Raw genomic sequence first — 144,179 nt, forward strand, 5'->3', positions numbered from 1 at the left:
TGTAGATGTATTTCATTAAAGCATGAATAATGGAACTAAAAGTTGGTGCCAAGTGTTTTGGGATTTTCGGCCAAATCCAAAGGGTGATTTTTTGGGTTCTTGATAGCCTTGTTAAAATGGTTTTAAAGTACTTTTTGGAACCCCTAAGTACCCTAGGATATTAACCCTCTTTTGAGTTGTGAAAATTTGAGTTTTTGGTGAAAGAAAACATCCATGGAGCTATTATGAGTTTTCATGTATGTTCTTCATATTTCTTGAAGTTCTTACCAAGAACAAAAAGTTTTGAAGTTTTGATTCAAAAGTTTTATGTTTTTCATAAAGTTTTGTTTTTCAAATGGTGGGTGATAGTTATTGGTGAGATGTGACTAAAAGAATTTTAAAGTTTTATAAAAAACATTTTCTTACAAACCATCAAAGTCACCTTTGTCTCACCTACCAAAAACCACTTACAAAACTTTAGATTTTTTTAATTTTTCAACACTATGGCCGGCCACCTTTGGTAAAAGGTGTTGGAGGGACTTTTGTGCAATTATATAAAGTTTTGATACTTTTGTGTATTTGCATTTTGACCCCAAAAGTTTTTGTTTTAACAAAGTGACCCAAATTGTTGTGGTCATTGTTTTTGGCCCAAAACAAAATGAGAACAAAAATTGTTTTGTCTCTTTAATGAGAATTTGATTTTCATTATATTTAGTTCCATTTAAATCAATTCTATGGATCCAAAAACCAATTGTTTAAAGTTGCTTTCTTAGTTAATTTAGTTAATTAAGAAAAGGGTGATTATGAACCAAAGGCCTCGATAATTGAGCTATGTGATTGGCCGATTTACATTATGAATGCTTGGGTTTTAAGTAATGTAGATTTGAATGTAATTTGATTAATTCAAGTTGTTGTAAAGGGCATAAGCCCATTATTTGTGTTGTAAAAGGGCATAAGCCCTTCTTATTATTTCATGTATTCCTCTTTGTTTATATGTATGCAAATTGGAATAGTTGGGTCCAACGCCCAATAGGAAATAACGGTTTAATTGGATTAAACGCATAACTAAAATCAACAACTATCTACCTTAAACCCAAGGTCCAACACAAGGCTCGTGTTGGATCAAATCAAACGGTTCATAATCATCCTAAAACCTAATATGATTAAAATGATTTTGATGTAGCCCAAAACTACTCCCTCAACAAACGAATATTAAGTTGATAAACGAGAGAAGTTTTGAACATTTCTTCGTAGGCCTTCCACCGTGGTGGGCTCCAATCGTTTGTGACTTGTACACCGGCTTCACCCTATCATGGGGGAGTACAAAGTGCATGCTTACACTCAGGAGGAGTCCATAAACATATGATGAGGTAAGTGTAGGCAACGAGGATGGCCGATATCATATCATTGTGAGGCTATTCTTGAACCCCTTCATGAACTAAGCATGGTGGGAATAACTTAACTAAGTGCAATGGTGCCGATATCGTATCATCGTGAGGCCACATTCTCTAGAGGCCAAACTAGATGGGTAATTACAAGAGTTGTAAATGAGTAATGTGTTATTCTCTCATCATTATTTTTGCTAACCGATATCGTATCATCGTGAGGTGGGCTTGGTAATGGTGAGTCTCCCATACCCCGCTAAGAGTTCAACATAACTCTCGGATTCTATTGAGGGATATGGAATTTGCCAAAAATAGTGGGTGGTACTATTTGATTCAAGACCCAATCAAGTAGTTAATCAACAATCTAATACGATTTCTGTTATGTTATGTAGTTAACGACATGCCTAAAATACTACCCACCATTATACTTGACAAAATGGCCCAAGACTTTTTCCTTGCATATCTCTCGGATGATTTCACTAAGTTTATTGTAAACTATAAAGTGAATAGATTCGATCATACTTTTAACGAGATGATTGACATGTGCTGTAAATTTGAAAAATGTTTCAAAAAGGACAGTGGGAGTGAGAATGCATAAATAAGGAAAAGGTTACATAAGAAGAAGGCAAAGAAATCCAAACGAACATGCTTTCATTGTGGAAAGGATGAACGTTGGAAGAAGAAATACAGGGTGCGCATTGCGAGCTTTATGACACGAACTTTTGAAGAGACTATTTCGGTCATAGAAAGTGCTTTTACAGTGAGCTCCAATTCCTGGATATTTGATTCAGGCGCTAGTCAACATATCTGTAATACGATGCAGGGACTAGTAGAGAGCAAGACACTGCGCAATGGGGAGATAGTTGTGCGAGTTGGGAACGGCACTAAAATCTCTGCAAAAGCAATAGGCACCTATATGCTTAAACTACCCTCTGGGGAAGTCTTGGAACTTAAAAATTGTTTATATTTTCCTTCATGTATAAAGAATTTGATTTCTATCTCTAAGCTTTTATGAGATGGGCACTCAGTATTGTTTGACAAAATGAGTTGCACTTTATACTTGAACGGTCGTATTATCTCTCATGGTAATATGATAGAGGGACTTTTTCACCAAGAGACGAATAGTGGTTTGCACTGTATTGAAAGCGGGAATACCTCAAAACCCAAAAGGGCTAGAGAAGAAGTTAATCAAGAAAAGATGTGGCATCTTAAACTTGGACATGTGAACCTTGATAAGATTCGCAAGATGTCGAAAGACGGATATTTCCGCCCGTTAGGTAATGACCAGATGGGTACTTGTGAATGTTGCTTGAAAGGGAAGATGACCAAATCTCCATTCACTGGGAAAGGAGAGCGTGCCACTGAAATTCTAGGGTTAATCCACACTGACGTATGTGGACCTATGTCTACTACATCGAGAGGAGGCTTCTCCTACTATATCACATTCACCGACGATCACTCTCGGTTTGGCTATGTGTATCTTATGAAGTACAAGTCAGAATCCTTTGAAAGGTTCAAAGAATTCAAGAATGAAGTTGAGAAGCAAACTGGGAAACAGATAAAGATCCTAAGATCAGATCGAGGGGGTGAATATCTGAGTAATGAGTTCCTAGATTATCTTAAAGAGTGTGGAATAAAATCACAGTGGACTCCACCGGGAACTCCACAACTTAATGGAGTTTCTGAAAGGAGAAATCGAACCTTGATGAACATGGTTCGTTCTATGATGAGTTCCGCTGATCTACCAGTAACATTCTGGGGATACGCTCTATATACAGCAGCTTACTTGCTTAATAGAGTACCTTCCAAATCAGTTTCACAAACGCCCTATGAGATATGGCATGGAAGAAAGCCAAGTCTTAAGCATATTAAGATTTGGGGTTGTGAAGCATATGTCAAGAAGCTTGAAGCTACTAAGCTTGAAGCGAGATCAGTAAGGTGCTATTTTGTGGCATATCCTAGAGAAACTATGGGATATGAGTTCTACCATCCTGACGACCAGAAAGTCTTTGTCGCCAGAACTGCTATGTTTCTTGAGGAACAATTTGTTCTCAAAGGAACTATAAGTAAAACGATGGAGATTAATGAGATTAATGATGAACCACAAACAAGCACACGACATGTTGACAACCCTGTTCCTGAACCCCTAGCTCCACGTAGATCTGAACGGGTTAGTAAGCCACCTAAGAGGTATGGCTTAGACAATGAATTTGCGAAATTGCACCTTCTAGGTGACAATGACACAAAGGAGGACCCTAGGGACTACACTGAAGCAATGTCCGACATTGATTCAAAGAGATGGCATGAGGCCATGAAATCCGAGATGGATTCCATGTATCAAAATCAGGTCTGGACTCTTGTAGACCCTCCAGAAGGTATAGTACCTGTTGGAAATAAATGGGTATTCAAGAGGAAGATAGGCGTTGATGGGAACGTGGAGACTTATAAGGCTAGACTAGTAGCCAAAGGTTACAGGCAACGAGAAGGGATTGACTATGAAGAAACTTTCTCTCCTGTAGCCATGATTAAGTCCATTCGGATTTTGCTTGCTATAGCTGCGTACCATGATTATGAAATCTGGCAAATGGACGTGAAGACAGCCTTTTTGAATGGCTACCTAGAGGAAGAGCTTTATATGGCTCAACCCGAAGGTTTCGTGTCCAAGTCTGAAAAGATTAAGGTATGCAAACTTCAGAGGTCCATTTATGGACTTAAGCAAGCCTCCAGGAGCGGAAACATTCGTTTTGATACTGAAATCAAATCGTTTGGTTTTACTCAAAACGAAGATGACAATTGTGTTTATCAAAAGGTCGTTGGGGAAGCAGTTGCATTCCTAGTGTTATATGTAGATGACATATTACTATTCGGGAATGACACTGCAGTACTTTCTTCTGTAAAAGTGTGGTTGTCCAAAACCTTCCACATGAAAGATTTAGGAGATGCATCTTATGTACTTGGGATAAAGCTCTATCATGATAGATCCAGAAAATTAATTGGATTATCCCAATCTATGTACATTGATAAGGTGCTAAGTAGGTTCCAGATGGAACAATCTAAGACAGGTATTCTTCCTGTAAGACATGGAATTCATCTTTCTAAGTCCATGGGACCTAAGACTCCTGAAGAGATACGGCATATGAATATGATTCCTTATGCTTCCGCCATAGGAAGTCTTATGTATGCCATGATATGCACAAGGCCTGATATCGCATATGCTGTGAGCATTACTAGTCGATATCAATCTAACCCAGGATCAGAACACTGGGCAGCTGTCAAGACGGTCCTTAAGTACTTAAGAAGAACTAAGGACATGTTCCTCGTTTATGGAGGAGGGACAGAGTTGCGAGTGGAAGGCTATACAGACGCAGATTTCCAATCTGACGTCGATGATAGAAGTTCCAACTCCGGATATGTATTTACTCTGAATGGTGGGGCTGTCAGCTGGAAAAGCAAGAAACAAAGTGTAATTGCTAATTCCACGATAGAGGCTGAATATGTCGCTGCAGCTGAAGCCGGCAAAGAAGCGTTCTGGATGAAAAAGTTCATTACTGAACTTGGAGTGGTTCCAACCATTACATCACCAGTAACTTTGTACTGTGATAATAGTGGGGCGATAGCTCAAGCCAAGGAACCCAGGGCACATCAAAAGAACAAGCACTTTGACAGGCGCTTTAATATCATTAGAAGATATGCTGCCGAGGGGAAAATCAACATCCTCAAAGTTGCTTCAGCCGATAACGTAGCAGATCCACTGACAAAGCCAATGTCTCAAATCCAGCTTGACCGTCATATAGAAAAGATGGGTATTAGATACATGGGAAGATGGCTTTGAGTGCAAGTGGGAGATTGTTGGAAGTATGCCCACAAAGCCACTCATTTGATGTAATAGCTTTTTGGAATACTTATTGTGTTAAACTTTTATATGTTTAATAGAGGGCAAAGCTTATTGTTAATCACTATTTATAGTATCTTGTGTTTAAGCAATAAGGGAATCCAAGGAATGTATTTGATCTAAGAGACAAGTGATTTAAGTTAGTTAAATTAACGAGACCTTTCTCTTATGTTCATTCCTAAAACGTTCCTAGCCATAGGATTGCCAATTGGGCATTGACAATCCGCTAAGGTTAGTATGTGTTATGTCGACTCAAGCGTGAGTATGAACTAGTCTCAAGTCATTTGGTGTTGGACACTAAGGCAAACACATAGGTGCTCGAAAGAGTAATCGAGTACACTGAACAACGATCAAACGAGAGTTCGAACATACATGTCATGTGAGAACTCAATAGTTGCAATATGCAAAGTAGTCCTTTGACCTGAGGCATCATTGATGTCTAATGGTTAGGTCCTTGATCTTTGATTATGTCAACGGCATTCCATTGGAGTGTCCATGGCATTGTTGGGGTCAAGCTATCTAGTCATGTAGGCATATGAATGCACAACAAGGGATCTCTAACCTTCCATGGTGGAAGGAGAATACTCTAAGATATGATTCGAGAGTCTTTGGCCAAAGCATATGAATATGACTAAGGAAGCTTGTTCCAAATCTTATTCAATTGAATCATATAGAGAAGTATCACATTGGATAGTAGACATGAAACAAACTATCACTTAAACAATGTGATTAAGAGTATTGTATTAGAGAAGGACCGTATTGCATTGTAGTTGTAACTGGATAGGTTCTCCAACCACTTCTACTTAGCTTGGGTAACCATGACATGCTGCTAGGCGTCACCCATGGTTTGTGGAAGCCCTAAAGATTAGCAAACACTAATTTTAAGGGAGAATTGAAATGTGGTTTCAGTTCACAATCGATCGTTAAGAGTAACATCGCCCACTACCTCGCTAATTGGAACCTAATGGATCGTACACCGAGTAAGGATATAAGTGAAGAAATTATATGAAATGGATAAGCAATTAAATGGTTTAATTGAAGAATGGTCAAGATTAATTAAATAGTTAATTAATTATACGAAACGTTCGTATTGGGCGTTTAAGTTAGTTTTGGGCTTCGGGGCACAAAAAACGTTTTGGTCCACAAGGCCCATTATGTTTAAGTTGTATGACAACTAAAACAAAATGGGCAATTAAGCCCAATAACAAATGGAGGCCGGCCATATCAAGGGTAGTGGGAACTTTTGCTTAATTGCAAGTTTGCCACTAACCCAAGAGATGAAGTATAAAGTCATCTTTATAGCTTTGTTTCTCATTAGGGTTTTCTAATAGAATTTGGGTGAAACATTTTCTCTCATTTTTCTACATAGAGGCCGGCCACTTAGGGGAGGAACATCTAGCAATCTTTTCTTCCCTAAGTCATCCATTTCATCTTCACACTACATCTTTGGTGTGGAGACTTAGAGACACCAAACCTTTGGTGTTTTGGAGAACAAATCCTCAAATCCTCAAAGAAGAAAAGGAGCACTAAAAGGGAGGAAATCACAAGGAAGATCCAAGGAGCAAGGAGGTGACTTGAAGGCCCTCCACTTGGGTGAATCCCTTGTGCAATCAAGGATGAGCTTCAAGGGTAAAGAATCTCTAAATTCTTGTTCTCTTTAATATTGTTAAAGAGTCTTATGGTTCACCATATACTAGGCTTTGAAAGTCATGGGTTTTATGAATTGTTTTTGAATGCATGCCTACTTTAAAGTGTTATTAGTTTGCATATGTATTCAAATGTTCTTACATGTTCTTAGCTAGGACAAAATTTTTCCTTCATCATCAAGGTCCGAACTCAAATGAGAGACTGAACCACATGATTGAGAATCATGTATAATGGTGACGTCGTTATTCTCAAGGTTCCTTCTATGGATAACATATAGATATCCATTGTTTAGGCCTACTACTCAGCCATTTATGAAATGAATTACAGAAGAGGTATCATCACTGATGAACAAGCTGATTGGCTCTAGTGCAAGTGGGAGATTGTTGGAAATGTGCCCTAAAACCAATCATATGATGATACTTTACGGACATTTCAAACTAATGTAGTTTAAATGTAAAGGGCAAAGATTATTGTTTGAGCCGTCTCATATAAATGTTATATGCTTAAACGATAAGTCCAAGGAATATGTGATTAGAAGAATGCGATCTAAAGAAGTTAAATTCATGAGACCATTCTTTCGTTGACACATCCTAAACGTTCCTGATCATAGGATTGTCAATTGGGCATTGACAGTCCGTTAAGATCAGTACGTGCTATGTCTTCTCTCAGGGAAAGTGACTAGTCTCGAGTCATTGGTGTGTGTGACATCAAGACAAGTACGTAGGTGCTCAATAGAGAATGAGTTCACTGAACACGATCAACGAAGAGTTCTCATATTCATGTCACATGAGAACTCATGGTTGGGATAATGCAAATTAGTCTTTTGACCTGAGGCATCACAGTTGTCTTGTGGTTAGGTCCTTAATCTTTGATTATGTCAAAGTCACTCCATCAGGAGGGTGTCCACGGCATCGTTGGGGTTAAGCCACTTAGCCATGGAGGCAAGTGAATGCGCAACAAGGGATCTCTAACCTTCAAACTGTTTGAGGGAGAATACTCTATGATATGATTAAGAATCTTTGGCCAAAGTATGAATGAGATTTAGGAATGTGTTCCAAATCACATTCAAGGTAATCATATAAGCACAAGACTCACATTGGATTGTAGACATGAATAAACTATCAAACCAAACAATGTGGTCAAGAGTATTGTATTAGAGAAAGACCGTATTGCATTTGTAATCCTAAAACTGAATAGGTTCTCCACCTCTTCTGATTAGCTTGGGTAACCATGACATGCTGCTAGGCGTCAACCATGGTTTGTGGAAGCCCTAAAAGTGTATTATCACTAACGGGAGAATTGAAAGTAAGTTTCAATTCACAATCGATTTGAAAGAGTTTGAATCGCCCACTGCCTCGCTAAAAGGAACCTAATGGATCGTACACCGTGTAAGGTAGAGATTGAAGATTCAACGGAGATGAGTAAGAATAATTAAATGGTTTAATTATTTATGGCAAGGATTAATTAATATGATTATTAATCAAACGAATAAGTTCGTTAAAAGACCTCGGGATAGTTTTGGACCTTAAGGCCCAATGGGCTTCGAACGTCAAGTCCATTGACTTAAGTTGTGTGACAACTTAATGAATAATGATTCACAAAGGCCCAAATAGCCCAATGAATACCCTAAGGCCGGCCATTTAGAGAAAGAGTGGGTTTTGGACTTATTTACAAGTTTGCCACTCAAATGAATTAAGGTATAAGTGTGACTTTATAGCCAAAATTCATTTAGGGTTGTTTTTGGGGAGATTGGAGAAACACAAACTCTCCTTTCTCTCTAGAAATGGCCGGCCACCCTTGAGGAAAACATCTAGCAATCTTACTTCCTTAAGGTCACTCATTTCTTCTCCAATCTTACCTTGGTGTGGAGACTTAGAGGTTCTCAATTTTGGGAACTTGGAGAAACCTTTTCATCCATCCAAATCCATGGATCTAAGATGCAAGGAATGAAGGCCCTCTCTTTGGGTGATTAGCCTTTGTTTATGCAAAGAGGAATCTACAAAGGTATTGATTTCTCAACTCACTTTGTTTTGAGTTGAGTCTTGGTTCACCTATCTACTAGGCTTTGAAGTTCATGGGTTAAGTTTTGTTTTTGAGTGCATATAAACATGATTCCGCCTTTTAATTGTTAATTGCATGTTGTTGATGTTGCTCAAATGAACTAGTTTTTCACAAATCTTCCTTCAACAAGGACCAAGTGTATGTGGCGTATGTTCTATCCAAGGACATCCTTCGGACAAGTGCCCTCAATTGATTGAGAATGGGGGATGGGAAAGTGCAAATGCCATTGGATTTCCAAGCCAAAATCAGCCAAGGAATGATCCATATTCCAACACATACAATCCGGGGTGAAGAGACCATCCAAACTTCAAGTGGAGGGAGCCTCAACAACTTCAACAACAAGGAGGCTTTAGACAACAACCCCCGGGGTTCTACACCAAAACCTACGGCAATGATCCAACCCCACCCCAATCTGCCCAAAACAATCAAGGTACGTCTTTAGATAATGCTACACTTCTTAAGTTACTTACCAATTTGTCTCAGGGGCAAGAAAATCAAAACAAAGCACTGCAAAACCAAGAGAAAGCGATGCTGAACCAAGAGAAAAGGGTGGACCACTTAGAGAAACAAACTGGGCAGATTGCGGAGTTTGTAGGACAATTCCGAGACCAAGGCAAGCTCCCTAGCTCAACCATTGTCAATCCAAAAGGAGGGTTCGAATCTGCCAAGGCAATCACGTTGAGAAGTGGTAAGGAAGTTGGAACCACCCCAAAACTGTCCAAAACAAGTCAAGAAGAGGACATGTTGCTGGAAGAAGAGAATCAACAAGGCACAAAGGCCACGGCAAGGGAGGAACCAACCTTGCCGCAGCCATCTACCACCCCAAAACCGTCCAACACCCCTAAGGTAAGTCCAAATTTGACTTTGTCAAGTTCTATTCCACTAAATGTGCCATTCCCTAGCAGATTTAGGCAATCAAAGAAAGAAGAGAATGAGAAGGACATTTTGGAAACCTTTAGGAAAGTTCAAGTCAATATTCCGCTCCTTGATGCAATTAAGCAAGTTCCTAAGTAAGAGGATTTCAAACAAAGAGGTGGTCCAGGTAAGTGAGAATGTTTCGGCAGTGTTACAAAGAAAACTACCACCTAAATGCAAAGATCCGGGTAGTTTTACAATTCCTTGTGTTATTGGAAATACTAAATTTGAACATGCTATGCTAGATTTAGGAGCTTCAATTAATGTCATGCCTTACTCAATTTATGCATCTATGAACTTGGGAGAACTTAAAAAAGATGGTGTGATTATTCAATTGGCCGATCGTTCTAATGCCTATCCAAAAGGAGTTTTGGAAGATGTGTTGGTGCAGGTTAACAATTTGATCTTTCCGACAGATTTTTACGTGCTTGACATGGAGGATTCACCCCATTCTACACCATTGCCGATCCTACTTGGGAGACCTTTCATGAAAACAGCCCGCACCAAGATCGACGTGTTCAAAGGAACTTTAACGATGGAATTTGATGGGGAAGTTATTGATTTCAATCTTTCTGAAACTATTAAATATCCTAATGACGATCATTCTTGTTTCTCTATTGATATACTTGAGTCATTGGCGCAGGATTTTCTTGATTCATTGGACAAAGACCCACTTGAAACCACAATTGCCGAAGGAATGGGTAGAGAACCAAATATGGCCTTGCATGATGATGGCATTGCCGAAATGGTGGCTTCACTTGACTCATCGCCACAATATCAAGGTAAGCCCCCAAACCCAATTTCAATTCCCGTTTCTACTAACAAGTTATTACCTTCAGTGATTCAGGCACCCGTTCTTGAACTTAAACCATTGCCAAGTCACTTGAAGTATGTCTATTTGGGAGACAAAGAAACATTGCCCGTCATTGTTTCTTCATCACTCACGGCAATGGAGGAGGAGAAATTGGTTCGCGTGTTGAAAGAGCACAAAACAGCCATAGGATGGACCTTGGCCGATATTAAGGGAATTAGTGTTGGAGTTTGAGACCCTCTTGTCCCACATTGGTCAATAGTATTTTTTCACAAGCCTTTATATAGGCTTATTCCCTTTTCTTAGTAATTAGAACTTGGACTATTTGGAAATGGATTGAAGGCTTGGGCCTTATGGTTGTGTGGATTAGGCTTGAATATAATATAGCCTAAATACAATTAATATTAATTAATCAAGACAAGGGCCTTGGGCCTTGGGGCACTTGGGGCCTTGGAATTTAAAATTAATCAGATTCATTAGTTTTAATTTTCGGATTAAGTTTTTTAATTAATTTATTAATTAAAAAATGTTTTGATTAAAGGACACAACTATTAGAAAGAGTTGTACTTTTTGATTAAAAGATACAGCTATTAGAAAGAGTTGTGTGCTTTCAAATACACTGAACAGGTATTTGAAAGGGTGTTAAACAGCCTATATATTTGCAATCACAGTATCCAAGTGAGAATCATCTTTTCTTCCTCCTTATCTTCTGTACAAAATCTCCAGAGAGTAAACACACAAAGCAATTCGCTAGAGTTCTATAATCCAGTGCGGGTTGTAGAATTTGGTAGTTGTATCCTGGTCGAGCAGACGTTGTAGAACCACAAGCACAAGAGTGGGACGAAAATACTGTTCGAAGGACATAGCTTTTACGCTAGCCTCTACCTTCTGTGATCAAGTTAGTATCATTGATATTCTATATTAGTTTATGTATTTATTGTATAATTTCATTTTGCATATCAAGTATATTTGGCAAATAAAATATTAGAATTTCAAGTTCTGTTTATTTCTGTTATTTTTGTTTATTTCTGAATTGTTTTCCAACAATCTTCGAACAGTATGGAACAATCGGGAACTAAACCTCATTCTGAGAAGCCTGAGAAATTTAAGGGCGGAGACTTCAAAAGATGGCAGCAGAAGATGCTGTTCTATTTGACAACCTTGAATTTGGCTAATGTTCTGCGCGAGACTGTACCTACTGCAGATGGAGAAAATATTTTCGTTGCAAAAACTTTAACGGCTATAGATGCCTGGAATCATAATGATTTCCTCTGCAGAAACTATATTCTCAATGCATTAGATGATTCATTGTATGATGTCTATGTAGTATGCAAAACAGCCAAGGAACTTTGGGAATCACTTGAGAAAAAATATAAAACCGAGGATGCTGGTTCGAAGAAATTTGTCGTGGGCAAATTTTTGGACTACAAAATGGTGGATTCCAAGTCCGTTGTTTCTCAAACTGAAGATCTCCAGAAAATCATCCATGACATTCATGTTGAAGGGATGCTAATCAATGAGTCTTTCCAAGTGACGTCCTTTCTAGAAAAACTGCCACCTTCTTGGAAAGAGTTCAAGAATTATCTCAAGCACAAACGTAAGGAGATGACGCTTGAGGATCTCATTGTCAGGCTGAGAATAGAGGAAGATAACAGAAAGAATGAGAAGGGCCTGGTTTCGAGTATGGAAGCAAAGGCGAATGTTGTTGAAGGAAGTTCATCAAAGCAAAGGCCGAAGTTCCAGAAAACTATGAAGAAGGAAAAACACTTTGTCCCTAGTGCAAAAGGCAAAGACTTCAAGAAAATCAAGGGAAGTTGCTGGGTTTGTGGAAAGCAAGGCCATAAGGCTCAAGAATGTCGCCATCGAAGGGATCAAGGTCCTGGAAATCAAGGCAACAACAACCGCGCGAACCTGATTGAAAACAATGTGGATGCCTTGGCTGCAATGATTTCTGAAATCAACCTTGTACCTGATCACGCTGATTGGTGGATAGATACCGGTGCAACTCGCCATGTGTGTGGTGACAGAAATATGTTCTCTTCGTACCAGAAAATCGAAGGAAACGAGCAGCTGTTTATGGGAAATGCATCTGCATCTGTTGTGGCTGGAATAGGGAAATGTGTTCTGAAATTCACTTCTGGAAAGGAATTAACCCTCCTTGACGTGCTGCATGTCCCCGATATAAGGAAGAATCTTGTTTCTGGTCCTATCCTTAGTAATAAAGGATTCAAACTAGTTTTTTAGTCTAATAAGTTTGTACTAACTAAAGGGGGAATGTTTGTAGGGAAGGGTTACCTTGCTGATGGATTATTCAAACTAAATGTACTTGCTAATGCTATGAATGAAATAAATAATGCTTCTGCTTATATTGTTGATTCTTCTAATTTATGGCACTCTAGGTTAGGACATGTAAATTTTCGTTCACTTTTTAGAATGCATAACTTAGGTTTGCTGGCCAAAATTGATTATCTAGATAATGTTAAATGTGAGACTTGTACAAAATTGAAATTTGCAAGTCAAAGCTTTAAATCCGTTCATGAAAAGTCCAATGATTTATTAGATTTAATTCATAGTGACTTGTGTGATTTTAGATCATATCCAACTCGTGGTGGAAAGAACTATTATGTAACATTTATAGATGATTTCAGTAAGTATTGTTATGTATATTTACTTCATAGTAAAGATGAGACCTTGGATATGTTTAAGACATACAAGGCAAAAGTTGAGAATCAACTTAACAAGAAGATTAAAATCTTAAGGTCCGATAGGGGAGGAGAATATGAGTCTCATGCCTTTGCTGAATTTTGTGCCACACATGGCATAATTCATCAAACAACAGCCCCTTATACACCACAACAAAACGGTGTTGCCGAACGGAAAAATAGGACCTTTAAAGACATGATCAATTCTATGTTGAATAGCTCTGGGCTTCCACACAATTTGTGGGGTGAAGCTTTACTTACTGCAAATAAAATTTTGAATCGAATTCCACCTAAAACGAGAAAGGAGTCACCATACGAATTATGGAAAGGAAGAACCCCAACGTTTAAATTGCTTAAAGTGTGGGGTTGCCTGGCAAAAGTACAAGTCCCATTGCCAAAGAGAACAAAATTAGGGCCTAAAACTATAGATTGTGTTTTTATTGGTTTTGCATCTAATAGTTCAGCTTATAGATTCTTAGTTTTTCATTCCGAAGTCAGTGATATACATGTCAATACTATTATAGAATCTATAAATGCAATATTTTTTGAGGATATATTTCCATACAAAATAGGCAAGTCTAATTTATTGAAAAAAAGATTACATGATGATGTATCTGAGGTTAATGACGAACATAGAGAACATGATGATAGTTCATCCTTGTCTAGAGTTCAAGAAGAAGAAGAACTTGAACCTAGAAGGAGTAAAAGGACAAAAATTCGAAAGGACTTTGGGCCTGATTTTGTGACCTTATTAACCGAGACAGAACCTCAATCATTCAAGGAGGCCATGTCCACTCCTGAAGCTCCATTTTGGAAGGATGCAGTTAACAGTGAGATAGATTCCATTATGCAAAATCATACATGGGAATTAGTCGATTTGCCCCCTGGCAATAAGCCAATTGGGTACAAATGGATATTTAAGAAGAAATTAAAACCTGATGGTACAATTGACAAATAAAAGGCTCGTTTGGTAGCTAAAGGATACCGTCAAAAACATGGTTTGGATTTCTTTGATACATACTCACCTGTAACGAGAATTACGTCAATAAGACTGTTGATTGCTATAGCTGCACTCCATAACATGGAAATACATCAAATGGATGTAAAGACTGCATTCTTAAATGGAGACTTAGATGAGGAAATATATATGGAACAACCTGAGGGGTTTGTGGTTAAAGGTCAAGAACACAAAGTTTGTAAACTTGTGAAATCACTATATGGGCTTAAACAAGCTCCAAAGCAATGGCATGAAAAATTTGACCATATTATGATAACACATGGTTTTAAGATAAACGAGTGTGATAAGTGTGTCTACACAAAAACTCAAAATAATGCTTGCGTTATGTTGTGTTTATATGTAGATGATATGCTTATAATGGGAACTAACAAAGAGATAATAAATTGGACCAAGAAGATATTGAAATCAAGTTTCGATATGAAAGATCTTGGATTAGCTGATGTGATTCTTGGTGTAAAAATAAAAAGAAACCAAGAAGGATATATTCTTACACAGTCCCATTATATAGAAGCTACACTTAGAAAATATGGTCATTTGGAAAGTAAAGATGCAATTACTCCTTTTGATGCCAATAGCAAACTTACGAAAACTAGAGGTGATGCTATATCTCAACATGAATACTCACAAGTTATTGGAAGTCTTATGTACATTATGAACTGTACAAGGCCTGATATAGCATACTCAGTGAGTAAACTGAGTAGATATACATGTAATCCTGGGCATGATCATTGGGAAGCTTTAATTCGAGTATTGAGATACTTAAAGCATACAATGAATTATGGATTGCATTATACAAGATATCCTCCTGTGCTTGAAGGATTTACTGATGCGAATTGGATATCGGATATTAATGATACAAAATCCACAAGTGGATATGTATTTACTTTGGGAGGTGTAGCAATATCTTGGAAATCTTCTAAACAAACATGCATAGCCCGATCAACTATGGAATCGGAATTTATAGCTCTCGATATGGCTGGAGGAGAAGCTGAGTGGCTAAGAGATTTTTTGGAGGATGTTCCCATATGGCCTAAACCTGTAACGGCAATATGTATACACTGTGATAGTTTAGCTGCACAATATCGAGCTAAAAATAGTGTATACAATGGGAAGTCTAGACAAATTAGACGACGGCATAATACGATAAAGCAATGGCTCTCTAGTGGTGTAATTTCTATTGACTATGTTAAGTCAAAAGATAATATTGCGGATCCGCTTACTAAAGGTTTGTCTAGAGAGCAAGTTAAGCATACATCGAGGGGAATGGGTTTAAAGCCAATAGAGTAAAATGAAACTGCTAAACGGAAACCTAACCTAGTTGATTGGAGATCCCATGGTCTAGGTTCAATAGGCAAACTGGTTTGGTTAGATTCAAGAAGAAACACACTTACATACCCATTCCTATGATGGAAGAAGTGTGCTGACTGCTGATGATGTAGGATACATTAGTTTAATGATATTGATACTTGTAAATCAAGTGGAATAGTAGCAGCCTATTCTTAATCAATATCACCTATATGAGAGTAAATGTGGGGTCGCATTTATGAGAATTACATGGCTACAGTCTCTAAAGCTCTCATGAATCCAGGATTTGTTCAGGACCAAAAAGAACACAAACGTATGAATTTGTAATGTGTAAATGTGGCATATGTTTTGCTTATTGTCTTGGTTTACTGCGGAGATGAACAGTTCAAGATTTTATATTCACTGCGTCATCTAGTAAATCCGATAAGTATATACTAAGGTAGGTTCAAGTCCAAAGGACACCTCTCCTGATGTATGTCACATCTATTGTTTACTCTCGTATCTTAGTGTGTCTAGGACCAAAGAGTCGTCTCAAATGTGGGGTATTGTTGGAGTTTGAGACCCTCTTGTCCCACATTGGTCAATAGTATTTTTTCACAAGCCTTTATATAGGCTTATTCCCTTTTCTTAGTAATTAGAACTTGGACCATTTGGAAATGGATTGAAGGCTTGGGCCTTATGGTTGTGTGGATTAGGCTTGAATATAATATAGCCTAAATACAATTAATATTAATTAATTTATTAATTAAAAAATGTTTTGATTAAAGGACACAACTATTAGAAAGAGTTGTACTTTTTGATTAAAAGATACAGCTATTAGAAAGAGTTGTGTGCTTTCAAATACACTGAACAGGTATTTGAAAGGGTTTTAAACAGCCTATATATTTGCAATCACAGTATCCAAGTGAGAATCATCTTTTCTTCCTCCTTATCTTCTGTACAAAATCTCCAGAGAGTAAACACACAAAGCAATTCGCTAGAGTTCTATAATCCAGTGCGGGTTGTAGAATTTGGTAGTTGTATCCTGGTCGAGCAGACGTTGTAGAACCACAAGCACAAGAGTGGGACGAAAATACTGTTCGAAGGACATAGCTTTTACGCTAGCCTCTACCTTCTGTGATCAAGTTAGTATCATTGATATTCTATATTAGTTTATGTATTTATTGTATAATTTCATTCTGCATATCAAGTATATTTGGCAAATAAAATATTAGAATTTCAAGTTCTGTTTATTTCTGTTATTTTTGTTTATTTCTGAATTGTTCTCCAACAATTAGCCCTACAACGTGCATGCATCGCATACTTCTAGAGGAGGGGGCTAAACCAACTCGAGAGGCTCAACGTCGGCTCAACCCTCCAATGATGGAAGTTGTGAAGAAGGAGGTTATCAAATTACTTGATTGCGGAGTGATTTATCCTATCTCGGATAGCCGTTGGGTCTCACCAATTCAAGTAGTGCCAAAGAAATCCGGAGTGACGGTGGTGAAGAATGCTGAGAATGAGCTTGTGCCGACACGCATCCAAACGGGTTGGAGAGTTTGCATCGATTATAGGAAGCTCAACGCCACCACAAGGAAGGACCACTTCCCTTTGCCGTTCATTGATCAAATGCTTGAAAGGTTAGCCGGTCATTCTTTTTATTGTTTTCTTGATGGATATTCGGGATATAATCAAATTGTCATAGCTCCGGACGACCAAGAAAAGACAACTTTCACGTGCCCTTTTGGTACTTTTGCTTATCGTCGCATGCCATTCGGTTTATGCAATGCACCGGCCACCTTTCAAAGATGCATGGTAAGTATATTTTCAGATTTTGTGGAGAAAATAATTGAAGTCTTTATGGATGATTTTAGTGTATTTGGAGATTCGTTTGATGATTGCTTACATAATCTGAACGATGCATTGAAACTAACCTTGTTTTAAATTGGGAAAAATGTCATTTCATGGTAAAACAAGGCATAGTCTTAGGGCATATAATTTCGGCCAAAGGGATTGAAGTTGACAAATCAAAAATAGATCTTGTACGCTACTTACCCTCTCCTACTTCGGTTAGAGAGGTTTGTTCTTTTCTGGGACATGCAGGATTCTATAGGCGATTCATCAAGGACTTTTCAAAAATCTTCAACCCCCCTTGCCGACTTCTCCAAAAGGATGTGCCATTCAAGTTCGATGAGGAATGTGAGAAGGCCTTCAAACACCTCAAGGAAATGCTCACTTCGGCCCCCATCATTATTCCACCAGATTGGAGCCTTCCTTTTGAGCTTATGTGCGATGCCTCGGATTATGCTTTAGGAGCCGTTTTAGGCCAAAGGAAGAACAAGCAGCCACATGTCATCTATTATGCATCCCGGACCTTGAATGATGCCGAATTGAACTACTCCACAACGGAAAAAGAACTTCTTGCTGTTGTTTTTGCTTTAGATAAATTTCGTTCTTATTTACTTGGTACTAAAGTTATCATTTACACTGATCATGCAGCGTTGAAGTACTTACTCACCAAAAAGGAGGCTAAACCAAGGCTTATTCGTTGGATGCTTCTACTTCAAGAGTTCAATATCGAAATTCGGGACAAGAAAGGAAGTGAAAATGTGGTGGCTGACCACTTGAGCCGCATGGTACATGAAGAAGAAGCCGTACCTATCCCAGAGACATTCCCAGATGAGCAATTGATGTCCGTCGAGGTAAGTGAGCCATGGTATGCCGATTTAGTGAATTATTTGGTGTCTAAACAAATTCCAAGCAACCTAAATAAACACCAACGTGATAAACTTAAAAGGGAGGCTCGGTTTTATGTGTGGGATGATCCTTATTTGTGGAAATATTGTGCGGATCAAATCATTTGTAGGTGTGCGCATGAATCGGAGTTTAATTCAATTTTAACGTTTTGTCACACTTATGCATGTGGAGGTCACTTTGGCACTCAAAGGACGGCACGTAAAGTACTTGAATGTGGTTTTTATTGGCCTACGATATTTAAAGATGCAAGAACTTTTTGCATCACATGTGATAGATGCCAAAGAACCGGAAATATAGGTCCAAAGGACCAAATGCCGCAGACACCTATCCATGGTGTCGAAATTTTTGATGTTTGGGGTATTGATTTTATGGGTCCTTTTCCTTCATCTCATGGTTTCCTTTATATTTTACTTGAGGTTGATTATGTGTCGAAATGGGTGGAAGCAAAAGCCACCCGTACTAATGATTCCAAAGTGGTTGCAGATTTTGTCAAAACTAACATATTTGCTAGATTTGGAATGCCAAGAGTTCTTATAAGTGATGGAGGATCACATTTTTGCAATCGAACCATTGAAGCTTTGCTCAAGAGATATAACGTCACACATATGGTGGCAACACCTTACCATCCTCAAACAAGTGGGCAAGCCGAGGTTTCTAATCAGGAGATCAAGCAAATTTTGGAGAAGACCGTTGGGCCAAACCGGAAGGATTGGAGCTTGCGTTTGAATGATGCATTGTGGGCATATCGTACGGCCTACAAAACACCAATTGGAATGTCCCCATTTCGGCTCATCTATGGGAAATCATGTCATCTTCCCGTTGAGTTGGAGCACAAAGCACATTGGGCCGTCAGAACATTCAACATGGACATTGATGCCGCTGGAATCCATAGGAAGCTTCAACTAAACGAGCTTGAGGAGATAAGGCATGAAGCATACGAGAACGCATTGATTTACAAGGAGAAGTCAAAGGCATTCCATGACAAGATGATTCGTAGCAAGACATTTGTTCTAGGGTAGAAAGTGCTACTCTTCAATTCCCGCCTTCGCTTGTTTCCACGTAAGTTACGTTCTAAGTGGATTGGCCCGTTTGTTGTTATTAATGTATTTCCTTATGGTGCAGTCCAAATTCAAAGCTTAAAGACCGGCCAAGAGTTCAAAGTCAACGGACATCGTTTGAAGCCATACTATGAGACCTTTGAAGAGCATGTCGTGGATGGAGAAAGCTTCCATGCCGTGGGCCCAATTGAAGTTTAAGAGGAAGGATCGTCCGGCTGGAAGACGTTAAAGCAAGCGCTTCTTGGGAGGCAACCCATGCAAATAAGGAAGAACTAGGAAGCTCCAGCACTCCATAACCAGATTTGCGTTCCTAAACCCTACTCTTTATTGCTTTTATTTTGCCATGTTTGTCATGTTTGTTAGTTGTGTTATGTGTTTGTTTGTTTGTGAGTCTATACTTAAAACATTGAGGACAATGTTTGGTTTAAGTGTGGGGGGGTAAACAAAGTGTTTTTCATGCAAATTCGTGGGATTTTATCACCTATCATTTCTAAAGTTGTTTTTCACTGTTTTTAAGTGTTTTTAGTGTGTTTTGAAGTGTTTTTATGTGTCTTAAACAGAAAATCCGAAAATTTGAGAAAAAATCGAAAAAGAGTGTTTTAAAAGCCCAAAAAGAGTTTTTTTCGAGTCGTTTTGTTTTTGTGTTTGTGTCTTAGGGTACCTTCCAACACAATGATGAGGATTTGGTTTTTAATTGCATGACTATTAAAGAAAGTTACAAACATAGATGGAAGTTTGATATGCTCTTTGGTTATATGCTTGGTTATAGTTGACATGTACGAATTCACATGTAATCACAAAATAAAAAAATCAGTTTTTGTAACATGCTTGAAGGAAGAAACTCAAACTAACGCTACAACCCTGAGAGATTTGAGCCTAAACATTCTTTGGAGAGTTATTAATCTTGATTCCTTGTTTTCTAAAGTCGTTGCATGATCTCATCATTCTTTGCTTGGTTGCTACTTAGAATGCGTTTCATCACAATAGTTCCAAATACTAGAACTCACGCCCATTTCATTCAAAGCATAAAATTGATTAACATAACAAATAATAAGATGAAGATCGTTAGTTTAAACCCAGAGCCAAAAAAGCCTTACCCCTTTACATATGTATTGTAGGTTTAAACCCCTTTGAGCCTTATTTAGCCTATTTTCTTTGTTAACCACAAAATCCTTACCTAGCCTAGATTAGGATTATCCAAACCCTTATTCTTAAAGGATAGTAAAGCATGACTTAGAGAGAATTCCTTTCGATCTAAAAGTTGCAGAAAAACAAGTGTGGGGGAAGGGATTTTCGTAGGAATTCATGAAGTAGTATGTTTGTGTGCCAAAGAAAAAATAGGGCACGAAAGAAAGGAAAAAAAAAAAAAAAAAAAAAGAAAAAAAAATCGTGAAAAAGAAGAAAAAGAAGAAAAGGAGTTGAAAATAAGTGAGAAAATGAACTCACAAGTGTTGATTGTTGAAGAAAGGGTCCAAAAGTTTGAATTTGACCCTAAGTTTTGTGTGATTCTTCCCTTGGTGTTCAAAGTTGGTTTTTGCATTCAAAAGTGAATTCTAAAGTGTTTATTTCATTACTTTGCTTACTATTGCTTTAAGAACTTTTGTTTATCCTTACCTTTCTTTGTTAGCCAAACACCTTAGCCCCATTTCAACCCTTTGACTTCAATCTTGGTTGTTATGTGTTTCAATATGTGGAGTTTAAAATTGGTTTGAGCATATGGTATCCCTGGTTCTCGCGTCTAAGTAGTGGCATTCCATTCATGAGATCATATACATGTTAATAATTCCGGAAATTGCCTTCTTTGTTATGACATATGTGAGTATTAGTTTACATGTTTACATCAATCTTCTCACATATACCTAGTGTAGGGAGTGTAGTCAGAAAATCTGTGTGAAAATAGAGAGTATATCCAGTGAGGAATTGAGGGAATTCTCTAAGGCATGTTACTACATTCAAAATCATGTTTTAATTGATTAAATGCGAGCAAGTGTGTGGTAACTATGGTTAAGTATATGCTCGAGGGTAAGGATAACTAAAATCTATGAATGTGGTATTCTTTTAATGTGTCATGGTCATTGGAAATCCCTGAGGTACATGTTGGAAGGTCTAGAATGTGTTTTGTTTGTTTTGTTTATTTCGTTTTGCTCGAGGACTAGCAAAAGCTAAGTGTGGGGGAATTTGATAGGAGCATATTTATGCTACTTAGTTATGTTGTTTCCTTGCATTTAATGAGTTAATTACTATTTATTTCAGTCTTTTAAGTTATTTTCGTATGTTTTTAGGTCCTAATGGCAAAAGGAGCAAGAAAGTGCATTTTGAGGCTATTTGGAGCATTTTTGGACATGGATTGGATAGCTTAACCATGGAGTAAAGAGGATGGACGAAATTGAAGTCAAGAAGAGCTAGGAAAGGCTACAAATCTGGTGGAAGAAGTCCTAATGCAATGAAGATAAGGAAGAAGCAAGAAACAAGGAACCTTATCCAACCTTATCCAACCTTATCTTATCCTATCCTAGAAACCTTATCCTATCCTAACTCTAACATTATCCTATTCTATCCTATCCAAATCAGGTTACGACTTAAACCTAGCTAATTAGAGGGAATTAATTACACATTTAAACACCTATTTCAATTCTAGAAGCCTTATCCACTCAAATGCCGCAAGAACACCATTCCTTGTAGGTTTAGGAATTGCAATCCTTCTCCTACACAAATATCATGTATCCTTGGCCCTTTAGGTTTAGGAATCTGCCCTAAACCATCCCTTCTAGAAACCTTATCTCATCCCTATAAACATGCCGCACCAAAACCTTCTAGAATCCCTAAATCCTAGCCGCACTACCTATTCCAATTCCCATTTGATTTCTGCCTTGAATTAACCCTTTTTCAATTGGATTGTGCAATCCTTTTCCTTCACTAAGTGTGCCTAAATTAGCCTATATAAACAGCCCTATGCCACACCATTCATTCATCCACTCACACATTCATTCATTCATACTTTCATCCATCAAACACCACAATCCATTCTACAACCCTAGTGCCGCAAGCAAGGAAGCAAGGAGAGGAGGACTTGTGCAATCTGCCATCCAAGGGAGTGTCGTGCATGCCATTGGAGTGTGGAGCGTTTTTCTTGGTTCTTTCTATCCTTAGTCTTAGTTCAATGTTTAAATTTAATTATCTTTGTTTTGCGAACATGAGGAACTAACTTCTCTTTAGTTAGAGGAGAATTTGAAGCCATGATTATATGTTTTATATGAATTGATTACGTCCGGTTATTATTTCTTAAGACATGAATGTGATTTGCTTATCTAAGTTATTAAAACTGGTTAATGTATGTGGGTTGGGGGTTAACACTTAAGTTGCATGCATAAACTTGATGCTAGAATATAGGAGGGTTTCACGTAATTGTTATTCACTTATATTCACAAGTAGTGGAGGTTGCTAGTCACAATCGCGTTAAGTAAATCCTTGGTACGAATCTCATGCGTTTCATAGTGATGAGTGCCTTGTCAACGCTTATAGTTTTCACAAAGCTTAATGACTTTTGATATGTATCTTTGTTATGCATCTCATATAAAGAACTTGAAAAAGATAATTTGGTTGTAATGCGTTTTCATTCAATTCAATGAAATAAGGAAAACTTGAGGGTTAGTTGTGTGATGCAACTAATTTGGGGCGTTGTCATTCATAGTCTAAAGGAGTAATAACTGGATATTGGTTCGTATGCATATATCATGTGTGGAGAAGGACCCTCTAACTAGCCTTTTACCCATTTATTTTACCTAAATTTGTTTTTCAAAAGTGTTTTCTACTAAGTTTTTGTTTTGAGTCTAAAATTCGTCAAAAACAATCCCCATGTTATCTAGTCTTCATATTTGAGTCAAAACTTGTTTTCCTTGAGTCTTTTGAGTCAAGTCAAGTCCTATTTTCGTCCAAAACCTTTATTAAGTCTAAAAGTGAGTCTTTTTCAGTATTGGTTGCTGTTTTAAGTGTCTAAAGTTAGTTTTGAGTCCATAGAGTCTAGTTTAGTGTTTTTGAGTCTTACTTGCATAGATTAGCATCCCTAGTTAATCCCCGGTCTAGAACGATCCCTACTTAGATCTCTACTACAATTGTCACAAATAGGGTTTAATTTGTGTGTCAAGTTAATTTTCACATCAATCGTTGCATAAGTCGTGAATACAATTTGCTTAACCGTTTGATTTAGAACTTATTCTTGTATGTTGATTGAGAGTGCACACTTAATTTGCATGCTTGAATCTGGTGCTAGGGTATAAGTTTGTTTCACCTAATCGTTATGAATTTATATTCGCAAGTAGTGAAGGTCGCTAGTCACGATCGTGTTAAGTAGATTCCTGGCAGGAGTATCATGCTTTTCGTAGTTACAAATGCCTTTTCGATGCTTATGATTCCCAAAGAACGTAATGATTCTAACTTGTGTCTTTATCATGCTGTTCATATAGAGAACTTGTTAGGAATAATTTGGTTGCGATGCATATTCATCCAATTCAATGATTCTAGGGAAATCTGAAGGTTAATTTAAGCGGACCTAATTAACTTGGAGTGTCGAGGTTCATAACTGATTGAATTGATAACTGGAAATTGATTTACGTTGCATATATTTCATGTGTGGAGAAGAACCCCTTAGCTATTCCATCATCCATTGGTTCATCACAAATTGTCTTACAATCTGTTTTTCTTTACAATCTGTCCATTGATAGGAGCATATTCATGCGACTTAATTAGCTTGTTCTCGTGCATTTATGTTGTGTTTCCTTAGTTATTTTAGTGTTTAAAGTCACTTTTGTGTGTTTTCAGGTTATGAAGCCAAAGTGTGCAAGAAGATGCAAATTGGAGTCTTTTGGAGCAAAAGAGGAATGAATGAGATGAAGACTTGAAGAAACGAGAAGTCCTACTCCAACGAGAATTCCTACTCCAACAAGCATTCCTACTTGAAGTAAGAAAGTTAACCCTAGGTTTCCCATTTTGGTAACCTTTCCTAATCTTAAACGTCCGTATTTTCTAGCCACTTTGAAGGCCTCGTAGGCACTTTAGGACACAAAACAAAGGCCCTAGCCCCCTTAAACCCTTTTGCCGTGGCCTTTCCCCTTCTCCCCTTCCCTTGCCGTGCAAGGGGGGGCATTTTTGTCCCATTTTATGCACTTAGAACACATGCTCCTGCCTAAACTAAACCCTAGCCGCACCTTGCAGCCACTTCCCTTTTAATTTCCGATTTAATTTCCTAATTCTAGAAGCCTTTGACTTAATTTTAGTTAATAAAAATAAGCTAGGGTTTTATTTTCTAAAACCCTATATAATCTAAAGCCTAGCCGCACCCTAGGATCTTCCTTTAATCATTCTATTTCATCATTCAGCCACAAAACCTTTCCAGCCGCAGCCACCATCCCTTTTCTCCCTTCAATCTGAAGGAAGATTTGTGAAAAACAAGTTCATTTGAGCAACATCAACAACATGCAATTAACAATTAAAAGGCGGAATCATGTTTATATGCACTCAAAAACAAAACTTAACCCATGAACTTCAAAGCCTAGTAGATAGGTGAACCAAGACTCAACTCAAAACAAAGTGAGTTGAGAAATCAATACCTTTGTAGATTCCTCTTTGCATAAGCAAAGGCTAATCACCCAAAGAGAGGGCCTTCATTCCTTGCATCTTAGATCCATGGATTTGGATGGATGAAAAGGTTTCTCCAAGTTCCCAAAATTGAGAACCTCTAAGTCTCCACACCAAGGCATATTGTAGAAGAAATGAGTGACCTAGAGGAAGTAAGATTGCTAGATGTTTTCCTCTAGGGTGGCCGGCCTCTTTGAGAGCAAAGGGAGGTTTGTGTTCTCATCTTTACTCCTAAGAAAACCCTAAGGATGAAATGGCTATAAAGATGTCTTTATACCACCTCACAATGGAGTGGCAAACTTGCAATTAAGCCAAGTTCACTACCCTCCTCTAAATGGCCGGCCATATGGGATTTATTGGGCTATTTGGGCCCTTGTGAATCATTATTCATTAAGTTGTCATACAACTTAAGTCAATGGACTTGACGTTCGAAGCCCATTGGGCCTTAAGGTCCAAAACTATCCCGAGGTCTTTTAACGAACTTATTCGTTTGATTAATAATCATATTAATTAATCCTTGCCATAAACAATTAAACCATTTAATTATTCTTACTCATCTCCGTTGAATCTTCAATCTCTACCTTACACGGTGTACGATCCATTAGGTTCCTTTTAGCGAGGCAGTGGGCGATTCATACTCTTTCAAATCGATTGTGAATTGAAACTTACTTTCAATTCTCCCGTTAGTGATAATACACTTTTAGGGCTTCCACAAACCATGGTTGACGCCTAGCAGCATGTCATGGTTACCCAAGCTAATCAGAAAAGGTGGAGAACCTATTCAGTTTTAGGATTACAAATGCAATACGGTCTTTCTCTAATACAATACTCTTGACCACATTGTTTGGGTTGATAGTTTATTCATGTCTACTATCCAATGTGAGTCTTGTGCTTATATGATTACCTTGAATGTGATTTGGAACACATTCCTAAATCTCATTCATACTTTGGCCAAAGATTCTTAATCATATCATAGAGTATTCTCCCTCAAACAGTTTGAAGGTTAGAGATCCCTTGTTGCGCATTCACTTGCCTCCATGGCTAAGTGGCTTAACCCCAACGATGTCGTGGACACCCTCCTGATGGTGTGACTTTGACATAATCAAAGATTAAGGACCTAACCACAAGACAACTGTGATGCCTCAGGTCAAAAGACTAATTTGCATTATCCCAACCATGAGTTCTCATGTGACATGAATATGAGAACTCTTCGTTGATCGTGTTCAGTGAACTCATTCTCTATTGAGCACCTACGTACTTGTCTTGATGTCACACACACCAATGACTCGAGACTAGTCACTCTCCCTGAGAGAAGACATAGCACGTACTGATCTTAACGGACTGTCAATGCCCAATTGACAATCTTATGATCAGGAACGTTTAGGATGTGTCAACGAAAGAATGGTCTCATGAATCTAACTTCTTTAGATCGCATTCTTCCAATCACATATTCCTTGGACTTATCGTTTAAGCATATAACATTTATATGAGACGGCTCAAACAATAATCTTTGCCCTTTACATTTAAACTACATTAGTTTGAAATGTCCGTAAAGTATCATCATATGATTGGTTTTAGGGCACATTTCCAACAATCTCCCACTTGCACTAGAGCCAATCAGCTTAGTCATCATTGATGATACCTCTTCTGTAATTCATTTCATAAATGGCTGAGTAGTAGGCCTAAACAATGGATATCTATATGTTATCCATAGAAGCAACCTTGAGAATAACGACTTCACCATTATACATGATTCTCAATCATGTGGTTCAGTCTCTCATTTAAGTTCGGACCTTGATGAGACCTTGATTCCCTGGCTTGAGCTATCGCCCCATTAGTGTCATACACTTTCTGGTTGGAACCGAATGGAGAATTCATGAATGAACTTTCCCATCCAAACAACAATGTTGTAAGCTTCTATATGGCAATATATTTTGCATACATGATGGAACACATTAAAGTCATTTACTTTTAACGTTTCCACCCAAATATCTCTTTAGTCATAATAAAGAGATATCTCATTATCACTTCATTCATAATGAAGAGATATTCTATGATGGATTAGATTCATAATATAATACATTTACGCTTCCATTAGGTTACTCTAATTCTTCCTCATTCTTGAGGAATCCATCCTTAGTATTTCTTAAATACCTAAGGATTCACTTGACAGTTGCCATGGTTCTGATCCTGGGCTTGCACTGATATCATCTTGTACCGTTCTAGGTACAACTTATATCAATGTTTTCATACAATATGAAATACATAAATCACCTTTCTGCGTATGCATAAAGGATTCTATTTACGCATTATTTCTTTGGGAGTCAAAGGGTACATTCCCTTTGAGAAGAACAACTTCCTAGTCTCACTAGAATTGTCATTCTAATTGAAGTTTATCATCATATGAGAAACTTCCTAGCATCTCTTGTCTATTTTAGGGATTGATATAATCCAATTATATCTTGAAATCTATCATTATAGATTTCCATCCCATGTATATAGACTATGTCTCCCATATACATTCTATCATTATAGAATGTTTAAAGTCATAACTTTAACGATGAAGAATTCCTTTCATTTTCAAAATTAATATATATCATGTATATATATTCAAATTTAGGAATATGATCAACTCCCACTAATCTTTTGTAAACCTAGTAAACAAAAGATTCATTTACATCTTTATGAGAAATCAAACAATTGATCTTTTCTCATAAGACGCTTATAGCTCCCACTAGCTTGCTAAGATCCATGATGGATGGATCTCTACAACTAACATGTCTTAGAAGTATATATCATATATATATGGGTAATTGATAATGTCCAACGAACTAAATCTTATTTATGTTCATTCTTCTCCTAATGGAGAAATTCATTATCTTACGATGCTACTTTCCTTGATATTTTTCAAGGAAATTAATCTAAAGTGTTACTTTTTCCTTGGATCAAATCTAAGGAGGTAAATACTTTAGACGTCTTACCCATCTACTTACATTTCTTGAATTCTTTGAAACCTTTTGCAAAGTATTCGGACTTTGTGTTTATTCAAAATAAACTGTAGTCCAACCGAGAGTGATCTTCGGTGAATGTCATACAACATGAGTAGTATTATGTTGTGGACAAGTGCCACTAACATCTAAGTGAATTAACCTCAACAACTTTGTGATTCTTTCTTCTTTCCAAAAGAATAAAGATTCGAACATTTCGCCTCTATACAATTTTAACAAGAAGGTATTGGATCCGGATCTAACGATCCAAAGCATCCATCTATGACCAACTCGTAACTTATGTTTTAGAGGTATCACAACTCAGTTGGATTAGTCACTACCTTGCAACCTTTTGGGTTTTAAGCATCATCGTATTTTAAACAGTAAAACTACCACATCATCTCTACTATAGAGACAACCAATTAAATTACAATAATCTAATTATTGGTTAATAAAGAACAATGTTTTGTCAAACAAAACATTCATCCATCTCTACTATAGTGACGGATTTAAGTTCCTTAAAATTGGAATGTAAAGACAATCTTTAGTATTTTCCAATTTCTTTGGTAGTTCATATGAGGAAGTAAGTACAATCCGCTTTTGCAGAGATCTATATTCGATTCACGTTTGGAATGTGAAGTACTTTCTCTTCTCTCATTAATCTTCTACTTCTTATTAGCACACTTTTACAACAATTGTAAAACATAGTTACTAATACAGAATCATGCATTCAAGTAGAAGAACCAACTGTTATGAACTTTTCAAGAACATTTTACAACACCTTCAAAAGGTGTGTTCTTGACACTTGCAAGACATTTCTTGCAAATACCCCTTCCAATGTTCATCCTTTCATAAAGAAAGTTTGTTCCCTTGGAGTTATTTTGCCTTCTTCATTTGACTTCCCTTTTGACTACAATAGTCATGGTCCCTAAACTCCCACTATCTCTCTTGAAACTTATTTCAAATGTGTTATACACATCAAACGATTTGGAGAGCGTGCGGTTATTGTTCACTATATAGTTTACAATAAACTTAGTGAACCATTAGGATAGGGACACAAAGGTGAAGTCCTTGCCTAGTTTCTGTCTCGTTAAGTGGTTTAACACTTCAACACTCAATGATTCAAAATCATCATAAGTCCATATAAATGGACTATTTTTGTCAACCAACCATTATGTTCTAAACATAATAACAAACTTTCAAGAGTTGTTCAAGGCAACTCTCATTTCTTCATACAACATTTTGTAAGTGAAGAATCATGGCACATAAAGTGTCCATGCCCTTGTGCTTACTTCTCAAGTTCCTTGTTCGTGTAACAAAGAGACAAGCACTAGAGTTTGCATTGTCCTCTTCATGGTAGACTTATCTAACATGTTCTTCCATTGATACATTATCAATAGGAAGATTGTGAGGATGAGACTACTTAGGTACTTTTACAATCCATTCAAGACAATCTATGGGATTGTGGTACCAAGTTCGAAAACTAAAGCGTTCGGTTTTTCTTTGTCAAGTTTTGGATAGCGTTTGCAAATATATTGGTAAACAAATACATAACGAATATAAATTGATTGATTTTAAGCCATTAGATTCGGGTCTTTAAATCAAATAGCACCACCCACTATTTTTGGCAAATTCCATATCCCTCATCGGAATTCGAGAGTTTTGTTGAACTCTTAGCAGGGTATGGGAGACTCACCATTACCAAGCCCACCTCATAATTATATCATTTTGGTTAGCAAAATTAATGATGAGAGAATAACACTTTAGTCATTTACAACTCTTGTAATTACCCATCTTGTTTGGCCTCTAGAGAATGAATGCTTCAGAATTATATCATGTTGGCACCATTGCACTTAGTTAAGTTATTCCCACCATGCTTAGTTTATGTAGAGGTTCAAGCACAACCTCAAAATTATATCATGTTGGTCATACTCGTTGTCTACACTCACCTCATCATATGTTTATGGACTCCTCCTGGATGTAAGCACATACTTTGTACTTCCCCATTATAGGGTGAAGCCGGTGCATGAGTCACAAACGATTGGAGCCCACCACGGTGGAAGGCCTACGAAGAGATATTCAAAGCATCTCTCGCTTATCAACTTAATAATGGTTTGTTGAGGGTTTTAGGTCTCATCACATATAAACATACATTTTAATCCAATTAAAACATTTTGGTCCTATTACAACTATTGGTCCATATGATTGATTTAGTAGTATATAATACTCCCACTATACTTTTAAAACGGTTTTTAAAGCAAGACTATATGGTACTACTAACATAAGATTTGCATTCATTGATGGACTATATAGTTGCCTTAGGGCCTTAGGATGACTATGAACCTTTGATTCGATTGAACACGAGCCTAGTGTTGAATCTCGATCTAGGGATGGTGATTGATTTTAGTTACGCGTTTAATCACATTAAGGCGTGTTGTCTTATTGGGCGTTGGACCCAACTACTCCAATTTCATGCATATCGAATAAAACAAGAAAGGAGTACTTCAAAGTAAATAAGAGCTTATGCTCTTTACAACAATTGAATATAACTAATTACTTTAAAGTAAAGAAGAGCTTATGCCCTTTTACAACATTTGATCAAATCAAATTACAACCAAAATCTAATCTACTCATTCCCATGGTTCAAACAAATTTGAAACGGCCATTCACATAGCTCAATTATCGTAGGCTAAGGTTCATAATCACCCTTTCTTTAATTAATTAACGCTTTAACTAATTAAACTTGAATGCAACATTTTCATTTGGTTTTTGTATCCATAGAATTGATTTAAATGGAGCTAAATGAAATGAAAATCCAATTCTCATTTAAAGAGACAAAACAATTTTGTTCTCTACCTAATTTGGGCCAAAATGCTATGACCTCAACTTTTGGGCCATTTTGCAAAACTTAAACTTTTGGGGTCACTTTGTAAAAACACAAAAGTCCACTACTTCATGTAATTACAACTAGAACCCAAAAATTTCCACAAAAGCTAAAACTTCATTAAAGGAGCAAAACAATTTGTCCTTTTAGTGATTTTGGACCTTTACGTAAAAACGTAAACTTTTGGGTCAAAGTACAAATACACAAAAGTATCAAAACTTTATGTAATTGCATAAAAGCCCCACAAGGACCCTAATTGAGTAGGGTGGCCGGTTTTGAAGCAAAGTAATAAAAAAAAATTTCAAAGTTTTTGTAAGTGGGGTGTGTGTAATGGAATAAATCATTACACACCTACCCACTAAAATTTCTTTAATTTTTCAAAACAAATATCTAAGATATTTAAACATAAGAAATATTTCAAAACAAAAACTTTATGAAATAAATCAAAACTTTGAATCAAAACACCAAACCTTTTGTTCTTGGCAAGAACATATCAAGAACAATGAAGAACATCCATGAAAACCCATAAGAGCTCCATGAACATTCTTCACCCAAAAACATACCAAAACCACTCAAACTTAAGGGAAATAACATACAACCATACTAGGGTACATAGGGGTTCCAAAAGTCACTTTAAAACACTTTTAACAAGTCAAACAAGAACCCAAAAATCCACCCTTTGGATTTGGCCGAATTTCCCCAAAAACATGGCACCAAATTTTAGCTCCAAAATTCATGCTCATATGAACTACATCTACAACATTTGAGATGGCAAATTTTCTAACAAAATTTACATTCAAAGAAGCAAGAATAAAGCTTGTAACAATTACAACATTCAAATCACAAACTATGAACTACAAAACCCAAAAGGATTCACCAACTACTAGACTTAGGCTCTGATACCACTTGAAGGAAGATTTGTGAAAAACAAGTTCATTTGAGCAACATCAACAACATGCAATTAACAATTAAAAGGCGGAATCATGTTTATATGCACTCAAAAACAAAACTTAACCCATGAACTTCAAAGCCTAGTAGATAGGTGAACCAAGACTCAACTCAAAACAAAGTGAGTTGAGAAATCAATACCTTTGTAGATTCCTCTTTGCATAAGCAAAGGCTAATCACCCAAAGAGAGGGCCTTCATTCCTTGCATCTTAGATCCATGGATTTGGATGGATGAAAAGGTTTCTCCAAGTTCCCAAAATTGAGAACCTCTAAGTCTCCACACCAAGGCATATTGTAGAAGAAATGAGTGACCTAGAGGAAGTAAGATTGCTAGATGTTTTCCTCTAGGGTGGCCGGCCTCTTTGAGAGCAAAGGGAGGTTTGTGTTCTCATCTTTACTCCTAAGAAAACCCTAAGGATGAAATGGCTATAAAGATGTCTTTATACCTCCTCACAATGGAGTGGCAAACTTGCAATTAAGCCAAGTTCACTACCCTCCTCTAAATGGCCGGCCATATGGGATTTATTGGGCTATTTGGGCCTTTGTGAATCATTATTCATTAAGTTGTCATACAACTTAAGTCAATGGACTTGACGTTCGAAGCCCATTGGGCCTTAAGGTCCAAAACTATCCCGAGGTCTTTTAACGAACTTATTCGTTTGATTAATAATCATATTAATTAATCCTTGCCATAAACAATTAAACCATTTAATTATTCTTACTCATCTCCGTTGAATCTTCAATCTCTACCTTACACGGTGTACGATCCATTAGGTTCCTTTTAGCGAGGCAGTGGGCGATTCATACTCTTTCAAATCGATTGTGAATTGAAACTTACTTTCAATTCTCCCGTTAGTGATAATACACTTTTAGGGCTTCCACAAACCATGGTTGACGCCTAGCAGCATGTCATGGTTACCCAAGCTAATCAGAAGAGGTGGAGAACCTATTCAGTTTTAGGATTACAAATGCAATACGGTCTTTCTCTAATACAATACTCTTGACCACATTGTTTGGTTTGATAGTTTATTCATGTCTACTATCCAATGTGAGTCTTGTGCTTATATGATTACCTTGAATGTGATTTGGAACACATTCCTAAATCTCATTCATACTTTGGCCAAAGATTCTTAATCATATCATAGAGTATTCTCCCTCAAACAGTTTGAAGGTTAGAGATCCCTTGTTGCGCATTCACTTGCCTCCATGGCTAAGTGGCTTAACCCCAACGATGTCGTGGACACCCTCCTGATGGAGTGACTTTGACATAATCAAAGATTAAGGACCTAACCACAAGACAACTGTGATGCCTCAGGTCAAAAGACTAATTTGCATTATCCCAACCATGAGTTCTCATGTGACATGAATATGAGAACTCTTCGTTGATCGTGTTCAGTGAACTCATTCTCTATTGAGCACCTACGTACTTGTCTTGATGTCACACACACCAATGACTCGAGACTAGTCACTCTCCCTGAGAGAAGACATAGCACGTACTGATCTTAACGGACTGTCAATGCCCAATTGACAATCCTATGATCAGGAACGTTTAGGATGTGTCAACGAAAGAATGGTCTCATGAATCTAACTTCTTTAGATCGCATTCTTCCAATCACATATTCCTTGGACTTATCGTTTAAGCATATAACATTTATATGAGACGGCTCAAACAATAATCTTTGCCCTTTACATTTAAACTACATTAGTTTGAAATGTCCGTAAAGTATCATCATATGATTGGTTTTAGGGCACATTTCCAACACAATCCGTAGCTTCCCATCCATTCCAGCCACTTCCCATCTCTGCCGCAACCATTCCCACCATTCCAGCCACCATTCAAACCTCCATACACCTTCCACAACCCTTGCCGCAACCTTTCACCTCCCTAAAACCATTCCTAAACCAAAATAACATCCCAAATCATCCAAAAACATCTCTGCCGCAGCAAGGAGAAGAAGAAAGAGGAGCTTAAACGTGCAGAAATTCAAGTGGAATCATTGGGCGTTTTAGGTGTAATCAATCTTTTGTTCTCTATGTTTAATTTCAATTTCGTTTCTCTTTCTGTGAACATGAGAGGCTAAATCCCTAGTTAGCTAGGGGGTGATTCGAAACCATGTTTATGCTTGCAATATAAATTGATTACCTTCGGTTGGAATTTCATGAGTTGTGGATTCAATTTGTTTAACTGCTTGATTGATAACTTATTTGTGTATGTTTATTGAGAGTGCACGCTTAGTTTTCATGCATGAATATGATGCTAGAGTATAAGTGAGTTTCACCTAATAGTTACAATCTTATATTCACAAGTAGTGGAGGTCGCTTATAAACGATCGCGTTAAATGAATTCTTGGCACTAGTTTCATGCTCATCATAGTAACGAATGCCTCGTCAACACTTATAGTTTTCATGTTGCTTAATGATCTTTGATTGTATCTTTATTGTGCTTTTCATGTAAAGGACTTTTGGAGAATGTTTTGAATTGTGTATGCGCTGTCCCATCCAATTCATTAACTTAAGGAGAACTTGAAGGTTAATTTAAGCGAACCTAATTAACCTGGGGTGTTGAGTTTCATGATTCATCGAAAGACCAACTGAAAATCATCTTGTATGCAAGTTTAACATGTGTGGAGAAGAACCTTCTAGCTAGCATTCCATCCATATTTTCATCAAATTCGTATTTACAATCTGTTTTTATTACAATCTGTGCACTTTGTTTAATTTCGTCAAAAACTAAATCCCCCTTTACTTTAGTGTTCAATTTAGTTAGAAAGTGTCTTAGTTTGTGTTTCTAAGTGTTTTGATTCAATTTATCACCCAAATTCGTCCAAATTAGTGTAAGTGCTCAAAACTGCCCAGATTGTGTTTTTAAGGCAGTTTTGAGTCTTTTGGTGCTGTTTTGAGTCTTTTGGTTTTGTTTTAGTGTTTTAAGTGTTTAGTTTTGCATTCTTTGAGTCTAGTTTAGTGTTTTAACCTTTGTTTTACGTTTTTGAGTCAGTTTCCAAGTGATTTAGCAATCCCTCCTAATCCCCGGTTTAGAACGATCCCTACTTATACATATACTACAATTGTCAAAAGAGGGTTTTAATTTGTGTGCTTATATATTTCGTATCAAATTTTTGGCGCCGTTGCCGGGGATTAGCAACTTTGCTAATCCCTTGGATTGTTTACTTTCTGTTTAGTTTAGTTGTTAAAGTTTCTGACCTTGTTTTGTTTTTCTTGTTTTAGGTACTAGTGTATGACTCGGAGTTCTCAACCGATTCGTGAGCATATCTTAGACTTTGACAGCGATTTTGAGAGGACTTTGAGACGGAAGAGGAAGCAACACGAATCAAATCCACCAAGCCCGGAACCTGACCTTGAAGAACAAGTCCTAGAAGAGGAAGAAGGGGCCACGACAAGGAATTTTGAAGAACCACAAGGCATGGCCATGGACAACCGGACACTCAAGGAGCTTTCTGCTTCGGGATTGGATAATGCCGCACCTTTGTGTATCCAATATCCCCCACCTGCCCAAGGTAAGACCGAAGAGTTCGAGTTGAAGTCAAGTTTGCTCCACCACATTCCAAAATACCATGGGTTGTCCATGGAAGATCCGAACAAGCATCTGAAGGAATTCGAGGTGGTGTGTTCAAGCATGACTCCCCTCAACGTCGATGGAAGTATTTTGAAGATGAAGGCTTTTCCATTCTCTTTAATGGACAAAGCCAAAGATTGGTTGTATGAATTAGCTCCCGGAACCGTCACATCATGGGAGAGTATGAAGAGGGCATTTCTGGAGAAGATTTTCCCAACTTCTCGAATCATCCTTTTACGTAAAAGGATAAGTGGAATTCAGCAAGAAGAAGGTGAGTCTTTTCCTACGTATTATGAACGTTTTAAATCCCTTGTTGCTTCTTGTCCACAGCATCAGATGAAGGAGGAGTTACTTCTACAATACTTCTACGAGGGGCTCCTACCAATTGAACGTCAAATGCTCGATGCCTCGGCAGGTGGAGCATTGGTGGACAAGACACCCATGGTTGCCAAGGTCTTGATTGCTAACCGAGCGTTGAACGCTCAACAATACGAAGGAGTAGGCCAAAGAGGACCCCCACAACAGCAAGTAAATGAGGTAAGTTCCACACCCGACATTCATTCACAATTAGCTAATCTTATTTCCATTGTGTCTCAGATGGCCGAAGGAATGAGGATGCAAGGACCAATTGTATGCGGAGTGTGTTCTATCCAAGGACATGCTTCTGAGAAGTGCCCACAACTAATTGAAAATGGTGGATGGGAAAGCGCAAATGCAATTGGATATCAAGGCCAAAACCAACCAAGGAACGATCCATATTCTAACACATATAATCCAGGTTGGAGAAACCACCCAAACTTCAAGTGGAGGGAGCCCCAACAACCACCACAACAAGGAGGCTTTAGACAACAACCCCTGGGGTTCTTCACTAAGCCATACGCACCCACACATGCTCCACAACAATCTGCCCCAAATGCTTCAGGTACGTCCCTAGACAGTGATACACTTCTTAAGTTACTAACTAATTTGTCTCAGGGGCAAGAGAATCAAGCCAAAGCCATGCAAAACCAAGACAAGAGGGTGGATCAATTGGAGAAGCAAATTGGGCAGATTGCGGAGTTTGTAGGGCAATTCCGAGACCAAGGCAAGCTCCCAAGCTCAACCATTCCAAACCCAAAGGGAGGATTCGAAACGGCCAATGCAATCACCTTGAGAAGTGGAAAAGAAGTTGGCATTACATCCAAACCATCCAAAACAGGTCCTGATGAAGATGAAAAACTGAGAATTGAAGAGGAGGAATCAAGCCAACCCACGGCAAAGGTGTTTCCACCTTTGCCGCAAGCTTCTAGTGATCCAAAAATGTCCAATTTGTCCAAAAAGGGTAAGAATGTGTTAAATTCGGTTCCTACTAATGTTTTTCCTTCGAATGTGCCTTTTCCTAGTAGGTTCATGCAAACAAAGAAAGAAGAAGCCGAGAAGGACATTCTTGAGACGTTTAGGAAAGTTCAAGTCAATATCCCGCTCCTAGATGCCATAAAGCAAGTGCCCAAATACGCCAAGTTCTTGAAGGAATTATGCACTACAAGGAAGAGGGCTTCACATAAAGAGGTAGTGAGGGTAAGTGAAAACGTTTCCGTTATTTTACAAAGAAAGTTACCACCAAAGTGCAAAGATCCAGGTAGCTTTACAATTCCTTGTATTATTGGCCAAACTAAGTTTGAACATGCTATGTTAGACTTAGGAGCTTCAATTAATGTCATGCCATACTCTATTTATGCATCCATGAACCTTGGTGAATTGAAAAATGATGGTGTGATTATTCAATTGGCTGATCGATCTAACGCCTATCCAAAGGGCGTTTTGGAAGATGTTTTAGTGCAGGTGAATAACTTGATATTCCCGGCGGATTTTTATGTGCTTGAAATGGACGACTCGGTTCATTCTCCACCCTTGCCACTCCTACTTGGAAGACCGTTCATGAAAATAGCCCAAACAAAGATTGATGTGGCCAAAGGAGCCCTAACAATGGAGTTTGGTGGTGATATCATTAAATTCAATGTTTACGACTCTATTAAGAATCCTAACGATGGTCATTCTTGTTTTGCCATAGATGTGCATAAGGATATAGGGCCGAAAGGATCCACACCTATCAAGAAGAATGTATCAAGAACCACCATTGGAGATGAACTTGGAGTGATTGCCCTACAACCACCGAATATGGCCGAAAGTAGCCATAGTAACATTGTTGATAGGGCTGCCACTTTTGAGCCTTCACCACACTATGTTTGTAAGTCTTCAATCCCAATTTCAATTCCCATTTCAACTAATAGGTTGTTACCTTCTTTGGTGCAGGTGCCTAACCGATTTCAAGGTGGTGGGAGCATTTACATGGACTTTCGGAACCAAAATACCACCATCATGGAGGATCACTATCCATTCCCATTCATTGAGCCATATTATGCAAATGTTGAAGGGCAGATTGTGGAGGACAATACACTCCATGCCGTGGGCTCTAAGTGAGGCTAAGAAGCATGTTCGTCCGGCTGCACGACGTTAAAGCAAGCGCTTCGTGGGAGGCAACCCATGCAATCACCAAGGAGAGGATGGCATTTACACTCCATAACCAGATTTGCGTCCCTAACCTCTTCTCTTTGTTATTTACATTCTGCCATGCTTAGTGTGTTTAGTTGTTGTTTGTGTGTTTACTTTTCTTTGGTGTGATTTTAGGCTTGAAACATTGAGGACAATGTTTGATTTAAGTGTGGGGGGGGGGGGGGTAACTAAGTGTTGTTGATGCAAATTCGTGGGATTTTATCACCCATAACTTCCAATATTGTTCCTTGCTGTTTTTAAGTGTTTTTAAGCTATTTTAGAGTGTTTTAGTGTGTGTTGACTTAAAAATCTGAAAAACCCATAAAAATTTGAAAAATTGTTTTGAAAAACCCAAAAAGAGTTGTTTTTGTGTGTCTGTTTGTGTCATAGGTCACCTTCCAACACAATGATGAGGATTTGGTTTTTAATTGCATGATGGTTAAAGAAAGTTACAAACATGGATGGACGTTTGATATACTCTTTGGTTTATGCTTGGTTGTAGTTATAGTTTACAAATTCACATGTAATCACAAAGGAAAATTAGTTTTTGTAACATGCTTGAAGGAATGAACTCAAACTAACGCTACATCCCTGTGAGACTTGAGCCTAAACGTTTATTTGGAGAGTAATAATCTGTGCATCATTGTTTTCTAAAGTCGTTGCATGATCTCATTATTCTTTGCTTGGTTACTACTTAGAAGGCGTTTCATCACTTAGTTCCAAATGCTAGAACTCATGCCCATTTCATTCAAAGCATGTTATTGATTTGCATATTCAAGACGAAGTTGTGTAGTGACCACCATCAAAGCCAAATAGCCGTGTGCCCTTCACTCATTTTGTGTTTAAGTTTAACCCCATTGAGCCGTGTTAGCCCATGTTCTTTGTTAACCCATATCATCCTCACCTAGCCTAGATTAGGACCACCCATACCCTTGTTCTTGAAGCATAGTAAGCATGACTAAAAAAAAAAGGAATTCCTTTTGATTAAGGTGTTGCAGAAACTAAGTGTGGGGGAAGGATCATTGATGTGAGTTGAAACTAAGTGTTGCAGAAACTAAGTGTGGGGCTAGAAAAAAGTTGTGAAGAAAAATAAAAAAAAAATGTGAAAAAGAAGAAAGAAAGAAAAGGAGTTGAAAATAAGTGAGAATGAACTCACAAGTGTTGGTTGTTGAAGAAAGGGTCCAAAAAGTTGAATATGGCCCTAAGTTTTGTGTGACTTCCCCTTGGGTGTTCAAAGTTGATTTTTGCGTTCTAAAAGGAATTCTAAGTGCCTAATTCATTACTTTGCTTGCTATTGCTTAAAGAACTTTTGTTTATCCCTATCTTTCCTTGTTAGCCAATACCCCAAGCCCCGTTACAACCCTTGGCTTCTATCTTGAGTGTTGTGCATTTCAATTGTGGAGTTTGAATTTGGTATGAGCATATGGTGTCACTGGTTCTCGCATCTAAGTAGTAGCATTCCATTCATGAGATCATATCTAAAACATGTTTAATTACTCCAGAAATTGCTTTCTTTGTTATAACGTATGTGAGTACTAGTCTTTCATGTTTACATCAATCTTCTCACATATAACTATTGTAGGGTGTGTAGTCAGAAAATCTGAGTGAAAATTGAGTGCATAACTAGTGAGGAATTGAGGGAATTCTCTAAGGCATGTTACTACATTCAAAATGTGCTTTAATTGATTAAATGCGAACTAGTGAATGGTGACTATGATTAAGTATGTGCTCGAGGGGAAGGAAGACTAAAAGCTATGTGAGTAATGATCTTTGACATGTCATGTTTCATTGGAAATCCCTGAGGCAAACGTTGGAAGGTTTAGGTTATGTTTTGTTGGTTTTGTTTCGTCTTGTTTTCTTTAGTTGTTTTGTTTTGCTCGAGGACTAGCAAAAGCTAAGTGTGGGGGAATTTGATAGGAGCATATTCATGCGACTTAATTAGCTTGTTCTCGTGCATTTATGTTGTGTTTCCTTAGTTATTTTAGTGTTTAAAGTCACTTTTGTGTGTTTTCAGGTTATAAAGCCAAAGTGTGCAAGAAGATGCAAATTGGAGTCTTTTGGAGCAAAAGAGGAATGAATGAGATGAAGACTTGAAGAAACGAGAATTCCTACTCCAACGAGAATTCCTACTCCAACAAGGATTCCTACTTGAAGTAGGAAAGTTAACCCTAGGTTTCCCATTTTGGTAACCTTTCCTAATCTTAAACGTCCGTATTTTCTAGCCACTTTGAAGGCCTCGTAGGCACTTTAGGACACAAAACAAAGGCCCTAGCCCCCTTAAACCCCTTTGTCGTGGCCTTTCCCCTTCTCCCCTTCCCTTGCCGTGCAAGGGGGGGCATTTTTGTCCCATTTTATGCACTTAAAACACATGCTCCTGCCTAAACTAAACCCTAGCCGCACCTTGCAGCCACTTCCCTTTTAATTTCTGATTTAATTTCCTAATTCTAGAAGCCTTTGACTTAATTTTAGTTAATAAAAATAAGCTAGGGTTTTATTTTCTGAAACCCTATATAATCTAAAGCCTAGCCGCACCCTAGGATCTTCCTTTAATCATTCTATTTCATCATTCAGCCACAAAACCTTTCCAGCCGCAGCCACCATCCCTCTTCTCCCTTCAATCCGTAGCTTCCCATCCATTCCAGCCACTTCCCATCTCTGCCACAACCATTCCCACCATTCCAGCCACCATTCAAACCTCCATACACCTTCCACAACCCTTGCCGCAACCCTTCACCTCCCTAAAACCATTCCTTAACCAAAATAACATCCCAAATCATCCCAAAACATCTCTGCCGCAGCAAGGAGAAGAAGAAAGAGGAGCTTAAACGTGCAGAAATTCAAGTGGAATCATTGGGCGTTTTAGGTGTAATCAATCTTTTGTTCTCTATGTTTAATTTCAATTTCATTTCTCTTTCTGTGAACATGAGAGGCTAAATCCCTAGTTAGCTAGGGGGTGATTCGAAACCATGTTTATGCTTGCAATATAAATTGATTACCTTCGGTTGGAATTTCATGAGTTGTGGATTCAATTTGTTTAACTGCTTGATTGATAACTTATTTGTGTATGTTTATTGAGAGTGCACGCTTAGTTTTCATGCATGAATATGATGCTAGAGTATAAGTGAGTTTCACCTAATAGTTACAATCTTATATTCACAAGTAGTGGAGGTCGCTTATAAACGATCGCGTTAAATGAATTCTTGGCACTAGTTTCATGCTCATCATAGTAACGAATGCCTCGTCAACACTTATAGTTTTCATGTTGCTTAATGATCTTTGATTGTATCTTTATTGTGCTTTTCACGTAAAGGACTTTTGGAGAATGTTTTGAATTGTGTATGCGCTGTCCCATCCAATTCATTAACTTAAGGAGAACTTGAAGGTTAATTTAAGCGAACCTAATTAACCTGGGGTGTTGAGTTTCATGATTCGTCGAAAGACCAACTGAAAATCATCTTGTATGCAAGTGTGACATAAAGGAAAATTTATGTCCTAGCTAAGAACATGTAAGAACATTTGAATACATATGCAAACTAATAACACTTTAAAGTAGGCATGCATTCAAAAGCAATTCATAAAACCCATGACTTTCAAGGCCTAGTATATGGTGAACCATAAGACTCTTTAACAATATTAAAGAGAATAAGAATTTAGAGATTCTTTACCCTTGAAGCTCATCCTTGATTGCACAAGGGATTCACCCAAGTGGAGGGCCTTCAAGTCACCTCCTTGCTCGTTGGATCTTCCTTGTGATTTCTTCCCTTTTAGTGCTCCTTTTCTTCTTTGAGGATTTGAGGATTTGTTCTCCAAAACACCAAAGGTTTGGTGTCTCTAAGTCTCCACACCAAAGATGTAGTGTGAAGATGAAATGGATGACTTAGGGAAGAAAAGATTGCTAGATGTTCCTCCCCTAAGTGGCCGGCCTCTATGTAGAAAATGAGAGAATATGTTTCACCCAAATTCAATTAGAAAACCCTAATTTGAAACAAAGCTATAATGTTGATTTTATACTTCATTTCATGTGAGTGGCAAACTTGTAATTAATACAAGTTTGCTACCCTTCACCCTTATGGCCGGCCTCTATGTAGTTATTGGGCTTAATTGCCCATTTTGTTTTAGTTGTCATACAACTTAAACATAATGGGCCTTGTGGACCAAAACGTTTTTGCGCCCCGAAGCCCAAAACTAACTTAAATGCCCAATACGAACGTTTCGTATAATTAATTAACTATTTAATTAATCTTGACCATTCTTCAATTAAACCATTTAATTGCTTATCCATTTCATATAATTTCTTCACTTATATCCTTACTCGGTGTACGATCCATTAGGTTCCAATTAGTGAGGCAGTGGGCGATGTTACTCTTAACGATCGATTGTGAATTGAAACCACATTTCAATTCTCCCTTAAAATTAGTGTTTGCTAATCTTTAGGGCTTCCACAAACCATGGGTGACGCCTAGCAGCATGTCATGGTTACCCAAGCTAAGTAGAAGTGGTTGGAGAACCTATCCAGTTACAACTACAATGCAATACGGTCCTTCTCTAATACAATACTCTTAATCACATTGTTTAAGTGATAGTTTGTTTCATGTCTACTATCCAATGTGATACTTCTCTATATGATTCAATTGAATAAGATTTGGAACAAGCTTCCTTAGTCATATTCATATGCTTTGGCCAAAGACTCTCGAATCATATCTTAGAGTATTCTCCTTCCACCATGGAAGGTTAGAGATCCCTTGTTGTGCATTCATATGCCTACATGACTAGATAGCTTGACCCCAACAATGCCGTGGACACTCCAATGGAATGCCGTTGACATAATCAAAGATCAAGGACCTAACCATTAGATATCAATGATGCCTCAGGTCAAAGGACTACTTTGCATATTGCAACTATTGAGTTCTCACATGACATGTATGTTCGAACTCTCGTTTGATCGTTGTTCAGTGTACTCGATTACTCTTTCGAGCACCTATGTGTTTGCCTTAGTGTCCAACACCAAATGACTTGAGACTAGTTCATACTCACGCTTGAGTCGACATAACACATACTAACCTTAGCGGATTGTCAATGCCCAATTGGCAATCCTATGGCTAGGAACGTTTTAGGAATGAACATAAGAGAAAGGTCTCGTTAATTTAACTAACTTAAATCACTTGTCTCTTAGATCAAATACATTCCTTGGATTCCCTTATTGCTTAAACACAAGATACTATAAATAGTGATTAACAATAAGCTTTGCCCTCTATTAAACATATAAAAGTTTAACACAATAAGTATTCCAAAAAGCTATTACATCAAATGAGTGGCTTTATGGGCATACTTCCAACATGACATGTGTGGAGAAGAACCTTCTAGCTAGCATTCCATCCATATTTTCATCAAATTCGTATTTACAATCTGTTTTTATTACAATCTGTGCACTTTGTTTAATTTCGTCAAAAACTAAATCCCCCTTTACTTTAGTGTTCAATTTAGTTAGAAAGTGTCTTAGTTTGTGTTTCTAAGTGTTTTGATTCAATTTATCACCCAAATTCGTCCAAATTAGTATAAGTGCTCAAAACTGCCCAGATTGTGTTTTTAAGGCAGTTTTGAGTGTTTTGTTGCTGTTTTGAGTCTTTTGGTTTGTTTTAGTGTTTTAAGTGTTTAGTTTTGCATTCTTTGAGTCTAGTTTAGTGTTTTAACCTTTGTTTTACGTTTTTGAGTCAGTTTTCAAGTGATTTAGCAATCCCTCCTAATCCCCGGTTTAGAACGATCCCTACTTATACATATACTACAATTGTCAAAAGGGGATTTTAATTTGTGTTCTTATATATTTCGTATCATCCATTAAATTTAATTTCGCTCAAACACAATCCCCCCATATTTTGTTAAGTCTTAGTCATTATAATCTGTCTTATTTTGTGTTTTTAAGTATTTTGAGTCACAAGCACTTTCAAATTCGTCCAAATCAAGTTTTAGTTTCTGTTTCAGTCAATTTGATTGTTTTAGGCAGTTTTGAGTGTTTCAAATCTGTTTTGAGTCATAGTAGTCTAGTTAGAGTCTTTAAGTTTAGTTTTTGTGTTTTTAAGTCAATTTATATTAGATTAGCACCCCTAGTTAATCCCCGGTTTGAACGATCCCTACTTACATCATTACTACAATTGTCACAAATAGGGTTTAATTTGTGTGTCACATTCGTAACGCATCAAATTTTTGGTCACACTCCAGGTGGCTCCTCCTTCCTTCCTTGCTGCCAACAATGGGGATTTGTGTGAATTTAGGCTCTTGAGGTGCGGTGGATGGTGTGGTGTGAAATTGTGGTAGAGGGTGGTGGTTTTTGAGTGTTGTGGCATCATGTATTTATAGGGTGAAGGGAAGGCACGAATTTGCGCTGAAAACGAGAGGAATTAGGACTCCAAATCACCAAAGAACAAGGATACTTTCAATCAGATTCCAAGGAGGACAAGGAATGGTCCTTGTGGCAGATTCTAGAACTTCTAGAAGGGTTACATGTGGCATAAACTAAATGCACGAAAATAGGGCTTCTAGAACTTGATATTTAGGTGATTTACTGTGAAAAGGAGTCCTCTTTGAAGTTGGAATTAAGGTAGGAAACGATTAGGATAGGATAAGATAAGATAAGGTTGGATAAGGTTTGGATAAGATAAGGAAATTTTGATAAGGTTCCTTATTTCTTGCTATTTCCTTATCTTGTTTGCATTTGGACTTCTTTCTCCAGATTTGTAGCCTTTCCTAGCCCTTCTTGACTTCAATTTCGTCCATCCTCTTTGATCCATGGTTAAGCTATCCAATCCATGCCCAAAACTGCTCCATTTAGCTTCAAAATGTCCTTTCTTGCTCCTTTTGCCATTAAGACCTAAAAACATACGAAAATAGCTTAAAAGACTAAAATAGATAGTAATTAACTAACTAAATGCAAGGAAACAACATAACTAAGTAGCATAAATATACTCTTATCAAATTCCCCCACACTTAGCTTTTGCTAGTCCTCGAGCAAAACGAAATAAATAAAAGAAACAAAACACAATCTAAACCTTCCAACAATTGTCTCAGGGATTTCCAATGCAACATGACATATTAAAGATTACCACTCACATAGATTTTAGTTATCCCTACCCTTGAGCATATACTTAACCATAGTTACCACACACTAGCTCCCATTTAATCAATTAAAACAACATTTTGAATGTAGTAACATGCCTTAGAGAATTTCTCAATTCGTCACCGGATATACTCTCTATTTTCACACAGATTTTTTGACTACACTCCCTACACTAAGTATATGTGAGAAGATTGATGTAAAAATGTAGACTCACATATGTATAATCAAAGAAGGCACTTTCTGGAATTATTAACATGTATATGATCTCATGAATGGAATGCCACTACTTAGACGCGAGAACCAGGGATACCATATGCTCAAACCAATTTTAAACTCCACATATTGAAACACATAACAATCAAGATCGAAGTCAAAAGGTTGTAACGGGGCTAAGGTATTGGCTAACAAAGAAGGGTAAGGATAAACAAAAGTTCTTAAAGTAATAGTAAGCAAAGTAATGAAATAAACACTTAGAATTCACTTTTGAATGCAGAAACCAACTTTAAACACGAAAGGAAGATTCACACATCACTTAGGGTCAAATTCAAACTTTTGGACCCTTTCTTCAACAATCAACACTTGTGAGTTCATTCTCACTTATTTTCAACTCCTTTTCTTTCTTTTCTCTACGTTTTCTTCTTTTTCACGTTTTTTTTTTCTTTCGTGCCCTATTCTTTTCTTTGGCACATAAATCATCCATCCCCCTTGATTCCCACGAAAATCCTTCCCCCACACTTGTTTTTCTGCAAATTGTAGAACAAAAGGAATTCCCTCTAAGTCATGTTTTACTATACTTTAAGAACAAGGGTATGGATAGTCCTATTCTAGGCTAGGTAAGGATAATGTGGTTAACAAAGAAAATTAGGCTAACTAAGGCTCAAAGGGGTTAAACCTACAATACATATGCAAAGGGGTAAGGCTTTTTGACTCTGGTTTAACTAAACAACTTCATCTTGTTATATGTTATGCACTCAATTTTATGCTTTGAATGAAACGGGCATGAGTTCTAGTATTTGGAACTATAGTGATGAAACGCATTCTAAGTAGCAACCAAGTAAAGAATAATGAGATCATGCAATGACGTAGAAAACAAGAAATCAAGATTAATAACTCTCCAAATAAAGTTTAGGCTCAAGTCTCTCAGGGTCGTAGCGTTAGTTTGAGTTTCTTCCTTCAAGCATGTTACAAAAACTGATTTTTTTCCTTTGTGAATTCGTAAATGTCAACTACAACTAAGCATAAACCAAAGAGTATATCAAACTTCCATCCATGTTTGTAACTTTCTTTAACAGTCATGCAATTAAAAACCAAATCCTCATCATTGTGTTGGAAGGTATCCTCATCATTGTGTAAGTAACTTAAGTAGTGTAGCATTGTCCAAAGACGTACCTTGATTGTTTTGGGCAGATTGGGATTGGTTGGGATTAGTGCCGTAGGGTTTGGTGCAGAACCCCGGGGGTTGTTGCCTAAAGCCTCCTTGTTGTTGAGGTTGTTGGGGTTCCCTCCACTTGAAGTTTGGATGGTCTCTCCAACCCAGATTGTATGTGTTGGAAAAGGGATTATTCCTTGGCTGATTTTGGCTTGGAAATCCAATGGCATTGGCACTCTCCCATCCCCCATTCTCAATCAATTGAGGGCACTTTTCCGAAGGGTGTCTGATGCGAAATATGTAAGCACACAAATTAAAACCCTCCTTTGACAATTGTAGTATATGTATAAGTAGGGATCGTTCTAAACCGGGGATTAGGAGGGATTGCTAAATCACTTGAAAACTGACTCAAAAACGTAAAACAAAGGTTAAAACACTAAACTAGACTCAAAGAATGCAAAACTAAACACTTAAAACACTAAAACAAACCAAAAGACTCAAAACAGCACCAAAACACTCAAAACTGCCTTAAAAACACAATCTGGGCAGTTTTGAGCACTTACACTAATTTGGACGAATTTGGGTGATAAATTGAATCAAAACACTTAGAAACACAAACTAAGACACCTTCTAACTAAATTGAACACTAAAGTAAAGGGGGATTTAGTTTTTGATGAAATTAAACAAAGTGCACAGATTGTAATAAAGACAGAATGTAAATACGAATTTGATGAAAATATGGATGGAATGCTAGCTAGAAGGTTCTTGTCCACACATGTCACACTTGCATACAAGATGATTTTCAGTTGGTCTTTCGATGAATCATGAAACTCAACAGCCCGGGTTAATTAGGTTCGCTTAAATTAACCTTCAAGTTCTCCTTAAGTTAATGAATTGGATGGGACAGCGCGTACACAATTCAAAACATTCTCCAAAAGTCCTTTACGTGAAAAGCACAATAATGATACAATCAAAGATCATTAAGCAACATGAAAACTATAAGTGTTGACGAGGCATTCGTTACTATGATGAGCATGAAACTAGTGCCAAGAATTCATTTAACGCGATCGTTTATAAGCAACCTCCACTACTTGTGAATATAAGTTTGTAACTATTAGGTGAAACTCACTTATATTCTAGCATCATATTCATGCATGAAAACTAAGCGTGCACTCTCAATAAACATACACAAATAAGTTATCAATCAAGCAGTTAAACAAATTGAATCCACAACTCATGAAATTCCAACCAAAGGTAATCAATTTATATTGCAAGCATAAACATGGTTTTGAATCACCCCCTAGCTAACTAGGGATTTAGCCTCTCATGTTCACAGAAAGAGAAACAAAATTGAAATTGAACACAGAGAATAAAAGATTGATTACACCTAGAACGCCCAACGAATCCACTTTGAATTTCTGCACGTTTCAAGCTCCTCTTTCTTCTTCTTCTTGCTGCGGCAGAGAGGGTTTTAGGGTGAGTGTGGATGATTTTCTGGGTTGTAGATGGGTTTAGGAAGGGATGGTGGTGCGGCAAGGAGGTGGAAGGTGGCTGCAATGGTGTGGAAGGGTATGGAGGTGTAGAATGGTGGCTAGAATGGATGAAAGGCTGCGGCAGATATGGGATGGTGAATGAATCCCAGAAATTCTCTCTAGGGTGCGGCTTATATATGAGGGTTTTCAGAAATTAAAACCCTAAGTTATTTTGGTTAATTAAAATTAAGTCAAAGGCTTCTAGAATTAGGAAATCAAACCAGAAAATTAAAAGGAAATTGGTTAATAGGTGCGGCTAGGGTTTTATTTGAAAGGGAAATAGGTTTAAGTTTAGAAAGTAAAGGGAAAGGTGCGGCCAAGAAAAGGGTTAGGGTTTAGGTGCGGCTTAGGGTTATATTTTGAAAGGGGAAGTGTCCTAAAACCAAGGGAAAAGGGGTCCCTTGCACGGCAAGGGATGGGGAGAAAGGGAGACCCACGGCAAAGGTGTGAAAGTGGGCTAGGGCCTTTGTTTTGTGTCCTAAAGTGCATACAAGGCCTTCAAAGTGGCTAGAAAATACGGACGTTTAAGATTAGGAAAGGTTACCAAAATGGGAAACCTAGGGTTAACTTTCCTACTTCAAGTAGGAATCCTTGTTGTTCTAGGAATCCTCATGTGAGTAGGACTCCATCTTCGATTAGGAATTCATATTTCTTCAAGTCTTCAACTCATTCATTCCTCTTTTGCTCCAAAAGACTCCAATTTGCATCTTCTTGCACACTTTGGCTTTATAACCTGAAAACACACAAAAGTGACTTTAAACACTAAAATAACTAAGGAAACACAACATAAATGCACGAGAACAAGCCAATTAAGTCGCATAAATATGCTCCTATCAGTGTTCTTGGATAGAACATACGCCACATACAATTGGTCCTTGTATCTTCATTCCTTCGGCCATCTGAGACACAATAGAAGTAAGATTAGCTAATTGAGTTTGAATGTCGGATTGAGAACTTACCTCATGCACTTGTTGCCGTGGGGGGTCCCTTTGCCCAATTCCTTCATATTGTTGTGCATTGAGAGCACGGTTTGCAATTAGGTTCTTGGCTGCCATGGGAGTTTTGTCCACCAACGCACCTCCCGCCGAGGCATCGAGTATTTGCCGTTCAATTGGAAGAAGGCCTTCATAGAAGTATTGAAGTAGAAGCTCCTTCTTCATTTGATGTTGAGGACATGATGCAACAAGGGCTTTAAAACGCTCATAGTACGTCAGAAAAGATCCCCTTGACTTTGTTGGATTCCGCTAAGAGCAACTCCAGCGTTGGAGCCCTCCCCCCAGGCTATGCACTATTCAATGAACCTAATGAACAGTAACTGCCCTTAATGAATAGTAATAGCCCTGGCAATAGCATTTGCATCTCCACCGTTACACTTCAATAGCCCTGGCAATAGGCAATAAAATATTAGTATTTTATTTATTTATAAAATAATACAAAATAATTTTAATTGTAATATCGGATAAGATTTTTAATCGTTCTCGTTGCGCCACGTGTCATTATCCGAAGTATTATTAAATAATACAAAATAATTTTATTTGTAATTTCGGATCAGATTTTTAATCATTGTCGTTGCGCCACTTGTCATAAAATCTGAAAAGACAATTATTGGGGATGGATTTCCAATAAATTTTTTAATCGTACTCGTTATGCCATGTGTCATTATCCGAAAATACAATTATTGGTGATGGATTTCTGATAAGATTATTAACCAATCACGTCGCGCCACGTGTCATAATCTGTTCACAATCTTTGAGGATAGATTTCCATCAGATTTTTAACGAATGACGGCATGCCACGTGTCATAATCTGTTCACAATCTTTGAGGATAGATTTCCATCAGATTTTTAACGAATGATGGCATGCCACGTGGCATTATGTACAACCTAATCCTTTCTGAATCCTCCATATAATCCACCATCCATCCTCACAAATCTCACACCAATTTTCTCAAGATCTCTATCATTATTCATAGTTTTTGTTTCTTTCTTACAATGTCTTCTTCTTCCTCAAGGATGATGTGGGAACTCGATCAAGAAGAGGAAGAATTGTTTAACCAATCAGAAGCAATGTTCAATCACCAGGGGGCAAACAATGAGAGGGAAGAGGATGAGGAGCGTAGAAGGAGAGATGACGAAGTAACAATGGGCAGAGCCTCACATTCTCGTCGAGTCATCCAAGCTATGGCTCAGATCTGCAGGCCCAGCAGTTCCGGAAACCTTGATAGAAGCAGGCAATGATGAGGTATGGAACTCTTGGATGATTATTTTGTTCCTAATAGTGCATTCCCTGATACGTACTTTAGACGTCGTTTTAGAATGGAACGACATTTGTTCAACAAAATCATGATTGCTGTTTGCAACCATGATTCTTACTTTGTGCAAAAGAAAGATGCTTTTGGTGCTATGGGTCTACTGCCTGAGCAAAAAATTACTGCTGCCTTGCGGATGCTTGCATATGGAGCATCTGCAGACCAAGTGGATGAGATAACGAGGATGGGGAAATCAACCATTCTTGAGTCCCTGATGAGGTTTTGCGGAGCAATCGAATCTATCTACACCGCTAAGTACCTCCGCAAACCTACAAACATGGACTTGGAACGGTTGTTGAAGAAGGCCGAGATGCGTGGTTTTCCTGGGATGATTGGAAGCATTGATTGTATGCACTGGACGTGGAAAAACTGTCCAAGTGCATGGCAAGGCACTTATGGGGACAGAAAAGGAGCAAAAAGTATCATTCTGGAGGCGGTGGCATCTTTTGATACATGGATTTGGCACGCCTTTTTCGGGGTCCCGGGAGCTCAAAATGACATCAACATCCTTGCCCAATCCCCAGTGTTCAACGATGTCCTGCAAGGAAAGGCACCAAAAGTCACGTATGAGGTCAACGGACGTATGTACGATGGGCCATACTACCTAGCTGACGGCATTTACCCGCGATGGTCAACATTTGTCAAAATAGTGCCACGTCCGCAAAGTGCAAAGGAAAACCACTTTGCAAGCTGTCAAGAGGGGTGCAGGAAGGATGTGGAGTGTTGTTTCGGTATCCTCCTGATGTGAAAATTAACTTAACACACAAATTAACCCTCTTTTGACAATTGTAGCATATAAATAAGTAGGGATCGTTCTTACACCGGGGATTAGGAGGGATTGCTAAACTCTCTTTACTGACTCAAATAATTAAAACTAACCTTTAAAACACTTAACTCACTTAAAAAGACTCAAAACAAGTTCACAAGACTCAAAATAGACTAAAAGCACTCAAAACTGCTTAAAAACACAAACTGGGCAGTTTTGAGCCTAAACACAAACTTGGACGAAAATTGGTTCTAACTTGACTCAAAACTCTTAAAAACACACTCTAAAACATATTTGAACCAATTAGACACTCTAAGACAATTGGGGATTTGGTTTTGGACGAAAATCAAACAAACAAAACAATAATGTAAAATAGGCAGATTTGGGCGAAATTGATAGAATTAAGTGGATGGTGAGATGGCTAGGAGGTTTTTCTCCACACATGGCATACTTGCATACAACACAATCTTCAGTTGCTTATTCAATGAATTATGAACCTCAACACCCCAAGTTAATTAGGTACGCTTAAATTAACTCTCAGATTTCCCTTAGGTCATTGAATTGAATGGAATTAGCGCATTGCAATCAAATTATTCCTTAAAAGTTTTCTATATGAAAGCGCATAAAAGAAAGACAATCAAAGATCATTAGGTTCTATGGAAATCATAGGTGTTGACGAGGCATTCGTAACTATGAAAGCGCATGATACTTATGCCAAGAATTTACTTATCATAATTGCGACCAACAATCTTAATTACTCATGAATATAAGTTCCCAACGATTAGGTGAAGTTCCCTTATACCCTAGCATCATATTTATGCATGCAAATTAATATACCCTAGCATCATATTTATGCATGCAAATTAAGTATGCACTCTCAATTCATATACATAAACAAGTTTTAATTAAAACAGATAAGTAAATTGAATTCATCATTCATGAAATCACAACTGAAAGTAATCAAATCATCATGCAAATATAACCATGGTTTCGAAATTCCCCCCTAGCCACAGGGGGATTAGTTCCTCATGCTTGCACAACAACAATTATTGAATTTAAACATTGAAATCATAAGAAAGATTACACCTAAACGTTTCAGCAATTCCAAGATGGATTTGATGCACGGCTTGGCTCCTCTTCCTCCTCCTTGCTGTGACACAAGGTGTGTGTGGTGGAATTGGGGGTTTTGGATGGTGTTTTCTTGTTAGAGGGATGGAGGGTGGTTGATTATGGTGGTAAGGGTGCGGCAGATGTGTATGGAGATGTATGGAGGTTGAGAATGGAGGCTAAGGTGTTGCGGCAATAGGTTTCTGAATAGCATAAGGGGGTGTACGAAATTTTGGCTGATTTTATGTTTATATAGTCCTAGGGTTAAGTAGATTAGGGTTAGACTTAACAGATTTTATGGACTACGGCCCTAGAATTCGGCCATAGGTGATCAAATCCACCTCGGAGGGGGTTTGGCCCACTTACTTTCATAATAGGCTTGTGTAACCCAAATCCAAAAGGGATTAGGCCCTAGAAATCAGAATCCAAAGGGATTTAGGCCTAGGAACTTGGCGTATTTGGGCACTTGCTTTATGGCATCTTCCTTGTAGTGCATAATTCCTTCAAGAACTTGGCGTATTTGGGCACTGCTTTATGGCATCTAGGAGCGGGATATTGACTTGAACTTTCCTAAACGTCTCAAGAATGTTTTTCTCATGCTCCTCCTTCTTGGTTTGCAAAAATCTGTGAGGAAAAGGAACATTGGGTGGAACAGGGTTAGAATTAATCGAATAACTTAAGGGAAATCTGAGGGTTAATTAGTGATGTCACGGTTAATCTGGGTTGTTGAGGTTCATGATTTATCGGAAAAGCAACTGGAAATCAATTTATGTTTGAATGTGTCATGTGTGGAGAAGTATCCCTTGGCTATTTAATCATCCATTGGTTTTTCCCAAATTCGTCAAAATCTGTTTTAAGTTTTTAATTTACTTGTTTTTCTCTTAAATTCGTCCAAAACCAAATCCCCTTTACTTACTTGTTTCAAATCTGTCCAAAAGTGTGTTTTTGAGTCTTTTGAGTGAAAACCAATTGTATGTTCGTCCAAATTGAGTCCTAGAGTCTAAATTGAGTCTTTTTGATTGTTTTGAGTTGTTTTGAGTCTTTGAAGTTTGTTTTGAGTCATACAAGTTTAGTTAAGAGTCTTTTGAGTTTGTTTAAGTGTTTTGAAGCATATTTTTACATCTTTGAGTCAATTTTCATTAGATTAGCAATCCCTCCTAATCCCCGGCCTAGAACGATCCCTACTTATATCTATACTACAATTGTCAAAAAGAGGGTTTAATTTGTGTGCTATTATATACCACATCAAATTTTTGGCGCCGTTGCCGGGGATTAGCAATTTTGCTAATCCCCTGTTGTTTCTTTTTGTTTCTTTTTCATATATCTTTGTTTTAGTTACTGACCTTGTTTCTTTTCTTGTTTGTAGGTACTAGTTTATGACTCGTAGTTCTCAACCTATTAGTGCAAACATCTTGGATTTTGACGACTATTTTGAGCGCACTTTGAGAAGGAAGAAGAAGGACCCAGAACTTCACCCATCAAGTTCTAGTTCGGCTTCTAATCTTGAGGAGGAAGAGGAGCCCACGGCAAGGGAGGAAGAAGAGGTCCAAACCATGGCAGCGGACAACCGTACAATCAAGGAGCTTTCGGCCTCGGGAATGGACAATGCCGCACCATTATGCATCCAATACCCAAGGGCGGCTCAAGATAAAAGCGACGAATTTGAATTGAAGTCAAGTTTGTTGCACCACATTCCGAAGTTCCATGGACTGTCCATGGAGGATCCCAACAAGCATTTGAAGGAGTTCGAGGTGGTGTGTTCGAGCATGACTCCAATTAACGTTGATAGTAGTATTTTGAAGATGAAGGCCTTTCCATTCTCACTATTGGAGAAGGCCAAGGATTGGTTATACGAGCTAGCACCCGGAACGGTCACTTCTTGGGAGAGCATGAAGAGGGCGTTTCTTGAGAAGTTCTTTCCTACTTCAAGAGTCATTCTCTTGAGGAAGAAGATTAGCGGAATCCAACAAAGTCAAGGGGAGTCTTTTCCAACGTACTATGAGCGTTTTAAAGCCCTTGTTGCATCATGTCCTCAACATCAAATGAAGGAGGAGCTTCTACTTCAATACTTCTACGAAGGTCTTCTTCCCATTGAAAGGCAAATGCTTGATGCCTCGGCGGGAGGTGCATTGGTGGACAAAACTTCCATGGCAGCCAAGAACCTAATTGCGAACCGGGCTCTCAATGCACAACAATACGAAGGAATTGGGCAAAGGGACCCCCCACGGCAACAAGTGCATGAGGTAAGTTCTTAATCCGATATTCAAACTCAATTAGCTAATCTTACTTCTATTGTGTCTCAGATGGCCGAAGGAATGAAGATCCAAGGACCAATTGTATGTGGCGTAGATGCGAAATATATAAGCACACAAATTAAAACCCTCTTTTGACAATTGTAGTATATGTATAAGTAGGCATCGTTCTAAACCGGGGATTAGGAGGGATTGCTAAATCACTTGAAAACTGACTCAAAAACGTAAAACAAAGGTTAAAACACTAAACTAGACTCAAAGAATGCAAAACTAAACACTAAAACACTAAAGCAAACTAAAAGACTCAAAACAGCAACAAAACACTCAAAACTGCCTTAAAAACACAATCTGGGCAGTTTTGAACACCTACACTAATTTGGACGAATTTGGGTTATAACTTGAATCAAAACACTTAGTTACCCAAACTAAGACACTTTCTAACTAAATTGCAACACTAAAGTAAAGGGGGATTTAGTTTTGACGAAATTAAAACAAAGAACGCAGATTGTAATAAAAACAGATTGTAAAACGAATTTGATGAAAATATGGATGGAATGCTAGCTAGAAGGTTCTTCTCCACACATGTCACACTTGCATACAAGATGATTTTCAGTTGGTCTTTCGATGAATCATGAAACTCAACAGCCCGGGTTAATTAGGTTCGCTTAAATTAACCTTCAAGTTCTCCTTAAGTTAATGAATTGGATGGGACAGTGCATACAACAATTCAAAACATTCTCCAAAAGTCCTTTACGTGAAAAGCACAATAAAGATACAATCAAAGATCATTAAGCAACATTAAAACTATAAGTGTTGACGAGGCATTCGTTACTATGATGAGCATGAAACTAGTGCCAAGAATTCATTTAACGCGATCGTTTATAAGCGACCTCCACTACTTGTGAATATAAGTTTGTAACTATTAGGTGAAACTCACTTAAATTCTAGCATCATATTCATGCATGAAAACCAAGCGTGCACTCTCAATAAACATACACGAATAAGTTATCAATCAAGCAGTTAAACAAATTGAATCCACAACTCATGAAATTCCAACCGAAGGTAATCAATTTATATTGCAAGCATAAACATGGTTTTGAATCACCCCCTAGCCAACTAGGGTTTTAGCCTCTCATGTTCACAGAAAGAGAAACAAAATTGAAAGTAAACATAGAGAACAAAAGATTGATTACACCTAGAACGCCCAATGATTCCACTTTGAATTTCTGCACGTTCAAGCTCCTCTTTCTTCTTCTCCTTGCTGCGGCAGAGAGGTTTTTGGGGATTTTTGGATGTGATTTTGGTTTAGGAAGGGAGTTAGGGTGGTAAAGGGTTGCGGCAAGGGTTGTGGGTGGTGTAGGGACGTGTAGAATGGTGGCTGGAGTAGAGGAATGGTTGAGGCAGAGATGGAAGGTTGCTAGAATGGATGGAAGGCTGCGGCAGAGAGGTTTTTGGGTGATGGTGGTTGCGGCCAAGAGAGGGAATGTGGCTGAATGATTAAAAAGAATGATTAAAAGGGCTCCCTAGGGTGCGGCTAAGTGGTGGAATATATAGGGTTTCAGAAATTAAAACCCTAACTTATTTTGGTTAACTAAAATTAAGTCAAAAGCTTCTAGAATTAGGAAATCAAATCAGAAATTAAAAGGGGATTGGCTGCAATGTGCGGCTAGGGTTTTATTTAGAAAGGGGCATGTGTTTAAGTGCATAAAATAGGACATAAATGCCCCCCTTGCACGGCAAGGGGTGGGGAGAAAGGGAAAGGCCACGGCAAAGGTTGGAAGGGGGTCTAGGGCCTTTGTTTTGTGTCCTAAAGTGCATACAAGGCCTTCAAAGTGGCTGGAAAATAAGGACTTTTAAGATTAGGAAAGGTTACCAAAATGGGAAACCTAGGCTTCCTACTTCAAGTAGGAATCCTCGTTGGAGTAGGAATCCTCGTTGGAGTAGGAATCCATATTTCTTCAAGTCTTCAACTCACTCATTCCTCTTTTGCTCCAAAAGACTCCAATTTGCATCTTCTTGCACACTTTGGCTTTATAACCTGAAAACACACAAAAGTGACTTTAAACACTAAAATAACTAAGGAAACACAACATAAATGCACGAGAACAAGCCAATTAAGTCGCATAAATATGCTCCTATCAGGCGTATGTTCTATCCAAGGACACCCTTCGGAAAAGTGCCCTCAATTGATTGAGAATGGGGGATGGGAGAGTGCAAACGCCATTAGATTTCCAAGCCAAAATTAGCCAAGGAATGATCCATATTCCAATACATACAATCCGGGTTGGAGAGTGATAGGAGCATATTTATGCGACTTAGTTTGCTTGTTTTCGTGCATTTATGTTATTAGTTCTTAGTTATTTTAGTTCTTTAAGCTTCTTTTGTGTGTTTTCAGGTTCATAAGACGTATTTGGCGAAAGGATGCATTTTGGAGCCTTTTGGAGCACTTTTGGGCACAAATATGATAGCTTATGCTTGGAGCAAAAGGAATGGACGAAATTGAAGAGTTGATGTCGCAAGGATTCCTACTACGACGAGGATTCCAATTACGAGAAGGTTTCCAAATTGAAGGAGGTTTCCCACTCACATGAGGATTCCTAGTTGGACGAGGTTTCCTAATCACACAAGGATTCCTACTTGAAGTAGGAAAGTTAAGCCAAAGTTTCCTATTTTGGTTGACCTTTCCTATATCAAGAACGCTCTAAGTTTTAGCACTTAAGATGGCTCCCGAGCACCCTTGGACAACAAACAAAGGTTCTTTGCAAACTTTCCCTTCCTTGCCGTGCAAAGAAGGTTGTTTCCCTTTCTTTGTGTAAACTTCCCTATTTTCCAAATGTGTTAGGACCTTTCCCTTATTCTAATACCTCTTGTTTTGTGCCTTACCTTTCCCTAAACTTTATGTCGCACCTCCCCTTGTGTTTCCAGATTTCAATTTCTTATTTCCTAGTTTAATTCACTTTCCTAGTTCTAAAACTTTCCCTAAAGTCCTAATTTCTGATTTCTTGCAAGGAATTGACTTTTCCTTCCTTCTTTTGCACCAATTTCGTACCTTACCTTAAATTCCCTTTCCTTGATGTGCAAGAGGTTTAATTTCTGACTCCTTGCAAGGCAAGGACATTCCTTACTTGTTTTAAATTCGTGCATTCCCCTTTTTCTGACTTTATTTGGACTTTATTCACTTACCTTTTCTATTTAGACTAGGAAATCTGAATCATAACTCAATTAGGTATGTTATTAACTTCCCAAAACACTTATAATCAGCCATTGGCCGAACCCTAGAGGGGATTCACCACAGAAATTCGTCCATTCACTCCCACACACATCCATTCATCCCAAAACACCATTCTGCAGCCCAGAAATACAACCAGCCGCTCCACCTTCTTCCACCCTCCTTGCCGAGTTCTCCACCACCTTCCAACCATTAAACACTCATCCACACTCAACCTACACCCCTTGTCGTGCCTCTAAACACCCCAAAATCCATTCTACATCATCAAAACAGCCCAGAAACCATCACCACCCAATCTGCCGCAAGGAAGGGAAAGGAGACAGATTCACTCAATTGTTTGGCTCTTCATTCTGAGTTGTTGAACAATTTTAGGTGTATTCTATCTTATATTTCAATGTCTAATTCATGTAATCTTTGTTTTGCTTTGAGTATGATTGGCTAAATTCGTTTTGGCTAAGGGTGTATTCGAAACCATGATTATATATGTGAAATAAGTTGATTACTTCCAGTTATCGTTACATAAGTCATGAATACAATTTGCTTAACCGTTTGATTTAGAACTTATTCTTGTATGTTGATTGAGAGTTGATGTGAAAATTAACTTAACACACAAATTAACCCTCTTTTGACAATTGTAGCTTATAAATAAGTAGGGATCGTTCTTACACCGGGGATTAGGAGGGATTTCTAAACACTATAAACTGACTCAAATAAATAAAACTGACCTTTCAAACACTTAACTCACTTAAAAAGACTCAAACACGTTCACAAGACTCAAAATAGGCTAAAAACACTCAAAACTGCCTTAAAAACACAATATGGGCAGTTTTGAGCCTAAACACAAACTTGGATGAAAATTGGTTCTAACTTGACTCAAAACTCTTAAAAACACAATCTAAAACATATTTGAACCAATTAGACACTCTAAGACGAATGGGGATTTGGTTTTGGACGAAAATCAAACAAACAAAACAATAATGTAAACTAGGCAGATTTGGGCGAAATTGATAGAATTAAGTGGATGATGGGCTAGCTAGGCGGTTTTTCTCCACACATGGCATACTTGCATACAAAACAATCTCCAGTTGCTTATTCAATGAATCATGAACCTCAACACCCCAAGTTAATTAGGTACGCTTAAATTAACTTTCAGATTTCCCTTAGGTCATTGAATTGAATGGAATTAGCGCATTGCAATCAAATTATTCCTCAAAAGTTCTCTATATGAAAGCGCATAATAGAAAACAATCAAAGATCATTAGATTCTATGGAAATCATAAGTGTTGACGAGGCATTCATAACTATGAAAGCGCATGATACTTATGCCAAGAATTTACTTAACATGATTGTAACCAACAATCTTAACTACTCATGAATATAAGTTCCCAACGATTAGGTGAAGTGTCCTTATACCCTAGCATCAGATTTATGCATGCAAATTAAGTGTGCACCCTCAATTCATATACATAAACAAGTTTTAATTCAAACAGATAAGTAAATTGAATTCATCATTCATGAAATCACAACTGAACGTAATCAAATCATCATGCAAATATAGCCATGGTTTCGAAATTCCCCCTAGCCAAAAAGGGGATTAGTTCCTCATACTCGCAAAGCAAAAATTCTTGAAATTAAACATTGAAAACACAAGAAAGATTACACCTAGAACGTCCAGCAACTCCAAGTCGAATGGCATGCACGTCTAAGGGCTTTTCTCCTTCTTCCTTGCTGCGGCACTTGGTGTGGGTGGTGGTTTTAGGGGTTGTGAATGGTGTGTTCTTGTTTAGAAGGATGAATAATGGCTGATTATGGTGGTAGGGTGTGGCAGGTTATGTATGGAGGTGTATGGAGTGGATGAAGGATGAAGAATGGAGGCTAGGGTGTTGCGGCAAGGTGTTTTCTGTATAGCATAAGGGCTTGTACGAATTTGTGGCTGAAAATATGTTTATATAGTCCTAGGGTTAATTAGATTAGGGTTACACTTAGCAGATTTATTGGATTAGGGCCCTAGGGTTTAGCACAAGTGAGTTAAATCCACTTAGGAGAGGGTTTGGCCCAATTCGTTTCATTAAAGGATTTATATAACCCAAATCCACAAGGAATGAGGCCTAATAAATCAGAATCCAAAGGGAAAAAGGTTGAGGAAATTCGTCCAAAATTGGGCCTTCTAGAAACTAGGTGTTTTTTGGCTGATTTTGGGTTTTCTAGAAGAAATAAAAGGGGGAAGGGTGTGGCACCCTTTTAGGGTTAGATAAGGCTTCTAGAAATTAGGTTTTTAGGTCCACTTACAGCTAGGATTAAGGTGGAACAAGATTAGGTTAGGATAAGATAGGATAAGGTTGGATAAGGTTAGATAAGGTTAGATAAGGTTTTGGATAATGTTTCCTCTTTTGAGCTGATTCCTTATCCACTTTGTCTTGAGTTTAATTTCTTCATCTTCTTATCATATTTCTAGCCTCTTGAACTCCAAATTCGTCCATCCATGTTGGCCCATATGCAAGCTATCCACATAGTGCCCAAAACTGCTCCAAAATGCATCAAAATGCACTTTCTTGGTACTTTAACCCTTTGAACCTACAAACACACGAAAATGAGTTATAATACGACATTAACTAGGAAATAATAGCACAAATGCACAAGAATAAGCTAGCTAAGTCGCCTAAATATGCTCCTATCAAGAGTGCACGCTTAATTTGCATGCTTGAATCTGGTGCTAGGGTATAAGTTTGTTTCACCTAATCGTTATGAATTTATATTCGCAAGTAGTGAAGGTCGCTAGTCACGATCGTGTTAAGTAGATTCCTGGCAGGAGTATCATGCTTTTCATAGTTACAAATGCCTTGTCGATGCTTATGATTTCCAAAGAACGTAATGATTCTAACTTGTGTCTTTATCATGCTGTTCATATAGAGAACTTGTTAGGAATAATTTGTTTGCGATGCATATTCATCCAATTCAATGATTCTAGGGAAATCTGAAGGTTAATTTAAGCGGACCTAATTAACTTGGAGTGTCGAGGTTAACTTATTGAATTGATAACTGGAAATTGATTTACGTTGCATATATTTCATGTGTGGAGAAGAACCCCTTAGCTATTCCATCATCCATTGATTCGTCACAAAATTGTCTTACAATCTGTTTTATTTAAAATCTGCCCATTTAATTCAATTTCGTCCAAACACAATCCCCCCATATTTGGTTAAGTCTTAGTCATTATAGTCTGTCTTATTTTGTGTTTTTAAGTATTTGGAGTCACAAACACTTTCAAATTCGTCCAAATCAAGTTTTAGTTTCTGTTGGAGTCAATTTGATTGTTTTAGGCAGTTTTGAGTGTTTCAAATCTGTTTTGAGTCATAGTAGTCTACTTAGAGTCTTTAAGTTTAGTTTTTGTGTGTTTTAAGTCAATTTATATTAGATTAGCAACCCTAGTTAATCCCCGGTTAGAACGATCCCTACTTACATCATTACTACAATTGTCACAAATAGGGTTTAATTTGTGTGTCACATTCGTAATGCATCAAATTTTTGGCGCCGTTGCCGAGGATTAGCAAAGTTGCTAATCCCTTGTCTTGAATCTTGTTTAAACTGTTTAGTTTCTGTTTTGTTTTAATTTTTGCACCGTGTGTGTGTGTTTTGTTTTTGTGCCGTGTATAGGCACCTTATTTGCTTACTTGTGCCAAGTCTATTAAGTTGGTTACTTATCTTGTTTGCTCTTGTGTATAGGCACCTTATTCGACTTTGACGGCGATTTCGAGAGGACTTTGAGAAGAAAAAGGAAACTACAAGAGTCTAATCCTCCTAGTCCCGAACCTGAATTAGAAGAGCAAGAAGTTGAGGTTGAAGAGGAGGCCACAGCAAGGTTTGAAGAGGAAGTACCAACCATGGCAGCGAACAATCGAACCATCAAGGAGCTTTCTGCCTCGGGTTTGGACAATGCAGCCCCTCTTTGCATCCAATACCCTAGGGCAGCCCCTGAGAAGACCGATGAATTTGAGTTGAAGTCCAGTTTGCTACATCATATACCCAAGTTCCATGGATTATCAATGGAGGACCCCAATAAGCATTTAAAGGAGTTCGAAGTAGTATGCTCAAGTATGGCACCGGTGAACGTGGACAGCAACATATTGAAGATGAAGGCTTTTCCTTTTTCTTTGTTAGAGAAGGCCAAGGATTGGTTGTATGAGTTGGCTCCCGGAACTGTCACATCATGGGAGAGTATGAAGCGAGCCTTCTTAGAGAAGTTCTTTCCGACATCACGAGTCATTCTTCTTCGCAAGAAGATTAGTGGAATTCAGCAAAGCCAAGGTGAATCTTTTCCAACTTATTATGAACGTTTTAAAACCCTTGTTGCTTCATGTCCACAGCACCAAATGAAGGAGGAGCTTCTTCTTCAATATTTCTACGAAGGTCTCTTAGCAATTGAACGTCAAATGTTGGATGCATCCGCGGGAGAAGCTCTAGTGGACAAGACACCCATGGATGCCAAAACTCTCATTGCTAATCGAGCACTCAACGCACAACAATATGAAGGTGTTGGGCAGAGAGACACCCCATGGCCACATCATGTAAATGAGGTAAGTTCTATTTCTGAGTTACAATCCCAAATGGCTAACCTTACGTCTATGTTATCGCAGTTTGTTGAAGGCCCCAAAGTGCAAAGAACTACAATCTGTGGTGTATGCTCCATTCAAGGACACCAATCTGATCAATGCCCTCAATTAATTGAGAATGGAGGGTGGGAATCTGCCAATGCCGTGGGTTATGGGAGTCAAAACCAACCAAGGGGTGATCCTTTCTCTAATACATACAATCAGGGATGGCGTGACCACCCCAATTTCAGATGGAGAGATGCACCACAACCTGCCCATCAAAGTGGATTCCGACAACCCCCGGGTTTCTTTCCAAGGCAAATGGCACCACAACCACCTCCTCAAGCACAATCATCCCAGACCAACTCAGGTACGTCTTTGAATGACGATAAAACATATCAATTATTAACCACAATGGCACAGGGAATGCAGAACCAAGCAAATGAGGTTAATGAGCTAAAGAAGCAAATGGGCCAAATGGCAGAATTTTTGGGACAATTTCGTGAAAATGGTAAGTTACCAAGCACTACGATGGTCAATCCCAAGGGTGGTTTCAAATCTGCGAAAGCTATCACACTAAGAAGTGGAAAAGAAGTGGGAAGCAGCAAAGCACATGAACCTGCCCAAAACAAGGAAGATGAGAAGATACAAATTGAAGAAGAGGAGCAATCCTACCCCACGGCAAGGGTAGCACCACCCATGCCGCAGGCATCTAAGCACTCCCATCCGTCCACCTCAGGTAATGTTGTCCCAAATGTTGTGATTTCGAACCCTAATCTGCCCAATGTTCCTTTCCCTCGCAGATTTGCACAATCGAAGAAGGAAGAAAGTGAAAAGGACATTTTGGATACTTTTCGAAAAGTCCAAGTAAACATTCCTTTACTTGATGCTATTAAGCAAGTGCCCAAGTATGCAAAGTTTTTAAAAGAGTTATGCACAACTAGGAAAAGAATTTCAAACGAAGAAGTTGTGAAAGTAAGTGAAAATGTATCCGCGGTTTTGCAACGAAAGTTACCTCCAAAGTGTAAGGATCCAGGGAGCTTTACTATCCCATGCATAATTGGAAACACTAGATTTGAACAATGCATGTTAGATTTAGGTGCTTCTATTAATGTCATGCCATATTCCATTTATGCATCTATGAACCTTGGTGAGTTAAAACAAGATGGCGTTATAATTCAATTGGGCGATTGATGTGATATATAATAGCACTCAAATTAAACCCTCTTTTTGACAATTGTAGTATAGATATAAGTAGGGATCGTTCTAGGCCGGGGATTAGGAGTGATTGCTAATCTAATGAAAATTGACTCAAAGATACAAAAATATGCTTCAAAACACTTAAACAAACTCAGAAGACTCTTAACTAAACTTGTATGACTCAAAACAAACTTAAAAGACTCAAAACAACACAAAACAAGAAAAAAGACTCAAACTAGACTCTAGGACTCAATTTGGACGAAAATAGAATTGGTTTTGACTCAAAAGACTCAAAAACACACTTTAGCTCAGATTCTAACCTAATTGACACTTAAAACAAAGGGGGGTTTTGGTTTTGACGAATTTGAATTAAAACAAAACAGAAACTAAACTAGACAAAGTTATGAACGAATTTGGGTATATGGATGGGTGATTAGCTAGCTAGAGGGTCATTCTCCACACATGACACACTTGCATACAAATTGATTTCCAGTTGCTTTTCGATAAACCATGAACCTCAACACCCCAGATTAACCGTGACATCACTAATTAACCCTCAGATTTTCCATAAGTTATTGGATTGGATGACATCATACGACAACCCAAAGCATTTTTCAAAAGTCCCCTACATGACATCATAATAGAGATACAATCAAAGATCATTACGTTCTATGAAAATCATAAGTATTGACAAAGCACTTGTAACTATGACATCATGATACTCATGCTAGGAATTTACTTAACATGATTGTGAAAACAACCTTAACTACTTGTGAACATAAGTTTGTAACAATTATGTGAAACTCCCTTATATTCTAGCACCAAATTCAAGCATGCAAATTAAGTGTGCACCCTTAATCAACAAACAAGAATAAGTTATCCATCAAACGGTTAAGTAAATTGCATTCACAATTTATGAAATCACAACTGGAATTAATCAATTCAAATTGCAAATATAATCATGGTTTCAAAGTCTCCTCTTGTGACAGCCCGTCCCGAAAATATCAAAAACGTACGTGTGAAAAGACAGTTTTGCCCCTAGTTCGATTTCGTTACGTTTATTGGTTGTTTTTGTGTTGTGTTGGCATGTCTTTGGGCCACACACACACTCCCACACCTGCATCACCCTCTGTCCCCTTTTCCCGGTAAGTTCCCCGAGCCCCATTCCCTTCCTCCTTCTTTGAAAACGTACGGACACACACCAAAACCCATCAAACACTCACAGATCGAAGGAACCAAGCACACATTCGAGCTCGTGAGGCTCGTGCGAACCCAACCACACCATTTTCAGGTAAGAATATCAACGTTTTCACGTCGATTCGAAGTTGTCCGATTTGAGTACTATTCATGCAAACGTAAATTCTCACATTTTTGGGGAAATGAAGCTCGTAGGTAGCTTGGTGAGGTCCCAAGGAGTCTCGGAGTAGTTCGTTCGAAGGATTTGGACGTCGGGATCACCGTATTCGAAGTTGGCCGGATTTGGTTTGTGTGGACAGGTGAGATCTCGTAGTTTTTAACCCTTAAAAGTGGTATATCGTTGTTCTCCTAGTTCTAGGCGTCATTTTGGTACAAAAATCGTGAAAATTGGATGAAAAATGAAGGAGTTAGAACGTTTTAAAGATTTCCCAGTTTTCCGGCGACGGCACCGGAGATTAGCCGGGGAAGAAGACGGAATATTCCGTCAAATCTGACGGAATATTCCTGACGCCGTTGACGGAATCCGTTAGAACTAACGGAATATTCCCTACGGCGTCAATTGACGCCGTCAGCATGCCAGGCACGTCCCTGCGCGTGGCTGTGCCTTGGCCGGCGCGTGCGGCGGTGGAAAATTTTTCTAAAAATTTGGGTGTGATCCTGAGGTTGTGTAGAGCACGTTGGTATATTCATTTGTCCATTTTGAGCAATGTATGAGAAGTTATTACGAAAGGAAGGTTATGTGCTTTAAAATTAACGTTTTTATAGTATTTTCGCATATAGGTGAGACATATCCCGAGGACGAGCGTGGTCACTCGAGGCAGGGGGGCTACGACCCTTCCACATACCAGTGAGTGGGCTTTTGGTTTTCCGTATATACCTATATACTTATATTTCCTAGAAATTTATATAAATGTTTATTAGTTATATGCCATTCCTTTTATATGGTTGGTTGTTATGCATGGTTAATTGCATATATGTTTATTTATATAGTTTCACTTATATGTTCATATATATATATTGGTGCTGTGGATGCACAGGTAAGTGCCAGGTAAGCGTTGTTTAATATTTGCATTCAATAGTGATTAGAGGTGCTTAGAGAGCTCATAACCTGCACCCCCGGTGTTAGTGCTCCCGCCCAAAGTAGGGCACAGTCCTTCACGTGATGTTCACCTCCCGCACCACACGCTCAGCTTGGATCCAAGTTAGATGCACAGTCTTGTCGTACAGACCACTTTAGGTGGTTCCGACTCGTAGGTGACCTGCGATTATTCGCACAGCCTTCACGTGATCGTAGCACTAGAGCGTTTATATGTATTACACCCAGGCCTGTCGTACAGACCACTTTAGGTGGTTCCGACTCGTGGGCAGGTTTAGTTATTGATTTTGAGACTTGAGCTCTAGATTCAGCCGTACAGGTCACTTTAGGTGACTCCGGCTGCTAGTGATATGTTATTGATATGGTTTATACCTGAGCACCTGCATTCCATTCTGAGTTCCTGGCATGGCATATTCTTGAGCATGGTTTATATATATATTTATACGTGCATATGTGTCACATCCCGGCCCGGGGGGGGACCACTTCCCGGGCCCGCTCCACCACCGTAGCACGATATTGTCCGCTTTGGGCCCCGACCACGCCCTCACGGTTTTGTTTCTGGGAACTCACACGAGAACTTCCCGATGGGTCACCCATCCTGGGAATGCTCTCGCGCGCTACTCGCTTAAATTTGGAGTTCCTACGGAACCCGAAGCCAGTGAGCTCCCAAAAGGCCTCGTGCTAAGTAGAGATGTGAATATACATATAAGGATCACTCCCCTGGGCGATGTGGGATGTCACATATGTTTATTTTCTGGGAAGTATACAGGTTTTACGGCGAGGGGTTAGAACTTATTTTTGCTAAATGGTTTTTGAAAAGCTTTGTTTTTGCCCACTCACGCTTTTGTTTTGCGCCCCTCCAGGTTCTAGCTGTTCAGTTGGTTTGGTGGTTTCCCAGAGGGCTTTCTCGGCATTTCTGACAGACGATCACCAGCGTCTGTCCACCTTCGGGTGCACTGTTGTAACGCTATTTTAGTTTGGACTGCTTAGGGTTTTCTGCTCTGAATTTGTGTCTCACTTACGCTAGCACTTATTACTTTGACCTTATGTATGCTAGTTTTTATTTATTCGTACTTTTACGTTACTACTTTATTAGCTTTCGCACTGTGCACATGGCTACGTCACTTCCACGTGACGGCCAGCACGCCCTGATCTCGGTCGGGGTGTGTCAGTTTGGTATCAGAGCTTAGGTTTGGCAGTCCTGTACTTTTGTGAGTATTCTAATGGTTTTGGTGCCTTCTATCAGAACTATGCCGCCTCGTCGAGAACCACGTCGCTCTGATGAGCCTAGTTTCCCCGATATTGCTCAGCTGGGGGAAGCTATTGCTACAACTATTCAGTCGGCGATTCGCCCTCCCCAGAGGACTCCTCTCGAGACTATGTATAATTTGAAGTTGGATAAGTTTGAGGGTAATGAAGGTCATGAGGGTGCAGAGCGATGGTTAGAGCATATTGAGAAGACTTTCCGTGTTTTGCACAGTCAGGGGAATCTTCCAGTCGAGAAGTGGGTTGAGACGACCTCATGGTTTCTGGGGTCGGAGTCTGCAGCCTGGTGGGAGCAGGAGCTTCGTCGTTTGACTCCAGCTGAGAAGACTGATTGGAATGTTTTCATTACTTTGTTCAAGAGAAGGTTTGTGCCCCCTGAGTACATTAATCGTAAGAAGCAGGAATTTACGGAGTTGAAACAGAGGAAGATGACAGCGAATGAGTACTATCGGAAGTTCACTGACTTGTCTCGCTATCATCCTGAGATTGCTGGTAATCCGGCGGAGATGCTTCGTCGTTTTCGCTTAGGTACTAAGAAGAAATGGCGTTCAATGGCGACTACTACTCATTGTGATACTTATCAGGACTTTTATGAGGTTCTTCTGAGAGTTGAGGACTCTGAAAACATGTCGAGCGAGAGTGATGAGGAAGAGAAGAATGGTAATCAGAAGAAAGATGATAAGGGTAAAGGTCAAGCGTCGCTCGAGCCTCGACGGACACAGAATTTTAAAAGGGGTGGCACTAGTTCTAGCTCTTCTAGCGGTGGTTTTAGCACCACTGGTCAGGGACGTGGAGGTAGATTTGCTGGTGGTGCTAGAGGCCAGAGACAGGGTGATGCTGGCCGAGGTAGGGCCCCACTTTGCCGCAGGTGTAATAATCGGCACTTTGGTGAGTGTAGGCATGGCAGCAGTGGTTGTTTTACTTGTGGGCAGATGGGACATTGAGCTGCGAATTGTCCCCAGAGTCAGCAGCAGAAGCCGCAGCAGACTTTCTTGCCGCCACCGGCACCTATCCAGCAGATTCAGGGTCCGGGTAGTTATGGACAGGCAGGTCGAGGTGGTGCCTACCACTATCAGGGTGATGTTGTTCCTTATACCCCGGGACAGTATCAGTATCCCCAGGACCCCTATTCCCAGGGTGGTTATCCTCAGTATTCTGGTGGCTATATGCCGTATCCTCCAGCTCCAGCAGGCGGTTCTCAGTGGTTTCAGGGAGGACAGTTTCAGTAGGGAGAGATTGCTTCGAGTAGTGCGGGGTCTTCGAGGCAGTCTGGTCAGCCTAGTCAGGGGCGTGGTACTCAGAGTCGCGGTGGTCAGACGAGCAGAGGTCGCGGTGGACGACAGCAGACCCAGGGGCGTATTCATAATATTTCACTGCAGGACGCTCAGAACAATCCGGATTTGATCATGGGTACGTTGAATATACTTGGTTATTTTGCTAGAGTATTAATTGATTGTGGTGCTACACATTCTGTGATTTCTCATACATTTGCTCAAGTGACGCAACCTCGCCCTACACCTCTAGGGTACGATTTAGAGTGTGCTATGCCTAGAGGGGAGAGATGTATTGTAGATCGTGTGTACCCAGGATGTCCAGTGATAGTTGAGGGTGTTGTTATGCCAGCTGATCTTATCCCGTTAGATATTGTTGACTTTGATGTGATTCTGGGCACAGATTGGTTGCATTTCTATCGTGCCAATATTGATTGTTACGGGAAAGTAGTTACGTTCCATCGTCCTGGACTACCTGTGGTTACTTTTGTGGGTGAGCAGAGTGGGGTGAGACATGGCGTTATTTCGGCTTTGCGAGCGACAAGATTGTTATCTAAAGGTTGCCAGGGGTACTTAGCTCATGTGGTATTGGATGAGGCTCATCCTAGTAGAGTTGAGGATGTGAGGGTAGTCAGACACTTTCCCGATGTTTTCCCCGAGGATTTGCCTGGGTTACCACCAAATCGAGATATGGAGTTTACTATTGAGTTGCTTCCAGGTACTAATCCTATTTCCTTGACTCCTTATCGTATGGCACCCGCTGAGTTAAGGGAATTGAAAGTTCAGTTGCAGGAATTAGTGGATAAGGGTTTTATTCAGCCTAGTACTTCACCGTAGGGAGCTCCAGTATTGTTTGTGAGGAAGAAAGACGGAACTTTGAGGCTATGTATTGATTATCGGCAATTGAATCGGGTGACGATTAAAAACCGTTATCCATTGCCACGTATCGATGATTTGTTCGTTCAACTTCGAGGTGCTTGTGTATTCTCCAAGATTGACTTGAGGTCTGGATATTATCAACTGAAGATTAGTAGGGATGATGTTCCTAAGACGGCGTTCAGGACTCGTTATGGTCATTACGAGTTTCTGGTTATGCCATTTGGGTTGACGAATGCACCAGCTGCTTTCATGGATTTGATGAACCGAGTATTCCAGCCATATTTGGATAGGTTTGTTATTGTTTTCATCGACGACATTCTGGTGTACTCTAAGTCTAAAGCGGAACACGTTCGACATCTTACTTTGGTGTTGAAGAGGTTGAGGGAACACCAATTGTATGCTAAGTTTAGCAAGTGCCAGTTCTGGTTAGACCAAGTTGCGTTTTTGGGGCACGTTTTTTCAGCTCAGGGTATTTTGGTGGACCCTCAGAAGGTGGCAGCTGTGGAGAATTGGGAGCAACCGCGAACCGTCACTGAGGTGAGAAGTTTCCTTGGTTTGGCGGGGTATTATCGACGATTCGTTAAGGATTTTTCTGTGATTGCTTTACCACTGACGAGGTTGACGAGGAAGGATGTTAAATTTGAGTGGGATGATAAGTGTGAGCAGAGTTTCCAGCAGTTGAAGTATTGTCTCACTCATACACCTGTTTTGGCACTCCCGGACGATGGTGGTGATTTCGAGGTTTATAGTGATGCTTCTTTGAGTGGTCTGGGATGTGTGTTGATGCAGCATGGTAGGGTGATTGCTTATGCTTCGCGACAATTGAAACCTCATGAGTTGAATTACCCTACACACGATTTGGAGTTGGCTGCTATTATCTTTGCGTTGAAGTTGTGGAGACACTACCTTTATGGAGAGAAATGTAGGATCTTTACAGATCACAAGAGTCTTCAGTATCTTTTTACTCAGAAGGAACTCAATCTTCGTCAACGGAGGTGGATGGAGTTGCTCAGCGATTATGATTGTACGATTGATTATCACCCTGGTCGTGCAAATGTAGTTGCTGATGCACTTAGCAGGAAGTCTCAGGGCCGCATTAATGCGTTGTATGCGAGTCGTATTCCTCTTTTGGCGGACTTGCGTACTACGGGAGTGAGGTTAGAAGTAGAAGATCGAGATGTGGCTTTACTTGCTAATTTTCAAGTTAGGCCAATTTTAGTTGATCGGGTACGTGAAGCCCAGGTGGCTGATAGGGAGACTCAGGAATTAATTCAAGCTCGTGACCGAGGGAGGAGGAGAGACCTCAGAGTTCGTGATTCGGATGGCATGTTGATGCAAGAGGGAAGGATGTTCGTACCTAATAACTTGGATTTAAAGAAAGAAATTCTCGATGAAGCACATATCTCGGCTTACGTTATGCATCCTGGAGCTACTAAAATGTATCATACCATTCGACCATTTTATTATTGGCCGGGTATGAAGAGGGAGATAGCTGAGTATGTGAGTAGATGTGTTGTTTGTCAGCAAGTTAAAGCGGAAAGGAAGAAGCCATTTGGGTTGTTGCAGCCACTTCCCGTTCCAGAGTGGAAATGGGAAAATATTACCATGGATTTTGTGTACAAGCTTCCGCGTACACATAATGGTTTTGATGGCATTTGGGTGATCGTTGATCGGCTCACTAAGTCGGCACATTTCATTCCAGTGAGGGAGAAGTATTCTTTGAATCGTTTAGCGGAGTTGTTTGTCTCGAAGATTGTGAAGTACCATGGTGTCCCTGTAAGTATTGTCTCGGATCGTGATCCACGATTTACCTCTAAGTTTTGGGTGGCTTTTCAAGAAGCTTTGGGTACGAGACTACTTTATAGCACGGCGTATCATCCTCAGACGGACGGACAATCAGAGAGAACTATTCAGACTTTGGAAGATATGTTGCGAACTTCGGTGTTGCAGTTTGGTGATGCTTGGCACCAGCGGTTGGATTTGATGGAATTTGCCTATAATAATAGTTTTCAGTCGAGCATTGGCATGGCGCCATTTGAGGCATTGTATGGTAGAGCTTGTCTCACACCGTTGTGTTGGTCAGAGGTTGGAGAAAGAGTCTTAGTGGGTCCAGAGATTGTTGAGGAGACTACTCAGAATGTTCAAGTAATCAAGTCTAACCTGAAGGCAGCCCAGGACAGGCAGAAGAGTTTAGCAGATCGGCATGCTACGGACAGAGCGTATGAGGTCGGAGATTGGGTATTTCTGAAGCTTTCACCGTGGAGAGGTGTTGTGAGGTTTGGAAAGAAAGGGAAGTTGAGTCCCAGGTACATCGGACCATACATGGTCACCGAGCGAGTTGGTGAGGTAGCTTACAGGTTGGAGTTGCCTCTGGAGTTGGCTAGAGTGCATAACGTTTTTCACGTGTCTATGCTTCGACATTATGTTGCTGATCCGTCTCACGTGATACCTCCGCAACCCTTGGAAATTAATCCAGATTTGACTTATGACGAGGAACCAGTGACGATACTAGATTGGAAGGAAAAGGTTCTAAGGAACAAGACGGTGAGCTTAGTGAAAGTTTTGTGGAGGAATCATTCCGTGGAGGAAGCTACGTGGGAGACGGAAGATCGGATGAGGGATTTGTATCCTAGGTTGTTCTTTGGTCACTAGGGGTTACATTTGGTTGTTTTGAATTTCGGGACGAAATTCTATTAAGGTGGGTAGGTTGTCACAGCCCGTCCCGAAAATATCGAAAACGTACGTGTGAAAAGACAGTTTTGCCCCTAGTTCGATTTCGTTACGTTTATTGGTTGTTTTTGTGTTGTGTTGGCATGTCTTTGGGCCACACACACACTCCCACACCTGCACCACCCTCTGTCCCCTTTCCCGGTAAGTTCCCCGAGCCCCATTCCCTTCCTCCTTCTTTGAAAACGTACGGACACACACCAAAACCCATCAAACACTCACAGATCGAAGGAACCAAGCACACATTCGAGCTCGTGAGGCTCGTGGGAACCCAACCAAACCATTTTCAGGTAAGAATATCAACGTTTTCACGTCGATTCGAAGTTGTCCGATTTGAGTACTATTCATGCAAACGTAAATTCTCACATTTTTGGGGAAATGAAGCTCGTAGGTAGCTTGGTGAGGTCCCAAGGAGTCTCGGAGTAGTTCGTTCGAAGGATTTGGACGTCGGGATCACCGTATTCGAAGTTGGCCGGATTTGGTTTGTGTGGACAGGTGAGATCTCGTAGTTTTTAACCCTTAAAAGTGGTATATCGTTGTTCTCCTAGTTCTAGGCATCATTTTGGTACAAAAATCGTGAAAATTGGATGAAAAATGAAGGAGTTAGAACGTTTTAAAGATTTCCCAGTTTTCCGGCGCCAGCGACGGCACCGGAGATTAGCCGGGGAAGAAGACGGAATATTCCGTCAAATCTGACGGAATATTCCTGCGCGTGGGGGCGCGTGCGGCGGTGGAAAATTTTTCTAAAAATTTGGGTGTGATCCTGAGGTTGTGTAGAGCACGTTGGTATATTCATTTGTCCATTTTGAGCAATGTATGAGAAGTTATTACGAAATGAAGGTTATGTGCTTTAAAATTAACGTTTTTATAGTATTTTCGCATATAGGTGAGACATATACCGAGGACGAGCGTGGTCACTCGAGGCAGGGGGACTACGACCCTTCCACATACCAGTGAGTGGGCTTTTGGTTTTCCGTATATACCTATATACTTATATTTCCCAGAAATTTATATAAATGTTTATTAGTTATATGCCATTCCTTTTATATGGTTGGTTGTTATGCATGGTTAATTGCATATATGTTTATTTATATAGTTTCACTTATATGTTCATATATATATATTGGTGCTGTGGATGCACAGGTAAGTGCCAGGTAAGCGTTGTTTAATATTTGCATTCAATAGTGATTAGAGGTGCTTAGAGAGCTCATAACCTGCACCCCCGGTGTTAGTGCTCCCGCCCAGAGTAGGGCACAGTCCTTCACGTGATGTTCACCTCCCGCACCACACGCTCAGCTTGGATCCAAGTTAGATGCACAGTCTTGTCGTACAGACCACTTTAGGTGGTTCCGACTCGTAGGTGACCCGCGATTATTCGCACAGCCTTCACGTGATCGTAGCACTAGAGCGTTTATATGTATTACACCCAGGCCTGTCGTACAGACCACTTTAGGTGGTTCCGACTCGTGGGCAGGTTTAGTTATTGATTTTGAGACTTGAGCTCTAGATTCAGCCGTACAGGTCACTTTAGGTGACTCCGGCTGCTAGTGATATGTTATTGATATGGTTTATACCTGAGCACCTGCATTCCATTCTGAGTTCCTGGCATGGCATATTCTTGAGCATGGTTTATATATATATTTATACGTGCATATGTTTATTTTCTGGGAAGTATACAGGTTTTACGGCGAGGGGTTAGAACTTATTTTTGCTAAATGGTTTTTGAAAAGCTTTGTTTTTGCCCACTCACGCTTTTGTTTTGCGCCCCTCCAGGTTCTAGCTGTTCAATTGGTTTGGTGGTTTCCCAGAGGGCTTTCCCGGCATTTCTGACAGACGATCACCAGCGTATGTCCACCTTCGGGTGCACTGTTGTAACACTATTTTAGTTTGGACTGCTTAGGGTTTTCTGCTCTGAATTTGTGTCTCACTTACGCTAGCACTTATTACTTTGACCTTATGTATGCTAGTTTTTATTTATTCGTACTTTTACGTTACTACTTTATTAGCTTCCGCACTGTGCACATGGCTACATCACTTCCACGTGACGGCCAGCACGCCCTGATCTCAGTCGGGGTGTGTCACCTCTAGCCAAAACAAAATTAGTTCCTCATGTTTACAACAAAACAAAGAGAATATAAATTAAACATTGAAAACAAAGATTGAATACACCTAGAAACGCTCTAACAATCCAAGCTTGAATGGCCAAAACTTCCAATGCTTCTCCTCTCTTCTTTCTCCTTCTTTGTTGCGGCACAAGGGTGTTTGGGTATGAATTATGGTGATGGATGGATAGGTTGGATGGTGGTAGAGGGTGGATGATGGCTGAATGAATGGGGAGAATGAGGAATAATTCGTATGGATCTGTATGGCTCTCTAGAATCTCCCAGAAGTGCGGCAGATTATGTATATATAGATGGAGAAATGTTAAGGCAATAAGTAATTAATTTGGGAAGGTTTTTTAGCTCCAAATCCTCAAGGAAAAAGGGTAACAAATCAGAATTCTAAGAGGAAAAGGAAAGGAAAGTTGCGGCATTGACTAGAATAAAAGGAGAAAGAAGATATATGGCAGATTTTGGAAGAAAAGGGTAAGAAAGGTGCGGCATGGACTAGGATAGTGCAAGGAATCTTTGGTTTGTGTCCTAAAATGCATAAGATACCTTCAAAGTTGCTGGAACTTAGGGATATTTAGGATTAGGAAAGGTCAAACAAAAATAGGAAATCTTGGCTTAACTTTCCTACTTCAAGTAGGAAACCTTCTTTGACTAGGAATCCTTCTTTGATTAGGAATCCTTCTTTGATTAGGAATCCTTCTTAGATTAGGAATCCTTCTTTGATTAGGAATCCTAACACCTTTAGGTCTTCAATTTCGTCCATTCCTTTTGCTCCAAGCATAAGCTATCCATTCCAAGCCCAATTTTGCTCCAAAATGCACCTTTTTGCTTCCTTAGCTATATGAACCTAAAAACACACGAAAATGGCTTAAACTACTAAAATAACTATGAACTAACAACATAAATGTACGAAAACAAGCTAACTAAGTCGCCTAAATATGCTCCTATCACCGATCGTTCTAACGCTTATCCCAAGGGAGTCCTTGAGGATGTTCTAGTGCAGGTCAATCATCTTATCTTTCCTGCAGATTTTTATGTCTTAGAAATGGAGGATTCGAGCCATGCTCCATCATTGCCAATCTTGCTAGGCCGTCCATTCATGAAAACAGCGAGAACAAAGATAGATGTGTTTACGGGAACATTAACCATGGAGTTTGATGGGGACCTTATTAATTTTAATCTTTCTGAAACCATTAAATATCCAATTGAGGACCATTCTTGTTTTGCTATTGACATTGTTGATTCTTTGGCACAGGTACATTTGGATCAAATGAACGAAGATGCACTTGAGGTAGCCTTAGTGCACGCCAAACCAAATTTAGGTACGTCTTTGGACAATGATACACATATTAAGTTACCAATTTGTCTCAGGGGCAAGATAGCGGAGTTTATAGAACAATTCCGAGACCAAGGCAAACTACCTAGCTCGACCATCGTCAATCCAAAAGGAGGTTTTGAAACCGCTAAGGCTATCACCTTGAGAAGTGTCAAGGAAGTTGGACCTAGCCTTGAACCAACCAAATCAAGTAAAAAAAAGGACGAAAAGCTGTTGCTCGAAGAGGAGGAATTGGACAAAGCCACAGCAAGGGTGGAACAAACCTTGCCGCAGCCCCCTAGTGCACCAAAACCGTCCAACATCACCAAGGTCAGTCCAAATTCGACTTTGTCGAGTTCTATTCCACTAAACGTGCCCTTTCCTAGCAGGTTTAGGCAATCAAAGAAGGAAGAGAATGAAAAGGACATTTTGGAAACCTTTAGGAAAGTTCAAGTCAACATTCCGCTCCTTGATGCAATCAAGCAAGTTCCTAAGTATGCCAAATTCTTAAAAGAGCTTTGCACAACCAGGAAGAGGATTTCAAACAAGGAGGTGGTCCAGGTAAGTGAGAATGTTTCTGCAATGTTACAAAGGAAACTACCACCTAAATGCAAAGATCTGGGTAGTTTTACAATTCCTTGTGTTATTGGCAATACGAAGTTTGAACATGCTATGTTAGACTTTGATAGGAGCATATTTGTGTGACTTAGTTAGCTTGTTCTTGTGCATTTGTGTTGTTATTTCTTAGTTAAAGTAGTATTTCAAGTCATTTTTGTGTGTTTGTAGGTCCAAAGGGTTAAAGTAGCAAGGAAGTGCATTTTGGTGCATTTTGGAGCAGTTTTGGGCACTAAATGGATAGCTTGTATATGGAGCAAGGTGGATGGACGAATTTGGAGTCAAAAGAGGCTACGACCATGCTACAAATCAGAAAAGGAAAGTTCCAGACAAAGAAGATAAGGAAAGAGCAAGAAATATGGAAACTTATCCTACCAACCTTATCTTATCCAAACCTTATCCTATCTTATCCTAACATAATCTTGTTCCACCTTAATCCTAGCTGCAAGTGGACCTAAAAAAGTGATTTCTAGAAGCCTTATCTGACCCTAAAAGGGTGCCGCACCGTTCCCCCTTTGATCTCTTCTAGAAAACCCAAAATCAGCCACAAAACACCTAGTTTCTAGAAGGCCCAATTTTGGACGAATTTCCTAAACCTTTTCCCTTATGGATTCTGATTTATTAGGCCTTATTCCTTGTGGATTTGGGTTATACAAATCCTTTTCTGAAATTAATTGGGCCAAACCCCCTCCTAAGTGGATTTAATGACTTGTGCCGAAACCTAGGGCCCTAATCCTTAAAAATCTGCTAAGTTGTAACCCTAATCTAATTAACCCTAGGGTTGGCCGAACTATATATTCATATTTTCAGCCACAAATTCGTAAGAACCCTCATGCCATTCAGAAAAACCCTTGCCGCAAGCCCTAGACACCATTCTCCCTCATTCATTCACTCCATTCATGTCCATACACAATCTGCGGCACCCCTTCACCCTAATCAGCCATCATTCGTCATCCTAAACAAGAATACACCATTCAAAATCCCCAAAACCACCACCCACATCTTGTGCCGCAGCAAGGAAGAAGGAGGAGAGCCCTAGACATGCATGCCATTCGACTTGGAGTTGCTGGAATGTTTTAGGTGTAATCTTTCTTGTGTTTTTCAATGTTTAAATTCAAGAATCTTTGCTTTGTGAGTATGAGGAACTAATCCCCTTTTGGCTAGGGGGAATTTCGAAACCATGGCTATATTTGCATTATGAATTGATTACTTCCAGTTGTGATTTCATGAATTGTGAATTCAATTAACTTATCCGTTTGAATTAAAACTTGTTTGTGTATGTGGGTTGAGAGTGCACACTTAATTTGCATGCATAAATCTGATGCTAGGATATAAGGAAGCTTCACCTAATCGTTGTGAACTTATATTCATAGGTAGTAAAGGTTGCTAGTCACAATCATGTTAAGTAAATTCTTGGCATAAGTATCATGCGCTTTCATAATTACGAACGCCTCGTCAACACTTATGATTTTCATAGAAATTAATGATCTTTGATTGTTTCTCTATTATGCGCTTTCATGTAGAGAACTTTTGAGGAATAATTTGATTGCAATGCGCTAATTCCATTCAATTCAATGACTTAAGGAAAATCTGAGGGTTAATTTAAGCGTACCTAATTAACTTGGGGTGTTGAGATTCATGGTTCATTGAAAAAGCAATTGGAGATTGTTTTGTATGCAAGTATGTCATGTGTAGAGAAAGACCTCCTAGCTAGCCCATCATCCATCTATTTCCACCAAATTCGTGCAAATCTGTCTAGTTCTAGTTTTTATTTTGTTTACTTTATTTTCGTCCAAAACCATATCCCCCTTTATTTTAGAGTGTCTAAATAGTGAGAATCTGTTTTAGATTGTGTTTTCAAGTGACTTGAGTAAAGTTAGAACCAAAATTCGCCCAAAATTGTGTTTAGAGTCAAATCTACCCAGTTTGTGTTTTTAGGCAGTTTTGAGTGTTTTTAGCTTATTTTGAGTCTTGTGAACTTGTTTTGAGTCTTTTAAGTTTAGTTAAGTGTTTTAAAGCTTAGTTTTATCTATTTGAGTCAGTTTAGAGTGTTTAGCAATCCCTCCTAATCCCCGGTTTAAGAACGATCCATACTTACATATATACTACAATTGTCAAAAGAGGGTTTAATTTGTGTGTTAAGTTAATTTTCGTATCAGACTTAGGAGCTTCAATTAATGTCATGCCTTACTCAATTTATGCATCTTTGAACTTAGGAGAGCTTAAAAATGATGTTGTGATTATTCAATTGGCCGATCGTTCTAATGCATATCCAAAAGGAGTTTTGGAAGATGTTTTGGTGCAGGTTAACAATTCGATCTTCCCAGCGGACTTTTATGTGCTTGACATGGAAGATTCGGCCCATTCTACCCCATTGCCGATCCTCCTTGGGAGACCTTTCATGAAAACGGCCCGCACCAAGATAGATGTGTTCAAGGGGACATTAACAATGGAATTTGATGGGGATGTTATTGATTTCAATCTTTCTGAAACTATAAAATATCCTAAAGATGATCATTTTTGTTTTTCTATTGATATATTTGATTCATTGGCGCATGACTATCTTGACTCCTTGGAGAGGGATCCCCTTGAAACGACCATCACCAAAGGCATGGGACTCAATAACCAAGGGACAGGAAAGGATAAAACCCACGGCATGCAAGAGGAATTCCTTGCCGTGCCTACATGTGAAGATGAGGCCGAGATGGTTGCTGCCCTTGAGTCATTGCCACAACACTTTGGTAAGCCTCCAAACCCAATTCCAATTCCTGTTTCTACTAACAAGTTGTTACCTTCAGTGATTCAGGCACCCATTCTTGAGCTTAAACCATTGCCGGATCATTTGAAGTATGTCTATTTAGGAGAAAATGAGACATTGCCCGTCATAGTTTCCTCATCCCTCATGGGAATGGAGGAGGAGAAATTGATTCGGGTGTTGAAAGAGCACAAAACGGCCATTGGATGGACCTTGGCCGACATCAAGGGTATTAGTCCTACAACTTGCATGCATCACATACTTCTAGAGGAGGGGGCTAAACTAACTAGAGAGGCTCAACGTTGGCTCAACCCTCCAATGATGGAAGTTGTGAAAAAGGAGATTATCAAGCTTCTTGATTGTGGAGTGATATATCCTATCTCGGATAGCCGTTGGGTTTCACCGGTTCACGTCGTGCCAAAGAAATCCGGAGTGACTATGGTGAAGAATGCCGAGAATGAGCTTGTGCCAACCCGTATCCAAACAGATTGGAGAGTGTGCATTGACTATAGGAAGCTCAACGCCACCACAAGGAAAGATCACTTCCCTTTGCCATTCATTGATCAAATGCTTGAAAGGTTAGTCGGGCATTCTTTTTATTGTTTTCTTGATGGTTATTCGGGATATAATCAAATTGTTATAGCTCCAGATGATCAAGAAAAGACTACTTTTACTTGTCCATTTGGTGTTGGAAATGTGCCCTAAAACCAATCATATGATGATACTTTACGGACATTTCAAACTAATGTAGTTTAAATGTAAAGGGCAAAGATTATTGTTTGAGCCGTCTCATATAAATGTTATATGCTTAAACGATAAGTCCAAGGAATATGTGATTGGAAGAATGCGATCTAAAGAAGTTAGATTCATGAGACCATTCTTTCGTTGACACATCCTAAACGTTCCTGATCATAGGATTGTCAATTGGGCATTGACAGTCCGTTAAGATCAGTACGTGCTATGTCTTCTCTCAGGGAGAGTGACTAGTCTCGAGTCATTGGTGTGTGTGACATCAAGACAAGTACGTAGGTGCTCAATAGAGAATGAGTTCACTGAACACGATCAACGAAGAGTTCTCATATTCATGTCACATGAGAACTCATGGTTGGGATAATGCAAATTAGTCTTTTGACCTGAGGCATCACAGTTGTCTTGTGGTTAGGTCCTTAATCTTTGATTATGTCAAAGTCACTCCATCAGGAGGGTGTCCATGGCATCGTTGGGGTTAAGCCACTTAGCCATGGAGGCAAGTGAATGCGCAACAAGGGATCTCTAACCTTCAAACTGTTTGAGGGAGAATACTCTATGATATGATTAAGAATCTTTGGCCAAAGTATGAATGAGATTTAGGAATGTGTTCCAAATCACATTCAAGGTAATCATATAAGCACAAGACTCACATTGGATAGTAGACATGAATAAACTATCAAACCAAACAATGTGGTCAAGAGTATTGTATTAGAGAAAGACCGTATTGCATTTGTAATCCTAAAACTGAATAGGTTCTCCACCTCTTCTGATTAGCTTGGGTAACCATGACATGCTGCTAGGCGTCAACCATGGTTTGTGGAAGCCCTAAAAGTGTATTATCACTAACGGGAGAATTGAAAGTAAGTTTCAATTCACAATCGATTAGAAAGAGTTTTAATCGCCCAAGTTTCAATTCACAATCGATTAGAAAGAGTTTTAATCGCCCACTGCCTCGCTAAAAGGAACCTAATGGATCGTTCACCGAGTAAGGTGGAGTTTGAAGAAACAACGGAGATGAGTAAGAATAATTAAATGGTTTAATTATTTATCTAAGGCTAGGATTAATTAATATGTTAATTAATCAAACGAATAAGTTCGTTAAAGACCTCGGGTTAGCTTTGGGCCGCAAGGCCCAATGGGATTTGAATGTCAAGCCCATTAACTCAAGTTGTATGACAACTTGAATAAACAAAGGGCTTGAAAGCCCAATAAACCTTATAGGCCGGCCATGTTAGAAGAATAGGGCTTTTGGTCCATTAGGTCACTTATTTGAAGGGACTATATAAAGGACTTTATAGCCTAAAATTCATTAAGGGTTGTTTTTGGGGAAAGGATGAGAACACAAGCTCTCCTTTCTCTCTAAAATTTCGGCCACCTTGGAGGGATCATCTAGTAATCAAACTCCTCCAGGGTCACTCATTTCTTCTTCATTATGCCTTGGTGATGAATCATTAGAGGTTCTCAATTTTGGGAACTTGGAGAAACCTTTTCATCCATCCAAATCCATGGATCTAAGATGCAAGGAATGAAGGCCCTCTCTTTGGGTGATTAGCCTTTGCTTATGCAAAGAGGAATCTACAAAGGTATTGATTTCTCAACTCACTTTGTTTTGAGTTGAGTCTTGGTTCACCTATCTACTAGGCTTTGAAGTTCATGGGTTAAGTTTTGTTTTTGAGTGCATATAAACATGATTCCGCCTTTTAATTGTTAATTGCATGTTGTTGATGTTGCTCAAATGAACTTGTTTTTCACAAATCTTCCTTCAAGTGGTATCAAGAGCCTAAGTCTAGTAGTTGGTGAATCCTTTTGGGTTTTGTAGTTCATAGTTTGTGATTTGAATGTTGTAATTGTTACAAGCTTTATTCTTGCTTCTTTGAATGTAAATTTTGTTAGAAAATTTGCCATCTCAAATGTTGTAGATGTAGTTCATATGAGCATGAATTTTGGAGCTAAAATTTGATGCCATGTTTTATGGGGAAATTCGGCCAAATCCAAAGGGTGGATTTTTGGGTTCTTGTTTGACTTGTTAAAAGTGTTTTAAAGTGACTTTTGGAACCCCTATGTACCCTAGTATGGTTGTATGATATTTCCCTTAAGTTTGAGTGGTTTTGGTATGTTTTTGGGTGAAGAATGTTCATGGAGCTCTTATGGGTTTTCATGAATGTTCTTCATTGTTCTTGATATGTTCTTGCCAAGAACAAAAGGTTTGGTGTTTTGATTCAAAGTTTTGATTTATTTCATAAAGTTTTTGTTTTGAAATATTTCTTATGTTTAAATATATTAGATATTTATTTTGAAAAATTAAAGAAATTTTAGTGGGTTGGTGTGTAATGATTTATTCCATTTCACACACCCCACTTACAAAACTTTGAATTTTTTTTTTATACTTTGTTTCAAATGGCCGGCCACCCTACTCAATTAGGGTCTTTGTGGGGCTTTCATGCAATTACTTAAAGTTTTGATACTTTTGTGTATTTGTACTTTGACCCAAAAGTTTACGTTTTTACGTAAAGGTCCAAAATCACTAAAAGGACAAATTGTTTTGCTCCTTTAATGAAGTTTTAGCTTTTGTGGAATTTTTTTGGGTTCTAGTTGTAATTACATGAAGTAGTGGACTTTTGTGTTTTTACAAAGTGACTCCAAAAGTTTAAGTTTTGCAAAATGGCCCAAAAGTTGAGGTCATAGCATTTTGGCCCAAATTAGGTAGAGAACAAAATTGTTTTGTCTCTTTAAATGAGAATTGGATTTTCATTTCATTTAGCTCCATTTAAATCAATTCTATGGATACAAAAACCAAATGAAATTGTTGCATTCAAGTTTAATTAGTTAAAGCGTTAATTAATTAAAGAAAGGGTGATTATGAACCTAAGCCTACTATAATTGAGCTATGTGAAAGGCCGTTTCAAATTTGTTTGAACCATGGGAATGTGTAGATTAAATTTTGATTGTAATTTGATATGATCAATTGTTGTAAAAGAGCATAAGCTCTTCTTTACTTTAAAGTAATTTGATTTGATCAATTGTTGTAAAAGAGCATAAGCTCTTATTTACTTTGAAGTACTCCTTTCTTGTTTTATTCGATATGCATGAAATTGGAGTAGTTGGGTCCAACGCCCAATAAGACAACACGCCTTAATGTGATTAAACGCGTAACTAAAATCAATCACCATCCCTAGACCGAGATTCAACACTAGGCTTGTGTTGAATCGAATTAAAGGTTCATAGTCATCCTAAGGCCCTAAGGCAACTATATAGTCCATCAATGAATGCAAACCTTATGTTAGTAGTATCATATACTCTTGCTTTAAAAACCGTTTTAAAAGCTTAGTGGGAGTATTATATACAACTAAATCAATCAAATGGACCAATAGTTGTAATAGGACCAAAATTGTTTTAATTAGATTAAAATGAATATTTATGTGATGAGACCTCAAACCCTCAACCAAACCATTATTAAGTTGATAAGCGAGAGATGCTTTGAATATCTCTTCGTGGCCTTCCACCGTGGTATGCTCCAATCGTTTGTGACTTGTACACCAGCTTCACCCTATCATGGGGGAGTACAAAGTGCATGCTTACACTCAGGAGGAGTCTATACGCATATGATGAGGTGAGTGTAGGCAACGAGGATGGCCAACATCATATCATTGTGAGGCTATTCTTGAACCCCTTCATGAACTAAGCATGGTGGGAATAACTTAACTAAGTGCAATAGTGCCAACATCGTATCATCGTGAGGCAACATTCTCTAGAGGCCAAACAAGATGGGTAATTACAAACGTTGTAAATGAGTAAAGCGTTATTCTCTCATCATTATTTTTGCTAACCAACATCGTATCATCGTGAGGTGGGCTTGGTAATGGTGAGTCTCCCATACCCCGCTAAGAGTTCAACAAAACTCTCGAATTCCGATGAGGGATATGGAATTTGCCAAAAATAGTGGGTGGTGCTATTTGATTTAAAGACCCGAATCAAATGGCTTAAAATCAATCAATTTATATTCGTTATGTATTTGTTGACCAATATATTTGCAAACGCTATCCAAAACTTGACAAAGAAAAGCCGAATGCTTTAATTTCCGGACTTAGTTCTAGAGTCCCATAGATTGTCTTTAATGGCTTGTAGATGTAACTAAGTAGTCTCATCCTCACAATCTTCCTACTGATAATGTATCATTGGAAGAATATGTTAGATAAGTCTAACATGAGAAGGACAACACTTTTAATGTCATAATTCTTCAAATACAAATTGTTGTATGAAGAAATAAGAGTTGCTTTGAACAACCCTTAATCAACACAAACTTTAGTGCTTGTTTCTTTGTTACATAAACAAGGAACTTTTGAAGTAAGCACAAGGGCATGGACGCTTTATGTGCCATGATTCTTCACTTACAAATTGTTGTATGAAGAAATGAGAGTTGCCTTGAACAACTCTTGAAAGTTTGTTATTATGTTTAGAACATAATGGTTGGTTGACAAAAATAGTCCATTTATATGGACTTATGATGATTTTGAATCATTGAGTGTTGAAGTGTTAAACCACTTAATGAGACGGAAACTAGGCAAGGACTTCACCTTTGTGTCCCTATCCTAATGGTTCACTAAGTTTATTGTAAACTATATAGTGAATAATAACCGCACGCTCTCCAAATCGTTTGATGTGTATAACACATTTGAAATAAGTTTCAAGAGAGATAGTGGGAGTTTAGGGACCATGACTATTGTAGTCAAAAGGGAAGTCAAATGAAGAAGGCAAAATAACTCCAAGGGAACAAACTTTCTTTATGAAAGGATGGACATTGGAAGGGGTATTTGCAAGAAATGTCTTGCAAGTGTCAAGAACACACCTTTTGAAGGTGTTGTAAAATGTTCTTGAAAAGTTCATAACAGTTGGTTCTTCTACTTGAATGCATGATTCTGTATTAGTAACTATGTTTTACAATTGTTGTAAAAGTGTGCTAATAAGAAGTAGAAGATTAATGAGAGAAGAGAAAGTACTTCACATTCCAAACGTGAATCGAATATAGATCTCTGCGAAAGCGGATTGTACTTACTTCCTCATATGAACTACCAAAGAAATTGGAAAAACCAAAGATTGTCTTTACGTCCCAATTTTAAAGGAACATAATTCCGTCACAGTTGTAGAGATGGATGAATGTTTTGTTTGACAAAACATTGTTCTTTATTAATGAATGATTAGATTATGGTAATCTAATTAATTGTCTCTATAGTAGAGATGATGTGGTAGTGTTAACTGTTTAAGAATATAACGATGCTTAAAACCCAAAAGGTTGCAAGGGAGTGACTAATCCCAACTGAGTTGTGACACCTCTAAAACATAAATTACGAGTTGGTAATAGATGGATGCTTTGGATCGTTAGATCCGGATCCAATGCCTTCTTGTTAAAATTGTATAGAGGCGAAATGTTCGAATCTTTATTCTTTTGGAAAGAAGAAAGAATCACAAAGTTGTTGAGGTTAATTCACTTAGATGTTAGTGGCACTTGTCCACAACATAATACTACTCATGTTGTATGACATTCACCGAAGATCACTCTCGGTTGGACTATAGTTTATTTTGAATAAACACAAGTCCGAATACTTTGCAAAAGGTTTCAAAGAATTCAAGAAATGTAAGTAGATGAGTAAGACGTCTAAAGTATTTACCTCCTTAGATTTGATCCAAGGTAAAAGTAACACTTTAGATTAATTTCCTTGAAAAATATCAAGGAAAGTAGCATCGTAAGATAATGAATTACTCCATTAGGAGAAGAATGAACATGAATAAAATTTAGTTCGTTGGACATTGTCAATTACCCATATATATATGATATATACTTCTAAGACAACCTAGTTCCTATACCACAAGCTCCAAGGTAGTCCAGAAGGATTTATAAACCATCTCAGTTGAATGGTTTGGACATAATATGGGTTTCCGAAACCATTATTAAGATAGTCTTGATAATATATGTCTAAAACTATAAATCACAAGACAGGTTAGTTGTAGAGATCCATCCATCATGGATCTTAGCAAGCTAGTGGGAGCTATAAGCGTCTTATGAGAAAAGATCAATTGTTTGATTTCTCATAAAGATGTAAATGAATCTTTTGTTTACTAGGTTTACAAAAGATTAGTGGGAGTTGATCATATTCCTAAATTTGAATATATATACATGATATATATTAATTTTGAAAATGAAAGAAATTCTTCATCGTTAAAGTTATGACTTTAAACATTCTATAATGATAGAATGTATATGGGAGACATAGTCTATATACATGGGATGGAAATCTATAATGATAGATTTCAAGATATAATTGGATTATATCAATCCCTAAAATAGACAATGAGATGCTAGGAAGTTTCTCATATGATGATAAACTTCAATTAGAATGACAATTCTAGTGAGACTAGGAAGTTGTTCTTCTCAAAGGGAATGTACCCTTTGACTCCCAAAGAAATAATGCGTAAATAGAATCCTTTATGCATACGCAGAAAGGTGATTTATGTATTACATATTGTATGAAAACATTGATATAAGTTGTACCTAGAACGGTACAAGATGATATTAGTGCAAGCCCAGGATCAGAACCATGGCAACTGTCAAGTGAATCCTTAGGTATTTAAGAAATACTAAGGATGGATTCCTCAAGAATGAGGAAGAATTAGAGTAACGTAATGGAAGCGTAAATGTATTAGATTATGAATCTAATCCATCATAGAATATCTCTTCATTATCAATGAAGTGATAATGAGATATCTCTTTATTATGACTAAAGAGATATTTGGGTGGAAACGTTAAAAGTAAATGACTTTAATGTGTTCCATCATGTATGCAAAATATATTGCCATATAGAAGCTTACAACATTGTTGTTTGGATGGGAAAGTTCATTCATGAACTCTCCATTCGGTTCCAACCAGAAAGTGTATGACACTAATGGGGCGATAGCTCAAGCCAGGGAATCAAGGTCTCATCAAGGTCCGAACTCAAATGAGAGACTGAACCACATGATTGAGAATCATGTATAATGGTGACGTCGTTATTCTCAAGGTTGCTTCTATGGATAACATATAGATATCCATTGTTTAGGCCTACTACTCAGCCATTTATGAAATGAATTACAGAAGAGGTATCATCACTGATGAACAAGCTGATTGGCTCTAGTGCAAGTGGGAGATTGTTGGAAATGTGCCCTAAAACCAATCATATGATGATACTTTACGGACATTTCAAACTAATGTAGTTTAAATGTAAAGGGCAAAGATTATTGTTTGAGCCGTCTCATATAAATGTTATATGCTTAAACGATAAGTCCAAGGAATATGTGATTGGAAGAATGCGATCTAAAGAAGTTAGATTCATGAGACCATTCTTTCGTTGACACATCCTAAACGTTCCTGATCATAGGATTGTCAATTGGGCATTGACAGTCTGTTAAGATCAGTACGTGCTATGTCTTCTCTCAGGGAGAGTGACTAGTCTCGAGTCATTGGTGTGTGTGACATCAAGACAAGTACGTAGGTGCTCAATGGAGAATGAGTTCACTGAACACGATCAACGAAGAGTTCTCATATTCATGTCACATGAGAACTCATGGTTGGGATAATACAAATTAGTCTTTTGACCTGAGGCATCACAGTTGTCTTGTGGTTAGGTCCTTAATCTTTGATTATGTCAAAGTCACTCCATCAGGAGGGTGTCCATGGCATCGTTGGGGTTAAGCCACTTAGCCATGGAGGCAAGTGAATGCGCAACAAGGGATCTCTAACCTTCAAACTGTTTGAGGGAGAATACTCTATGATATGATTAAGAATCTTTGGCCAAAGTATGAATGAGATTTAGGAATGTGTTCCAAATCACATTCAAGGTAATCATATAAGCACAAGACTCACATTGGATAGTAGACATGAATAAACTATCAAACCAAACAATGTGGTCAAGAGTATTGTATTAGAGAAAGACCGTATTGCATTTGTAATCCTAAAACTGAATAGGTTCTCCACCTCTCCTGATTAGCTTGGGTAACCATGACATGCTGCTAGGCATCAACCATGGTTTGTGGAAGCCCTAAAAGTGTATTATCACTAACGGGAGAATTGAAAGTAAGTTTCAATTCACAATCGATTAGAAAGAGTTTTAATCGCCCACTGCCTCGCTAAAAGGAACCTAATGGATCGTTCACCGAGTAAGGTGGAGTTTGAAGAAACAACGGAGATGAGTAAGAATAATTAAATGGTTTAATTATTTATCTAAGGCTAGGATTAATTAATATGTTAATTAATCAAACGAATAAGTTCGTTAAAGACCTTGGGTTAGCTTTGGGCCGCAAGGCCCAATGGGATTTGAATGTCAAGCCCATTAACTCAAGTTGTATGACAACTTGAATAAACAAAGGGCTTGAAAGCCCAATAAACCCTATAGGCCGGCCATGTTAGAAGAATAGGGCTTTTGGTCCATTAGGTCACTTATTTGAAGGGACTATATAAAGGACTTTATAGCCTAAAATTCATTAAGGGTTGTTTTTGGGGAAAGGATGAGAACACAAGCTCTCCTTTCTCTCTAAAATTTCGGCCACCTTGGAGGGATCATCTAGCAATCAAACTCCTCCAAGGTCACTCATTTCTTCTTCATTATGCCTTGGTGATGAATCATTAGAGGTTCTCAATTTTGGGAACTTGGAGAAACCTTTTCATCCATCCAAATCCATGGATCTAAGATGCAAGGAATGAAGGCCCTCTCTTTGGGTGATTAGCCTTTGCTTATGCAAAGAGGAATCTACAAAGGTATTGATTTCTCAACTCACTTTGTTTTGAGTTGAGTCTTGGTTCACCTATCTACTAGGCTTTGAAGTTCATGGGTTAAGTTTTGTTTTTGAGTGCATATAAACATGATTCCGCCTTTTAATTGTTAATTGGATGTTGTTGATGTTGCTCAAATGAACTTGTTTTTCACAAATCTTCCTTCATTTGGTACGTTTGCTTATCGTCGAATGCCATTTGGTTTATGTAGTGCACCAGCCACCTTTCAAAGATGCATGGTAAGTATGTTTTTAGATTTTGTAGAGAAGATTATTGAAGTCTTCATGGATGATTTTAGCATGTTTGGTGATTTGTTTGATGATTGTTTAGATAATCTCACATTAATCTTGAAACGATGCATTGAAACTAACCTTGTTTTAAATTGGGAAAAATGTCATTTTATGGTAAAACAAGGAATAGTTTTAGGACATATTGTTTCGGCCAAGGGTATTGAAGTTGATAAATCAAAAATAGATCTTGTACGCTACTTACCCTCTCCTACTTCGGTTAGAGAGGTTCGTTCTTTTCTTGGACATGCAGGATTCTATAGGCGATTCATCAAAGACTTTTCTAAGATTTCCCAACCCCTATGCCGACTTCTCCAAAAGGATGTACCATTCAAGTTCGACGAGGAATGTGAGAAGGCCTTCAAACACCTAAAGGAGATGCTTACTTCGGCCCCTATCATAGTTCCACCAGATTGGAGCCTTCCTTTTGAGCTTATGTGTGATGCCTCAGATTATGCATTAGGAGCTATTTTAGGCCAAAGGAAGAACAAGTAGCCACATGTCATAGATTATGCATCTCGAACCTTGAATGATGCTCAATTGAACTACTCCACAACGGAAAAAGAACTTCTTGATGTGGTTTTTGCTTTAGATAAGTTTTGCTCTTATTTACTTGGTACTAAAGTTATAATCTACTCTGATCATGCAGCGTTGAAGTACTTACTTACGAAGGAGGCCAAACCAAGGCTTATTCGTTGGAAGCTTCTCCTTCAAGAGTTTGATATCAAAATCCGGGACAAGAAAGGAAGTGAAAACGTGGTGGCTAACCACTTGAGCCGTATGGTGCATGAGGAGGATGTCGTGCCTATCCCAGAGACATTCCCAGATGAGCAGTTGCTGTCCATAGAGGTAAGTGTGCCATGGTATGCCAATTTAGTGAACTATTTAGTGTCTAGACAAGTTCCAAGCAACCTAAACAAGCACCAACGTGATAAACTTAAAAAGGATGCACGTTTTTACGTGTGGGATGACCCATATTTGTGGAAAATTGCCTTGATCAGATTCTACGTAGGTGTGTGCATGAAACAGAGTTTAATTCAATTTTAACTTTCTGTCACACTTATGCATGTGGGGGTCATTTTGGCACTCAAAGAACAACACATAAAGTTTTAGAATGTGGATTTTATTGGCCTACTATATTTAAGGATGCTAGAACTTTTTGTGTGACTTGTGATCGTTGCCAAAGAACGGGCAATATAGGTGCCAAAGACCAAATGCCGCAACATCCCATCTTTTCTGTCAAAATCTTTGATGTTTGGGGCATTGATTTTATGGGTCCTTTTCCTTCATCTTATGGTTGTGTTTATATTTTACTTGCGATTGATTATGTTTCGAATTGGGTGCAAGCAAAAACCACCCGTACTAATGATTCCAAAGTGGTTGCAGAATTTGTGAAAACTAACATATTTGCAAGATTTGGAATGCTAAGGGTTCTTATAAGTGATAGAGGTTCTCACTTTTGTAATCGGACCCTAGAGGCATTGCTTAAGAAGTATAATGTCACGCATAAGGTTTCCATACCTTATCATCCTCAAACAAGTGGGCAAGCCGAGGTTTCTAATCGAGAAATCAAGCAGATTTTAGAGAAGACCGTTGGGCCAACTCGGAAGGATTGGAGCTTGCGTTTGAATGACGCATTGTGGGCATATCGTACCGCCTACAAAACACCAATTGGGATGTCCCCATTTCGGCTCATCTATGGGAAACCATGCCATCTTCCCGTTGAATTGGAGCACAAAGCACATTGGGTTGTAAAGACATTCAATATGGACATAGATGCCGTTGGAATTCATAGGAAGCTTCAATTAAATGAGCTTGAGGAGATAAGGAATGAGGCCTATGAGAACCCGCGCATTTACAAAGAGAAAACAAAGGCTTACCATGACAAGATGATTCGTAGCAAGACATTCTCAATAAGGCAGAAAGTGTTACTTTTCAATTCTCGCCTTCGTTTGTTTCCAGGTAAGTTACGTTCTAAATGGATAGGTGATTTTGTTATTACTAATGTCTTTCCTCATGGTGCAGTCCAAATTCAAAGTTTGAAGACGGGACATGAATTTAAAGTGAATGGACACCGTTTGAAGCCCTACTACGAGAATTTCGAGGTGCATACCGTGGAGGACATACCCTTCCATGCTGTGAGCCCTAGTGAAGATTAAAAGGAGGTATCGTCTGGCTGGAAGACGTTAAAGCAAGCGCTTCTTGGGACGCAACCCATATGTTCAAACGAGGAGACGATGGATGATAGGAGCATATTTAGGCGACTTAACTAGCTTATTCTTGTGCATTTGTGCTATTATTTCTTAGTTAATGTCGTATTACAACTCAATTTCATGTGTTTGTAGGTCCTATGGGTTAAAGTATCAAGAAAGGGCATTTTGGTGCATTTTGGAGCAATTTTGGACACTATGTGGAAAGCTTGCATATGGGCTAACATGGATGGACGAATTTGGACTTCAAGAGGCTTGAAATGTGATAAGAAGAGGAAGGAACTAAGCTAAGGACAAAGTGGATAAGGAAGTAGCTCAAAAGAGGAAACCCTATCCAAAACCTTATCCAACCTTATCCAACCTTATCCAACATTATCCAAAACATTATCCAAACCTTATCTCATCTTATCCTATCCAAACCTTATCATGTCTTAATCCTAATTGCAAGGGGACCTAAATGGATAATTCTAGAACCTATTTCTAGAAGCATCCTCTTCTAGAAGGCCCAAATCTGCCACAAAACCCATTCTTTCTAGAAACCCTACACAAGTGGCGCACCAAACCTTTCTCGAAGGCCTTGCCTTGCCTTGCAAGCCAAGCCACCCTTTCCCACACATTGTGCCGCACCTTCCTAGGCCTATTTCTCTTTGGATTCTGATTTCTAGGGCCTAATCCTTTTTGGATTTGGGTTACACAAGCCTAGTATGAAACTAATTGGGCCAAACCCCCTCCTAGGTGGATTTGATCACCTATGGCCCAATTCTAGGGCCCTAGTCCATAAAATCTGTTAAGCCTAACCCTAATCTACTTAACCCTAGGACTATATAAACATAAAATCAGCCAAAATTTCGTACCACCCCTTATGCTATACAGAAAACACCTTGCCGCAACACCCTAGCCTCCATTCTTCATCCTTCATCCACTCCATACACCTCCATACATAACCTGCCACACCCTACCACCATAATCAGCCATTATTCATCCTTCTAAACAAGAACACACCATTCACAACCCCCAAAACCACCACCCACACCAAGTGCCGCAGCAAGGAAGAAGGAGGAAAACCCTTAGACGTGCATGCCATTCGACTTGGAGTTGCTGGACGTTCTAGGTGTAATCTTTCTTGTGTTTTCAATGTTTAATTTCAAGAATTTTTGCTTTGCGAGTATGAGGAACTAATCCCCTTTTTGGCTAGGGGGAATTTCGAAACCATGGCTATATTTGCATGATGATTTGATTACGTTCAGTTGTGATTTCATGAATGATGAATTCAATTTACTTATTTGTTTGAATTAAAACTTGTTTATGTATATGAATTGAGGGTGCACACTTAATTTGCATGCATAAATTTGATGCTAGGGTATAAGGAAACTTCACCTAATCATTGGGAACTTATATTCATGAGTAGTTAAGGTTGTTAGTCACAATCATGTTAAGTAAATTCTTGGCATAAGTATCATGCGCTTTCATAGTTACGAATGCCTCGTCAACACTTATGATTTCCATAGAACCTAATGATCTTTGATTGTTTTTCTACTATGCGCTTTCATATAGAGAATTTTTGGGGAATAATTTGATTGCAATGCGCTAATTCCATTCAATTCAATGACCTAAGGGAAATCTGAGAGTTAATTTAAGCATACCTAATTAACTTGGGGTGTTGAGGTTCATAATTCATTGAATAAGCAACTGGAGATTATTTTGTATGCAAGTATGCCATGTGTGGAGAAAAACCTCCTAGGTAGCCCACTATCCACTTAATTCCACCAATTTCGTCCAAATCTGCATAGTTTAATTTCTTGTTTTGTTTGTTTGATTTTCGTCCAAAACCAAATCCCCAATTGTCTTAGAGTGTCTAATTGGTTCAAATATGTTTTAGATTGTGTTTTTAAGAGTTTTGAGTCAAGTTAGAACCAATTTTCGTCCAAATTTGTGTTTAGGCTCAAAATTGCCCAGTTTGTGTTTTTAGGCAGTTTTGAGTGTTTCTAGCTTATTTTGAGTCTTGTGAACTTGTTTTCAGTTTTTTGTTTAGTTGAGTTAAGTGTTTAAAGATTAGTTTTATTTATTTGACTCAGTTAAAAGTGTTTAGCAATCCCTCCTAATCCCCGGTGTAAGAACGATCCCTACTTATTTATATGCTACAATTGTCAAAAGAGGGTTAATTTGTGTGTTAAGTTAATTTTCACATCAAATTTTGGCACCGTTGCCGGGGATTAGCAACTTTGCTAATCCCTTGTTATTTCTTTTTAGTTATTTTTGTGGGTTATTTGTTTGTTATTGGTTTTAGTTTCTGACCTGTTTGTTTTCTTGTTTTAGGCACTAGTTTATGACTCGGAGTTCTCAACCGGTTCATGCGCATATCTTAGACTTTGACGACGATTTTGAGCGAGCCTAGAGAAGAAAGAAGAATCAACAAGAGCCTCAACCACCTCAACCTGCGCCCGAGCTTGAAGAGGACGAAACACAAGTGGAAGAGGAGGCCGCGGCAAGGATTTTTGAGGAAGAACAAGTTATGGCAGCCGACAACCGAACAATCAAGGAGCTTTCCGCTTCGGGATTGGATAATGCCATGCCTCTATGCATTCAATATCCAAGGGCAGCCCCCGACAAGACTGACGAGTTCGAACTCAAGTCCAGTTTATTGCACCATATTCCTAAGTTCCATGGGTTGTCCATGGAAGATCCTAATAAACACTTGAAGGAGTTCGAGGTTGTTTGCTCAAGTATGACCCCGGTGAATGTTGATGGGAACATTTTGAAGATGAAGGCTTTTCCCTTTTCTCTCTTGGAAAAGGCTAAAGATTGGTTGTATGAACTGGCCCCCGGAACTGTCACATCATGGGAGAGTATGAAGAGGGCGTTTTTGGAGAAGTTTTTCCCAACTTCTCGAGTCATTCTTTTGCGTAAAAGAATTAGTGGCATTCAGCAAAATCAATGTGAATCATTTCCAACTTATTGTGAACGTTTTAAAACCCTTGTTGCTTCATGTCCACAGCACCAAATGAAGGAGGAGTTTCTTCTTCAATATTTCTACGAAGGGCTTCTACTAATTGAATGTCAAATGCTAGATGCCTCAGCGGGTGGAGCTTTAGTGGACAAAACACCTATGGCCGCCAAGACTCTCATTGCGAACCGAGCTTTGAATGCTCAACAATACGAAGGCGTTGGCCAAAGAGACATGCCACGGCAGCAACAAGTTAATGAGGTAAGTGCTATTTCCGAACTTCAAAATCAAATGGCTAATCTTACTTCTCTTCTTTCGCAGGTGGTTGAAATACCAAAGGTACAAAATGTGGCTGTTTGTGGCGTGTGCTCCATGAATGGACATCTCACAGACAAGTGCCCTCAATTGATTGAGAATGGAGGGTGGGAATCTGCCAATGCCGTGGGTTATGGGAACCAAAACCAACCTAGGAGTGATCCTTTCTCTAACACATACAATCCCGGTTGGAGAGATCATCCAAATTTCAAATGGAGGGAGCCACAACAACCTCAACAATAAAGCACATTTAGGTATCAACCTCCAGGATTCTACGAAAGGCCGTATGCACCCACACAACCCCAAGCACAACCTGCCCAATCCAAATCAGGTTCGTCCATAGATAATGATCAAAATTTTCAATTACTAACTTCTATGGCGCAGGGAATGCAAAATAGGGATAAAAGGGTTGATGAATTAGAGAAGCAAGTAGGGCAGATTGCGGAGTTCATGGGCCAATTCAGAGAGCAAGGCAAGTTGCCTAGCTTGACCATCGTCAATCCAAAAGGAGGTTTTGAAACCGCTAAGGCTATCACCTTAAGATGTGGCAAACAAGTTGGAACGGCCTCACAACCCTCTAAATCAGCCCCAACGGAGGACGAAAAGTTGCAAGTGGAGGAGGAGGAGCAAGAGCAAGCCACGGCAAGGGTAGCACCACCCATGCCGCAGCCACCCAAACAACCCCATTCAGCTTCCAAGGGTAAGGAGGTTCCAAATTCGATTATTTCTAATGTTATTCCTCCAAATGCACCCTTTCCTCGTAGATTCATGCAATCGAAGAAGGAGGAAGCTGAGAAGGACATTTTGGAGACATTTAGAAAAGTCCAAGTCAATATACCACTTTTGGATGCAATTAAGCAAGTTCCAAGGTATGCCAAGTTTTTAAAAGAACTTTGCACTACTAGGAAGAGAATTTTGAACAAAGAGGTTGTAAAGGTAAGTGAAAATGTCTCAGCCATCTTACAACGTAAAATGCCCCCTAAATGCAAAGATCCGGGTAGTTTTACAAGTCCTTGTGTTATTGGCAATAATCGTTTTGAACATGCCATGCTAGACTTAGGTGCATCTATTAATGTCATGCCTTACTCAATTTATGCATCTATGAACCTAGGTGAGTTAAAAAATGATGGTGTGATTATTCAATTGGCCGATAGATCTAATGCCTATCCAAAGGGTGTTTTGGAAGATGTTTTAGTGCAGGTCAATCATTTAATATTTCCGACTGATTTTTATGTGCTTGAAATGGAAGACTCGGTTCATTCTCCACCCTTGCCACTCCTACTTGGAAGACCATTCATGAAAACAGCTCAAACAAAGATTGATGTGGCCAAGGGAGTATTAACAATGGAGTTTGGTGGTGACATAATTAAATTCAATGTTTATGACTCTATTAAGAAGCCTAATGATGTTCGTTCTTGTTTTGCTATTGATGTGCATAAGGATATAGGGCAGGAACAATCCACACGTATCAAGAAGGATGCATCAAGAACCACCATTGAAGAGGGAATTGGAGTGGTTGCCCTAAAACCACCAAATCTAGCCGAGAGTAGCCATAGTGACATTGTTGATAGGGCTGCCACTTTTGAGTCTCCATCACAATATGTTTGTAAGTCTCCAACCCCAAGTCCAATTCCCATTTCAACTAATAGGTTGTTACCTTCTTTGGTGCAGGTACCCAATCGATTTCAAGGTGGTGGGAGCTTTTACTTGGACTTTAGGAACCAAAACACCACAATCAGGGAGGATCACTATCCCCTTCCATTGATAGAGCCATACAATGAGAATTTTGAAGAGCATGTTGTGGATGATGTACCCCTCCATGCCGTGGGTACTAGTGAAGGTTAGCATGGCATATTCGTCCGGCTGGAAGACATTAAAGCAAGCGTTTCTTGGGAGGCAACCCATGCATTCAACAAGGAGAAGATGGAACTTCCACTCCAAACCCAGATTTGCGTTTCTAAACCCTTCTCTTTGCTGCTTTATTTTATCATGCTTAGTTGTTTGTTATTTGTTTGTTTTTGTGTGAGTCGTTGTGTGAAACATTGAGGACAATGTTTGATTTAAGTGTGGGGGGGGGGGTGTAAACAAGTGTTTTTATGCAAAATTCGTGGGATTCTATCACCTATCACTTCTAACGTTGTTTCTCACTGTTTTTAAGTGTTTTTAGTGCATTTTGAGCTGTTTTGGTGTGTTTTGAAGTAAAAATCCGAAAATTTGAAAAAAAATTGAAAAAAGTGTTTTGAAAAAGCCAAAAAGAGTTGTTTTTGTGTGTTTGTTTGTGTCTTAGGGTACCTTCCAACACAATGATGAGGATTTGGTTTTTAATGCATGACTGTTAAAGAGAGTTACAAACAATGATGGAAGTTTGATATGCTCCTGATAGGAGCATATTTATGCGACTTAGTTTGCTTGTTTTCGTGCATTTATGTTATTAATTCTTAGTTATTTTAGTTCTTTAAGCTTCTTTTGTGTGTTTTCAGGTTCATGAGACGTATTTGGCGAAATGATCAATTTTGGAGCCTTTTGGAGCACTTTTGGGCACAAATTGGATAACTTATGCTTGGAGCAAAAGGAATGGACGAAATTGAAGAGTTGATGTCGCAAGGATTCCTACTACGATGAGGATTCCAATTACGAGAAGGTTTCCAAATTGAAGGAGGTTTCCCACTCACATGAGGATTCCTAGTTGGACGAGGATTCCTAAACAAACAAGGATTCCTACTTGAAGTAGGAAAGTTAAGCCAAAGTTTCCTATTTTGGTTGACCTTTCCTAAATCAAGAACGCTCTAAGTTTTAGCACTTAAGATGGCTCCCGAGCACCCTTGGACAACAAACAAAGGTTCTTTGCAAACTTTCCCTTCCTTGCCGTGCAAAGAAGGTTGTTTCCCTTTCTTTGGGTAAACTTCCCTATTTTCCATATGTGTTAGGACCTTTCCCTAAGCTTGTGCCGCACCCTTCCCTTGTGTTTCCTGATTTCAAATTCTTATTTCCTAGTTTAATTCACTTTCCTAGTTCTAAAACTTTCCCTAAAGTCCTAATTTCTGATTTCTTGCAAGGAATTGACTTTTCCTTCCTTCTTTTGCACCAATTTCGTTTCTTACCTTAAATTCCCTTTCCTTACTGTGCAAGGGGTTTAATTTCTGATTCCTTGCAAGGCAAGGACATTCCTTATTTGTTTAAATTCGTGCATCCCCTTTTTCTGAAATTATTTGGACTTTATTCACCTACCTTTTCTATTTAGACTAGGAAATCTGAATCCAAACTTAATTACGTATGTTATTAACTTCCTAAAACACATATAATCAGCCTTTGGCCGAACCCTAGGGTATCATTCACCACAGAAATTCGTCCATACTCTCCCACACACATCCATTCATCCCAAAACATCATCAAACAGCCCAGAAACACAACCAGCCGCTCCACCTTCTTCCACCCTCTTTGCCGAGTTCTCCACCACCTTCCAACCATCAAACACTCATCCACACTCAACCTACAACCCTTGCCGTGCCTCTACACCCCCCAAAATCAATTCTACATCATCAAAACAGCCCAGAAATCATCCCATCCAATCTGCCGCAAGCAAGGGAAAGGAGACAGTTTCACGCAATTGTTTGGCTCTTCATTCTGAGTTGTTGAACAATTTTAGGTGTATTCTATCTTATATTTCAATGTCTAATTCATGTAATCTTTGTTTTGCTTTGAATATGATTGGCTAAATTCGTTTTCGCTAAGGGTGTATTCGAAACCATGATTATATATGTGAAATAAGTTGATTACTTCCAGTTATCGTTGCATAAGTCGTGAATACAATTTGCTTAACCGTTTGATTTAGAACTTATTCTTGTATGTTGATTGAGAGTGCACGCTTAATTTGCATGCTTGAATTTGGTGCTAGGATATAAGTTTGTTTCACCTAATCGTTATGAATTTATATTCACAAGTAGTGAAGGTCGCTAGTCACGATCATGTTAAGTAGATTCCTGGCAAGAGTATCATGCTTTTCATAGTTACAAATGCCTTGTCGATGCTTATGATTTCCAAAGAACGTAATGATTCTAACTTGTATCTTTATCATGCTGTTCATATAGAGAACTTGTTAGGAATAATTTGTTTGCGATGCATATTCATCCAATTCAATGATTCTAGGGAAATCTGAAGGTTAATTTAAGCGGACCTAATTAACTTGGAGTGTCGAGGTTCATAACTTATTGAATTGATAACTGGAAATTGATTTACGTTGCATATATTTCATGTGTGGAGAAGAACCCCTTAGCTATTCCATCATCCATTGGTTCCTCACAATTTGTTTTACAATCTGTTTTCTTTACAATCTGTCCTTTTAATTTAATTTCGTCCAAACACAATCCCCCCATACTTTGTTAAGTCTTAGTCATTATAATCTGTCCTATTTTTTGTTTTTAAGTATTTGGAGTCACAAACACCTTCAAATTCGTCCAAATCTGCCTAGTTTACATTATTGTTTTGTTTGTTTGATTTTCGTCCAAAACCAAATCCCCAATTGTCTTAGAGTGTCTAATCGGTTCAATTATGTATTAGATTGTGGTTTTAAGAGTTTTGAGTCAAGTTAGAACCAATTTTCGTCCAAGTTTGTGTTTAGGCTCAAAACTGCCCAGTTTGTGTTTTTAGGCAGTTTTGAGTGTTTTTAGCTTATTTTGAGTCTTGTGAACTTGTTTTGAGTTTTTTTTAAAGTGAATTAAGTGTTTTAAAGGTTAGTTTTATTTAATTGAGTCAGTTAAAAGTGTTTAGCACCCCTAGTTAATCCCCGGTTAGAACGATCCCTACTTACATCATTACTACAATTGTCACAAATAGGGTTTAATTTGTGTGTCACATTCGTAACGCATCAAATTTTGGCGCCGTTGCCGGGGATTAGCAAAGTTGCTAATCCCTTGTCTTGAGTCTTGTTTAAATTGTTTGGTTTCTGTTTTGTTTTAATTTTTGCACCGTGTGTGTGTGTTTTGTTTTTGTGCCGTGTGTGGCACCTTATTTGCTTACTTGTGCCGAGTCTATTAAGTTGGTTACTTATCTTGTTTGCTCTTGTGTGCAGGTACTAGTTTATGACCCGTAGCTCACAACCTGTTCGTGAGCATATCTTCAACTTTGACGGCGATTTCGAGAGGACTTTGAGAAGGAAAAAGAAATTGCAAGAGTCTAATCCTCCTAGTCCCGAACCTGAGTTAGAAGAGCAAGAAGTTGAGGTTGAGGAGGAGGCCACGGCAAGGTTTGAAGAGGAAGTACCAACCATGGCAGCAGACAATCGAACCATTAAGGAGCTTTCTGCCTCGGGTTTGGCCAATGCAGCCCCTCTTTGCATCCAATACCCTAGGGCAGCCCCTGAGAAGACCGATGAATTTGAGTTGAAGTCCAGTTTGCTACATCATATACCCAAGTTCCATGGGTTATCAATGGAGGACCCCAATAAGCATTTAAAGGAGTTCGAAGTAGTATGCTCAAGTATGACACCGGTGAATGTGGACAGCAACATATTGAAGATAAAGGCTTTTCCTTTTTCTTTGTTGGAAAAGGCCAAGGATTGGTTGTATGAGTTGGCTCCCGGAACTGTCACATCATGGGAGAGTATGAAGCGAGCCTTCTTAGAGAAGTTCTTTCCGACATCACGAGTCATTCTTCTTCGCAAGAAGATTAGTGGAATTCAGCAAAGCCAAGGTGAATCTTTTCCTACTTATTATGAACGTTTTAAAACTCTTGTTGCTTCATGTCCACAGCACCAAATGAAGGAGGAGCTTCTTCTTCAATATTTCTACGAAGGTCTCTTACCAATTGAACGTCAAATGTTGGATGCATCCGCGGGAGGAGCTCTAGTGGACAAGACACCTATGGATGCCAAAACTCTCATTGCTAATCGAGCACTCAACGCACAACAATATGAAGGTGTTGGGCAGAGAGATGCCCCACGGCCACACCATGTAAATGAGGTAAGTTCTATTTCTGAGTTACAATCCCAAATGGCTAACTTTACGTCTATGTTATCGCAGTTTGTTGAAGGCCCCAAAGCGCAAGGAACTACAATCTGTGGTGTATGCTCCATTCAAGGACACCAATCTGATCAATGCCCTCAATTAATTGAGAATGGAGGATGGGAATCTGCCAATGCCGTGGGTTATGGGAGTCAAAACCAACCAAGGGGTGATCCTTTCTCCAATACATACAATCAGGGATGGCGTGACCACCCCAATTTCAGATGGAGAGATGCATCACAATCTGCCCAACAAGGTGGATTCCGACAACCCCCGGGTTTCTTTCCAAGGCCAATGGCACCACAACCACCTCCTCAAGCACAATCATCCCAAACCAACTCAGGTACGTCTATGAATGATGATAAAACATATCAATTATTAACCACAATGGCACAGGGAATGCAGAACCAAGCAAATGAGGTTAATGAGCTAAAGAAGCAAATGGGCCAAATGGCCGAATTTTTGGGACAATTTCGTGAAAATGGTAAGTTACCAAGCACTACGGTGGTCAATCCCAAGGGTGGTTTCGAATCTGCAAAAGCTATCACCCTAAGAAGTGGAAAAGAAGTGGGAAGCAAAGCACATGAATCTGCCCAAAACAAGGAAGAGGGAAGATACAAACTGAAGAAGATGAGCAATCCTACACCATGGCAAGGGTAGCACCACCCATGCCGCAGCCATTTAAGCCCTCCCATTTGTCCATCTCAGGTAATGTTGTCCCAAATGTTGTGATTTCGAATACTAATCTGTCCAATGTTCCTTTCCCTCGCAGATTTGCACAATCGAAGAAGGAAGAAAGCGAAAAGGACATTTTGGATACCTTTCGAAAAGTCCAAGTAAACATTCCTTTACTTGATGCTATTAAGCAAGTGCCCAGGTATGCAAAGTTTTTAAAAGAGTTATGCACAACTAGGAAAAGAATTTCAAACAAAGAAGTTGTGAAAGTAAGTGAAAATGTATCCGCGGTTTTGCAACGAAAGTTACCTCCAAAGTGTAAGGATCCAGGGAGCTTTACTATCCCATGCATAATTGGAAACACTAGATTTGAACAATGCATGTTAGATTTAGGTGCTTCTACTAATGTCATGACATATTCCATTTATGCATCTATGAACCTTGGTGAGTTAAAACAAGATGGCGTTATAATTCAATTGGCCGATCGTTCTAACGTTTATCCCAAGGGAGTCCTTGAGGATGTTTTAGTGCAGGTCAATCATCTCATCTTTCCTGCAGATTTTTATGTCTTAGAAATGGAGGATTCGAGCCATGCTCCATCATTGCCAATCTTGCTAGGCCGTCCGTTCATGAAAACAGCCCAAACAAAGATTGATGTGGCCAAGGGAGCACTAACAATGGAGTTTGGTGGTGATATAATTAAATTCAATGTTTATGACTCTATTAAGAATCCTAATGATGGTCATTCTTGTTTTGCCATTAATGTGCATATGGATATAGGGCTGAAAGGGTCCACACCTATCAAGAAGGATGTATCAAGAACCACCATTGGAGAGGAACTTGGAGTGATTGCCCTACAACCACCCAATATGGCCGAAAGTAGCCATAGTGACATTGTTGATAGGGCTGCCGTTTTTGAGCCTTCACCACAATATGTTTGTAAGTCTTCAATCCCAATTTCAATTCCCATTTCAACTAATAGGTTGTTACCTTCTTTGGTGCAGGTGCCCAACCGATTTCAAGGTGGTGGGAGCATTTACATGGACTTTCGGAAACAAAACACCACCATCAGGGAGGATCACTATCCCCTCCCATTCATTGAGCCATACTATGCAAATGTTGAAGGGCAGGTTGTGGAGGACATCACTCTCCATGCCGTGGGTTCCCATGAAGGTTGATCAATGTGGCATCGTCCGGCTGCAAGACATAAAAGAAAGCGCTACTTGGGAGGCAACCCATGCAATCGACAAATAAAGAACTTGGGAATCGCTACAAACTCAGATTTGCGTCCCTAAACCTTTTCCTTTGTTGCTTACTTTATGTTATGTGTGACGTGTTTATTTGTATTTTCCTTTGCTGTTAGTTTAGTCTTAAACATTGAGGACAATGTTTAGTTTAAGTGTGGGGGGGGGGGTAACATTCTGTTTTGAGCTATTTTTGCATGAAATTGGTAGGGTATTACCACCTAACATGTCTAAACTTGTTTCCCACTGTTTTTGAGTGTTTTTAACATGTTTTGAAGTCTTTTTATGTGTTATTTTGAAAAAATCCGAAAAACAGTTTGAAACAACTAAAAAGAGTCAGTTTGAGTCAGTTTTGTGTTTGTTTTTGTGTGTTTGTGTCTTATGATACCTTCCAACACAATGATGATGATTGATAGGAGCATAATTATGCTACTTAGTTATGTTGTTTCCTTGCATTTAGTGAGTTAATTACTATTTATTTCAGTCTTTTAAGTTATTTTCGTATGTTTTTAGGTCCTAGTGGCAAAAGGAGCAAGAAAGTGCATTTTGAGGCTATTTGGAGCATTTTTGGGCATGGATTGGATAGCTTAACCATGGAGTAAAGAGGATGGACGAAATTGAAGTCAAGAAGAGCTAGGAAAGGCTACAAATCTGGTGGAAGAAGTCCTAATGCAATGAAGATAAGGAAGAGGCAAGAAACAAGGAACCTTATCCAACCTTATCTTATCCTATCCTAGAAACCTTATCCTATCCTAACTCTAACATTATCCTATTTTATCCTATCCAAATCAGGTTAGGACTTAAACCTAGCTTATTAGAGGGAATTAATTACACATTTAAACACCTAATTCAGTTTCTAGAAGCCTTATCCACTCAAATGCCGCAAGAACACCATTCCTTGTAGGTTTAGGAATTGCAATCCTTCTCCTACACAAATATCATGTATCCTTGGCCCTTTAGGTTTAGGAATCTGCCCTAAACCATCCCTTCTAGAAACCTTATCTCATCCCTATAAGCATGCCGCACCAAAACCTTCTAGAATCCCTAAATCCTAGCCGAACTCCCTATTCCAATTCCTATTTGATTTCTGCCTTGAATTAACCCTTTTTCAATTGGATTGTGCAATCCTTTTCCTTCACTAAGTGTGCCTAATTAAGCCTATATAAACAACCCTATGCCGCACCATTCATTCATCCACTCACACATTCATTCATTCATACGTTCATCCATCAAACACCACAATCCATTCTACAACCCCTTAGTGCCGCAAGCAAGGAAGCAAGGAGAGGAGGACTTGTGCAATCTGCCATCCAAGGGAGTGCCGTGCATGCCATTGGAGTGTGGAGCGTTTTTCTTGGTTCTTTCTATCCATAGTCTTAGTTCAATGTTTAAATTTAATTATCTTTGTTTTGCGAACATGAGGAACTAACTTCTTTTTAGTTAGAGGAGAATTTGAAGCCATGATTATATGTTTTATATGAATTAATTACGTCCGGTTATTATTACTTAAGGCATGAATGTGATTTGCTTATCTAAGTTATTAAAACTGGTTTATGTATGTGGCTTGGGGGTTAACACTTAATTTGCATGCATAAACTTGATGCTAGAGTATAGGGGGGTTTCACGTAATTGTTATTCACTTATATTCACAAGTAGTGGAGGTTGCTAGTCACAATCGCGTTAAGTAAATCCTTGGCATAAGTCTCATGCGTTTCATAGTGATGAGTGCCTTGTCAATGCTTATAGTTTTCACAAAGCTTAATGACTTTTGATATGTATCTTTGTTATGCATCTCATATAAAGAACTTGAAAAAGATAATTTGGTTGTAATGCGTTTTCATTCAATTCAATGACATAAGGAAAACTTGAGGATTAGTTGTGCGATGCAACTAATTTGGGGCGTTGTCATTCATAGTCTAAATGAGTAATAACTGGACATTGGTTCGTATGCATATATCATGTGTGGAGAAGGACCCTCTAACTAGCCTTTTACCCATTTATTTTACCTAAATTCGTTTGTCAAAAGTGTTTTCTACTAAGTTTTTGTTTTGAGTCTAAAATTCGTCAAAAACAATCCCCATGTTATTTAGTCTTCATATTTGTGTCAAAACTTGTTTTCCTTGAGTCTTTTGAGTCAAGTCAAGTCCTATTTTCGTCCAAAACCTTTATTGAGTCTAAAAGTGAGTCTTTTTGAGTATTGGTTGCTGTTTTAAGTGTCTAAAGTTAGTTTTGAGTCCATAGAGTCTAGTTTAGTGTTTTTGAGTCTTATTTACATAGATTAGCATCCCTAGTTAATCCCTGGTCTAGAACGATCCCTACTTACATATCTACTACAATTGTCACAAATAGGGTTTAATTTGTGTGTCAAGTTAATTTTCACATCAATGATTTGATTTTTATGTGCATGGCTGTGAAAGAGAGTTATAAACATGGATGGAAGTTTGATATATTCTTGGTTTATACTTGGTTATAGTTGTTGTTTATGAATTCATGTTTAATCCCAAAGAAAAAAAAAAAAAGTTTTTGTAATATGCTTGAAGGAAGGAACTTAGAATAACATTACAACTCTGAGAGACTTGAGCTTTAAACATTCTTTGGAGAGTATTAATCTGTGATTCTTGTTTTCAAACTCGTTGCATGATCTCATTATTCTTGCTTGGTTGCTAATTAGAAGGCGTTTCATCACTTAGTTCCAAATGCTAGAACTTGCATCCATTCCATTCAAAGCATGATATTGATTGCATAATATATATCAAGATGAAGTGTGTAGTGAAGCCATCAACCAAACAGCCAACCCATGCACTATATATTGTAGGTCATACCCCCATTGAGCCATTGTTAGCCTTTGTTCTTTGTTTACCCATATCATCCCTACCTAGCCTAGATTAGGACCACCCATACCCTTGTTCTTGAAGCATAGTAAGCATGACTTAGATGGAATCCTTTCAATTATGCAAAACAACAAGTGTGGGGGAATTTGTGTGTGTGTGTTGATATGCCACGAAAAGAAATAAGGCATGAGTGAAAATAAAAAGAAAAAAAGAAAAAAAATTCGTGGAAAAAGAAAAAGAAAAGAAAAAGTTGTGAAAAGAAAGAAAAAGAGTTTGAAATAAGTGAAAATAAGCTCACATGTTTGTGGTAGTTGAAGAAAGGGTCGAAAACGTTGAATATGGCCCTAAGAGTTGTGTGAATTTTCCCCTTGTGTGTCTAAGTGAGTTTCTGCAATCATAAGTGATTCTAAGTGTCAAATTTCATTACTTTGCTTGCTATTGCTTAAAGAACGTTTGTTATCCTTACCTTTCATTGTTAGCCAATCACCCTTAAACCGTTTCAACCCTTATGCTTCAATCTTGATCATTATATTTTCAATAATGTGGAGTTTGGAATTGATGTAAGCATATGGTGTCCCTGGTTCTCGCATCTAATTAGTAGCATTCCTTTCATGAGATCATATTCATATACATTCCAGAAAAGTGCTTTCCTTGTTATAAACATATGTGAGTGTTTAGTTTAATATTTACATCAATCTTCTCACATATACTTAGTGTAGGGTGTGTAATCAGAAAGTCTGTGTGAAAATAAGAGAGTATCTTGTGAGGAATTAAGTGAATTCTCTAAGGCATGTTACTATATTCAAATGTTGTTTTAAATTGATTAAATGAGAAATAGTAAGTAGTGATTATGATTACGTATGTGCCTAAGCGTAAGGATGACTAAAATCCAAGTGAGTAATGATCTTCAACATGTCTTGTGCATTAAGAATCCCTGAGACCATTGTTGGAAGGTTTAGGTTTTGTTTTGTTTTTTCCGTTTTGCTCGAGGACTAGCAAAAGCTAAGTGTGGGGGAATTTGATAGGAGCATATTTATGCGACTTAGTTTGCTTGTTTTCGTGCATTTATGTTATTAATTCTTAGTTATTTTAGTTCTTTAAGCTTCTTTTGTGTGTTTTCAGGTTCATGAGACGTATTTGGCGAAATGATCAATTTTGGAGCCTTTTGGAGCACTTTTGGGCACAAATTGGATAGCTTATGCTTGGAGCAAAAGGAATGGACGAAATTGAAGAGTTGATGTCGCAAGGATTCCTACTACGATGAGGATTCCAATTACGAGAAGGTTTCCAAATTGAAGGAGGTTTCCCACTCACATGAGGATTCCTAGTTGGACGAGGATTCCTAAACAAACAAGGATTCCTACTTGAAGTAGGAAAGTTAAGCCAAAGTTTCCTATTTTGGTTGACCTTTCCTAAATCAAGAACGCTCTAAGTTTTAGCACTTAAGATGGCTCCCGAGCACCCTTGGACAACAAACAAAGGTTCTTTGCAAACTTTCCCTTCCTTGCCGTGCAAAGAAGGTTGTTTCCCTTTCTTTGTGTAAACTTCCCTATTTTCCATATGTGTTAGGACCTTTCCCTAAGCTTGTGCCGCACCCTTCCCTTGTGTTTCCTGATTTCAAATTCTTATTTCCTAGTTTAATTCACTTTCCTAGTTCTAAAACTTTCCCTAAAGTCCTAATTTCTGATTTCTTGCAAGGAATTGACTTTTCCTTCCTTCTTTTGCACCAATTTCGTTTCTTACCTTAAATTCCCTTTCCTTGCTGTGCAAGGGGTTTAATTTCTGATTCCTTGCAAGGCAAGGACATTCCTTATTTGTTTAAATTCGTGCATCCCCTTTTTCTAAAATTATTTGGACTTTATTCACCTACCTTTTCTATTTAGACTAGGAAATCTGAATCCAAACTTAATTAGGTATGTTATTAACTTCCTAAAACACATATAATCAGCCTTTGGCCGAACCCTAGGGTATCATTCACCACAGAAATTCGTCCATACTCTCCCACACACATCCATTCATCCCAAAACATCATCAAACAGCCCAGAAACACATCCATTCATGTAATCTTTGTTTTGCTTTGAATATGATTGGCTAAATTCGTTTTCGCTAAGGGTGTATTCGAAACCATGATTATATATGTGAAATAAGTTGATTACTTCCAGTTATCGTTGCATAAGTCGTGAATACAATTTGCTTAACTGTTTGATTTAGAACTTATTCTTGTATGTTGATTGAGAGTGCACGCTTAATTTGCATGCTTGAATTTGGTGCTAGGATATAAGTTTGTTTCACCTAATCGTTATGAATTTATATTCACAAGTAGTGAAGGTCGCTAGTCACGATCATGTTAAGTAGATTCCTGGCAAGAGTATCATGCTTTTCATAGTTACAAATGCCTTGTCGATGCTTATGATTTCCAAAGAACGTAATGATTCTAACTTGTATCTTTATCATGCTGTTCATATAGAGAACTCGTTAGGAATAATTTGTTTGCGATGCATATTCATCCAATTCAATGATTCTAGGGAAATCTGAAGGTTAATTTAAGCGGACCTAATTAACTTGGAGTGTCGAGGTTCATAACTTATTGAATTGATAACTGGAAATTGATTTACGTTGCATATATTTCATGTGTGGAGAAGAACCCCTTAGCTATTCCATCATCCATTGGTTTATCACAATTTGTCTTACAATCTGTTTTCTTTACAATCTGTCCATTTAATTTAATTTCGTCCCAACACAATCCCCCCATATTTTGTTAAGTCTTAGTCATTATAATCTGTCTTATTTTGTGTTTTTAAGTATTTGGAGTCACAAACACCTTCAAATTCGTCCAAATCTGCCTAGTTTACATTGATGTTTTGTTTGTTTGATTTTCGTCCAAAACCAAATTCCCAATTGTCTTAGAGTGTCTAATTGGTTCAATTATGTTTTAGATTGTGTTTTTAAGAGTTTTGAGTCAAGTTAGAACAATTTTCGTCCAAGTTTGTGTTTAGGCTCAAAACTGCCCAGTTTGTGTTTTTAGGCAGTTTTGAGTGTTTTTAGCTTATTTTGAGTCTTGTGAACTTGTTTTGAGTTTTTTTTAAGTGAATTAAGTTTTTTAAAGGTTAGTTTTATTTAATTGAGTCAGTTAAAAGTGTTTAGCACCCCTAGTTAATCCCCGGTTAGAACGATCCCTACTTACATCATTACTACAATTGTCACAAATAGGGTTTAATTTGTGTGTCACATTCGTAACGCATCAAATTTTGGCGCCGTTGCCGGGGATTAGCAAAGTTGCTAATCCCTTGTCTTGAGTCTTGTTTAAATTGTTTGGTTTCTGTTTTGTTTTAATTTTTGCACCGTGTGTGTGTGTTTTGTTTTTGTGCCATGTGTGGCACCTTATTTGCTTACTTGTGCCGAGTCTATTAAGTTGGTTACTTATCTTGTTTGCTCTTGTGTGCAGGTACTAGTTTATGACCCGTAGCTCACAACCTGTTTGTGAGCATATCTTCAACTTTGATGGCAATTTCGAGAGGACTTTGAGAAGGAAAAAGAAATTGCAAGAGTCTAATCCTCCTAGTCCCGAACCTGAGTTAGAAGAGCAAGAAGTTGAGGTTGAAGAGGAGGCCACGGCAAGGTTTGAAGAGGAAGTACCAACCATGGAAGCGGACAATCGAACCATTAAGGAGCTTTCTGCCTCGGGTTTGGCCAATGCAGCCCCTCTTTGCATCCAATACCCTAGGAAGGATAAAATCAATTTTTTGTAACATGTTTGAAGGAAGGAACTCAAACAAACGCTACATCCCTGAGAGACTTGAGCCTAAACGTTTATTTGGAGAGTTATTAATCTGTGCATTCTTGTTTTCTAAAGTCGTTGCATGATCTCATTATTCTTTGCTTGGTTGCTACTTAGAATGCGTTTCATCACTATAGTTCCAAAGACTAGAACTCATACCCGTTTTATTCAAAGCATGAAATTGATTAGCATAACAATTAACAAGATGAAGTTGTGTAGTAGTCACCACCATAGCCAAATAGCCGAATCCACCCTTGTCATTTGTATTGTAGGTTTAAACCCCTTTGAGCCTTATTTAGCCTATTTTCTTGTTAACCACATCACCCTTACCTAGCCTAGAATAGGACTTTCCATACCCTTGTTCTTGAAGTATAGTGGAGCATAACTTAGAAGGAATTCCTTTTGAGTGACATTTGGGCAGAAAACAAGTGTGGGGGGAGGGATTTTGTGAGTGTGTGTGTGCCAAAGTCTTAAAAGAGGCACGAGAAAAAGAAAGAAAAAACGAAAAAAAAAATTGTGTAAAAGAAGAAAAAGAAGAAAAAGAAGAAGAAAAGAAAGAAAAGGAGTGAAAATAAGTGAGAATGAACTCACAAGTGCGATTGTTGAAGAAAGGGTCCATAAAGTTTGAATATGGCCCTAAGTTTTGTGTGACTTCCCCTTGGGTGTTCAAAGTGGACTTCTGCGTTCTAAAGGGAATTCTAAGTGCCTAATTCAATACTTTGCTCACTATTGCTTTAAGAATGTTTGTTTATCCTTCACCTTTCGTTGTTAGCCAATACCCCAGCCTCGTTACAACCCTTTGACTTCCATCTTGATTGTTATGTGTTTCAATATGTGGAGTTTAAAGTGGGTTTGAGCATATGGTATCCCTGGTTCTCGCGTCTAAGTAGTGGCATTCCATTCATGAGATCATATATATACATGTTAATAATTCCCGAAAATGCTTTCCTTGTTATAACATATGTGAGTGTTCGTCTACATGTTTACATCAATCTTCTCACATATACCTAGTGTAGGGAGTGTAGTCAGAAAATCTGTGTGAAAATCAAGAGTACATCTAGTAAGGAATTGAGGGAATTCTCTAAGGCATGTTACTACATTCAAAATGTTGTTTTAATTGATTAAATGCGAGCTAGTGAATGGTGACTATGATTAAGTATGATCGAGGGTAAGGATTGCTTAAATCTATGTGAGTAGTGATCTTTGACATGTTATGTTTCATTGGAAATCCCTGAGGCGAACGTTGGAACGTTTAGATTGATTGTTTTGTTATTTTTTGTTGTTTATTTTGCTCGAGGACTAGCAAAAGATAAGTGTGGGGGAATTTGATAGGAGCATATTTAGGCGACTTAACTAGCTTATTCTTGTGCATTTGTGCTATTATTTATTAGTTAATGTCGTATTACAACTCAATTTCGTGTGTTTGCAGGTCCTATGGGTTAAAGTATCAAGAAAGGGCATTTTGGTGCATTTTGGAGCAATTTTGGACACTATGTGGAAAGCTTGCATATGGGCTAACATGGATGGACGAATTTGGACTTCAAGAGGCTAGAAATGTGATAAGAAGAGGAAGGAACTAAGCTAAGGACAAAGTGGATAAGGAATTAGCTCAAAAGAGGAAACCCTATCCAAAACTTTATCCAACCTTATCCAACCTTATCCAACCTTATCCAACACTATCCAAAACATTATCCAAACCTTATCTCATCTTATCCTATCCAAACCTTATCATGTCTTAATCCTAATTGCAAGGGCACCTAAATGGATAATTCTAGAACCTATTTCTAGAAGCATCCTATTCTAGAAGGCCCAAATCTGCCACAAAACCCATTCTTTCTAGAAACCCTACAAAAGTGACGCACCAAACCTTTCTAGAAGGCCTTGCCTTGCCTTGGAAGCCAAGCCACCCTTTCCCACACATTGTGCTGCACCTTCCTAGGCCTATTTCTCTTTGGATTCTGATTTCTAGGGCCTAATCCCTTTTGGATTTGGGTTACACAAGCCTAGTATGAAACTAATTGGGCCAAACCCCTTCCTAGGTGGATTTGATCACCTATGGCCGAATTCTAGGGCCCTAGTCCATAAAATCTGTTAAGCCTAACCCTAATCTACTTAACCCTAGGACTATATAAACATAAAATCAGCCAAAATTTCATACCACCCCTTATGCTATACCGAAAACACCTTGCCGCAACACCCTAGCCTCCATTATTCATCCTTCATCCACTCCATACACCTCCATACATAACCTGCCACACACTACCACCATAATCACCCATTATTCATCCTTCTAAACAAGAACACACCATTCACAACCCCCAAAACCACCACCCACACCAAGTGCCGCAGCAAGGAAGGAGGAAAGCCCTTAGACGTGCATGCCATTCGACTTGGAGTTGCTTGACGTTCTAGGTGTAATCTTTCTTGTGTTTTCAATGTTTAATTTCCAGAATTTTTGCTTTGCGAGTATGAGGAACTAATCCCCTTTTTGGCTAGGGGGAATTTCGAAACCATGGCTATATTTGCATTATGATTTGATTACTTTCAGTTGTGATTTCATGAATGGTGAATTCAATTTACTTATCTGTTTGAATTAAAACTTGTTTATGTATATGAATTGAGGGTGCACACTTAATTTGCATGCATAAATCTGATGCTAGGGTATAAGGAAACTTCACCTAATCGTTGGGAACTTATATTCATGAGTAGTTAAGGTTGTTAGTCATGATCATGTTAAGTAAATTATTGGCATAAGTATCATGCGCTTTCATAGTTACGAATGCCTCGTCAACACTTATGATTTCCATAGAACCTAATGATCTTTGATTGTTTTTCTACTATGCGCTTTCATATAGAGAACTTTTAGGGAATAATTTGATTGCAATGCGCTAATTCCATTCAATTCAATGACCTAAGGGAAATCTGAGAGTTAATTTAAGCGTACCTAATTAACTTGGGGTGTTGAGGTTCATAATTCATTGAATAAGCAACTGGAGATTATTTTGTATGCAAGTATGCCATGTGTGGAGAAAAACCTCCTAGCTAGCCCACTATCTACTTAATTCCACCAATTTCGTCCAAATCTGCATAGTTTAATTTCTTGTTTTGTTTGTTTCATTTTTGTCCAAAACCAAATCCCCAATTGTCTTAGAGTGTCTAATTGGTTCAAATATGTTTTAGATTGTGTTTTTAAGAGTTTTGAGTCAAGTTAGAACCAATTTTCGTCCAAATTTGTGTTTAGGCTCAAAACTGCCCAGTTTGTGTTTTTAGGCAGTTTTGAGTGTTTCTAGCTTATTTTGAGTCTTGTGAACTTGTTTTGAGTTTTTTTTTTAGTTTAGTTAAGTGTTTAAAGGTTAGTTTTATTTATTTGAGTCAGTTAAAAGTGTTTAGCAATCCCTCCTAATCCCCGGTGTAAGAACGATCCCTACTTATTTATATGCTACAATTGTCAAAAGAGGGTTAATTTGTGTGTTAAGTTAATTTTCGCATCAATGGAACTCTAGCTCCACAACCAAATTTGCGTTCTTAAACCCTACTCTTTATTGCTTTTACTTTGCCATGCTTGTCATGTTGTTAGTTGTGTATTTGTTTGTTTGTTTGTGAGTCTATGCTTAAAACATTGAGGACAATGTTTGGTTTAAGTGTGGGGGGGGGGGGCATAAAGAAGCTGTTTTTGCAGGATTTTCATGGGATTTTATCACCTATCACTGCCAGAGTTGTTATTCACTGTTTTGAAGTGTTTTTATGTGTCTTAAACAGAAAATCCGAAAATTTGAAAAAAAAAAAAAATCGACAAAAAGTGTTTGAAAACCCAAAAAAGAGTTGTTTTCAGAGTCGTTTTTGTTTTTGTGTTTTGTTTGTGTCTTAGGGTACCTTTCAACACAATGATGAGGATTTGGTTGTTAATTGCATGACTATTAAAGAAAATTACAAAGATGGATTAAAGTTTGATATGCTCTTTGATTTATGCTTAGTTGTAGTTGACATTTACGAATTCACATGCAATCACAAAATGAAAAAAATCAGTTTTTGTAACATGCTTGAAGGAAGAAACTCAAACTAACGCTACAACCTTGAGAGACTTGAGCCTAAACTTTATTTGGAGAGTTATCAATCTTGATGTTTTTGTTTTCTAAGTCGTTGCATGATCTCATTATTCTTTGCTTGGTTGCTACTTAGAATGCGTTTCATCACTATAGTTCCAAATACTAGAACTCATACCCGTTTCATTCAAAGCATGAAATTGCTTAGCATAGCAAATGACAAGATGAAGTTGTTTAGTTTAAGCCCATAGACAAAAAGCCTTACCCCTTTGCATATGTATTGTAGGATTAGCCCCTTTGAGCCTTATTTAGCCTATTTTCTTTGTTAACCACATTATCCTTACCTAGCCTAGAATAGGAATACCCATACCCTTGTTCTTAAAGGATAGTGAAGCATGACTTAGAGGGAATTCCTTTTGTTCTACAAATTGCAGAAAAACAAGTGTGGGGGAAGGGTTTATATGAAAAAAATAAAATAAAATAGAAAAAGAGAAGAAAAAGTTGAAGAAAAGAAGAGTGTTACAAAGAAAACTACCACCTAAATGCAAAGATCCAGGTAGTTTTACAATTCCTTGTGTTATTGGCAACACTAAGTTTGAACATACTATGCTAGACTTAGGAGCTTCAATTAATGTTTTGGTGCAGGTTAACAATTTGATCTTTCCAGTGGATTTTTATGTGCTTGATATGGAAGATTTAACCCATTCTACACCATTGCCGATCCTACTTGGGAGACCATTCAAGAAAACAACCTGCACCAAGATCGATGTGTTCAAAGGGACATTAACGATGGAATTTGATGGGGAAGTTATTGATTTCAATCTTTCTGAAACTATTAAATATCCTAAAGATGATCATTCTTGTTTCTCTATTGATATATTTGATTCAGCCACCCATTCTTGAACTTAAACCATTGCCAAGTCATTTGAAGTATGTTTATTTGGGAGACAAAGAAACGTTGCCCGTCATTGTTTCTTCATCACTCACGACAATGGATGATAGGAGCATATTTAGGTGACTTAGTTAGCTTGTTTTCGTGCATTTATGTTGTTAATTCATAGTTATTTTAGTAGTTTAAGCTATTTTCGTGTGTTTTTAGGTTCATATGTCTAAGGAAGCAAAAAGGTGCATTTTGGAGCATTTTGGAGCAAAATTGGACTTGGAATGGATAGCATATGCTTGGAGCAAAAGGAATGGACGAAATTGAAGACCTAAAGGTGTGAGGATTCCTAATCACAAGAGGATTCCTAACCAAATGAGGAATCCTAGTCAAAGAAGGTTTCCTACTTGAAGTAGGAAAGTTAAGCCAAGGTTTCCTATTTTGGTTTAACCTTTCCTAATCCTAAATGTCCTTAAAATCCAGCAAGTTTGAAGGCACCTTATATATTTTAGGACACAAATAAAGCTTCCCTTGCAACCTAAGTGCCTTGCCGTGCATCCCATAAGTGGTTCCTTTCCTTGCCGTGCAAGGGAGGTCCATTGTTGCCTATTCTAAGTCATTAAACCACATTCCTATTTCACCCTAGTTAATGCCGCACCTCACATACCTTTTCTATCTCAAATCCTTGCCTAATTATAGCATTTAAATCACATTCCCTTTCTTGCAATCCAATGCCGCAGGTTACCTTTCCCTTTCCCTTTGATTTCTGACTTTGTGTCTCCTTTTCCTGATGGATTTGGGATCTAATCCTTTCCTAAACTATGTAATAAACTCTAGGGATTCTTGCTCCCAAATAAATACCTTAGCCGAACCCTTCATTCAGCCGTAATCACCCTTCCATACAATCTGCCCTCATTCACACAGAAACACATCCTTGCTGCAGCCTTCCATCAATCCTTCCACCATTCTCCTACTTCCATACCTTCACCCAAGCCTCCATACATCATCCCTAACCTTTGCCACACCACCCTACCCTCCTAAATCCATTCACAACCCAGAAACTCATCCACAAATCACCCTAGACTCTTGTGCCGTGACTTAGCAAGGAAGAAGAGAAGAAAGAAGAAGCCTTGGACGTTTGTTCATTCAAGTTGGAGTGTTGGAACGTTTTTAGGTGTAATCTATCTTTTGTTTTCAATGTTTAATTCTATTTTCCTTTGTTTTGTTATGAACATGAGAGGCTAAACTCGTTTTAGCTAGGGGATGCTTTGAAACCATGATTACGTTTATAATATGAGTTGATTAATTCTAGTTGTGATTTCATAAATTGTGAATGCAATTTACTTAACCGTTTGATGGATAACTTATTCTTGTATGTTGATTAGGGAGGCCTACTTCATTTGCATGCTTGAATTTGGTGCTAGAATATAAGGGAGTTTCACATAATCGTCGCAAACTTATATTCACAAGTAGTTAAAGTTGTTTTCACAATCATGTTAAGTAAATTCCTAGCATGAGTATCATGATGTCATAGTTACAAGTGCTTTGTCAATATTTATGATTTCCATTGAACGTAATGATCTTTGATTGTATCTCTATTATGATGTCATGTAGGGGACTTTTGAACAATGCTTTGGGTTGTCGTATGATGTCATCCAATCCAATAACTTAAGGGAAATCTGAGGGTTAATTAGTGATGTCACGGTTAATCTGGGGTGTTGAGGTTCATGATTTATCGGAAAAGCAACTGGAAATCAATTTATGTTTGAATGAGTCATGTGTGGAGAAGTATCCCTTGGCTATTTAATCATCCATTGGTTTTTCCCAAATTCGTCAAAATCTGTTTTAAGTTTTTAATTTACTTGTTTTTCTCTTAAATTCGTCCAAAACCAAATCCCCTTTACTTACTTGTTTCAAATCTGTCCAAAAGTGTGTTTTTGAGTCTTTTGAGTGAAAACCAATTGTATTTTCGTCAAAATTGAGTCCTAGAGTCAAAATTGAGTTTTTTTTATTGTTTTGAGTTGTTTTGAGTCTTTGAAATTTGTTTTGAGTCATACAAGTTTAGTTAAGAGTCTTTTGAGTTTATTTAAGTGTTTTAAAGCATATTTTCACATCTTTGAGTCGATTTTCATTAGATTAGCAATCCCTCCTAATCCCCAGCCTAGAACGATCTCTACTTATATCTATACTACAATTGTCAAAAAGAGGGTTTAATTTGTGTGCTATTATATACCACATCAGTTATTGAAGGAAGGGTCCAAAAGAGTGAATTTGACCCTAAATGTTGCATGAATCTTCCCTTGTGTGTAAAAGTTGATTTCTGCCATTAAAAGTGAGTTTAAGTGTCAATTTCATTACTTTGCTTCCTATTGCTTTAAGAACCTTTGTTATCCTTTGCCTTTCCTTGTTAGCCATTACCCTTAGCCCTGTTACAACCCTCAACTTATATCTTGATGTTATGTGTTCAATATGTGGAGTTTGAATTTGGTATGAGCATATGGAATCACTGGTTCTCGTTCTAAGTAGTAGCATTCCATTCATGAGATCATATTCATATCATTGTTGTAAATCCAGGAAATGCTTTCTTTGATATAACATATGTGAGTGTTAGTCTTCATATTTACATCAATCTTCTCACATATACCTAGTGTAGGGTGTGAAGTTAGAAAATCTGTGTGAAGAAAGCTAAAAACCGTGGGAATGATGTTCTTTATTCTGTCATGTCCGTTGGAAATCCCTGAGGTACATGTTGGAAGGTTTAGAATGTGTTTTGGCTTGTTTTTGGTTTCTTTTGTATTGTTTTGCTCGAGGACTAGCAAAAGCTAAGTGTGGGGGAATTTGATAGGAGCCTATTTAGGCGACTTACTTAGCTTGTTTTCGTGCATTTATGTTGTTAGTTCATAGTTGTTTTAGTAGTTTAACCCATTTTCGTGTGTTTTTAGGTTCCCATGGCTAAGGAAGCAAAAAGGTGCATTTTGGAGCATTTTGGAGCAAAATTGGACTTGGAATGGATAGCTTATGCTCGGAGCAAAAGGAATGGACGAAATTGAAGACCTAAAGGAGTTAGGATTCCTAATCACAAGAGGATTCCTAATCATAAGAGGATTCCTAATCACTAGAGGATTCCTAATCAAAGGAGGAATCCTAGTCAAAGAAGGTTTCCTACTTGAAGTAGGAAAGTTAAGCCAAGGTTTCCTATTTTGGTTTAACCGTTGCTAATCCTTAAAGACTCCATGTTTCAGCAATATCAAGGACTTCTACCTATTCTAGGACACAAGACAATGTTCCCTTGCAACCCAAAATCCTTGCCGTGTATCCCCTTAGTATTTCCCTTCCTTGCCGTACAAGGAAGGGCCTTCTGATGCGTTAAGAATGTGACACACAAATTAAACCCTATTTGTGACAATTGTAGTAATGATGTAAGTAGGGATCGTTCTAACCGGGGATTAACTAGGGGTGCTAAACACTTTAAACTGACTCAAATAAATAAAACTAACCTTTAAAACACTTAACTCACTTAAAAAAAACTCAAAACAAGTTCGCAAGACTCAAAATAAGCTAAAAACACTCAAAACTGCCTAAAAACACAAACTGGGCAGTTTTGAGCCTAAACACAAACTTGGACGAAAATTGGTTCTAACTTGACTCAAAACTCTTTAAAACACAATCTAAAACATAATTGAACCAATTAGACACTCTAAGACAATTGGGAATTTGGTTTTGGACGAAAATCAAACAAACAAAACAATAATGTAAACTAGGCAGATTTGGACGAATTTGAAGGTGTTTGTGACTCCAAATACTTAAAAACACAAAATAAGACAGATTATAATGACTAAGACTTAACAAAATATGGGGGGATTGTGTTTGGACAAAATTAAATTAAATGGACAGATTGTAAAGAAAACAGATTGTAAGACAAATTGTGATAAACCAATGGATAATGGAATAGCTAAGGGGTTCTTCTCCACACATGAAATATATGCAACGTAAATCAATTTCCAGTTATCAATTCAATAAGTTATGAACCTCGACACTCCAAGTTAATTAGGTCCGCTTAAATTAACCTTCAGATTTCCCTAGAATCATTGAATTGGATGAATATGCATCGCAAACAAATTATTCCTAACGAGTTCTCTATATGAACAGCATGATAAAGATACAAGTTAGAATCATTACGTTCTTTGGAAATCATAAGCATCGACAAGGCATTTGTAACTATGAAAAGCATGATACTCTTGCCAGGAATCTACTTAACATGATCGTGACTAGCGACCTTCACTACTTGTGAATATAAATTCATAACGATTAGGTGAAACAAACTTATATCCTAGCACCAAATTCAAGCATGCAAATTAAGCGTGCACTCTCAATCAACATACAAGAATAAGTTCTAAATCAAACGGTTAAGCAAATTGTATTCACGACTTATGCAACGATAACTGGAAGTAATCAACTTATTTCACATATATAATCATGGTTTCGAATACACCCTTAGCCAAAACGAATTTAGCCAATCATTCTCAAAGCAAAACAAAGATTACATGAATTAGACATTGAAATATAAGAGAGAATACACCTAAAATTGTTCAACAACTCAGAATGAAGAGCCAAACAATTGAGTGAATCTGTCTCCTTTCCCTTGCTTGCGGCAGATTGGATGGTGGTGGTTTCTGGGCTGTTTTGATGATGTAGAATGGATTTTGGGGTGGTTTGAGGCACGGCAAGGGGTGTAGGTTGGGTGTGGATGAGTGTTTGATGGTTGGAAGGTGGTGGAGAACTCGGCAAAGAGGGTGGAAGAAGGTGGAGCGGCTGGTTGTGTTTCTGGGCTGTTTGATGATGTTTTGGGATGAATGGATGTGTGTGTGAGTGAATGGACGAATTTCTGTGGTGAATGATACTCTAGGGTTCGGCCAAAGGCTGGTTATATGTGTTTTAGGAAGTTAATAACATACCTAATTAAGTTTTGATTTAGATTTCCTAGTCTAAATAGAAAAGGTAAGTGAATAAAGTCCAAATAAAATCAGAAAAAGGGGATGCACGAATTTAAACAAAAAAGGAATGTCCTTGCCTTGCAAGGAATCAGAAATTAAACCCTTTGCACAGCAAGGAAAGGGGATTTAAGGTAAGAAACGAAATTGGTGCAAAAGAAGGAAGGAAAAGTCAATTCCTTGCAAGAAATCAGAAATTAGGACTTTAGGGAAAGTTTTAGAACTAGGAAAGTGAATTAAACTAGGAAATAAGAGTTTGAAATCAGGAAACACAAGGGGAGGTGCGGCATAAAGTTTAGGGAAAGGTGAGGCACAAAACAAGAGGTATTAGAATAAGGGAAAGGTCCTAACACATTTGGAAAATAGGGAAGTTTACACAAAGAAAGGGAAACCACCTTCTTTGCACGGCAAGGAAGGGAAAATTTGCAAAGAACCTTTTTTTGTTGTCCAAGGGTGCTCGGGAGCCATCTTAAGTGCTAAAACTTAGAGCGTTCTTGATTTAGGAAAGGTCAACCAAAATAGGAAACTTTGGCTTAACTTTCCTACTTCAAGTAGGAATCCTTGTGTGATTAGAATCCTCGTCCAACTAGGAATCCTCATGTGAGTGGGAAACCTCCTTCAATTTGGAAACCTTCTCGTAATTGGAATCCTCGTCGTAGTAGGAATCCTTGTCGTAGTAGGAATCCTTGTGACATCAACTCTTCAATTTCGTCCAGTCCTTTTGCTCCAAGCATAAGCTATCCAATTTGTGCCCAAAAGTGCTCCAAAAGGCTCCAAAATGCATCCTTTCGCCAAATACGTCTTATGAACCTGAAAACACACAAAAGAAGCTTAAAGAACTAAAATAACTAAGAATTAATAACATAAATGCATGAAAACAAGCAAACTAAGTCGCATAAATATGCTCCTATCACCTTCTTTCCTATTTTAAAGCATTCAAACACATTCCTTTTTCATACCAAACTCAGCCATAACTCACATACCCTTTTCTATTCCAAAGTCCTTGCCTAATTTCAGAAATAAATGACATTCCCCTTCTCACAATTGAATGTCGCAGGTTCCCTTCCCTTTTCCTTCAAATTCTGACTTTGTGTTTCCTTTTCTTTAAGGATTTGGAGTTAATTCCTTTCCTAAACTAAGTAATAAAGCCATAGGATTCTTTCTTCCTTATAAAAACCCCTTTTGCCGCACCCTTATGGACCCTAATCACCCCTCCATACAACCTGCCTTCATTCACTCAGAAACCTATCCTTTGCCGCAGCCTTCCATCCAACTTTCCACCATTCCCCTACTTCCAAACCTTCATCCAAGCCTCCATACACCACCCACAACCCTTGTCGCGCTACCCTACCTTCATAAATCCATTCAAAACCCAGAAAATCATCCACAAAACCACCCTAGACTCTTGTGCAGTGACTTAGCAAGGAAGAAGAGAAGGAAGACGAAGCCTTGGACGTTTGTGCATTCGAGTTGGAGTGTTGGACGTTTTTAGGTGTAATCTATCTTTTATTTTCACTGTTTAATTCTATTCTCCTTTGTTTTGTTATGAACATGAGAGGCTAAACTCGTTTTAGCCTAGGGATGCTTTGAAACCATGATTACGTTTATAATATGAGTTGATAAATTCCAGTTGTGATTTCATAAATTGTGAATGCAATTTGCTTAACCGTTTGATGGATAACTTATTCTTGTATGTTGATTAGGGAGGCCTACTTAATTTGCATGCTTGAATTTGGTGCTAGAATATAAGGATGTTTCACATAATCGTGACAAACTTATATTCACAAGTAGTTACGGTTGTTTTCACAATCATGTTAAGTAAATTCCTAGCATGAGTATCATGATGTCATAGTTACAAGTGCTTTATCAATACTTATGATTTCCATTGAACGTAATGATCTTTGATCGTATCTCTATTATGATGTCATGTAGGGGACTTTTGAAGAATGCTTTGGGTTGTCGTATGATGTCATCCAATCCAATAACTTAAGGGAAATCTGAGGGTTAATTAGTGATGTCACGGTTAATCTGGGGTGTTGAGGTTCTTGGTTTATCGGAAAAGCAACTGGAAATCAATTTATGTTTGAATGTATCATGTGTGGAGAAGTATCCCTTGGCTATCCCATCATCCATTGGTTTTTCTTAAATTCGTCCAAAATCTGTTTTAAAGTTTTAAGTTACTCGTTTTTCTTTTCAATTCGTCCAAAATCAACCCCCCTTTTCTTACTTGTTCCAAATCTGTCCAAAAGTGAGTTTTAGAGTTTTTTGAATCAAAACTAATTATATTTTCGTCCAAATTGAGTCCTAAAGTCTAAATTGAGTCTTTTTGGTTGTTTTGAGTTGTTTTGAGTCTTTAAAACTTGTTTTGAGTCATACAAGTTTAGTTAGAGTCTTTTGAGTTTATTTAAGTGTTTTAAAGCATATTTTCACATCTTTGAGTCGATTTTCATTAGATTAGCAATCCCTCCTAATCCCCGGCCTAGAACGATCCCTACTTATATCTATACTACAATTGTCAAAAAGAGGGTTTAATTTGAGTGCTATTATTTATCACATCAGTTAGCCACACCATCCTTACCTAGCCTTGATTAGGACTTTTCATACCTTTGTTCTTAAAGGATAGTGAAGCACGACTTAGAATGAACTCCTTTTGATCAATATATTGCAGAAAATGAGTGTGGGGGAAGATGATAGGGCACAGCAAAAGAAGGAAATAAAGAAAAAAATTTCGTGGAAAAATAAAAAGAAAATAGAAAAGTGATGAAAAGAAAGAAAAAGAGTTGGAAAATAAGTGAGAATGATCTCACAAGTGTTGGTTGTTGAAGAAAGGGTCCAAAAGTATGAATTTGACCCTAAATGTTGCATGAATCTTCCCTTGTGTTTAAAAGTTGATTTCTGCCATTAAAAGTGAGTTTAAGTGTCAATTTCATTACTTTGCTTCCTATTGCTTTAAGAACCTTTGTTTTTCTTTACCTTTCTTTGTTAACCAATGCCCTTAGCCCCGTTACAACCCTCAACTTCTATCTTGATGTTATGTGTTCAATATGTGGAGTTTGAATTTGGTATGAGCATATGGAATCACTGGTTCTCGTCCTAAGTAGTAGCATTCCATTCATGAGATCATATTCATGTCATTGTCGTAAATCCAGAAAATGCTTTCTTTGATATAACATATGTGAGTGTTAGTCTTCATATTTACATCAATCTTCTCACATATACCTAGTGTAGGGTGTGAAGTTAGAAAATCTGTGTGAAAATAGAGTGCATTGTAGTAAGGAATTGAGGGAATTCTCTAAGGCATGTTACTACATTCAAAACATTGTTTTAATTGATTAAATGTGAACTAATAAGTGGTGACTATGGTTAAGTGTCTGTTGAAGTGTAAAGAAAGCTAAAAACTGTGGGAATGATGTTCTTTAATGTGTCATGTTCGTTGGAAATCCCTGAGGTACATGTTGGAAGGTTTAGAATGTGTTTTGTTTTGTTTATGGTTTGTTTTGTTTTGTTTTGCTCGAGGACTAGCAAAAGCTAAGTGTGGGGGAATTTGATAGGAGCATATTTAGGCGACTTACTTAGCTTGTTTTCGTGCTTTTATGTTGTTAATTCATAGTTGTCTTAGTACTTTAAGCTATTTTCGTGTGTTTTTAGGTTCACATGGCTAAGGAAGCAAAAAGGTGCATTTTGGAGCATTTTGGAGCAAAATTGGACTTGGAATGGATGGCTTATGCTTGGAGCAAAAGGAATGGACGAAATTGAAGACCTAAAGGAGTTAGGATTCCTAATCACAAGGGGATTCCTAATCACAAGAGGATTCCTAATCAAATGAGGAATCTGTTGGAAATGTGCCCTAAAACCAATCATATGATGATACTTTACGGACATTTCACAAAGTTAAACTAATGTAGTTTAAATGTAAAGGGCAAAGATTATTGTTTGAGCCGTCTCATATAAATGTTATATGCTTAAACGATAAGTCCAAGGAATATGTGATTGGAAGAATGCGATCTAAAGAAGTTAGATTCATGAGACCATTCTTTCGTTGACACATCCTAAACGTTCCTGATCATAGGATTGTCAATTGGGCATTGACAGTCCGTTAAGATCAGTACGTGCTATGTCTTCTCTCAGAGAGAGTGACTAGTCTCGAGTCATTGGTGTGTGTGACATCAAGACAAGTACGTAGGTGCTCAATAGAGAATGAGTTCACTGAACACGATCAACGAAGAGTTCTCATATTCATGTCACATGAGAACTCATGGTTGGGATAATGCAAATTAGTCTTTTGACCTGAGGCATCACAGTTGTCTTGTGGTTAGGTCCTTAATCTTTGATTATGTCAAAGTCACTCCATCAGGAGGGTGTCCACGACATCGTTGGGGTTAAGCCACTTAGCCATGGAGGCAAGTGAATGCGCAACAAGGGATCTCTAACCTTCAAACTGTTTGAGGGAGAATACTCTATGATATGATTAAGAATCTTTGGCCAAAGTATGAATGAGATTTAGGAATGTGTTCCAAATCACATTCAAGGTAATCATATAAGCACAAGACTCACATTGGATAGTAGACATGAATAAACTATCAAACCAAACAATGTTGTCAAGAGTATTGTATTAGAGAAAGACCGTATTGCATTTGTAATCCTAAAACTGAATAGGTTCTCCACCTCTTCTGATTAGCTTGGGTAACCATGACATGCTGCTAGGCGTCAACCATGGTTTGTGGAAGCCCTAAAAGTGTATTATCACTAACGGGAGAATTGAAAGTAAGTTTCAATTCACAATCGATTAGAAAGAGTTTTAATCGCCCACTGCCTCGCTAAAAGGAACCTAATGGATCGTTCACTGAGTAAGGTAGAGTTTGAAGAAACAACGGAGATGAGTAAGAATAATTAAATGGTTTAATTATTTATCTAAGGCTAGGATTAATTAATATGTTAATTAATCAAACGAATAAGTTCGTTAAAGACATCGGGTTAGTTTTGGGCCGCAAGGCCCAATGGGATTTGAATGTCAAGCCCATTAACTCAAGTTGTATGACAACTTGAATAAACAAAGGGCTTGAAAGCCCAATAAACCCTATAGGCCGGCCATGTTAGAAGAATAGGGCTTTTGGTCCATTAGGTCACTTATTTGAAGGGACTATATAAAGGACTTTATAGCCTAAAATTCATTAAGGGTTGTTTTTGGGGAAAGGATGAGAACACAAGCTCTCCTTTCTCTCTAAAAATTCGGCCACCTTGGAGGGATCATCTAGCAATCAAACTCCTCCAAGGTCACTCATTTCTTCTTCATTATGCCTTGGTGATGAATCATTAGAGGTTCTCAATTTTGGGAACTTTGGAGAAACCTTTTTTTATCCATCCAAATCCATAGATCTAAGATGCAAGGAATGAAGGCCCTCTCTTTGGGTGATTAGCCTTTGTTTAAATACAAAGAGGAATCTACAAAGGTATATATATATTTCAACTCACTTTGTTTTGAGTTGATTATTGGTTCACCATTTTACTAGGCTTTGAACATTCATGGGTAATGTTTTGTTTTTAAGTGCATGCTAGCATGATTCCGCCTTTAATTTGTTAATTACATGCTAATGATGTTGCTTAAATGAACATGTCATCTTCCAAAATAATCCTTCAAGTGGTATCAGAGCCTAGGCCTAGTTTATGGTGGATCCTTTTGGGTTTTGTGATTTTTCATATTTTGTGATTTAAGTGTTGTAAATGTTACAAGCTTTGTTCTTGCTTTGAATATAAATTTTGCTTGAAAATTTAGCATCTCAAATGTTGTAGATGTATTTCATTAAAGCATGAATATTGGAACTAAATGTTGGTGCCAAGTGTTTTGGGATTTTCGGCCAAATCCAAAGGGTGATTTTTTGGGTTCTTGTTAGTCTTGTTAAAATGGTTTTAAAGTGCTTTTTGGAACCCCTAAGTACCCTAGGATATTAACCCTCTTTTGAGTTGTGAAAATTTGAGTTTTTTGGTGGAAGAAAACATCCATGGAGCTATTATGAGTTTTCATGTATGTTCTTCATATTTCTTGAAGTTCTTGCCAAGAACAAAAAGGTTTTGAAGTTTTGATTCAAAAGTTTTATGTTTTTCATAAAGTTTTGTTTTTTCAAATGGTGGGTGATAGTTATTGGTGAGATGTGACTAAAAGAATTTTAAAGTTTTATAAAAAAAAATAAAAAATAAAAAAAAAAAAAAAAAAAAACATTTTCTTACAAACCATCAAAGTCACCTTTGTCTCACCTACCAAAAACCACTTTCAAAACTTTAGATTTTTCAAATTTTCAACAATATGGCTGGCCACCTTTGGAAAAGGTGTTGGAGGGACTTTTGTGCAATTATATAAAGTTTTGATACTTTTGTGTATTTGCATTTTGACCCCAAAAGTTTTTTTTTTTGTTTTAACAAAGTGACCCAAATTGTTGTGGTCATTGTTTTTGGCCCAAAACAAAATGAGAACAAAATTGTTTTGTCTCTTTAATGAGAATTTGATTTTCATTATATTTAGTTCCATTTAAATCAATTCTATGGATCCAAAAACCAAATGATAATTGTTGCATTCAATTAAATTAGTTAAAGTGTTAATTAATTAAAGGGTGATTATGAACCTTAGCCTACGATAATTGAGCTATGTGAATGGCCGTTTCAAATTTGTTTGAACCATGGGAATGAGTAGATTAGATTTTGGTTGTAATTTGATTTGATCAAATGTTGTAAAAGGGCATAAGCTCTTCTTTACTTTAAAGTAATTAGTTATATTCAATTGTTGTAAAGAGCATAAGCTCATATTTACTTTGAAGTACTTCTTTCTTGCTTTATTTGATATGCATGAAATGAAGTAGTTGGGTCCAACGCCCTAAGACAACACGCCTTAATGTGATTAAACGCGTAACTAAAATCAATCTCCATCCCTAGTCCGAGATTCAACACAAGGCTCGTGTTGGATCTAATCAAAGGTTCATAGTCATCCTAAGGCCCTAAGGCAACTATATAGTCCATCAATGAATGCAAACCTTATGTTAGTAGTATCATATACTCTTGCTTTAAAAACCGTTTTAAAAGCTTAGTGGGAGTATTATATACAACTAAATCAATCATATGGACCAATAGTTGTAATAGGACCAAAATTGTTTTAATTATGATTAAAATGAATATATATATGTGATGAGACCTAAAACCCTCAACAAACCATTATTAAGTTGATAAGCGAGAGATGCTTTGAATATCTCTTCGTGGCCTTCCACCGTGATAGGCTCCAATCGTTTATGACTTGTACACCACCTTCACCCTATCATGGGGAAGAGCATCGTGCATGCTTATATTCAGGAGGAGTTTATTTACATTTGATGAGGTGAAGGTAGGCAACGAGTATGGCAAACATCGTATCATCGTGACGTTATACTTGAACCCCTATCTAAACTTGCATGGTGGGAAAGAACTTAACTAAGTGAAATGGTGCCAAACATCGTATCATCGTGAGGCAACATTCTCTAGAGGCCAAAAAGATGGGTACTTGCATTAGATGCAAATGAGTAAGCGTACTCTCTCATTATTATTAATGCTAGCCAAACATCGTATCATCGTGAGGTGGGCTTGGTAATGGTGAGTCTCCCATACCCCGCTAAGAGTTCAACAAAACTCTCGAATTCCGATGAGGGATATGGAATTTGCCAAAAATAGTGGGTGGTGCTATTTGATTTAAAGACCCGAATCAAATGGCTTAAAATCAATCAATTTATATTCGTTATGTATTTGTTTACCAATATATTTGCAAACGCTATCCAAAACTTGACAAAGAAAAGCCGAATGCTTTAATTTCCGGACTTAGTTCTACAATCCCATAGATTGTCTTTAATGGCTTGTAAATATAACTAAGTAGTCTCATCCTCACAATCTTCCTATTGATAATGTATCATTGGAAGAATATGTTAGATAAGTCTAACATGAGAAGGACAACACTTTTAAATGTCATAATTCTTCAAATACAAATTGTTGTATGAAGAAATAAGAGTTGCTTTGAACAACCCTTAATCAACACAAACTTTAGTGCTTGTTTCTTTGTTACATAAACAAAGAACTTTTTGAAGTAAGCACAAGGGCATGAACGCTTTATGTGCCATGATTCTTCACTTACAAATTGTTGTATGAAGAAATGAGAGTTGCCTTGAACAACTCTTGAAAGTTTGTAATTATGTTTAGAACATAATGGTTGGTTGACAAAAATAGTCCATCAACATGGACTTATGATGATTTTGAATCATTGAGTGTTGAAGTGTTAAACCACTTAACGAGACGGAAATTAGGCAAGGACTTTACCTTTGTGTCCCTATCCTAATGGTTCACTAAGTTTATTGTAAACTATATAGTGAACAATAACCACACACTCTCCAAATTGTTTGATGTGTATAACACAATTGAAATAAGTTTCAAGAGAGATAGTGGGAATTTAGGGACCATGACTATTGTAGTCAAAGGAGAAGTCAAATGAAGAAGGCAAAATAACTCCAAGGGAACAAACTTTCTTTATGAAAGGATGGACATTGGAAGGGGTATTTGCAAGAAATGTCTTGCAAGTGTCAAGAACACACCTTTCGAAGGTGTTGTAATATGTTCTTGAAATAGTTCAAAACAGTTGGTTCTTCTACTTGAATGCTTGATTCCGTATTAGTAACTATGTTTTACAATTGTTGTAAAAGTGTGCTAATAAAAGGTAGAAGATTAATGAGAGAAGAGAAAGTACTTCACATTTGGAAAGTAAATAAAATATAGATCTCTGCGAAAGCGGATTGTACTTACTTCCTCATATGAACTACCAAAGAAATTGGAAAATACTAAAGATTGTCTTTACATTCCAATTTTAAGGAACTTAAATCCGTCACTATAGTAGAGATGGATAAATGTTTTGTTTGACAAAACATTGTTCTTTATTAATCAATAATTAGATTATTGTAATTTAATTGGTTGTCTCTATAGTAGAGATGATGTGGTAGTTTAACTGTTTAGAATACGATGATGCTTAAAACCCAAAAGGTTGCAAGGTAGTGACTAATCCCAACTGAGTTGTGATACCTCTAAAACATAAGTTACGAGTTGGTCATAGATGGATGCTTTGGATCGTTAGATCCGGATCCAATACCTTCTTGTTAAAATTGTATAGAGGCGAAATGTTCGAATCTTTATTCTTTTGGAAAGAAGAAAGAATCACAAAGTTGTTGAGGTTAATTCACTTAGATGTTAGTGGCACTTATCCACAACATAATACTACTCATGTTGTATGACATTCACCGAAGATCACTCTCGGTTGGACTATAGTTTATTTTGAATAAACACAAGTCCGAATACTTTGCAAAATGTTTCAAAGAATTCAAGAAATGTAAGTAGATGAGTAAGACGTCTAAAGTATTTACCTCCTTAGATTTGATCCAAGGTAAAAGTAACACTTTAGATTAATTTCCTTGAAAAATATCAAGGAAAGTAGCATCGTAAGATAATGAATTTCTCCATTAGGAGAAGAATGAACATGAATAAGATTTAGTTCGTTGGACATTATCAATTACCCATATATATATGATATATACTTCTAAGACAACCTATTTCCTATACCACAAGCTCCAATGTAGTCCAGAAGGATTTTTAAACCGTCTCAGTTGAATGGTTTGAACTTTATGACTATGTCATAGAGTTGCACCTCTTAATTCGAAAGAAATAAGAATGAAAATCCTTATGACTACATTGAGTGTATATACGATATATACTCAAGGAAATGGTAAAGTACCATTTGACCCGAAATAATGAAACCTTCACAGCTAATTGGTAGCTTAAGGTGACTACACTCAAAGAGAATGGTTGACTTTGAAGAAACCATCTTTGACGTAGTCTTGGTTTCAATTAATTCGAAGATTGCTAGCTACAACTAAATGGTGATTTAATGTTTGGACATAATATGGGTTTCCGAAACCATTATTAAGATAGTCTTGATAATATATGTCTAAAACTATAAATTACAAGACAGGTTAGTTGTAGAGATCCATCCATCATGGATCTTAGCAAGCTAGTGGGAGCTATAAGCGTCTTATGAGAAAAGATCAATTGTTTGATTTCTCATAAAGATGTAAATGAATCTTTTGTTTACTAGGTTTACAAAAGATTAGTGGGAGTTAATCGTATTCCTAAATTTAAATATATATATATATATATATATATGATATATTAATTTTTGGAAATGAAAAGAGTACTTCTTCGTTAAAGTTATTCTATAACGATAGAATGTATATGGGAAGAAATAGTCTATATAATGGAATGGAAATCTATAATGATATATTTCAAGATATAATTGGATTATATCAATCCCTAAAATAAACAAGAGATGCTAGGAAGTTTCTCATTTGATGATAAACTTCAATTAGAATGACAATTCTAGTGAGACTAGGAAGTTGTTCTTCTCAAAGGGAATGTACCCTTTGACTTCCAAAGAAATAATGCGTAAATAGAATCCTTTATGCATAAGCAGAAAGGTGATTTATGTATTTCATATTGTATGAAAAACATTGATATAAGATGTACCTAGAAAGGTACAAGACAATATCAGTGCAAGCCCAGGATCAGAACCATGGCAACTGTCAAGTGAGTCCTTAAGTATTTGAGAAATACTAAAGGATATATTACTCAATAATTGAGAAAGAATTAGAGTAACGTAATGGAAGCGTAAATGTATTAGATTATGAATCTAATCCATCATTGGATATTTCTTCATTATGAATGAAGAGATAAACAGATATCTCTTTATTATGACTAAAAGGATATTTGGATGGAAACATTAAAGTAATGACTTTAGTGTGTTCCATTATGAATGCAAAATATATTGCCATATAGAAGTTTACAACAATGTTGTTTGGATGGGAAAGTTCATTTATGAACTCTCTATTCGGTTCTAACCAGAAAGTGTATGACACTAATGGGGCGATAGCTCAAGCCAGGGAATCAAGGTCTCATCAAGGTCCGAACTCAAATGAGAGACTGAACCACATGATTGGGAATCATGAATAATGGTGACGTCGTTATTCTCAAGGTTGCTTCTATGGATAACATATAGATATCCATCTTGTTTAGGCCTACTACTCAGCCATTTATGAAATGAATTACAGAAGAGGTATCATCACTGATAACCAAGCTGATTGGCTCTAGTGCAAGTGGGAGATTGTTGGAAATGTGCCCTAAAACCAATCATATGATGATACTTTACGGACATTTCACAAAGTTAAACTAATGTAGTTTAAATGTAAAGGGCAAAGATTATTGTTTGAGCCGTCTCTTATAAATGTTATATTCTTAAACGATAAGTCCAAGGAATATGTGATTGGAAGAATGCAATCTAAAGAAGTTAGATTCATGAGACCATTCTTTCGTTGACACATCCTAAACGTTCCTGATCATAGGATTGTCAATTGGGCATTGACAGTCCGTTAAGATCAGTACGTGCTATGTCTTCTCTCAGAGAGAGTGACTAGTCTCGAGTCATTGGTGTGTGTGACATCAAGACAAGTACGTAGGTGCTCAATAGAGAATGAGTTCACTGAACACGATCAACGAAGAGTTCTCATATTCATGTCACATGAGAACTCATGGTTGGGATAATGCAAATTAGTCTTTTGACCTGAGGCATCACAGTTGTCTTGTGGTTAGGTCCTTAATCTTTGATTATGTCAAAGTCACTCCATCAGGAGGGTGTCCACGGCATCGTTGGGGTTAAGCCACTTAGCCATGGAGGCAAGTGAATGCGCAACAAGGGATCTCTAACCTTCAAACTGTTTGAGGGAGAATACTCTATGATATGATTAAGAATCTTTGGCCAAAGTATGAATGAGATTTAGGAATGTGTTCCAAATCACATTCAAGGTAATCATATAAGCACAAGACTCACATTGGATAGTAGACATGAATAAACTATCAAACCAAACAATGTGGTCAAGAGTATTGTATTAGAGAAAGACCGTATTGCATTTGTAATCCTAAAACTGAATAGGTTCTCCACCTCTTCTGATTAGCTTGGGTAACCATGACATGCTGCTAGGCGTCAACCATGGTTTGTGGAAGCCCTAAAAGTGTATTATCACTAACGGGAGAATTGAAAGTAAGTTTCAATTCACAATCGATTAGAAAGAGTTTTAATCGCCCACTGCCTCGCTAAAAGGAACCTAATGGATCGTTCACCGAGTAAGGTAGAGTTTGAAGAAACAACGGAGATGAGTAAGAATAATTAAATGGTTTAATTATTTATCTAAGGCTAGGATTAATTAATATGTTAATTAATCAAACGAATAAGTTCGTTAAAGACCTCGGGTTAGTTTTGGGCCGCAAGGCCCAATGGGATTTGAATGTCAAGCCCATTAACTCAAGTTGTATGACAACTTGAATAAACAAAGGGCTTGAAAGACCAATAAACCCTATAGGCCGGCCATGTTAGAAGAATAGGGCTTTTGGTCCATTAGGTCACTTATTTGAAGGGACTATATAAAGGACTTTATAGCCTAAAATGTTGGAAATGTGCCCTAAAACCAATCATATGATGATACTTTATGGACATTTCACATGTTAAACTAATCTAGTTTAATATTAAGGGCAAACATTATTGTTTGAGCCGTCTCATATAAATGTTATATGCTTAAACGATAAGTCCAAGGAATATGTGATTGGGAGAATGCGATCTAAAGAAGTTAGATTCATGAGACCATTCTTTCGTAGACACATCCTAAACGTTCCTGATCATAGGATTGCCAATTGGGCATTGACAGTCCGTTAAGATCAGTACGTGCTGTGTCTTCTCTCAGGGAGAGTGACTAGTCTCGAGTCATTGGTGTGAGTGACACCAAGACAAGCATGTAGGTGCTCAATAGAGAATGAGTTCACTGAACACGATCAACGAGGAGTTCTCATATTCATGTCACACGAGAACTCATGGTTGGGATAATGCAAAGTAGTCCTTTGACCTGAGGCATCACAGCTGTCTTGTGGTTAGGTACTTGATCTTTGATTATGTCAAAGTCACTCTATCAGGGTGTCCACGGCATCGTCGGGGTTAAGCCACTTAGCCATGGAGGCAAGTGAATGCGCAACAAGGGATCTCTAACCTTCAAACTGTTTGAGGGGAGAATACTCTATGATATGATTTAGAATCTCTGGCCAGAGTATGAATGAGATGTTGGAATGCGTTCCAGATCACATTCAAGGTAATCATATAAGTACAAGATTCACATTGGATAGTAGACATGAATAAACTATCAAACCAAACAATGTGGTCAAGAGTATTGTATTAGAGAAAGACCGTATTGCATTTGTAATCCTAAAACTGAATAGGTTCTCCACCTCTTCTGATTAGCTTGGGTAACCATGACATGCTGCTAGGCGTCAACCATGGTTTGTGGAAGCCCTAAACGTGTATAATCACTAACGGGAGAATTGAAAGTAAGTTTCAATTCACAATCGATTAGAAAGAGTTTTAATCGCCCACTGCCTCGCTAAAAGGAACCTAATGGATCGTTCACCGAGTAAGGTAGAGTTTGAAGAAACAACGGAGATGAGTAAGAATAATTAAATGGTTTAATTATTTATCTAAGGCTAGGATTAATTAATATGTTAATTAATCAAACGAATAAGTTCGTTAAAGACCTCGGGTTAGTTTTGGGCCGCAAGGCCCAATGGGATTTGAATGTCAAGCCCATTAACTCAAGTTGTATGACAACTTGAATAAACAAAGGGCTTGAAAGCCCAATAAACCCTATAGGCCGGCCATGTTAGAAGAATAGGGCTTTTGGTCCATTAGGTCACTTATTTGAAGGGACTATATAAAGGACTTTATAGCCTAAAATTTACATGTGGTAATTTTTGGGGAAAGGATGAGAACACAAGCTCTCATTTCTCTCTAAAATTTCGGCCACCTTGGAGGGATCATCTAGCAATCAAACTCCTCCAAGGTCACTCATTTTCTTCTTCATTATGCCTTGGTGATGAATCATTAGAGGTTCTCAATTTTGGGAACTTGGAGAAACCTTTTCATCCATCCAAATCCATGGATCTAAGATGCAAGGAATGAAGGCCCTCTCTTTGGGTGATTAGCCTTTGCTTATGCAAAGAGGAATCTACAAAGGTATTGATTTCTCAACTCACTTTGTTTTGAGTTGAGTCTTGGTTCACCTATCTACTAGGCTTTGAAGTTCATGGGTTAAGTTTTGTTTTTGAGTGCATATAAACATGATTCCGCCTTTTAATTGTTAATTGCATGTTGTTGATGTTGCTCAAATGAACTTGTTTTTCACAAATTTTCCTTCATAAAATTCATTAAGGGTTGTTTTTGGGGAAAGGATGAGAACACAAGCTCTCCTTTCTCTCTAAAAATTCGGCCACCTTGGAGGGATCATCTAGCAATCAAACTCCTCCAAGGTCAGTCATTTCTTCTTCATTATGCCTTGGTGATGAATCATTAGAGGTTCTCAATTTTGGGAACTTTGGAGAAACCTTTTTTTATCCATCCAAATCCATAGATCTAAGATGCAAGGAATGAAGGCCCTCTCTTTGGGTGATTAGCCTTTGTTTAAATACAAAGAGGAATCTACAAAGGTATATATATTTCAACTCACTTTGTTTTGAGTTGATTATTGGTTCACCATTTTACTAGGCTTTGAACATTCATGGGTAATGTTTTGTTTTTAAGTGCATGCTAGCATGATTCCGCCTTTAATTTGTTAATTACATGTTAATGATGTTGCTTAAATGAACATGTCATCTTCCAAAATAATCCTTCAGAATCCTAGTCAAAGAAGGTTTCCTACTTGGAGAAGGAAAGTTAAGCCAAGGTTTCCTATTTTGGTTTAACCTTTCCTAATCCTAAATGTCCTTGAATTCCAACAAGTTTGAAGGCACCTTATGTACTTTAGGATACAAAACAATGTTCCCTTGCAACCTAAATACCATGTTGTGCATCCCTTGGTGTTTCCCTTCCTTGCCGTGCAAGGGAGGGCCTTCTTTCCTATTCTAAAGCATTAAAACACATTCCTTTTTCATATCAAACTCAGCCATAACTCACATACCCTTTTCTATTCCAAAATCCTTGCCTAATTTCAGAAATAAAGAGCATTCCCTTTCTTGCACTCCTTTGCCGCAAGTTACTTCCCTTTCCTTTGATTTTCTGACTTTGTATTTCCTTTTCTTTAAGGATTTGTAGTTAATTCCTTTCCTAAACTAAGTAATAAAGCCTTAGGACTCTTTCTTCCATATAAATACCCTATGCCGCACCCTTATTGAACCCTAATCACCCTTCCACACAATCTGCCTTCATTCACTCAGAAACCTATTCTTTGCCGCAGCCTTCCATCAAGCTTTCCATCATTCTCCTACTTCCATACCTTCATCCAAGCCTCCATACACCCTCCATAACCCTTGCCGCACCACACTACCCTTCTAAATCCATTCAAAACCCAGAAATTCATCCACAAAACCACCCTAGACTCTTGTGCCGTGACTTAGCAAGGAAGAAGGGAAGAAAGACGAAGCCTTGGACGTTTGTGCATTCAAGTTGGAGTGTTGGACGTTTTTAGCTGTAATCTATCTTTTGTTTTCAATGTTTAACTCTATTTTCCTTTGTCTTGTTACGAATATGAGAGGCTAAACTCGTTTTAGCCTAGGGATGCTTTGAAACCATGATTACGTTCATAATATGAGTTGATAAATTCCAGTTGTGATTTCATAAATTGTGAATGCAATTTACTTAACCGTTTGATGGATAACTTATTCTTATATGTCGATTAGGGAGGCCTACTTAATTTGCATGCTTGAATTTGGTGCTAGAATATAAGGGATTTTCACATAATCGTCACAAACTTATATTCACAAGTAGTTAAGGTTGTTTTCACAATCATGTTAAGTAAATTCCTAGCATGAGTATCATGATGTCATAGTTACAAGTGCTTTGTCAATACTTATGATTTCCATTGAACGTAATGATCTTTGATTGTATCTCTATTATGATGTCATGTAGGGGACTTTTGAAGAATGCTTTGGGTTGTCGTATGATGTCATCCAATCTACTAACTTAAGGGAAATCTAAGGGTTAATTAGTGATGTCACGGTTAATCTGGGGTGTTGAGGTTCATGGTTTATCGGAAGAGCAACTGGAAATCAATTTATGTTTGAATGTATCATGTGTGGAGAAGTTTCCCTTGGCTATTTCATCATCCATTGGTTTTTCTTAATTTCGTCAAAATCTGTTTTAAGTTTTTAATTCACTTATTTGTCTTTTAAATTTGTCCAAAATCAAATCCCCTTTTCTTACTTATTCCAAATCTGTCCAAAAGTGTGTTTTTGAGTCTTTTGAGTCAAAACTAGTTGTATTTTCGTCCAACTTGAGTCCTAGAGTCTAAATTGAGTCGTTTTGATTGTTTTGAGTAGTTTTGAGTCTTTGAAGTTTGTTTTGAGTCATACAAGTTTAGTTAAGAGTCTTTTGAGTTTGTTTAAGTGTTTTAAAGCATATTTTTATATCTTTGAGTCGATTTTCATTAGATTAGCAATCCCTCCTAATCCCCGGCTAGAACGATCCCTACTTATATCTATACTACAATTGTCAAAAAGAGGGTTTAATTTGAGTGTTATTATTTATCACATCAAAATTTTTGGCGCCGTTGCCGGGGATTAGCAATTTGCTAATCCCCCGTTGTTTCTTTTTGTTTCTTTTTCATATATTTTTGTTTTAGCTACTGACCTTATTTCTTTTCTTGTTTGTAGGTACTTGTTTATGACTCGTAGTTCTCAACCTATTAGTGCAAACATCTTGGATTTTGACGACGATTTTGAGCGCACTTTGAGAAGGAAGAAGAAGGACCCAGAACTTCACCCATCAAGTTCTAGTTCGGCTTCTAATCTTGAGGAAGAAGAGGAACCCACGGCAAGGGAGGAAAAAGAGGTCCACACCATGGCAGCGGACAACCGTACAATCAAGGAGCTTTCCGCTTCGGGAATGGACAATGCCGCACCATTATGCATCCAATACCCAAGGGCGGCTCAAGACAAAACCGACGAATTTGAATTGAAGTCAAGTTTGTTGCACCACATTCCGAAGTTCCATGGACTATCCATGGAGGATCCCAACAAGCATTTGAAGGAGTTCGAGGTGGTGTGTTCGAGCATGACTCCAATTAACGTTGATAGTAGTATTTTGAAGATGAAGGCCTTTCCATTCTCACTATTGGAGAATGCCAAGGATTGGTTATACGAGCTAGTACCTGGAACGGTCACTTCTTGGGAGAGCATGAAGAGGGCGTTTCTTGAGAAGTTCTTTGCTACTTCAAGAGTCATTCTCTTGAGGAAGAAGATTAGCGGAATCCAACAAAGTCAAGGGGAGTCTTTTCCAACGTACTATGAGCGTTTTAAAGCCCTTGTTGCATCGTGTCCTCAACATCAAATGAAGGAGGAGCTTCTACTTCAATACTTCTACGAAGGTCTTCTTCCCATTGAAAGGCAAATGCTTGATGCCTCGGCGGGAGGTGCATTGGTGGACAAAACTCCCATGGCAGCCAAGAACCTAATTGCGAACCGGGCTCTCAATGCACAACAATACGAAGGAATTGGGCAAAGGGACCCCCCACAGCAACAAGTGCATGAGGTAAGTTCTCAATCCGATATTCAAACTCAATTAACTAATCTTACTTCTATTGTGTCTCAAATGGCCGAAGGAATGAAGATCCAAGGACCAATTGTATGTGGCGTATGTTCTATCCAAGGACACCCTTCGGAAAAGTGCCCTCAATTGATTGAGAATGGGGGATGGGAGAGTGCAAACGCCATTGGATTTCCAAGCCAAAATCAGCCAAGGAATGATCCATATTCCAATACATACAATCCGGGTTGGAGAGACCATCCAAACTTCAAGTGGAGGGAGCCTCAACAACCTCACCAACAAGGAGGCTTTAGGCAGCAACCCCCGGGGTTTACACCAAAACCTACGACCAAGATTCAACCCAACCCCAATCTGCCCAAAACCATCAAGGTACGTCTTTAGATAATGCTACACTTCTTAAGTTACTTACCAATTTGTCTCAGGGGCAAGAAAATCAAAACAAAGCATTGCAAAACCAAGAAAAAGCGATGCAAAACCAAGACAAAAAGGTGGACCACTTAGAGAAGCAAATTGGGCAGATTGCGGAGTTTGTAGGGCAATTCCGAGACCAAGGCAAGCTCCCAAGCTCAACCATTGTCAATCCAAAGGGAGGGTTCGAATCTGCCAAGGCAATCACTTTAAGGAGTGGAAAAGAAGTTGGCACTACATCCACACCACCCAAAACAAGTCCTCATAAAGAAGAGACGTTGCAATATGAAGAGGAGGCTGCAAGCATGCCCACGGCAAGGATACAAGCACCTTTGCCGCAAGCACTTAAGGACCAAAATTCATCCATTCCATCCATTCGGCCACCAAAGGTAAGTTGGGTTCAAATTCGATTAATTCTAACCCTGTTCCACCCAATGTTCCTTTTCCTCACAGCTTTTTGCAAACCAAGAAGGAGGAGCATGAGAAAAACATTCTTGAGACGTTTAGGAAAGTTCAAGTCAATATCCCGCTCCTAGATGCCATAAAGCAGTGCCCAAATACGCCAAGTTCTTGAAGGAATTATGCACTACAAGGAAGATGCCATAAAGCAAGTGCCCAAATACGCCAAGTTCCTAGGCCTAAATCCCTTTGGATTCTGATTTCTAGGGCCTAATCCCTTTTGGATTTGGGTTACACAAGCCTATTATGAAACTAAGTGGGCCAAACCCCCTCCGAGGTGGATTTGATCACCTATGCCCGAATTCTAGGGCCCTAGTCCATAAAATCTGTTAAGTCTAACCCTAATCTACTTAACCCTAGGACTATATAAACATAAAATCAGCCAAAATTTCGTACACCCCCTTATGCTATTCAGAAACCTATTGCCGCAACACCCTAGCCTCCATTCTCAACCTCCATACATCTCCATACACATCTGCCGCACCCTTACCACCATAATCAACCACCCTCCATCCCTCTAACAAGAAAACACCATCCAAAACCCCCAATTCCACCACACACATCTTGTGCCGCAGCAAGGAGGAAGAAGAGGAGCCAAGCCGTGCATCAAATCCATCTTGGAATTGCTGAAACGTTTAGGTGTAATCTTTCTTATGATTTCAATGTTTAAATTCAATAATTGTTGTTGTGCAAGCATGAGGAACTAATCCCCCTATGGCTAGGGGGGAATTTCGAAACCATGGTTATATTTGCATGATGATTTGATTACTTTCAGTTGTGATTTCATGAATGATGAATTCAATTTACTTATCTGTTTTAATTAAAACTTGTTTATGTATATGAATTGAGAGTGCATACTTAATTTGCATGCATAAATATGATGCTAGGGTATATTAATTTTCATGCATAAATATGATGCTAGGGTATAAGGGAACTTCACCTAATCGTTGAGAACTTATATTCATGAGTAATTAAGATTGTTGGTCGCAATTATGATAAGTAAATTCTTGGCATAAGTATCATGCGCTTTCATAGTTACGAATGCCTCGTCAACACCTATGATTTCCATAGAACCTAATGATCTTTGATTGTCTTTCTTTTATGCGCTTTCATATAGAAAACTTTTAAGGAATAATTTGATTGCAATGCGCTAATTCCATTCAATTCAATGACCTAAGGGAAATCTGAGAGTTAATTTAAGCGTACCTAATTAACTTGGGGTGTTGAGGTTCATAATTCATTGAATAAGCAACTGAAGATTGTGTTGTATGCAAGTATGCCATGTGTGGAGAAAAACCTCCTAGCGATCTCACCATCCACTTAATTCTATCAATTTCGCCCAAATCTGCCTATTTTACATTATTATTTTGTTTGTTTGATTTTCGTCCAAAACCAAATCCCCAATTGTCTTAGAGTGTCTAATTGGTTCAAATATGTTTTAGAGTGTGTTTTTAAGAGTTTTGAGTCAAGTTAGAACCAATTTTCGTCCAAGTTTGTGTTTAGGCTCAAAACTGCCCAGTTTGTGTTTTTAGGCAGTTTTGAGTGCTTTTAGTCTATTTTGAGTCTTGTGAACTTGTTTTGAGTCTTTTTAAGTGAGTTAAGTTTTTAAAGGTTAGTTTTAATTATTTGAGTCAGTAAAGAGAGTTTAGCAATCCCTCCTAATCCCCGGTGTAAGAACGATCCCTACTTATTTATATGCTACAATTGTCAAAAGAGGGTTAATTTGTGTGTTAAGTTAATTTTCACATCAAATTTTGGCGCCGTTGCCGGGGATTAGCAACTTTGCTAATCCCTTGTTATTTATTTTTAGTTATTTTCGTGTGTTATTGGTTTGTTAATTGTTTTAGTTTCTGACTTGTTTGTTTTCTTGTTTTAGGCACTAGTTTATGACTCGGAGTTCTCAACCGGTTCATGCGCATATCTTAGACTTTGACGATGATTTTGAGCGAGCCTTGAGAAGAAAGAAGAATCAACAAGAGCCTGAACCACCTCAACCTGCACCTAAGCTTGAAGAGGACGAAACACAAGTGGAAGAGGAGGCCACGGCAAGGATTTTTGAGGAAGAACAAGTTGTGGCAGCCGACAACCGAACAATCAAGGAGCTTTCCGCTTCGGGATTGGACAATGCCATGCCGCTATGCATTCAATATCCAAGGGCAGCCCTAGACAAGACCGACGAGTTTGAATTAAAGTCTAGCTTATTGCACCATATTCCTAAGTTCCATGGGTTGTCCATGGAAGATCCTAATAAACACTTGAAGGAGTTCGAGGTTATTTGCTCAAGTATGACCCCGGTGAATGTTGATGGGAGCATTTTGAAGATGAAGGCCTTTCCCTTTTCTCTCTTGGAAAAGGCTAAAGATTGGTTGTATGAACTAGCCCCCGGAACTGTCACATCATGGGAGAGTATGAAAAGGCGTTTTTGGAGAAGTTTTTCCCAACTTCTCGAGTCATTCTTTTACATAAAAGAATTAGTGGCATTCAACAAAATCAAGGCGAATCATTTCCAACTTATTATGAACGTTTTAAAACCCTTGTTGCTTCATGTCCACAGCACCAAATGAAGGAGGAGCTTCTTCTTCAATATTTCTACGAAGGGCTTCTACCAATTGAACGTCAAATGCTAGACGCCTCAGCGGGTGGGGCTTTAGTGGACAAAACACCTATGGCCGCCAAGACTATCATTGCCAACCGAGCTTTGAATGCTCAACAATACGAAGGCGTTGGTCAAAGAGACATGCCACGGCAGCAACAAGTTAATGAGGTAAGTGCTATTTCCGAACTTCAAAATCAAATGGCTAATCTTACTTCTCTTCTTTCGCAGGTGGTTGAAATACCAAAGGTACAAAATGTGGCTGTTTGTGGCATGTGCTCCATGAATGGACATCTCACGGACAAGTGCCCTCAATTGATTGAGAACGGAGGGTGGGAATCTGCCAATGCCGTGGGTTATGGGAGCCAAAACCAACCAAGAAGTGATCCTTTCTCTAACACATACAATCCCGGTTGGAGAGATCATCCAAATTTCAAATGGAGGGAGCCACAACAACCCCAACAACAAAGCACATTTAGGCAGCAACCTCCGGGATTTTACCAAAGGCCGTATGCACCCACACCACCCCAAGCACAACCTACACAACCCAAATCAGGTTCGTCCATAGATAATGATCAAAATTTTCAAATACTAACTTCTATGGCGCAGGGAATGTAAAATAGGGACAAAAAGGTTGATGAATTAGAAAAGCAAGTAGGGCAGATTGCGGAGTTCATGGGCCAATTTAGAGAGCAAGGCAAGTTGCCTAGTTCAACCATTGTCAACCCAAAAGGAGGATTCGAATCTGCCAAAGCAATCATGTTGCGAAGTGGAAAACAAGTTGGAACGGCCTCACAACCCTCTAAATCAGCCCCAACGGAGGACAAAAAGTTGCAATTTGAGGAGGGGGAGCAAGAACAAGCCACAGCAAGGGTAGAAAACACCATGCCGCAGCCACCCAAACTACACCATTCGGCTTCCAAGGGTAAGGATGTTCCAAATTCGATTATTTCTAATGTTATTCCTCCAAATGTACCATTTCCTTGTAGATTCATGCAAACAAAGAAGGAGGAGGCTGAAAAGGACATTTTAGAGACATTTAGAAAAGTACAAGTCAATATACCACTTTTGGATGCAATTAAGCAAGTTCCAAGGTATGCTAAGTTTTTAAAAGAACTTTGCACTACTAGGAAGAGAATTTCGAACAAAGAGGTTGTAAAGGTAAGTGAAAATGTCTTAGCCATCTTGCAACATAAATTGCCCCCTAAATGCAAAGATCCGGGTAGTTTTACAATTCCTTGTGTTATTGGAAATAATCGTTTTGAACATGCCTTGCTAGACTTAGGTGCATCTATTAATGTTATGCCTTACTCAATTTATGCATCTATGAACCTAGGTGAGTTAAAAAATGATGGTGTGATCATTTAATTGGCCGATAGATCTAATGCCTATCCAAAAGGTGTTTTGGAAGATGTTTTAGTGCAGGTTAATCATTTAATCTTTCCGGCGGATTTCTATGTGCTGGAAATGGAAGAATCAAACCATGCCCCATCATTGCAATTCTTCTTGGCCGCCCCTTTATGAAAACCGCCCGCACGAAGATTGATGTGTTTAATGGGACTTTGACAATGGAATTTGATGGGGAAGTTATTAACTTCAATCTTTCTGAATCTATCAAGTACCCTCTTGATGATCATTCATGTTTTGCTATTGATGTAATTGATTCGTTGGCGCAGGACCATTTTGAACAATTGAACGAAGATGCAATTGAATTGGTCATTACAAGAGGAATGGAACTCAAAGACAAGGAAGTAGGGCCATTGCCTACCAACGGCATGCATGGAGAACACCATGCCGTGCCCCCTAGTGTTGACATGATTGAGATAGTGGCTGCCCTTGAGTCATTGCCACTACAATCTGGTAAATCTTCGGACCCAATTTCAATTCCAATTTCGACTAATAAGCTCATTCCTTCAGTTGTGCAGCCACCTTCCCTTGAACTTAAACCATTGCCAAGCCATTTAAAGTACGTGTTCTTGGGAGACCAAGAGACCTACCCGTCATCATATCCTCCTCACTCACGGCACAAGAAGAAGGTAAGTTAGTGAGGGTGTTAAAGGAGTACAAAACTGCAATTGGTTGGACCTTGGCCGACATCAAGGGAATAAGCCCGACCACGTGCATGCATCGTATACTTTTGGAGGAGGGGTCCAAAGCATCTCGAGAGGCTCAACGCCGACTCAACCTTCCAATGATGGAAGTTGTGAAGAAGGAGATAATCAAGCTCCTGGATTGTGGAGTGATCTATTGATAGGAGGATATTTATGCTACTTAGTTATGTTGTTTCCTTGCATTTAGTGAGTTAATTACTATTTATTTCAGTCTTTTAAGTTATTTTCGTATGTTTTTAGGTCCTAATGACAAAAGGAGCAAGAAAGAGCATTTTGGAGCTAAAAGGAGCATTTTTGGGCATGCATTGGATAGCTTAACCATGGAGTAAAGAGGATGGACGAAATTGAAGTCAAGAAGGGCTAGGAAAGGCTACAAATCTGGTGGAAGTCCTAATGCAATGATGATAAGGAAGAAGCAAGAAACAAGGAACCTTATCCAACCTTATCTTATCCTATCCTAGAAACCTTATCCTTTCCTAACTCTAACATTATCCTATCTTATCCTATCCAAATTAGGTTAGGACTTAAACCTAGCTAATTAGAAGTAATTAATTACACATTTAAACATCTATTTCAGTTTCTAGAAGCCTTATCCATTTAAATGCCGCATGAACACCATTCCTTGTAGGTTTAGGAATTGCAATCCTTCTCCTACACTTATATCATATGTTCTTGTCCCTTTAGGTTTAGGAATCTGCCCTAAACCATGCCTTCTAGAAACCTTATCTCATCCCTATTAACATGTCGCACCAAACCTTCTAGAATTCCCTAAATCCTAGCCGCACTACCTATTCCATTTCCCATTTGGTTTCTGCCTTGAATTAACCCTTTTTCAATGGGATTGTGCAATCCTTCTCCTTCACTTAAGTGTGCATAATTAGCCTATATAAACAGCCAATGCCTCACCATTTAATCCATCCACTCACTCATTCATTCATTCATACTTTCATCCATCAAACACCACAATCCATTCTACACCACCCTAGTGCCGCAAGCAAGGAAGCAAGGAGAGGAGGACTTGCGCAATCTGCCATCCAAGGGAGTGTCGTGCATGCCATTGGAGTGTGGAGAGTTTCTAGGTGTATTCTATCCTTAGTCTTAGTTCAATGTTTAAATTTAATTATCTTTGTTTTGCAAACATGAGGAACTAACTTCTTTTTAGTTAGAGGAGAATTCGAAGCCATGATTATATGTTTTATATGAATTGATTACGTCCGGTTATTATTTCTTAAGGCATGAATGTGATTTGCTTATCTAAGTTATTAAAACTGGTTTATGTATGTGGGTTGGGGGTTTCACGTAATTGTTATTCACTTATATTCACAAGTAGTGGAGGTTGCTAGTCACAATCGCGTTAAGTAAATCCTTGGTATGAGTCTCATGCGTTTCATAGTGATGAATGCCTTGTCAATGCTTATAGTTTTCACAAAACTTAATGACTTTTGATATGTATCTTTGTTATGCGTCTCATATAAAGAACTTGAAAAAGAGAATTTGGTTTAGATGCGTATTCCATCTAAGTCAATGAAATAAGGAAAACTTGAGGGTTAGTTGTGCGATGCAACTAATTTGGGGCGTTGTCATTCATAGTCTGAAGGAGTAATAATTGGACATTGGTTCGTATGCATATATCATGTGTGGAGAAGGACCCTCTAACTAGCCTTCCACCCATTTATTTTACTTAAATTCGTTTTTTCAAAAGTGTTTTCTACAAAGTTTTTGTTTTGAGTCTAAAATTCGTCAAAAACAATCCCTATGTTATTTAGTCTTCATATTTGAGTCAAAACTTGTTTTCCTTGAGTCTTTCGAGTCAAGTCAAGTCCTATTTTCGTCCAAAACCCTTATTGAGTCTAAAATTGAGTCTTTTTGAGTATTGGTCGCTGTTTTAAGTGTCTAAAGTTAGTTTTGAGTCCATAGAGTCTAGTTTAGTGTTTTTGAGTCTTATTTACATAGATTATCATCCCTAGTTAATCCCCGGTCTAGAACGATCCCTACTTACATATCTACTACAATTGTCACAAACAGGGTTTAATTTGTGTGTCAAGAAAATTTGCACATCATCTATCCAATTTCAGATAGTCGGTGGGTGTCTCCGGTTCAATGTGTTCCAAAGAAATCCGGAGTAACTGTGGTGACAAATGCCAAAAATGAGCTTGTTCCTACTCGAATCCAAACAGGTTGGAGGGTTTGTATTGATTATAGGAAGCTCAATGCCACTACAAGGAAGGATCATTTTCCCTTGCCATTCATTGATCAAATGCTTGAAAGGTTAGCGGGTTATGCATTTTATTGTTTTCTTGATGGATATTCAGGTTATAATCAAATTGTGATAGCTCCGGAAGGTCAAGAGAAAACCACTTTCACATGCCCCTTTGGTACATTTGCTTATCGTCGCATGCCATTTGGTTTATGTAATGCACCTGC

At 38.3% G+C, this 144,179-nt stretch overlaps 1 protein-coding gene, 1 long non-coding RNA gene and 2 pseudogenes across 2 annotated transcripts; 3 read left to right on the plus strand and 1 right to left on the minus strand.

The window, feature by feature from the left end:
* Nucleotides 1-4,467: 4,467 nt before the first annotated feature.
* Nucleotides 4,468-5,196, plus strand: LOC148691675 (secreted RxLR effector protein 161 pseudogene; annotated as a pseudogene).
* A 5,876-nt stretch (nucleotides 5,197-11,072) lies between these two features.
* LOC148691676 (uncharacterized) lies at nucleotides 11,073-12,914 on the minus strand. Its single transcript, XR_015955151.1, has 2 exons — nucleotides 12,854-12,914; nucleotides 11,073-11,122 (listed from the first exon to the last, which is right to left on the minus strand). It is a non-coding gene; the product is annotated as an uncharacterized LOC148691676 (long non-coding RNA).
* A 2,441-nt stretch (nucleotides 12,915-15,355) lies between these two features.
* On the plus strand, nucleotides 15,356-95,914 carry LOC148691677 (uncharacterized). The gene is made up of 4 exons (XM_088683385.1): nucleotides 15,356-15,635; nucleotides 61,466-63,430; nucleotides 95,130-95,517; nucleotides 95,809-95,914. Exons 1-4 carry the CDS (start codon nucleotides 15,356-15,358, stop codon nucleotides 95,912-95,914), a joined length of 2,739 nt encoding a protein of 912 aa, XP_088539511.1.
* LOC148691678 (uncharacterized) lies at nucleotides 67,075-71,943 on the plus strand (annotated as a pseudogene).
* Nucleotides 95,915-144,179: the final 48,265 nt, after the last annotated feature.

The sequence above is a fragment of the Pyrus communis genome, chromosome 13, assembly GCF_041283825.1.
Source record: "Pyrus communis isolate YQ-2024b chromosome 13, ASM4128382v1, whole genome shotgun sequence".
Taxonomy (NCBI): domain Eukaryota; kingdom Viridiplantae; phylum Streptophyta; class Magnoliopsida; order Rosales; family Rosaceae; genus Pyrus; species Pyrus communis.

Bases quoted from the DNA above. Each gene is read 5' to 3' on its own strand.
- LOC148691677 (XM_088683385.1), top strand. From the start codon at position 15,356: ATGGAATCGGAATTTATAGCTCTCGATATGGCTGGAGGAGAAGCTGAG. The intron at 63,431-95,129 runs GTGCTTCTATTA...TGCTAGACTTAG, and splicing joins ACAATGCATGTTAGATTTAG to GTGCATCTATTAATGTCATG. The intron at 95,518-95,808 runs GCAGGAACAATC...CACCACAATCAG, and splicing joins GATGTGCATAAGGATATAGG to GGAGGATCACTATCCCCTTC.